Consider the following 141,707-nt stretch of genomic DNA (forward strand, 5'->3'; position numbering starts at 1 on the left):
TATATATATATATATATATATATATATATATATATATATATATATATTCTAGGCAGCAGGTAAAAGAAGCACAGAAAGGCAGAAAGTGTTCTCACCCCCTTCCTTCCCAGCGGGTTTCCTAGAAATTGTGCACACTTCCCTTTGTATCTCCTGTGGTCACACAGTCACATTTTGCTGCAATGGAAGGAAACATAATTTTCCAGCAGGACAGATTGCTCAGGATATTGTTTTAAGGAATGAGAGAATGGATATTAGGAGTTAAACTGGCTATCTTTTCCTCTATGTCCTAATATAGAGTGAGTTTTTATCCCCATAATATCCCTCAGCAAGAAGTAGTTACTCAAGGGGCGCCTGGGTGGCTCAGTTGCTTAAGCGACTGCCTTCGGCTCAGGTCATGATCCTGGAGTCCAGGGATCGAGTCCCGCATCGGGCTCCCTGCTCGGCGGGGAGTCTGCTTCTCCCTCTGACCCTCCCCCCTCTCATGTTCTCTGTCTCTCATTCTCTCTCTCAAATAAATAAATAAAATCTTTAAAACAAAAAAAAGAAGTAGTTACTCAAGTCCTAATAAAGTCCCTTATATTATGGGGCAATCTCTCAATTGCAAAAAAGTACTGTATATGTGTGAGTGGGAGGGTAGTGGGGAGAAGACAAGTAAATCTGAAATACCCTCAATTAATCCCACAGTGCATACCTATCAGGATCCCTGATAATATAAGATTTAAAAAAAGGCAGAAGGGGGAGCAGAAGAGCTTCCCCATGCTTATAAGTAGGCTGTGCATGGTGATCTTCCAAAGTACAGTATTGAAAGCGAAGGAAAAGTGATTTTACAGTGGAGAAACCTGAGAAACGCTATTTCCGCCATGTGATCAAGGTCAATCAACAGCCATAAATCACACTGATAGTACGTAATCTGATATAATCACTTTACTTCTGTGATCTTCCTCCCCCAAATCCATAATCTCAGTCGAATCATGAGAAAAACAGACTAATTCCAACAGAGGGCTATCTTCCAAATATCTCAAAGTTGTTCAGTCATCAAAAACATCCCTATCTATTACTGAATTATCTTTTGGTTGTTGAGCTTATTTTTATTTTTTAAAAGATTTTATTTATTTATTTGAGAGAGAGAGAGACAGTGAGAGAGGGAACACAAGCAGGAGGAGTGGGAGAGGGAGAAGCAGGCTCCCGGCTGAGCAGGATCCCGGAACCCTGGGATCATGACCTGAGCTGAAGGCAGACACTTAAGGACTGAGCCACCCAGGCACGCCTGTTTGTTGAGCTTTACTAGCCCTTTGAGATGATAGTATTTATAGAAGAGACATGAGGGGTTTTCATTTTGATGAAGTCTTATTTATCTAATTTTCCTTTTGTTGTTAGTGTTTCTGCCACATTTAAGAAATCATTCCCAAATTCAAGGTCAGAAAGATTTGTTCTTGTTCTAAGAATTTTATAGCTTTAGCTCTTAAATTTAGGTCTTTGATCCATTTGTGTTAATTTTTGTATGTGGTGTGAGGCAGAGGTCCAACCTCATTCTTTCGCATGTAGATATCCAGCTTTCCTAGCACACAATTTGTTGAAGAGACTATTCTTTTCCCACTGAATGGTCTTGGACATTATTTTAGAAAATCAATTGACCACAGATTAATGGATTTATTTCTGGACTCTCTATGCTATTGATCTTATATCTATCCTCTATGCCAATACTACATGGGTTTTATTGATGTAACTTTGTGTAACTTTTAGAATTGGGAAGTATGAGTCTTCCAACTTTCTCTTCTTTTTCAAGATTGTTTTGGCTATTCAGGGTCCCTTGCAATTCCATTGTGAATTTTGGGCTGACTTTCCCATTTCTGCAAAAAAAGCCATTGGGATTTTGATAGGTATTACACTGAATCTGTAGATTGCTTTGGTGGATATTACCATTTTGACAACATTAAGTCTTCTAATACATGAATACAGGATGTCTTTTCATTTATTTAGGTCTTTCTTAATTTCTTTCAGCAACATTTTGTACTATCAGTGTACAAGTCCTGTACTTCCTTGGTTAAATTTACTCTAAGATGTTTTATTATCTTAGATGCTATTGTAAATGGAATTGCTCTCTTAATTTTTTTTTTTTTAAAGATTTTTATTTATTTATTTGACAGAGAGAGACACAGCGAGAGAGGGAACATAAGCAGGGGGAGTGGGAGAGGGAGAAGCAGGCTTCCCGCTGAGCAGGAAGCCCGATGCAGGGCTCGATCCCAGGACCCTGGGATCATGACCCGAGCCGAAGGCAGACGCTTAACGACTGAGCCACCCAGGCGCCCTGCTCTCTTAATTTTCTTTTTGGATTGTTCATTGCTATTATATAGAAATACAATTGATTTTTATGCTGATTTTATATCCTGCCACTTTGTTGAATTCATTAGTTCTAGCAGATATTTTGTGAATTCTTTAGGATTTTGTACATATAAAATCATGCCATTCGTGACAGCTTTACTTCATCTTTTCCAATCTGGATCCCTTTTATTTCTTCTTCTTGTCTTAATTACTATAGACTGATTGCACTTTTAAGCAAAAAATTATAATGCAATTTCAGCATGATTTTGAAAGTCTACATAGAAAATGTATACATACTACTTCCCATGTCTGTAGACAGTATATCATGAAAAGGACAGGAAGCACACTAGTCTTTGTAGCTAATGAACATATACCATATCAACATTCCAGTGTCAACAGCATTTTAAATTATGCATGGTAATAAAACAGATTTCATACTTGTTTTGCACTGGATTATCTTTAGGATATTTTAAATAATGAAGAAATAGAAACAAGTTTGAGAAGCAATTTTTACCTTTAAAATTTATTACAGAAGTTATACATACAAAATGAAATCCTCTAGATACAAAAGATGTATCTGGAGTTATAATAAGCTTCAATAAAAATGAGTATGTGTGTATACATAAGTGCAAAAACATATACTGCTTTACCTTTTTTCAGTGACTGGCATTGCTTTGTGCCTTATATAAGAGGATATCTATTTGTTAAGGGATCTAAATTCCTGGGTTTTATAAGGCTTTAAATACAATATCCAGATAAATCAACAACAAAAGGCAACTCAACTCGGAAACTGTTTTAGAATCCAGAATCTCTCATATGAGATCGTTATCTCCTATTCCCTTGAAGGAAGTTTCCAACTATTTTACAAACTAATATTAGAATGTCTTTGTAAAAAAACAAAACAAGAGAATATGCATGGCAGTGAATGATTTTATTGCTTTAAGAAAGAAATGTATTTTTGGTATCATTAATACAAAATTTATAATATTTATATTTATATAATTGTATATAAAAACTATCTATAGAATATAACCTAATCACAAATTTAGAAAGATATAGAGTTTTCAAATATAAAACCTTTGTGCTATTAAAAAGATACTGAACAAAGTAGATATTAATACATTTGCTGTGTGTATTATCATAAAAATAAACCAAAAAAATATTTAAAATCTTTATTAACCCAAATTAGAATTATAAAAATGTTTATCTAAATTTTGGCATTCAAGTACAGAAGTTGTTCAGGGCCTTCCCACAAATGACCTGAACCCTGGCTTTTAAGTAAATGGGGAGAGAAAGCTAAAGGCAAATAAGAGATAGGCATTGAAAAAAACAAAGACCAAACGGATGGCAAAGACACAAAGACACGATGGTGAAGTAAGTTTCTAGTCTGATACAAGAAAATATTTTTAGGAAGGAAAAACGTTAAAAGTGCTTAAAACAAAAAAACGTCAATGTCACTAATTACTCTTAAGTGCCATAAAACATTAGTTATCAAAATAACTTTTATTAAGAGTTGGCCATACTTCAACTACTGATACACTAAAGAATTACTATTACTACAGTGCCTTGTTCATATTTCAAATATTTATCAGTTATCTCTGTAATTTATCTTACACATGTACATAAATACCAGAAAAGTTTAAATATTTTTATTTACTATTTTAATCTTTTCCTTAAAGATGCAGGATTTCATCTTGTATCACTTATATGGACATGACAAAAGTGAATTAAATAGCAACTGAATATAAAGAATACTTGATACCATGGCATCATGATCTGGAACAACTGAAGTTTTCTACCTCTTGCTCCATTTTCTAGATAAAGGGTAAAAAGGAAAAATAGTAACTTTCAGTATGAAAAAAGTTAAAGAAACATTACTCTATTGCTATTGTTTTACATCAACCACCTCAAGAATATTATTAACTCATGTATACATCTGAGAGAGAAAATAGGAATTTAGTTCAGTATTAAGACTATCACCTAAACTGTTATCACCAATGGGACTTCATTATTTAAATCCCTCTGAAATAAGTCTGAGATGCAGTCATCTTATGTTAAGTTCAAACAGTTATAATCAAGGCACTAGTGTATTTGTAGATACTAATATTCTGTATTTTATAGGTACTAATATTACATACCTATCATACTATGTAGGTACCACAGTATACTTAGTAGATATACTAATTACTATGTATATTATATACTAGTAGGTACATCAGTATGTACCTCCTAATACATACATTATACTGTAGATACATGGTAAATAGATTTATTATAGATATACTATGTTGTTATAGATATATACTATATTGTTATCATCCAGTATCTATTTTTAAAAATTAGTACTAATGCCCACTATAAAGCAAGATTAAGTAAAGACACATAGGTCTATCTTAAGGCTATCTTGAAAAAGAGCTATGTATCTTCATTAATACACACACAAAATAGAGATTTTTCAATCTACTGATACTACAGTTCCAATGTTTATTGAAGAAACACAAACTAGTGAAGTGCTAGATTTCAAAAAGTACAGAACTCAGTTGTATATAGAAATAATCCATAGTCCATATATTAAAAAATGGTCTTTAAAAATTCTTATAATCTTATAATTTCTTATATAGATTAGCTTACCTGAATAAGTGTTGTTTTGTCATAGTCCATGCGATGCTGATAAATACACTGGCTGATTACTGCATATAAATTTTCCAACTGAAAAATATTGTATTCTTGACTTTTTTTAACAACAGTCTTCAAAAGATTCTAAAAGAAAACATGAGTGTTTACATATGTGAGAGATAAATTCCGTGAGATATTTTAATTTTGAAGATTTGGGGAATTTTTAGCATATAAACCAGAAGAGGGCAGACCAATTACTTGATGAGACATGGTGGCCTCTGAAAGTGGCTCTGATACTTACCGGTAGTTCACTTCACCATCGTTCTAGGATCCTGGCCTCTGCCCTGGGTAACTCCCAACCTAAAAACTATAGCTGAGGAGGTGGCCAATTTCAATTTTAGCCATAAATCTCTATAGACAAATTAAAATATAATCTCAAACTAAATTAATAAGAAAAAAAGCAACATTTTTGCAGGGTATTTTATGGCAATGCAAATACATTATAATGTGAAACAAGAGATAGTACATAAATGATGAACCACCTCACTACTTCAGTTCTTTTTTTTTTTACGATTTATTTATCTATTTTAGAGGAAGAGAGTGAGAGAGAGAGCGAGTGAGCGAGGGGCACAAGGCAGAGGGAGAGAGTCTTAAGCAGACTCCCCGCTGAGCGCAGAGCCCAATGTGGGGCTCGACGTGGAGCTCGATCTCACAACCCTGAGATCATGTCCTGAGCCGAAACAGAGAGTGGGACACTTAACAGACTGTGCCACCCAGGCATCCCAGTTCTTTTTCTTAATGACTGAAGTGGACTCACTAGATTTCTGTGATTCTTTAAGTCTGGCCCTACAAGGATATGCCATTACCTCTCAGTTAACAAAAACAAACAAACAAACAAAAACCCATTATGGTTGAATAAAAACCAAATAAATTGGTCACTGATGATGGTCAGAAAACAATGTATATGGGCACCTGGGTGGCTCAGTTGGTTGAGCATCTGACTCCTGGTTTTGGCTCAGGTCAGGATCTCATGGATTGTGAGACTGAGCCCTGTGACGGGCTCCATGCTCAGCGGGGAGTCTGCTTGAGATTCTCTCCCTCTCCCTACCCCCCATGCTTGCCCTCTGTCTCTAAATAAATAAATAAATCTTAAAAAAACCCCAAAACAATGTATAGGATCAATAATGCAGACAAGTATGTTACAAACCAGAATATCAACACATTAGCCATCTCCAAACACTGCTTTTATGAAAGTTATTCTATACCAAGTTTACCCTTTTATAAAAGATCATTATTTATTGCATGAAGTCCATTTTTGGTGGGTTCTGTTACTAATCTGCATACCGAAAGCATTATGATTTCAATTTACATACTTTTAATCGTTCATGGTCCACGACAAGTGAGGGTGTAGGCTGGGAAAGAATTGCCAAAGCCTTTTCAACACTGATGAGCTGCTGTTGTTCTACTTGGGAACGTCTAGCTCGAGTCATTCGCAGAACACACATTTCTAGAATGAAAAGTTAAATAACTATTATGTGGTTCACAGACATTATGTTTAAAAGAAATATTAGGCAGATTAAATAGCAGGACATATTTACTAAAACACAAACACCAACTCTGGTTTATTGGCTCTGCTGTAAGATTAAGATGCTGCCACTTATACTCTCAAAAAAGAAAGAGAAATACTTCTCAAATGGAGTATTTCAAAGGACCCTCAGCAGGATCCTTTGCACAAGATTACTTCGGCATGAGAGTCCTAGAATGTAAAAGCTGGAAGGGACCTCAGTAATCTAGGAGTTGCAAACTACCACCCATAGGCCCAATCTGCCCTACTGATATAAATAAAGTCTTATTAGGACACAACCATGCCCATTTTACATATGTGTGTCAATGTGGCTTTTCTAACAGAGTTGAGTAGTTGGGACAGAGATTGTACCACTAAATATTTACTATATGTCCCTTTACAGAAAAAGTTTGCCTATCTCTGATCTAGAATAATCTACTCACTGATAAATAAGAAAAATGAGGCCAAGAGAGGTGAAGGGACTTTTTTCTAAGGTCAACTACCTAACTGTTAAGAGCCAGAACAAGAACCCAAATCTGTTGATATGTAAACAAGTATCTATCCCCCATTAAATAGTGTTCTTTAAAAAAAGATGATGAAAGAAAAATAAAACAATTCTGAACCCAAACAAAACATACTACATTATATAGCCAGAGATTAACATTTAAAATATCCACATTGAAAAGGCTATATCCTAGTCTATCCTGCTATGATTACTCAAACACACTAGAACTCATTTCAAGGAAGTCCTTGAAAAAGATTTGCCTACAGTTTATGACACTGAAAAAACAAAAAAAACAGTCTCATGAACATCCTCATTACTTGTTTTTGACCAAAATGAATTTTTTAACTGTTATCCCTCTTTTTGCTTTGTAAGACTAAATAATGTTTGACTTTTCCAAAACCCAAACAAATCTACTGCTAAAGATCCAAGAAGATCCAGATAGAAGACAATTCTAAATGAAAAACTTTGGTGAAAGGATCATTAGAATAAATATAAATAATCTTGGACTTAACCCCTAAGAGAAATAGTGCAATGATAGTAACATTTGTTCTATATCACTCAGCCAGAATTACAGAAAACTGCTGATTTTGCTTAAAAAGAAGAGGGTATCCTGCCAGTTTTTGAAAACTGTATAGCCAAGCACTTTGCTACGTGCTTTAGATGGATTATTTTATTCAAGTTTCAAAATATTTCATTACCCGACCACTACCTACCCCAATATTGCAGAAGAGAAAAGGGAGACTGACTGGTCAAGACCTTGCCCAAGCTCACAAGTTACTAAGTAGAAGGCTAGGGTTCAAATCCAGGTCTATTTGATGCCACACTGTGCTTTTAACAATAGTGATTTACAAGATCAACAGTTATTAAGTAAAGAAATTGCTATTTTTCCTAATTAACACCTGCATTCTGAAAGACAAGGAAATGGAATTAAATGAGATGGTAATTAGTCATTTAAAAACTTTGAGTGAGGGCGCCTGGGTGGCTCAGTTGTTAAGCGTCTGCCTTCGGCTCAGGTCATGACCCAGGGTCCTGGGATCGAGTCCTGCATCGGGCTCCCTGTTCCGCGGGAAGCCTGCCTCTCCTTCTCCCATTCCCCCTGCTTGTATTCCCTCTCTCGCTGTGTCTCTCTCTGTCAAATAAATAAATAAAATCTTTAAAAAAAAAAAAAGCTTTGAGTGAAACATTTTTAAACAATGAATCATGGAACACTACATCAAAAACTAATGATGTACTGTATGGTGACCAACATAACATAATAATTAATTAATTAATTAAAGATTTATTTATTTGAGAGAGAGAGAGAGAATGAGCAGGGAGGGGCACAGGTAAAGGGAAAGAGAATCCCAAACAGACTTTGAGCTGAGTGCGGAGCCCGATGTGGGGTTCCATCCCACGACCCTGAGATTGCCACCTGGGCCGAAACCAAGAGTCGGACACCAACCGACTGTGCCACCCAAGTGCCCCAAAACATCTTTTAAAATTAAAATTAGTAAGTTGCTTTAATTGAGAAAGACTTACCTTTTGCTTCATTTTCATCAGAAATATCTATTATCTGACAACCAGAAGCATCTCCATTGCAAACAATTTTATCTTTCTTCACTTCTGTGCATGCTGTGGTCTTCCCAGATTCTTCAAGTTCATTTTCAATACCACAAATACTTGAATTATTATGCCCCAATTCTATTTTGCTTTCAGAGGCATTTTGGTGCTTCTCATTTTCTTCCACTGAGGACTCTCCTGTGTTTCCAGTCTCATTGTGGTCTACACTTGTATCTTGATTTTCCTCTGTATCACTCTCAATTTTGTCATCTGTGACATTCTGGCTCTCATCTTTCACCTGTGAAATCTTCCTTCGTTTTGTTATGGTGCCTAAGTACCACTTTGACTTTTTGCGGATTTTTCTCTTCAACTGAGCTTCAAAGAATTTAAAGAAAAAGGATTAAAAGAACATTCGACAATTTTCTAAAGTCCAAGTAAGTGAGTGAAAAATACCTCCTGAGATATAAGAGGGTAGAGAGTTTGAGAAACTGCTGTAGTTTTTTATGGTTGGAACACAGAAACAAGGGTAGAGAGTACTGTGAGAAGAAGCTAGAAAGTGGGCAATAACGTGTCCTTCTAAAGAGTTTGGATTTTATCTTGAATAATTTTAAGGAGGGCAATGATATGAACTGTATGATGACCCCATAACAACAATCGCTGTGGCGATGAACTGGAGAAAATGGCCTACACTTACTGACTGCTCACCACGTGGTGGGGACTCTTCTAAGCTCTTTGTGTACTGACCCCCTGAAATTTCACTTTCACCTGATCAGGGTTGCTACCATTATCAACATTGTTTTACAGATGAAGAAAACTAAGCTATACAGAGCTGAAACATTCTGCCTGGATCAGATACAGAATAACTACACTGTGATATTCTGTTTGGGAGATTCGTCCATACTGTTGCATGTGCTTGAATTTTAGTCATTCTCATTGTTGTATAATAATCCATATTTTCCCATTCTATTGTCGGTGGGCATTTGGGTTGCTCCCAGTTTTGGGCTATTATAAATACTGGTTCTAAGAACATTCTTGTACATGTCTTTCAGTGAACATAATGTATGCAATCCTGCTGGGTGTATAGCTAGGGATGGACTGTTTTAAAGGAGACATTGTCCATGTCCTCAATTTCCATATATATACTTGCCCAAAGCTGATTTGACCAAGAGCCGCTGGTAGTACAGATCTCTTGCTCGTCTGCCTTCTCATCCTCCCTTTCCCAGCTGCCATCTCCCATTTTTACAAAAGAAGGGCTTACTCTACCTATCTCAAATCACTTAGCCCAGGATGGACAAGCATGCAATACAATAAAGTAATGTTCCAACCCCTGCAACAAACACACACACATGCACACAGAATTTTAAAAATTCTGTTTAAAAGCACCTGAGATCTAACAAGACACCGAGGAATTATGATACCAGAATCTGGAAAAACAAATGAGTAACTGAGAGTCTAAGAAGCTGAGGAGAGTTGGGACATTCATAGGGCTTAAAGAACAAAAACTGGAATTAAGAGCCTGCCAAGGATGGGAGGCCTTGGGAAAACCCATGGGCTCTGGGTTAGTACCCTCTGGAGTTACACCCTAAGAATAAGGAGGAACAGGAAATAGACTAGAATTTATAGAAATGAACATCAATTTCAAATCAGTCAATCTGCAGTTAGATGAAGGTGAGCTGGGACTGCAAGTGGCATATCATTATAAACCTGGATTTATTTCAAGAATGCAAACTTGCCTTAACATTAACAAAATCAAGGTAATTTACCACATCAATATAGAGGAAACTAAGGAGAAAGTAACTGGCATCAGTAGAAAATAAAGGCTAGTTTTATAAGTAAAAGTTACCCAAGGGCACTTACCAGGAGTACTACAAGCCACAGGAGTACTAGTTGTCTTGAGTTTTTCATTCTGCTCCGGATCTGATCTTTTATCACCAGCAGAGGTGGAATTTTGCTTTGGCATCACATGATAGTAAGATGGGGCATATTTGGACGAGCTACAACCTTATAAATAGACATGGGACATCAAGTCAAATGTCCAGATTTCAAAATTACATGGAGGGTTAATGAAAAGGACTCAATACACTACATCAGAGGCATCTTTTTTCTGATGCTAAATCATTTTCCTACCTCTCTTCTTTCTAGATTCCCGAATTTCTTCACAAAGCTGCTCAAAGTCTTCATCAAGTTCTTCTTTAATTATTGCATAGGCCGTATCTCTTAAAGCACAGGCTCTATGCCTAATAAGACGATCTGAGAAATGAATAAAGAATTCAGTTTTAAAATCTCTCCTTTCAATAATTTACCAAAAATAAGCTCAACATGTTGGGCTAAGATTATAGTCATTAAAATTCCTTTTTTACTTTTACCATGAATAGTAAATGTTACTGGAATTGTATTATTCTGTTTTTGCTGTTAATCTAATGTTCTGGACATCCGATTCAATACAGCAGGCTAAACCCAAACAATTTTATTGCTCTGCCCTATCTAGCTCCCCTTGAAATATCAGGGAAAAAAAAAAATCAATCAATCAACAGCAAGACCATACAACAACATAACAACAACAAAAACAGCAAGGAAGGCTATCGGTGTCGTTAGTGAGCCAGAGATGTAAAAGAATTTTAGAAGATAGAGAGGATGTTATTGCATTGACAGAGAAACTAAACAGACAATTAAATAGCAACCTTACACAGGAAACACTGGAAAAGTCCCTATACTCAGAGTCCAAGCACTGTAAACTGGAATATTCTCTGAGGCAGAGGGCAGATAATAAGTGAATGTAAAACTGCTTGAACAACCGGATCAGTTCCCTCACAGGGAGGTAGGCTATAATATTCACACCCAGGTGGGAGTTGGCAGCAATAGCTAGAATATCAGAAGGATTCTTCAGGGGATTTCTAACATGGCATTTGGGCCCAAAGAAGGGCAAAGGCAAAAGCCTAAGCACTGGTTCCCCAAGTGTGGTAGCATCAGTGTCACCTGGAAACTTGTCAGAAATGTAAATTCTCACGTCCTCCCCTACATCTACAGAATCAGGAACCATGGAAATGGGGCCCTGCAAGCGGCATCTTAACAAGCCCTTTAGGAGATGCTGACTGCCCGCTGCAGGCATACCACTGGTCTAAAGTAGTTTTAGATTGTCACCATGGACAGGAGACGTAGCAGCAGCCTGACTGTAGTGATACAGAAAAAGCCCTCAGCATCCAGGGTAAATGCTTCCTTCTTTCTACAATTAGGGGTGTTCTCAGGTTGGCAGCCTGCTCCCCATGGTTAACCTACAGAACCCTGAACTACAGGTTAAAGGCTAGGGGAGGAGAGGGCAGAGGACTGGAAGCAGAACAGTGAGCTTTTCAATTGTTGAAGAAACTCTCAGTAGGTCCCTATGCTAATCGGTCTAATTTATAAACACTACCAACTAGAAAACAGAAAGCCAGTGTACTGGGGGAGAGAGTTAACATAGCAAACAGGACTATTAAAAAAAATTATCCACTGAGAGAGTTAAGGACACTATCCACAAAACAAAAATAGGAAGCTAGGAAAAAGAAGCACTGAAGAAAAATATTTTTGGATAACAGAGTAAGTTTATATCAAGTTGAATATCATTATATATGTGAACAAATATATTATTAAAAAAATCCTTACTTTATAAATTTTATTTTTTTAATAGATTGCATAGGTGAGGACAGAATAGGTATATGTATAGAAAAGGTCTAAAAAGATCCCCAAACTTAACAATGTCCACCTCTGGAAAGAGGAAATGGGGGACTTAGTTTTCATTTTTATTGAAGCACAGTTGACTTATATTAGTTTCAAGTGGACAACACAGTGATTCAACATTTATATACGTTATGAATTGATCACCATAATAAATCTAGAGGGCTTAGTTTTTAAAATATTATTAGCAAGTCAGGGTGCTGGGGTGGCTCAGTCAGTTAAGTGTCCAACTTGGTTTTGGCTCAGGTCATGATCTCAGGGTCCTGGGATGGAACCCCACGTCAGGCTCCAGGCTCTGAGAAAATGTTTTCAAACCTTTTTTATTACAGAATGTTTATTTTCCACTTGGAGAAAGGGCACTGATAAACAAAGGAAAGAAGCTAAGTTGTTATGCAATTCTGTGTCTCGTTAGAGGATACACCAAGGAATTGTAAATACAGGTACGCTGCAGTCAAAGAAACTTGCATTCCAATTCTGCTTCTGCCACTTCCTGGCAGTATGACCCCGAGTATGTTTTTTAACCTCTCTAACTTCATTTTGTTCTAAATGGCCCTGTGAATGTAAAATGTTTATATCACCTGGCATAAAGTCAACCCTCACTAAATGTTAGCAGTCCCTGTCCCCCCCCGCCCCCGGGGAGGAAAACAAACCCACTAATGCTCACCTCCAGGATCTCTATCTGGATTGTATTCTAAAGCATTACTACAGATTAGATCAATATCACTCAAATAGTCTTTCACAGTCAGATACTTGTGGAGATCAATTTTACTGATTATAGATGAAAGGTCCATTGGTTGCTTTATCACAGTGACATAATCAGGAACCTAAAATTCAAGCAAATGACCAAATCACTAAATTAACTCTGAACATAAAAAAAATCTGAGTCCAGTTGCTCTGCCAGGCAATATAGGGGAGAGAGAATAAATATATAAGAAATAACGATAATGTATTAATATGAAACCTTTGACTCTGTTTAAAGCTGGTTTTGTTTTGTATTTACTCCTGTTCTTGGGCACCTGTATCTCCAGTAATATCTTAGACCTCTTTCCTTATCCAAATGTCACCCATCCTTCAATGTCAACTTAAGACTTCACACTTCACTCTCCAGGTCACTTTAAACCGTGTAGGTCACAATATTATGTAGCCTTAAGTCAACCTTAAATTATGTCTAGAATGTTTGGGTTGGCAGACAAAGTTAACTGGCTACTCTTTGGAGGAAAGGAAAATGCATTACATGGCTTTTAAGTCTCCATGTGCTTAGGACACTACTCGGTATATTCTACATAAAGAAAATAAGCTCAGAGTATAGACAGGGAACCACATAAACAATTCAAATATTCTCTAATTCATTATAGTTTAGAACAAATTTGAGCCAAAGATTAAATCAATACCTCATCAGGGTCAACAGGTTTAGTAAATACTCTGAATCGCTTGTCAATAGCAAGCCTATGTGTAACATTTCTCAAGAAAATCCTCAGTTCTCTAAATGTATCTTCTTCTTGTTCTTCTAGTCGTTTCACTTCTTCTACTGTCAGTGGTCTTGGCTCAGGTGGTGGTGCTACAGGGAGGACCTCCAAGGCCTGCAAAACTTCACACGAACGGAAGATTTTAGTTACTACTCTCCCATCATAGCAAGGGTGACAAATGATTCAAGGGCCAGGCTTTCAGGGGTTATCCTCCTTACATCTGCCGGGAATTAGAGGATTTGAAATACTCAAGTGCTACCATAATCTCTATCGCTAGCTCCCCTCCAGCAACAACTGGTAATTTATTTGTAATGTTAATTCCTAAGTCACTACCTCTGTTCCATTTTAAGATCAATTAAGAGGCTATTAAAACTTTCAAAATGCATTATTTCCAGCACAAGAATATTCTATTAAAAAAAGCTTTTTACGAGTTAATTTCTGAACTAATAAAAAACTGTGGTATGTTTCAAATATAGTAAGTTTAATTTTGTTTAAACAGATATGCACTGAGTATTCAGGATAAAAAAGGAGTATGAGAGTGATGCCCCAATAAATTGGCAATCTATTAAAGGAGTAAGGGACAATTATCACATCATTGTAATGTTATATTAGTAGTATGAAAAAAGTACACTGGGTCATAATGGTAGAAAATTAATTTTGCCTAGATATGTTAAGGAGGAAAAAAATGAATTATAGAAGGACAAGTGGTTCCTTAGGCAGAGATAGGCAATGAGGATAGAAGCATTACTGACAGAGAGCAAGCATAAATGAAATTATGAAAAGACAGGAATATGATGCATGTGGTGTAAAAACAGAGTGTTTGCAAGGAAAGAGATGGGGGAAGGAGGGGAGAACAAAAGTGCCAAAAATGGGCTTGGGAAGACAGGCTGGAGCTTTACTATGAATTCCAGCTGAAATTCTCCATGGACTGGGTCTACAGTAGGAAAGTCCTTGTATGCTTTAAGATCTTTAGTCTACTTTAATGGGAAGCATAGAGATTTGTAAGCAAACCTAACAACTGAGGTTTTGAGTTTGTGTTATTAGAAGATGACAATGCCATTAATATTTTATTCCCACTTTCTCGAAATTATTATACGTTAAACTTTGATAGAGAAACTAACCTGCTTTCTTTTTTGATAAAGGAGGCTTAGCAGCTTGCTTTAGAATTAAATCTTCAAAAAATTTTGTTCGTTCTTCTTTACCAGGTAACTGGACATTGAAAATTTCTCCATAATCACGGATAAATAATTCTTGCACCTTAAAAAAGAAAATACATGCATTATATATGTGTATACATAATACTATGCATATATATCATTCAATGCAACAGTGGGTTATTACACACATATTTTTAATGACCTGAACTGTGTACTAAAGAGATGTTTTTATTAAAACACAGATCTTTTATGTATGCTGGAGTTAGATATAAATCATATATGCAAGAGTAGGAGTTAAAAAGTAGGGGATCTTCTTTAAAACTCAAGACTCCAAAGTATAATTCGTGTGGCAAGTGACATGGCAATATTTGATTTCAAGGGGCGCCTGGGTGGCTCAGTCGTTAAGCGTCTGCCTTCGGCTCAGGTCATGATCCCAGGGTCCTGGGATCGAGCCCCGCATCGGGCTCCCTGCTCGGCGGGAAGCCTGCTTCTCCCTTTCCCACTCCCCCTGCTTGTGTTCCCTCTCTCACTGTGTCTCTCTCTGTCAAATAAATAAAATCTTTAAAAAAAAAAAAAAAAAAATATTTGATTTCAAGGGTTTTTTGGGATCAATTAACTCATATTCACAACCCAAAGTGAGACAGGATAAGAATAAAGGCTAGGGGGCGCCTGGCTGGCTCAGTTGATAGATCATGCAACTCTTGATCTCGGGGTTGTGAGTTTGAGCCTCACTCTGGGTGTAGAAATTACTTGAAAATGAAATCTTTAAAAAGAAATTAAAAAAATAATAACAAAGGCTAGAAAATAACAGGTGCTGGTGAGGATATAGAGAAATTAGAACCCCTGACCTGATAGGAATGTTAAAATGGTGCAGTGGCTATGGAAAACACAGAATTACCGTGTAATCTAGTATACAGATCTGAAGAGCTGAAAAAAAACAAAAAACAAACCACCACTCAAACACATACTTGTATACCAATGATCATAGCAGGATTATTCATAGTAGGCAAGAGGTAGAGACAATCCAAATGTTCATCACTAGATGAATGGATAAAAATGTGATATATACATAAAATGGAATATTATTTAACCTTAAAAAGGAGTGAAATTCTAATGCATGCTACAACATGGATGAACTCTGAAAACATGCTAAGAGAAATAAGCCAGTCATAAAAGGACAAATACCATATGAATCCACTTATAAAAGGTATGTAAAATAGGTGAATTCACAGAGACAGAAATTTATTGTAACAGAGGTTACTAGAGGTTAGATAAAGGAGGGAATGGGGAGTAATTGTTTCATGGGTATAAAGTTTCTGTTTGGGATGATGAAAAAGTTCTGGAAACAGATAGTGGTGATGGCTGCACAACACTGTGAATATACTCAATGCAATGTACTTGACATTACTGAATCGTACACTTAAAAATGGTTAAAATAGTAAATTTTATGTTATGCATATTTTACTGCCAAAAGAATGGCAAAAGAGATCCCAAGAGGATGTTTCTAAACAACCTCTTAACCTTTTCCACTATTTTTTTAAAAGATTTTATTTATTTGACAGAGAGAGAGCATGAGCGCACAAGCGGGGGGATGGGCAGAGGGTGAGGGACAAGCAGACTCCCTGCTGAGCAGTGAGCCCGATGTGGGACGATCCCAGGACCCTGAGATCATGACCTGAGCCGAAAGCAGACTTTTAACCGACTGAGCTACCCAGGTGCCCCTCCCCCCACCCAGTATTATTATTAGAGGATAATAATGTTTATTCCTTGTGTGATGCTTATGTACTTTGATTTGGGTATCTTTGATATATAGAAGGTTACATTCATAGCTTCTGCATAACCTGATTTACAGGGTCTTCCATGCTCCCATATATGAAAATGTTCCTAGTATGTTATATGAAGCTTTTCCTATTGCCTCAACATCATTTATGAAATGTCTCTATCTTTGCTAATTCATTTACTAAATTACTATGTAAATAAGAGTCTAATGGATTTTATTACATTAATTTCTCCATGCTGGCCCAAATTCCAGTTTTATTTCTAATTGTGTGGTATGCTTTAATATTTGGTGGACCAAGAACCTCCTCATAGCTTTTTCAACATTTTTTTGGGAAATTCAGGCACTTTTTCCTTTGACACTGATTTTTAGGATCCTACCTATTTTGCTGGGATTTATACTGGAATTTGTGCCTTTTCCCCCTTCCTGGTGGCCTGGAAGTTATATGCTGTATTTTATAAGTTTTAACAGATATATCTAAGCTTTTTCTAGCAAACTGTAAGGTTAGTCAATATCTACATATCAGACAAAAATCTGAATGTGCGTTTACTTCCTTATTCTCCTTTGCTATGTCCTTCCTGCCATTATTAAATTCAGACCAAGACCAACTTAGTTTCACGTTCCTTAAAAAATTTTTTCTATCACAATTTTGTGACAATAAGTTTTACTGTTTTCTTTGTTCACTGCTTCTTATATGCCACTTCTATAAAATAAAAATCCAAGAGAAATAATCGTTTAATAATCAATTCTTTCAGTCAAGGGTTTATGGGTAATAGTTTCTTAGGCATGGCATATTCAAAACTGTCTTTGGGGTGCCTGGGTGACTCAGTTGGTTAAGCATCTGACTCTTGATTTCGGCTCTGGTCATGATCTCAGGGTTGTGAGATTGAGCCCTGAATCAGACTCTGCGCTAGGCATGGAGCCTGCTTAGGATTCTCTTTCCCTCTTCCCCAGCCTCTCTCCCTAAAAATCTTTGTTTTGTTCTCTCACTCAAATGCTTACTTTGTTGAGAAGAAAATCAAAAGTCTAAAATTATTTTCCTTCAAAACTCTGGAAATAGGGGCACCTGAGTGGCTCAGTCTTTGGGCGTCTGCCTTCGGCTCAGGTCATGGTCCCAGGGTCATGGGATCGAGCCCGCATCGGGCTCCCTGCTCCGCGGGAGGCCTGCTTCTCCCTCTCCCTCTGCTTGTGTTCCCTCTCTCATTGTGTCTCTCTCTGTCAAATAAATAAAAAAAATCTTTAAAAAAAAAATTCTCTCCCTCTCCCTCTGCCACTCCCCTCCTCTAAAATAAATGAATAAATCTTAAAAAAAAAAAAAACAACTCTGGAAATAAATATTGCTCACTTGTCTCCTTAGTAGCTAGTGTTAACAATGGGAAGGTAGAAGCAATTTGATTTTCAGTCCTTCCTGGTAGTATTCTTTCTCTCAGTAGATTTTAAAATTTTCCTCTGTACTTCTGACATCCTGAAATTTTATCTGGATATGGGCCTTTTTATTTATTTTTAATTTAATTTAATTGTTATGTTAGTCTCCATACATCATTAGTTTTTGATGTAGTGATCCACGATTCATTGTTTTTGTATAACACCCAGTGCTTCATGCAGTACGTGCCCTCCTTAATACCCTTCACTGGGCCAACCCATCCTTCCGCCCCCCTCCCCTCTAAAACCCTGTTTGTTTCTCGGAGTCCATAGTCTCTCATGGTTCATCTCCCCCTCCGATTCCCCCCGCTTCATTCTCTTAATGTCCTCCTTGCGATTCCTTATGTTCCACAAGTGAAACCATATGATAATTGACTTTCTCTGCTTGACTTATTTCACTTAGCATAATCTCCTCCAGTCCCATCCATGTTGATGTAAAAGCTGGGTACTCATCCTTTCTGATGGCTGAGTAATATTGCATTGTATATATGGACCACATCTTTATCCATTCATCTGTTGAGGGCATCTCGGCTCTTTCCAAGTTTGGCTATTGCAGACATTGCTATGAACACTGGGGTGCATATGGCCCTTCTTTTCACTACATCTGTGTCTTTGGGGTAAATACCCAGGAGTGCAATTGCTGGGTCATAGGGTACCTCTATTTTTAATTTTTTGAGGAAACCCCACACTGTTTTCCAAAGTGGCTGTACCAACAGTGTAAGAGGGTTCCCCTTTCTCCAACCTCTCCAACATTTGTTGTTTCTTGCCTTGTCAATTTTTGCCATTCTAACTGGTGTAAGGTGGTATCTCAATGTAGTTCTGATTTGAATATCCCTGATGTCTAATGATGAACATTTTTTCACGTGTCTGTTAGCCATTTGTATGTCTTCTTTGGAGAAGTGTCTGTTCATGTCTTCTGCCCATTTTTTGACTTATGTTTTTTGGGTGTTGAGTTTGAGTTCTTTATAGATCTTGGAAATCAGCGCTTTGTCTGTAGTGTCATTTGTAAATATCTTCTCCCATTCTGTGGGTTGCCTCTTTGTTTTGTTGACTGTTTCCTTTGCTGTGCAGAAGCTTTTTATCTTGATCAAGTCCCAAGAGTTCATATTTGCTTTTGCTTCACTAGCCTCTGGAGATGTATCTTGAAAGAAGTTGCTGTGGCCGATGTCAAAGAGGTTACTGCTTATGTTCTCCTCTAGGATTCTGATGGATTCCTCTGTCACATTGAGGTCTTTCATCCATTTTGAGTTTATCTCTGCATGTGGTGTTAGAGAATAGTTGAGTTTCATTCTTCTGTATATAGCTGTCCAATTTTCCCAGCACCATTTATTGAAGAGACTGTCTTTGTTCCATTGCATATTTTTTCCTGCTTTGTTGAAGATTATTTGACCACAGAGTTGAGGGTCCATATCTGGGCTCTCTATCCTGTTCCATTGGTCTATATGTCTGTTTTTGCGCCAGTACCATGCTGTCTTGGTGATCACTGCTTTGTAATATAGCTTGAAATCAGGTAACGTGATGCCCCCAGCTTTTTCTTTTTCAACGTTTCCTTGGTGATTCAGGGTCTTTTCTGATTCCATACAAATTTTAGGATTGTTTGTTCCAGCACTTTGAAAAATGTCATTGGAATTTTGATTAGGATGGCATTGGAGGTATAGATTGCTCTGGGTAGCATAGACATTTTAACAATGTTTATTCTTTCGATCCATGAGAATGGAATGTTTTCCCATCTTTTTGTGTCTTCTTCAATTTCTTTCATGAGTGTTCTGTAGTTCCTAGAGTACAGATCCTTTACCTCTTTGGTTAGGCTTATTCTGAGGTATCTTATGGTTTTTGGTGCTATTGTAAATGGAATCGTTTCTCTAATTTCTCTTTCTACAATTGCATTGTTAAGTGTATAAGAAAGCAACTGATTTCTGTGCATTGATTTTGTATCCTGCCACATTACTGAATTGCTGGATGAGTTCTAGTAATTTGGGGGTGGAGTCTTTTGGGTTTTCCACATAAAGTATCATGTCATCTGTGAAGAGAGAGTGTTTGACTTCTTCTTTGCCAATCTGAATACCTTTTATTTCTTTTTGTTATCTGATTGCTGTTGCTAGGACTTCTAGTACTATGTTGAACAACAGTGGCAAGAGTGGGCATCCTTGACGTGCTCCTGATCTTAAGGGAAAGGCTCTCAGCTTTTCCCCATTAAGGATGATATTCGCTGTGGGTTTTTCATAGATGGATTTTATGAACTTGAGGAATGTTCCCTCTATCCTTATACTCTGAAGAGTTTTAATCAGGAAAGGACGCTGTGTTTTGTCAAATGCTTTTTCTGCATCAATTGAGAGGACCATATGGTTCTTCTCTCTCCTCTTATTAATGTGTTCTATCACACTGATGGATGATCCTTTTAATGTATTGTTGGATCCTATTAGCTAGGATTTTGTTGAGAATTTTAGAATCCATATTCATCAGGGATATCAGTCTGAAATTCTCCTTTTTGATGGGGTCTTTGCTTGGTTTGGGGATTAAGGTAATGCTGGCATCATAGAATGAGTCTGGAAGCTTTCCGTCTGTTTCTATTTTTTGAAACAGCCTCAGGAGAATAGGTATTATTTCTTCTTTGAATATTTGGTAGAATTCCTCAGGGAATCCATCAGGCCCTGAACTCTTTTTTGGGGGAGGTTTTTGATCACTGCTTCAATCTCGTTACTGGTTATTGGCCTATTCAGGGTGTCAATTTCTTCCTGTTTCAGTCTTGACAGGTTATAGGTTTCCAGGAAGGCATCCATTTCTTCCAGGTTGCTTAATTTACTGGCATATAGTTGTTGATAATAATTTCTAATAATTGTTTCTATTTCCTTGGTGTTAGTCATGATCTCTCCCCTTTCATTCATAATTTTATTGATTTGGGTCCTTTCTCTTTTCTTTTGGGTAAGTCTGGCCAGTGGTTTATTGATCTTATTCTTTCAAAGAACCAGCTTCTAGTTTCGTTGATCTGATTTACTGTGTTTCTGGTTTCTAATTCACTGATCTCTGCTCTAATCTTAATTATTTCTCTTCTAATGCGTGGCTTAGGCATCATCTGTTGCTTTTTCTCTAGTTCTCTAAGGTGTAAAGTTAGTTGGTGAATTCTAGATTTTTCTATCTTTTTGAGTGAGGCTTGGATGGCTATGTATTTCCCCCTTAGGACCGCCTTTGCAGTATCCCATAGGTTTTGGACCAATGTGTTTTCATTCTCATTGGTTTCCATGAATTGTTTAAGTTCTTCTTTGATTTCCTGGTTGACCCAAACATTCTTGAGCAGAGTGGTCTTTAGTTTCCAAGTGTTTGAATTTCTTCCAGATTTTTTCTTGTGATTGAGTTCCAGTTTTTTTTTTTTTAAGATTTTTATTTATTTATTGAGAGAAAGAATAATAGAGAGCACGAGAGGGGTGAGAGTCAGAGGGAGAAGTAGACTTCCTGCTGAGCAGGGAGCCCAATGCGGGACTCGATCCCAGGACTCCAGGACCATGAGCCAAAGGCAGTCGCTTAACCAGCTGAGCCACCCAGGCGCCCTGAGTTCCAGTTTTAAAGCATTATGGTCTGAGAATACGCAGGAAATAATCTCAATCTTTTGGTATCGTTTGAGACCTGATTTGTGACCCAGTATGTGGTCTATTCTGGAGAAAGTTCCGTGTGCCCTCGAGAAGAATGAGTATTCTGTTGTTTTAGGGCAGAATGTTCTGTATATATATGAGGTCCAGCTGCTCCAGTGTGTCATTCAAAACTCTTGTTTCTTTGTTGATTTTCTGCTTAGATGATCTGTCTATCGCTGAGAGTATTGAGGTCTCCTACAATTAATGTATTATTATCAATATGCTATTTTGGTTAGCAGTTGGCTTATGTAGATGGCTGCTCCCATGTTGGGGGCATAGATATTTACAATTGTTAGATCTTCTTGTTGGATAGACCCTTTAAGAATGATATAGTGTCCTTCTGTGTCTCTAACTACAGTCTTTTTTTTTTTTTTAAAGATTTTATTTATTTATTTGACACAGAGAGAGAAAGCACAAGTAGGCAGAGAGGCAGGCAGAGAGAGAGGGAGAAGCAGACTCCCCACTGAGCAGGGAGCCCGATGCGGGGCTCGATCCCAGGACCCAGGGATCATGACCTGAGCCGAAGGCAGCCGCTTAACCGACTGAGCCACCCAGGCGCCCCTCTAACTACAGTCTTTAGCTTAAAATCTAATTTGTCTGATATAAGAATTGCTACCCCAGCTTTCTTTTGAGGTCCGTTGGCATAGAAGATGGATCTCCATCCCTTCAGTTTCAGTCTGGACGTATCTTCAGGTTCAAAATGAGTCTCTTGTAGACAGCATATAGATGGGTCCTGTCTTTTTATCCAATCTGCAACACTGTGCCGTTTTATGGGAGCATTTAGGCCGTCCACGTTGAGACTGATTATTGAAAGATATGAATTTATTGTCATCATGTTGCCTGTTAAGTCCTTGTGATAGTTCTATAGATTGTCTCTGTAGATTTCTGTTCTATATCACTCTTGGGGTCTTTCTCCTTTTATAGAACCCCCCCTTAATATTTCTTGCAGGGCCGGCTTAGTGGTCACATATTCTTTCAGTTTCTGCTGCTCTTGGAAGCTCTGCATCTCTCCATTCTAAATGACAGCCTTGCTGGGTAAAGTATTCTTGGCTGCATGTTCTTCTCGTTTAGTACCCTGAATATGTCTTGCCAGCACCTTCTGGCTTGCCAGGTCTCTGTGGATAGGTGTGACGTTATTCTGATGTTCCTCACTCTGTACGTAAGGAATCTCTTCCCCCTAACTGCCCTTAAGATGGTTTCCTTGGTTCTAAGATTTGTGAGTTTTACTATTACATGCTGGGGCGTTGGCCTGTTTTCCTTTATCTTGGAAGGGGTCCTCTGCCTCTAAGACACGAATGTTTGTTTCATTCCCCAGATTAGGGAAGTTCTCAGCTATGATTTGCTCACTAGTCCTCTCTCTCTCTCCACCCCTTCAGGGATCCCAATAATTCTTACATTGGAATGTTTCATGGTGTCACTTTTTTCTCTGATTCTCTTTTCATGGATCTTGAGTTGTTTCTCCCTGGCCTCCTCTTTATCCTTCTTTTCTATCAATTGGTCTTCTAATTCGTTCTTCTGCCTCGCTTACCCTGTTAGATTATCTAGATTAGACTGGATCTCATTGATAGCACTTTTAAGTTCTGCCAGTTCAGCTTTCATTTCTGCCCTTAGAGACTCTTATGTTGCCATTAATCGATTTCTCCATTCTAGCTATTGTCTTCACAACTGCTACCCTGAATTCCATCTCTGACATCTTGGTTATATCTGTAACCATTTGTAAATCTGTGGCAGAAATCACAGCCTCTGAGTCTTTCCTATTTTGTTCCTCCTCCTAGTCATTCTGTTGAGGGGTGGTTGAAGGAATGTACAGAGTACAAATTATTGACCACAATCCAAGATGCATCTGTTTTATAGGGATCTTAGGGTTGTTGACCTCTTGTTCTCCCAGCCTGTCTTCTGGGGGAGGGGCCTGCGCACTGTTACTCAGGCAACCTTGTTTGGGCAAGAGTTGCCCTGCCCCCTGTGTGTGGGGGGGAATGGGCTCAGTGAAAACCGGTTTGGGGGGGCTTTTGTTCTCTGGCATGTTTCCGCGTCTCTTCTGAGAGAGCAGAAGAGATCGTTTCCAACCCTCTGCCTCAGAGGAGAGAGATCACAGTCAGTTCTTCAGTGAGCTCTCCAGGCCACACTATCTCCGTTTCTGTGCAGCCGTCCTGGGTTGTGAGACCCTCAGCAGCGCTTCCAGTCCTTGCCTCCAGGTTGGAGCACTTCTCTGCCCTTTGTGCTTCTAAAACCACCAGCCACCCCCAGTTGGCATGCACGTCCCCCGCTGCTCCAGGTTTCATTCCGGGGGAGTTGCCCTAAAGTCCTTTCCCCGCCACTACCTGTCTGCGAGTCTCTGCCCCGTTCCCAACACAGGAGGCTTTCGCTCACCGGTGTTGCAAGATCCCAACGGCTCCCTCCCCTTTCCGTTTATCTTCCGATATCTGCCCGCAGAATCACGGCTCCCTGCTTCATACCTCGAAACCAAACACCTGCGATATTCTGTTTGTAGGGATCCAGATACATCTTACATCTCAGGCTGATTTCATGGGTTTTCGGAGTGGTCTGGTAGATATCCAGCTCAATTCTGGGGACCAGCTGGAATAGGGTTCCCTACTCCTCGCCATATTTTCCTCCCTGCTGGGCCTTTTTATATCCATCAATTAGAACACAGAAACTTTTACATCTGAACTTAAGGTATTCTTTAACTCTACAAAAGGTTTTAGTATGTGACTATTTTCTCTTCTACATTTATTTTCTCTTCCCATAAGCCCATTAAATAGGTGTTAGACCTGAACTGATCACCTCTATTTTAGCTTTTTTTCCTCCCTTTTCAAATCTCTGTCCTTTTGTATCATATACCATAAGAATTCCTGGTCTCATGATGTTCCATCTCACTAATTGCTCTTCATCTGTGTCTGCTCCTTTTCAAAAGCCTCATGGAGTTTTTTTTTTATTGGGGAGGGAGTTATTTCATTCATAATATCTCCAATTGGTTCTTTTCTACAACAGTCTGTTGGTAATGCATGAATATAATTATTCATTGAGCAGTCTTTCTCAAATACTTATTTATAAGCTCATCTTTGCCTTTGAATTCTTGACTGCCCATAGATGCTTTTTCTGTTTATTCTAGCTTCTATTTCCAGTGATTATGAAGAAGCTAGTCTATCCTGGAAATAGAACGTACCTGTAATTTGCTTTCTGGGCAACAGGGTCTCCCCATTCTTCCTGATATTGGCAGCCATAGCTAGTTACTGCTCTGACACATTAATCTTTGGGCCCACCCTCACTGCTCTAGCTAAGGATGAACAACTCTGCTGATTGCTGCTTGGCACGGCCAGAAGTGAAGAAAGCCAGTTAACTCAAAGTTGTCCAAGGGCTCTTTCAATTCCTTTCTCACACTGACTCAGAGCTAGAAACTATTCCCATCTCTCAAAGCAGTCCTCTCATGCACATGCTTTGAACTGTGGTTACCCTCATCAATCTAATCCCCATTGCTTTTCTTCCATGGATTCATGAAAGTTTCTAATCTATTTATGACCTTCTTTCTCATTTTTCCCATACTGCTGAATTGTTAAGTGCTCATGCATGTAGGTACTCTGATTGCAGTTCTGATATGGACAAACTTTAATGCAGCTAAAAATGGTACACAGTGTTCTCATTTATTATATAGAACAATGCTACCTAGACAGTGTCACTGAACCACTAAAAGGCTCAAAGTGGACTTGTTTATTTTTATCCATATAAATTAGATTATTCATTTTTTAAAATAAACAATTCCTGGTCCTATGCCCCCTCCTCCCTACCATGCAGTATGGTATTGGGATACTTTACCCAATTTACAATTATATGCTTAGGAAATATTACCCTAAGAAAACAGAGAAGCTATTCTTTAAAAAAAGATCTTTGAGTGCAGAATTCCCACATTCTTGATAAAGTTATCTTACATTAAACTGACTGGTGTTTCAACCTCTCTACTTCCATATAAAGAATGCTCAGCTAGGGGCACCTGGGTGGCTCAGTCAGTTAAGCATCCGACTCTTGATTTCAGCTCAACTCATGGTCTCAGGATTGTGAGATGGAGCCCTGTATCGGGCTCATGTTGGGTGTGGAGCCTGCTTGAGAGTCTCTCTCCCCCTTCCCTTTTGCCCTGAGTCCTGACTCACACGTGCTCTCAAAAAAACAAAACAAAACCAGAAAACAAAAAAAAACTCAGCTGGTTTGTCTTGTTATCAAGAGAATAAACTTATTATCTTTGTTTCAAACTTCAGAATGATTAACAAAGTTTTAACTGACTAGGAGTACAATAAGCCCAATGGTATAATGTGGCTACTAAATAGTAATTCTTCTTTACTCTGTTAACCAGAACACTGCTAGAGTAGTTTATCCCGAGTACAACTTTTCAAAAGGAATATAAAGACATTCAGGAGAGTGACTAGAATTTTGAAGAAACTAAAAATATGTGTTGTGTGGCAGAGCTTGCTATTATCAAGCCCACGTTCTCTTCTTGGGCACACTGCTCTGTTACACTTCCTAGTCTCCCTTGCTATTAGGTAGAGCCAAAGAGAACGGGACAGGAAATGATACACATCTTTCAGATCAGGCACATGAATGGGCCACTCCTTTCAGTGAGGTGGAATGAAAGCAAGCTGAAAGCTACATGATGAAAATGAGAAAGCTCTCTCAGCCCAAGTGTCTGAAACGACTACATGGGGGAGGATAGACCTGAATGTAGTCACCTGCGTAGTACAGTTAAGTGAGCGAGAAATAAACTTCTGTTTTATTATAACACTAAGGAATATACCGTATCATAGAAGAAATGTTTAGTGTGAAGAAGCCTGGGTCTAAGTGGGGAGATACAAATAAACGTAACAGAGGATTCAAATATACAAAGAGTTGTCGTGATGAAAATAGATTTGACAGGTTCTATATAGTACCTGGAAAACAGAGATTAAGATAAGGAAGCCCTTAAAAATAAGTTGATTTTTTAGGAATCAGGGCTAACAATGAACAGTGAAGAAAGTGTCTCAACAAAGCTGAAATATCCACATAAAGAAGTCAATATAAAGGAAGAGTCCAGAACTAGATTAACTAAACTAGAAGCCTTTGAGTCTGTAACATACACATAATGTTTATTTCCCAGCTTATTCAATGTTCAGTTGAATAATTCACAATCAACTATTAAAACAGAGCCATCAGGGACAACCTGATCTCATTTCCTTCATTCTGCTCTTCACTCACTGTGCTCTGGCCACCCTGGTCTTGCTGTTTCTTCCAACACACCAAACATACTTTTGCTTCACGGTCTTTGCACTTGCTTTTCTTCTGCCAGGAAACTTTGCCCCTCAAATGCCCAACTGGGCTACTCACTATCTTACTTTTTTCAGGTCTTTCCTTAAAAGTCATCATCTTCTTCTTTTTTTTTTTAAGATTTTATTCATTTATTTGACAGAGACACAGCGAGAGCAGGAACACAAGCAGGGGGAGTGGGAGAGGGAGAAGCAGGCTTCCTGTGGAGCAGGGAGCCCAATGCGGGGCTCGATCCCAGGACCCTGGGATCATGACCTGAGCTGAAGGCAGATGCTTAACGACTGAGCCACAACAGGCGCCCCAAAAGTCATCTTCTTAGTGAGGCCTTACCTAAGACTACTTAACATTATGACCCTAACACACTCTTTTGGTATTGCTTAGCTAAATTTTTATCCATAGCAATAGGTTATTATGTATTTTATTTAGTTTTCGCTCCCCCCCCCCCAATTAAAATGTATGCCCTAGGAAGACAGAAATTTTTGTCTATATTTTTCAATGCTATATTCCCAGTATCTAGAACTATGCCTGTCAAAGAATAAGTACCCATTAAATATTTAATAAAATATCTGAATTTATCTTCCTACTCACATTCTTAAAAAAATGCAAACCAATTTTGTCAAAGGTATAGAAAAACTTATTCACACATGGAGGCCAATAATATGCTTATTATGTACTCTGAAAACTGAAAGGTAGGAAAAAAAAGTCTTACTTCATGTACTTTATATTCTGCTAGGAGAGAGAAAGGCAAACAAATAAATAATGGAAGGTGGTGATAAGAACAAAGTAGAGTAAGGGAAAAGAGACTTATGGGCAGAGGAGCTGATCGCTGTAATTGAGAAACTGATCAGGGAAGGCGTCTGAGAGGTGATACCTGGGTAGAGACCTGAGAAAAATAAAGAATCATGCCAGGCAAATATCTAGAAGAGTATTCCAGGCAGAAAAAGCATGAACTTCTGTCACTGGTAGTTGCCTAAACAGGCACAAACTTGAAAGACAGTGATTTAATGCCATTAAAAATTTTAAATGTGCATATTCTTTGATTAAGCTAAGGTTATTATACTTTTAGGAATGGATGCTAGAAAAATACACAAAGTAATGCTCATGTGAAATAAAACTCAAGGATGCTTACTCTAACAGTTCAACAGATAAAAACTAAAACACCACCAAAAGATCTATGAACAAGAATCTGGATAAAGTTTTGGTACATCAAGACAATGGAAAAAGCCATGCTACTTTTTAAAAGGAATGAGATTGTGTCCTGAAAAATACATTATATATATATACATATAAATACATTTTCTATACACACACATAAAGCAAACTGCAAAGTAGTATGCAATAGTATGTGTATATATATATATATACATTATACACACACACACACACAAAGCAAATTGCAGAATAGTATGCAACACATAACTCCTATTTTTGTAAGAGGAAAAAAAATTTATAATGTAGCCCTACTATACACATACATATATATACATACCATCCTGCCCACCAGATAGTTAACATGACATTTCTGATAAGAAAACTTTTCCATATCCTATTATTCACCTCTGTAGTATTTGAAATTTTTATAATAAATTCTTAATAAGTCTCTTTCTAAGTATACTGATTTCTCCCCCTCAAATTACCTCTTCTGGGAGAGCAGAATGGGGTTTGTCAGAAGTTGCAAGTAATAAAACTGGAGCAAATGAAGGAATATTCTGTAACAACGTAGTAAATGTGGCTTTGAGTGTTGGTCCAACTATTTCCCACCACAAGTGGATATGAGGAACATACACTATACTTGGTGCTGTTCTCTTAGCTTCACGAATCATCTAGTAGAGAGGAAGAAAAAATATTTAGTTAAGGTCAGTACATTAGTAATGCTCACTTTATTAGTCTGGAACAACATTTAACTTCCTACAATTATCATATAAAGCCCTCAAGTTTTTAAAATGCTTCGCCCAGTCTCACAATCTTATTTTTAAATGTTTTATGAAATTCTCATTTGTAGGAAAACATGGTTGCTTCAAGCAATTAAGAAAGAAAACAGCTTAATCAATCTAGAAGACTTCTGTTAAATATAAAAATATAAACTTTTACATTTGAAAGATTTTAACATGGAAATAGCAAAAACAGAAGCAGCAGAAAATCTGAGCACAAACCACATAGCATTTAGTGTTTTAAGTACTTTATTCACTTAATTCTCACACCAGCTACATAACGTAAGTACTATTATTACTTCCATTTTGTACATGGGAAAACAAGGTAGAGATCTAACAACTTCCCTAAGGTCACACAGATATTAAATGGTGGAAATGTGATTTAAATCCATACTCTTTAATGACTAGGCAATTACATATAGTTCTATTTCATAAACCTGGAGGTAGAACTCAGAACGACAAGAAAAAAATTCAAAAACGATAAGGCAATTGTAGATTGTGCCTCTGGAAGACTGTGTTCTCTTACAGCTTATTTGGGCAACAATGAATTACCTGGGCACACGTTTCTTCAGGAGATGTAGCACTGACTCCAAAAAGAACAGGAATGTCTAATGTATATACTGCAAATTTTTCCAAAGCATGGATGACAGCTGGTGCCAAATGAGAACCTTGCCCAAAGCCTGGTTCTCCCACTACCAATATTCTTGGTCGAAAAGACATAGGTTGATAACATGCATTTCTGAAAGAAATTAGCTTTATTTTAGAAAAAGCAAAAATTTAAAATTTCCTCCCAAATTATCCATTTTTAACTCTCTTAAGGTAAAAGTTTTGACTATGTGGGTGGTCAATCCATAACAGCATGGTTCACATGGTTTTTGGAAAGTATCGACCTCCACAGATTTTAGGAATACTTCATATATAGTGAAATTTCTACTACAGTGACAACTGTAATGATAAAAATATTTGATGTTTTAACTTAAAAAAAGATCAGTTAGCATCTTTTATGTTTTTCAACCACCATCTTTTAGTTTTAGGGAATTCACACACCAAAAAATTATATATATTCATTTGCAGGAGAAATATATACCTATTCAAATGAAGAAAATTAAAATTTTCTTTTGTCTTAAAGGATTTTTGAGAAAGCCCATTCTCATATACAGATGGAATATCATCATCACTGTATGCCAAGTCACTTTCTAGCAGAGGACATGAAATATCTATAAAACAAAAAAATTGCACATTAGTAACTTTTCTGGATTGCAAAGCAAATGTTTACCTAATGCTTTGGTTAGCAAATCAATGTAAATGAAATGTACAAGAAAATTTTTAAGAATCAAAAATATCTATGTAGATATGAGTAACAAGTAAATATAAAAAGGCCATTTCAAACTTAAAACAGACTTAACTGAAGGCGATCTGTGAATCTGCGAAGTAAATTTCCTTCAAATATTCAGGCAAAGCATGACTAGATTCCTTTCAAGAGGCTCTTTGTATTATTATTATTTACAAGTTTTATTTGCTTATTTTGAGAGAGAGAAAAAAAGAGCGCACGTGGGAGCAGGGGGTAGGCAGAGAGAGAGGGAGAGAAAAACTCAAGCAGACTCCGTGCTGAGTGCGCAGAGCCTGACACAGGACTTGATCCCAAGACCCACCACAAGATCACAACCTAAGCTGCAACCAAGAGTCAGATGCTCAACCGACCACGTCACCCAGGCGCCCTGAAGAGGCTCTTTTCTAAAGAAACATTTCTGGGATGTATAAAACATTTAGCTTTACTGATTATGAAAACTGACTTTAAATGGCCAATCCAGTTGCATACCTGAGTCTAATGATTTATTTGTTCTGATTTCTGCATGTGGAAATACTCTCTGCAGGGCTTCTAAGATCTTGTGAACGGTGCTTTGCAGGAGAGGTTTCACAACAGTGGACAATGCCTGCCCAGGTGATGTCACAGCTCTTTGGGCAGCTGGTATCATCTTTTGCATAGCTACCTCAAAATCCTTAGCCGAGATGTTAATTGAAGAGAGATCCAACTGTAGTTTCTCACTAGTAGTATAGATTTGTGGGTAGCGTCGACGCAGAGCACATAAAGCAGCCTCAGAGCATATCGACTTAATATCTGCACCACAGTATCCTATCCAAGGCAATCAAAAAATTTTTAAAATGTAAATCATCACCCTAATAGCATGACCATGGTTGAAAGAAAATTAAAACTTAACCTAGCAATATAGTAGGAAAATATTTAAAATAAGGCTAAAAATCTCTCATTCACCCAGTGAACTTATAATGGTAGTAATAACTATCAACTCTTGCAAGTGAAATGTACAAACACTAAGTATAGCATAGCATTCAGGAACAAGAGTTTTAAAATCAGACTAGGGTCAAATTCTATTTTATCATTTACTACATGTATGATTTTTGGAGAATCATTTATGCTCTCTCAGCCATTTCTACATCTGTAAAATAGGGATATAATGCTACCTACTTCACAGGACTGATGTGAGAATTTCTTGAAATGATATATGTAGAATGCTTAACAGAATGACTAGAAAAATGTGATCAGCAAAAGATGGCTATTATTATTGTCTAACTTTGCTTTCCAATTCTGCAACAGCCAATTCATCAAATATCTCTAATATCCAGGATTTTGTAAGAAGAAAACACGCCACAAATAAGAGATTAGAAACAAATATAACCTGTATTTCTTTAAACATAACGTTGCAAGACTACAACTTGCTTCATCTCTGAAACGCATGCATTTTATCTTTTAATGCCTAAAGCAATGTTTACCAACACAGTTTTCTGCTAGTTCTTCTAGAAATACGTCCAGTGGTTTAGGATTCCAATCCCTTGTGTGAATCTTAAGAATTTCTTTTCGAGCCTACAAGTAAGAACAATTTAACTTTTTTAATAATAAAGTGTTATTCAGATTTGAATAATTTCAATTTAAAATAATTTTATCTAAAATTATAAAGAAATCAATACCTATTATAATAAAAATATGAAACACGAAAAAAGAAAAGAAAAAGATGTATTTGTAAGCATTTAAGTTTATGTTAAAGAAGATTTGCATTTATAGTGCTCAAGTTCTAGTGCTCACCATAAATGTGTACGAAATTAAATAATAATGAGACTAGTGTTCATTCTGGTACGTATTAAAAATTGTGCTTTTTTAAAGATTTATTTATTTATTCCAGAGAGAGAGAGAGAGAGCACCAGTGGGGGGAGGGGCACAGGGAGAGAAGCTGACTCCCCGCTGAGCGCAGAGCCTGATCTCATAACCCTGAGATCATGATTTGAGCTGAAATCGAGTTGGATGCTTAACCAGCAGAGCCACCCAGGCGCCCCAAGAATTGTTTTTAAGAGTACTGACAGCTCTACTCATATTTCCCTGCTTGGTTCTCAAAAGATTAAGCGGCTTTAAAATAACTGGGTAGGATTATAAGGTAGTATCCATGAAAAAACCGATGTTAATAAATTGACTAAGGACTGACTATTCATTAGGCCACATGTTCTGAAGCAAAATAAAGTTGTATGGTAACAACCAAAGGCTATGGTCAAATTGAGAATTTTTTTTTTTTTTTTAAAGATTGACTGATTTTAGAAAGAGAGAGCAAGAGCACATGAGTGGGGGAAGGCGCAGAGGGAAAAGGGATGAGAGAATATCAAGTTGACTCTGAACTGAGCCCGGAGTCCGTTGCAGGGCTTGATCTCACGACCCTGAGATCATGACCTTAGCCAGAATCAAGAGTCGGATGCTTAACTGACTCTGACTGAGCCACCCAGGCGCCCCTCAAATTGAGAAAATTTTAAGAGTATTTTTAGGGAAGCATTATTTTATTTAAAGAAAAGAAGTTGGATTTTTTTTTATTCTTTTTTTTTTTTAATAAAATAATGCTTTCCCTAAAAATACACACATATATATTTGGATGTTAATCACATATGACTTTTGCTTCAGAACATACAAAACTCAATCTTCAAATTTTCACTGTGCCAAGATTTGTCTATGATATGGGCAACATATTCTGTCAAAATCTGAATAATGTTAAATTCCTACATCTTTGTCAGGTAGGCTGAAAAGGAATTCTCTGTCAAAGCGACCAGGCCTTCGCAAAGCAGGATCGATAGAATCCAGTCTGTTGGTTGCACCAATGACCACAATTTCTCCTCTGCTGTCCAATCCATCCATAAGAGCTAGCAGGGTGGAAACAATGGAACTAAATGTAAAGATAAGAGAGAAGAGATTAAACATATGATGCTAAATATGTATTATTTCTTCTTTTTCTAAGATTTAATAAACATGTGAATAAATTTTCTCAGAGCATGCCATTACTTCCAATAGATTTAAAAACTATAAAATAACACACTAAATGGCATAGAGATTAAAATCAATGAAAAACATAAATGGCCTTTAGAATGCCACAAATGGATCCTGGAAGACATTTCGTAAAGCATAACTTCACATAGGAACTTGAGAGTTCCCAAAAAAGGATACAACATTAAAAAAAAAAAAATAGTAGACAAACTGTATCTAAAAAATGGTCCATTGTATACACATTATCAAAGAACTCCCAAATAAAATAGAATATACATAAAGCATAAAAAACAGAACTTTAATTACATTTTAATTATGGATAGAGAATAAAACAATCTCCACATCATCACCCACTTTCTTTCCTTTTTTTTTTTTTATTTATTTGTCTCTACACCCAACATGGGGCTCGAACTCATGACCCCGAAATCAAGAGTCATGTGCTCTTCCGACTCAGTGTCCTTTTTTCTAACTTAATCCAATAGTTTGAGAAAGAAAACCCAAAAAAACCTCATACAGATCATTTAATCCATACACATTTCATATTAAATACTTAATGTATTTATATCTAAGATAAGGGCTTTGCAAAACTCCACAGTACTAGGACATCAATGGAAATGACAATAATCCCTTAATATCACCTAATACTTAATTTTCCTGATTGTTTCAGAATATCTTTTTCCATTTCATTCTTTTTTTTTTGAAGATTTTATTTATTTATTTATTTGACAGAGAGAGACACAGCGAGAGAGGGAACACAAGCAGGGGGAGTGGGAGAGGGAGAGGCAGGCCTCCCACAGAGCAGGGAGCCTGATGCGGGGCTCGATCCCAGGACCCTGGGATCATGACCTGAGCCAAAGGCAGACGCTTAACAACTGAGCCACACAGGTGCCCCATTTTACATTTCATTTTTTAAGCCAAGACCCACACACTGCACTTGGTCAAATGTCGCTCAAATCCTTAACGGTTCCCATCGAATCTTCCTTTCTTTTTATTCCTTCATGCCATTTATTTGTTGAAGAAATTGGGTCATTCGCCTTGTAAAATCTCCTTTCTACATTCTGGATTGGGCTGCTTGCTTCCTGATAGGATCCTTTAACCTGTCCTCTATCTCTCCTATTTCCTATGAACTGGCAGTTAGATCTAGAAGCTTAACAGATGCAGGCTGAACTACTTGGGATAGCATATATCATAGGAATATATCATGTACTTGCAATATTGTATATGCAAGAGGCATATAATGCCAGTTTTTCCTTTAAGATTAGGGGACTGGGTTTAGGTGAGGTGTTATCAGTTTACTACATTCATCATTAACTTCACTATCAACCTTTATACCAGTTTTTGCAGGTGCTGATAATTATTGCTTAGATCAGGGTTTCTCAATCTTGGCACAATTAACATTTGGGTCAGATAACTCTCTTTGTTGTACACAGCTGTCCTTTGCACCGTAGGATGTTTAACAGCGCCTGTGGTCCTCACCCACTAGATGCCAGTAGTGGATGGCCCACCTCCTCTAATTTGTGACAATCAAAAATGTCTCCCAACATTTGTCCCATGTGGGGGGAGGGGCAAAATCCACTCCCAGTTGGAAACCACAGGTCTAGATCCACTATTTGCGAAATGGTGATTTTTCTATTTCAATAATTTTCCTTGCATTTATAAACTATGATTTTCCTATAAAGAACAATGTTATTCCTTCAATTATTAAATTACTCTGAATCATGGCCTGAATCATAGTCACAGGACAGGAAAAAGAAATGCTTGATGCATTTTCTTTATCAATTTTCAGAGTAATGAGTCACTATTTTAGCATCCTCTCTAGTGACCAATTAGGTTTTTATTTAAAAAAATCATTAAAAACTGACAGTTTTTATGTATTTGATGCATTTCACTCTGTTGTAGTCATTATTTTTGATGCTCAAATTACCCCATCTTGGCCAATAGAAACTCCTTCAAAACTGACTATGTCATTCTGATGCGACTCCGGCAGTTTCTGATTGCTCCCTCGCTTCCAGGCATTACACGATATTCCAGGCTTGTCTTGCTTATTTCCAGACTTATTTCCACTATCCACCATCTCTCCTAAGAGCCCTAGTATTTAGAGAACACATTTTGGTTGCCAGGGGTATGAATTTAATTGGATTGTAATAGCTTCTAGGCCTTTTAAAGTATCCAGAGCTAGAAACTATTTTTTCTTTAAAAAAATTCATTGTGAGTTCATACTGATGCTACCAATTCAAAGTAAAGATTTTAAGGTTTTGATATATTTTTTAAGATTTTATTTATTTATTTGACAGAGAGAGACACAGCAAGAGGGAACACAAGCAGGGGGAGTGGGAGAGGGAGAAGCAGGCTTCCCTTGGAGCAGGGAGCCTGATGCGGGGCTCGATCCCAGGACCCTGGGATCATGACCTGAGCCGAAGGCAGATGCTTAACGACTGAGCCACCCAGGCCCCCCAAGATTTTAAGGTTTTAATTTAACTTATTTTATATTTATATCCTCTTTCTCTTAGGCTAAAAATCGTATTTCTAAGGCATTCACAAACTTGCTTATTTGCATTATCTTACCATATTATTACTAACAAATAAAAAACACAGTTTAATCATGTAACTTTTAAAAATGCTTAATTTAACAAAAATGTTTAGGCTCAGATTGTTTAAGTCTTTGGTTAAAAAAAACCCAAACCAGAACTTGCACACACTAAGTTTCATACATATATACATATATATATATGAATGAAAGTAGCGACCTGGTTTTCCTAATACCATTTATTGAAGAGACTGTCTATCCTATATTCTTACATACAGTTAGTCTCCACTGCATATTTCTGCCTCCTCTGTCACAGATTAATTGACCCTATAGCGTGGGTTTATTTCTGGGCTCTCTATCCTGTTCTGTTCATCTATTTTTGTGCCAGTGCCATACTGTTCTGATTACCATAGCTTTGTAGCATATTCTGAAATCTGGGACTGTGGTACCTCCAACTTTGCTCTTTCTCAGGACTGCTTTGGCAAACTTTGAAACTGGACCACTTTCTTACACCATTCACAAAAATAAACTCAAATGGAAAAAAGACCTAAGTGTGAGACCAGAAACCATAAAACTCCTTAAAGAAAACATAGGGAGTAATTTCTTGGATGTCAGCCTTAGCAATATTTTTCTAGATTTGTCTCCTCAGCCAAAAGAAACCAAAGCAAAATTGAACTATTGGGAATACACCAAAATAAAAAGATTTGGAAAGCAAAGGAAGCCATCAACAAAACAAAAAGGCAACCCACTGAATAGAAAACGATATTTCCAAATGATATATCTGATAAGGTGTCAATATCCAAAACATATAAAGAACTATACAACTCAACACCAAAAAAAATCCAAATAATCTGGTTAAAAAATGGGAAGAGCACATTCTTTGAAAGAATAGACATTTTCCCTAAGAAGACATACAGATAGCCGACACATGAAAATATGGTCAACATCACTAATCATCAGGGAAATGCAAATCAAAACCACAATGAGATATCATCTTATACCTGTCAGAATGGCTAATATCAAAAGACAAGAAATAGTAAGTGTTGGCAAGGATGTGGAGAAAAGAAAACCCTCATGCACTGTAACTTAGAATGTAAACTGGTTCAGCCACTATGGAAAATAGTACAGAGGTTCCACAAAAAGTTAAAAAATAGGGGCGCCTGGGTGGCTCAGTCATTAAGCATCTGCCTTCAGCTCAGGTCATGATCCCGGGGTCCTGGGATCGAGCCCCGCATCGGGCTCCCTGCTTGGCGGGAAGCTTGTTTCTCCCCCTCTCACTCCGTCTGCTTGTGTTCCCTCTCTCGCTGTGTCTCTGTCAAATAAATAAAATCTTTAAAAAAAAAAAAAAAGGTTAAAAAATAAAAATACCCCCCCATTTAATCCAATAATTCCACTATTGGTTATTTACCCTCCCCAAAATCCCACTAATTCAAAAATATATATGTACCTCTATGTTTATTACAGCATTATTTACAATAGCCAAAGTATGAAAGCAACCTAACTGTGCATCAATAGATGATGGATAGGTAAAGAAGAGGTGCTATATACGTATACAATGGAGTATTACTCAGCCATAAAAAAGAATGGGATCTTGCCATTTGCCACAACATAGATTGACCTAGAGAAGTAAGTCAGATAAAGGCAACTACCACGATTTGTTTTATGTGGAATCTAAAAACAAAACAAACAAAAAACCAGAAACGGAACCATAAATACAGAGAATAAACTGGTCGTTGCCAGAGGGAAGGGGGTTGGGAGATGAGCAAGATGGGTGAAGGAGATTAAGAGGCACAAACTTACAGTTATAAAATAAGTCATGAGGATGAAAAGTACAGCATGGGGAATATAGTCAATATTGTAATAATGTTGTATGGTGACAGATAGTAAATACACTTATCCTGGTATGAGCACAGCTTAGTGTACAGAATTGCTGAATCACTATGTTTTACACCTTAAACAAATAACACTGTATGTCAACCATCCTTCAATAAAAAATATATGTATGTATTTAAGATGGCGTGTGCTTCCCAAATTGTGCTATCACTTTCTCCAATTCCTTTTAGAACTATTCCAAAACACAGTAAGCACTCAATTAGTTTAACACAATGGATACAGTATGGCTGATGATGACATGTGCCATGTATAAAAAGTTTGTATGATTACTGGTAGGGTATTACAGACGCAACTATTTTTACCATAGCATTTAACATTTTAATCTACTGAGAGCAACAAATGAAATTGCGTAGCATCAAGTCAAAGAAGGCCACCAGACTACAGTAAATATTGTTAGGTATTAGAAAAATAAAAACCTATCTATCACTCACATTATTATGTCTTGTTTCTCTTTATATTATTCACAATAAAAAAACTATACTAGCATATATGAAGGCATGCAAACATCTGCTTTAGGGTATCCCAATTAAGCAATTATGGATAATACATGAGACCAACTGAAAAGAAGTTTTGAAAAACTGAAGAGGAATGAGGATTAAAAGTAATTTAGATTCAAGCTGAGGCAGGGGCAAGTGCCCCACCTTGGGCAGTCAGCTTGTCACAGAGGAGGTGCAAATTTCCCATCTTAAAAATGGAAAAGTTGGCCTAATCTTTGAATCTCAAACTAGTAGTCATGCACTAAGACATATTTTGTTTGGTCAAGGCAGTGTCTTAAAAATACCTGAATCAGTTGGCAACGTTTAAAAGATACTTAACACAAAAATTTGAACATAACATTTAAGAAAGAGAACAAATTCATTTTTCAAGTCTGAGTCAGCTTCTGCACTTCAGTTAACAGGTTGGGGCTAAAAACAACTGGCTGCACTCTTAGGATTAGCCGCTCAACCACATTCCCAACCTTGGCCCCACTCTACCTATAGGCCTGCCTCACTCATTTCATTTGCCTTATACCTCATTGGCCAGTGAGCTTTTAAGTTTGTTTCATGAATTAAACCTGTAACCAATATTTTGATACTGTGCTTGTGAACACCTTGCCATGAAGAACAGGTCCATTTTTTCTTTTTGTGCTATATATTAAGGTTTTGTACTATATATTAAGGTTCTACCAAAATAAGGAAACTATTGGTTTGTAAAGTATCTTTCACTATTTAACATTCTATTCCTCATGCCACATCAATACAGCTCAGAGTACAAGAAGAAAGGCAGAAGTGCCATCAAGCAAGGTTTACCTGTGAATTTGATCTTGCCTGCTTGATCGTACTGGTGCCAGACCATCGATTTCATCGAAAAAAATAATGGATGGGCGCATCTGATAAGCCTAGAAAACAGGTCCAGTGTTTGCATGTTATCATGAGTAACTTCAAATATATAGACTTAATATGAGCCATTTTAATACATTTTCATTCCAACTTGCTTACAAGAATTTATTAATAATTTATAAATCTAAATGTAAATCCAAGAACTATATTTTGAGGATCCAAACTAAAATATTAATATAAACAATTTAATTTTATTTGCATTCTCAATTGGAAATATTCAAAATACTGGTCATATACCTTAGGTTTCATGTAACTATAGTTATTGGGACACATAAAATTATTCAAGACCAACTGTTGAAACAAGAGGAAGACCAGAAGACAATGACATAGCCTTCCTCCCGGTCAGGATGGGAAAACATTTAGCAAGATGCCATAGTTTTGTTTTTTTTTTTAAAAGTCTATTTCAATAAAGTCAAAGAAACTCAGTGAGTTCTATAAAGCGATTTAAAAGCATTTGCAGCAATATGCCTCAGTAGATCAGAATGTATTATCTCACAATGTGCTGTCAATACAATCTGGGATATGAAAATGAAAGTCACTCTAGGGCAGAACTTATTTTCAACTCACATAATGAGACAATTCACTACTGCTAAGTATGAGAGTTCAGTCTCTCTCTAGATATGAGACCTACGACTCCAAAGAACTTAGATCCAATTATTCCTTTGTCTTTTTCCTATAAAACTGTTCATCATAGGTCAGTATTATCTTGACATACAAAGGAAAATAATCCATAAAGAGTATGTATTTGTTCTAATTCTTCGGAGTTTATTTCTATGAAACATGATTAAATACAAGACTTATCTAATCCTTACATACTTACATCTACATTGATTATAGGTCTGTGTAAGTAATTTTAATATCATACCTGATCAAATAGTAATCGTAGTTGTCTTTCAGACTCTCCTACCCATTTACTCAGACAATCAGCACCTTTCCTCATGAAGAATGCTACTCTCTTATCCCCTTGACTGCACTCATTGGCAAGTGCTCTGGCAACCAGAGTTTTTCCAGTTCCAGGTGGACCATAAAACAAACAACCTCTATAAAAGAATAAGTGTTTTTTTAGACTACATTAAAAAGTAAACTATTTAAACAAAATTAGAAACCAATTTCATGAATGCAGTTAATTAGTGAATAAAAAAGTAAATAAGACAACTGAAATATCGCTTCAATCCAGAGTACAATTTAAAACCTGAAAATATCAATACTACAAAACTGAAACTAATAAAACCCTCTATTTGAAACCTATTTTCTATTATTCACTCATCATGCTCATCATATTACTTTACCTTGCATAAAAATAAGTCACTCTTAAAAACCCTTGATAGTTTACTTTTCTAACATATCAGGGGGAAGAATAGCAGATTTCATCTACAACCTCTGGTTTCACTGCCAGTAACACAGCACCAGAAGTTTTGTAAGAAAACATGACGGGAATGAATAGAAAAGAAAGTTAAGATAAGAGAGCTTAAATAACTGGTGTTTGGGTGGCAGGGACTAGGACAATGTAAATAATTTGAAATCATTCTTGGTGACATCACTGTAATGGGGTAATCTATAGTTTTATACATATTTCCCAAGTTATTCATTGCTCTTTGGCTAGAATTCCAAAAAATAAAAAAGGACTGTACTCATCATTTTTATTAGAAATGTAAAAAGGGTACAGAAACAGAACACGTCAGGGATTAAGTGCTACCAAAGTAACATGAAATAATCAATTTCAGATCATCATATAAAAGTAACATTAAAGAAGATTCCAGAAAAGCAAAAATGACAAAATAAGAATTGTGGGAAAAAATTCACAGTAATAGATGAAATCTATCAAAAGAATAATATATAAAAGAAAAATAAGAAATGGACATGATCAAATGCAGATAGAAAAAAACAAAGCAACTGCTACAATAACAATACACTAATGGAATAAATAAATGAAAATTTCAACCTACAAAGGCCAAGGCAGGAACAGATTTTTTAAAATGTATCTATTGAGCCAACATGTCATTTGTGAGGCTGCATCCTAAAGAAGGAATTAAGGAAGGATTCACACAAAGAGGAAGCAATGAGATACTCATTGTGATAATAATTTAAAAAAACCTAAATAGCCAGAAATAGCAGAATTGATTTTAAAAAAAAGGGATACATCCATATAATGGTATATTATTCAGCCATTAAAACAGAAAGAGAACGCACCATATGAAACCAGTAGGTTAACACAATCATATATTTGATTTATTGTAAGGGGGAAATGTATGTTATAAGGAAGAGGAAATGAGAAAAAATTGGGAGTTCTTTTTAAATTTACTAATTACTTTTTTTTACAGTAATGTAGTATTTTATTCTGTCCATTAATAACTAATATTTGAGAACATTTATAATATTCATGGAACTTTAAGAGAAGTTCTACTTTTTTTACATTTCAGTATTGAGTATTATAAAAAAGTCAAAATATAGGGGTGCCTTGGTGGCGCAGTTGGTTGAGAGTCCAACTCTTGGTTTTGGCTCAGGTTGTGTCCTCAGGTTTGTGAGATAGAGCCCTGTGTCAGGCTCCATGCTCAGGGTAGAGTCTGCTTAAAACTCTCTCTCCCTCTGCCCCTCCCTCCCGCTCTCACTCTTTCTCCCTCAAATAAATAAATCTTTAAAACAAAAACAAAATATGGCCAAAATTATTAGGTTAAAAACCTTATAATTAATGCTTGGTGTTAGTCTACATATTGTTCAGTTTTTGGCATAAAGTTCTTTCGCTACAAGAAAGAACATTTTGGCTTACTTCACTAATAAATAAAACAGGAATATCTGTTTAATGCTGGGATGGTCTCTTTTTGGTATCTCTTCTGCTACTGATTTTTAGCATAATTATGTGTGGTTGTATGAATGGACTTGAGTGGACAGAGGTACTCATCATGTTTATTCCAAATAAGAGTAAATGACTGATCACGTTAGTAATGAGGAGAGAGAGAGGCAATGCAACTGCCCTATATTTTTGAGGCCAAAAGGTTTAGCCTAAGGAGGTTAGCCAAAACTCAGGAATAAAAGCCCACACAAAAATGTAGTATGGAGCCAAATTGGGAGCTTAAGAAAAGAACAAAGCCATAGCTTCTTCTGCTGCTCCTGGTGCCGCTTGTGTGCTCGTTCAGTGTGGACCTGGTACCTCTTTTGTGAAGCGGCAGCTGAGGAGACTCCAGCGCTCGCCGCGGCCGACGAAAAACCCAAGGAAGGCGTCAAGACTGAGAACAATGATCATATTAATTTGAAGGCGGCGGGGCAGGACGGTTCTGTGGTGCAGTTTACGATTAAGAGGCACACACCACTTAGTAATCTAATGAAAGCCTATTGTGAACGACAGGGTTTGTCAATGAGGCAGATCAGATTCCGATTTGATGGGCAGCCAATCAACGAAACAGACACACCTGCACAGTTGGAAATGGAGGATGAAGATATAATTGATGTGTTCCAGCAGCAGATAGGTGTCTACTAAAAGGGGAACCTGCTACTTTATTCCAGAACTCTGTTCCTCCAGATCAAGAAGACATTCTCAATTAGAAAGCAGCTATTTGGTTCCACCACATCCTGACTACTGCAGTATAGTTTCCTCTATTCTTTCATTTTCCCCTTCCCCATTCCTTTATTGAACATAAAGTAACTGTGTACGTGCACAAGCATATCGCATTTTTTTTTTTAACTAAATGGCCAATGGTATGTTTTGATCAACATCAAATGCAGATGGGATGGGGGAAAATACTGCTTCTGTGAAAATACCCCCTCTCTCTGTTAGTGGCATGCTCAGTCAGCTCTTATCTTCATATTCCAGTAAGTTATTTTCCTCTGTTTAACAAAAAAAAGAACATAAAAATCCTTGCAAACCTTGTTTGATTGGAAAATTTTATGTTTTTCATTTATCATTGTAAAACCAAGGACAATTTTATTTTGTATGTAGCTGTTACACGTAGGGCAATCTGTCTTTAAGTAGGGATAAATTACTCTAAAAGAAATGAATCCTAGATAGTTTTCCCTTCAAGTTAAGCGTTTTGTTGTTTAAATAAACTTGTTTAAAAAAAAAAAAAAGAACAAAGCCATAAATTGCTCTTTGAGGCAATGAGGATGGTGAATTTTCCACCATTTTCTTTGTGGCTTTGGGCAATCTTGGGTCCTTGAAATGCCCACTTGTGCCCCTCCTGACAGCTCTGCCACCTCAGCAGCAAACCACAGCAGGAGCAGAGAGGGAAAACTGAGGGAAAGACCGGGTTGTGACGGCACCCCCCCCCCCGACCCAATTTACTAAATTACTTTAACTAAGTACTTCTAATACTTCTTATAAGCAGCAAGGGTCATTATTTAATATTAATATCTTTCTAGGTAAAGAAATTAATTCACCAATGTCTAACTGTGATTGAGGTATGGTATATAACTTTTTTATAATGGAAAAGGGAAAAAGCTTACTAATTTAAAAAGTTTACTTAAATCAATGTTTCCATACAGGATGACTCAGGAAGAAAAGTTTCAGAAGGAAAAAGGAATCAGGGACTAGGGTTTAAATATGGGTTAATAAGGTATAAAAACTAGAAGAAAAAGGAAAAAGATAAAAAAGTGTGGTGATATGACAGCTAAAATAAAGTAGAGCTCCCAATAAGAAAGCTAATTTGTGGGGTGCCTGGGTGGCTCAGTCCATTAAGCGTCCGGCTCTTGATTTTGGCTCAGGTCATGATCTTGGTCGTGACATCGAGCCTGGTGTCGGGCTCCTGGCATGGAGACTGCTTAAGATTCTCTCTCTTCCTCTCCCTCCGCATGGCTCCCCCCACCGCCCCCTCTCTTTAAAAAAAGAAAAAAAAGCTAATTTGCAAAACACCTCTTGAAATTGAGGTGATATATCTCAAGGCAGGAGAGAAGGGTTGGGTTGAAAACTGAGGAGGATGGAATAAGACATTATTAAAAAACAGTGAGACCACCCCTTTTTACTACTCTGTGCAGGCAAACTGCTTGGATAGTTTACTTTCTGATACAGGACAAGATGAGATGTGCTGAAGTTAATTTCAAAACTCCATGCTCAACAGTGTAGACTACTGACCCTTGTTCAGGCCTACTGCTAAAATGCTGGCAGGCCAGGCTCATAGGCTTCAGACAGAAAACTGGAGGATTTGTCTCTGGTGGGGAAAAACACGCCTAGATACTGACTTTGCGGATTTCTGGTAAAAGAATCACCACCCACCAATCACCCTAAGGTGAGACCTACAAATTAACAACTCTACAAGTGAGCTTTTAAAAACATGCTCCATTCTTGGGGCACCTGAGTGGCTCAGTCAGTTGAATTCCTGAGAGGAGACGAAATCCAGGTCTCCTACTCCTCCGCCATCTTGCTCCGCCGTGGCTCAGTCAGTTGAGCGACTTGACTCTTGATTTCAGCTCAGGTCATGGTCTCAGGGTTGGAGATTAAGCCCCATGGGGGGTGCTCAGCATTCTGCTGGAGATCATCTCCCTCTGTCCCTGTGCATGCCTGTGTGTGCACTCTCGCTCTCAAATAAATAAATAAATAAATCTTTTAAAAAAAAACCACCTTCACCCTTGAATATTAATAGAGAGCCAAGGATCAGTAGACACTTAAGGAAATCCCCACTAGACACTTAAGGAAAAAAGATCAAAAGAGATAAAAACAAGAAAAAAAAGTAGATTAATCTAGAAAGTCCAACATTCAATTGACATGAATTGAGGGAAAAGAAAACATGGAGTGGAAAAATTACTGAAGAAGTGACACAAAAAATCTTTCCCAGAAATCAAAGGACACATTTCCACATTGTAAAGGCAGAGGTCACATACTGCATGGAGCACTGGGTGTTATACGAAAACAATGAATCATGGATCACTGCATCAAAAACTAATGATATATTGTATAGTGACTAACATAACATAATAAAATAAAATTAAATTAAATTAAAAAAAAGTGGGAGGGGGAAAAAGACACATCAACAGACTGTGGTTCAATGACCATTCTCAAAAAGAAAATAAAAATAACCTCTCGTGCATTCTTTATTCTCAGGATATTGCTAGAATGTACTCCATCAAAACACAGCTGTAAAAAAAGATCTTAGGGGCACCTGGCTGGCTCAGTTGGTTGAGCGTGAGACTCCTAATCTTGGGGTTGTGGGTTCAAGCCCTATGTTAGGTGTGGAGATTACTTAAAAAAAAAATCTTAAAAAAAAAAAAAAGGTCTTAGTTGATTCCAGGAAGCAGGGAATCCAGCACTGAAAGATGAAGGAAATCCCACTGAGTGTGATGAGAAGTCCCAAAGCTTACTTGTGCTTCAAGACTAAGAATAGCCAATCTGGATGGAAGCAAGAGAACAAAGCTCCAAGATGTGTCTAGAAAAATAAGGAGGAGTCAATAAATTATTCGATATGTTTAACTGTACTGAAGAGTTTTATCTCTAGCAAAGACTCTGTGCATGAACTGAGAAGTACATATAAAACTAATTACAAAAAAATCCTAAAGAACAACAACAACAACAAAAAACCCCACCCACAGGCAAACAGTATTAAAGCTGAGGGGAAAGAGCAGAGTTGTAAAAGAGAGAAAATGTAGTCATAATATACTTTATATGGCTCAGCTGTAAAAAATATTTACATAATCATAAAGCACACACTGAAAATTGATTCAACAATTTTATATGTGCATAAAGAAGCTACCAGGAGCATATAAGGACGGGGAAGAAAATGTATATATATGGGGGGTGGGGAAAGCAAAAGAGCCTGTTCATGTTAGAAGTCAACAGACCAAAAATTACAGTATGAGCATATTTTTTTTCTTTTTAAAGATTTTATTTATTTATTTTTATTTATTTATTTATTTTTTTAAAAGATTTTATTTATTTATTTGAGAGAGAGAATGAGAGAGAGCACATGAGAGGGGGGAGGGTCAGAGGGAGAAGCAGACTCCCTGCAGAGCAGGGAGCCCGATGAGGGACTCGATCCAGGGACTCCAGGATCATGACCTGAGCCGAAGGCAGTCGCTTAACCAACTGAGCCACCCAGGCGCCCAAGATTTTATTTATTTGACAGAGAGAGAGTTAGCGAGAGCAGGAACACAAGCAGGGGGAGTGGGAGAGGGAGAAGCAGGCTTCCCGCTGAGCAGGGAGCCGATGCGGGCCGATCCCCGGACCCTGGGATCACGACCTGAGCAGAAGGCAGATGCTTAACGACTGAGCCACCCAGGCGCCCCCAGTATGAGCATATTATTTAAATATGTATTTAAGTAGATAAACAGGAGTTAGAAGTAGCTGGCTCTGGAAAGTGGGAGGAGGAAGAGTAGAAAAGAGACTACTATCATTTTTTCCTTTGTGAGACTTATAGTACAGTGTGACTTTTAAAATTATGTACATGGTATAAATCTGAAACTAAATTATGAAAGTGAAAAAAAGTAAACAATATGTATGGGAAGAATTTCACTAAATGTAGGAAAAGCCTTGGAAATTATTTTTCTTTTCATAATCCATTTTGAAACCATTTTTCTTTTTCTTTTTTTTTTTTTTTTAAAGATTTTATTTATTTATTTGAGAGAGAGAGAGTGAGAGACAGAGAGCATGAGAGGGGGGAGGGTCAGAGGGAGAAGCAGACTCCCTATCGAGCAGGGAGCCAGATGCGGGACTCGATCCCGGGACTCCAGGATCATGACCTGAGCCGAAGGCAGTCGCTTAACCAACTGAGCCACCCAGGCGCCCTGAAACCATTTTTCAAGCTAAACATTAAGAAGGTAAAAATATTCAAAGTACCCAAAGCATAATAAATTACTATAGGCCTGAAAAATTTCAACAGAAAAGTGTTATCTTTCTGGACAATAGTAGCATAGCCTCGATTCTGGCTAAAATAAAATGTACAATTAAATTACCTTGGAGGTTGAATTTTGAATTTTTCAAAGACTTCTGGATAAAGTAATGGAAACACCACCATCTCTTTTAGAGCTGCAATATGATTAGACAGGCCACCAACGCTATCAAATCGTACCTGATAATGGAAGGGAAACACAGACATTCTCAGATTTGGAGTCAAAGTTAAAATGTCATTCCATCCCTAAACTATACTCAACCCATACACAGTCAAATGAGTAACAGCATTTTAGTCGTAGCCTGAAGATTTGAAAAAAAGAAAAAAAAAAAAAAGTCTGTAAAATTTCTGATTTATAGAAAATTGGTTTATTTAACTTTAACTAAAGCAAACAGTATGTATGTTCAAGCATACATTTCAAGATAGTACTCACTGAAGAATCTAGTTGCATTGGATCAACATCTGCAAGACTTGCTCCAATCTTCATTCTATCTTTATAAATTCCTTTCAAATCATCTTTCCGAAAATTTAGTGGGAGGCACCTATTTAGAAAAGATTTAAAAAAAACACCCCATCAGTTCACTTTTCTCCCCCAAATTCCATGTTAAAATATGGATATTTTCCTTTTTAAAAAGGTTAAATTTCAATCACAGCCACTGTGAAAATATGTATTTCAACTTCTTCATTTTCTTTGTAGGTTGAGAACTTCAGTGTTAGAAATCTCTGAAGTTTTATTATTAAAGATATACAGTCAAATGAAATACCACTGTTCAAGATGCCACAGCACCATAAAACAATTCATGTTTGGGAATCCAGTCTGTATCAATATACCTTATAATGACTGTGCTTAACATATACAGAATATTTACTATTTGCCAAGCTGTTTTAGGTGGCTTTACATGCAATTATTCATTAAGTCCTCATAACAGTCTTATGGAGTAGGCATTATTATTTCCCCTATTTTAAAAGAAAACTGAGGCATAAAAAGGTTAACTAAAATGCCCAAAGTCACACAAAGTGGCAGATCCAGGACTCAAACCAAAGCAGTGTGTCTCCAGACCTGCAACAACTCTGCTACAATACCTCTCAGCAAAACATTCACAGTCCACCAAGCATTTGGATCCACATCAATCCTCTCAAGCAAGAATGAATCACTGCTTTCCTAACTACTTTCAAAAACAGTTATGGTAGATTACACAGAATACACCTAGAAGAACCTGCTTGTTTCATAGATGGAGAATGCAAACTGCTCATGCTCGAGGCTGAGACACTTACGTCAGAGCACCTAAGCAAAGAAAGATGCTGCAGCTGAACACAAGTAAAAGCACTCCAGACCCACCCTGAGTGCCAGGTCCTGCTAGCACCAGACTCCACAAGGAATTTACGCTGTGAAATCGGAGATGGACACGTTTTAACTGTGGCTTTGTAATAAAAGGTATTTCCTAAATAATCCTTAACAGAAATATAACTGCATGCTATAAAATCCACAGGATTAGATGCACATTTCTAGGAATGAAGGCAAAGAAAAATCCAAGTAGTCTAAATAATACAAGTTGTGGATGATCTAACACATTGCTGCCAACAGAAATGAAATGCAAGTCAAATGTAATTTAAAATTTTGTTTAGACACACTAAAACAAAAAAGTAAAACTAATTTTAACAATATATTTTACTTATCTAAAACATACCATTTCAATATGCAAAATAAATATTTACAAAATTGGGATATTTTACATTCTTTCTTGTACTAAATCTTTGAAATCCAAGAGTATATTTTTTACAAAAATTTATAATATTTCTCAATTCAAATTAGCTACATTTCAAGTGCCTAATAGCCACACATAACAAGTGACTACCACATTAGGGCAGATCTAATGTTATAAAAGAACAGAGTTTAGGATACAAAGAATGGTTGGTTTGCAAATCCCTTCAATTATTATATTCTGTTTCATCAAACATTACTTTCTACTCTATAAAAATATTATTTTATTAGGATACAAGCACTGCATTTTTCACTCACCCACCCACATCTGTAAAATGGGAATAATCCTTGCTGTGAACTTACATATGAACTTACGAACGTACATGAACTTACACTACAGAATAATGAAATGAGTAAACTCCTTAATTTTCCTAAAGAGTTCTACAATAAGAATGTACTATTGAATTATTATAAACAGAAAATACATTTGAAATGAAAAAAAAACTTTATTTCTTCACATCAGTGTTTACCAAGCACCATTTTGAGCTATACAATGGTTGTGTCAGAAAACATATGTTCTAATCTATTACTAGTTTCACATACAGGTATTTCAAACAAGATGGCATTCCGGTTTATACATTAACCTCTTACTTAATTCTTAAATTTGATCAAGCTGTACCTATTCCCAAATTATTCAGCCTTCTCGGCACTTAAAAAAAATAGCTTGTAGTTTTAAAAGGCATCAGTATGACACTTACCTGTTGATAGCTCTATTACGGCTCCTTTTTCTTCGCCTCTCAAAGTGTTGTTCATCTTCAGAAGAGGAAGATGAAGTAGAGTCACTACTGTGGATTGCATGCCTTCGCCTAAAGTAAAGAGGAAAACTGAAATCATGATGAAGGAGGGCAGGAAAAACAGAGGCGTAAGATGCAAACATCAGAAATACCTAAGGATCCAAAAAGGTTTATCATAAAATCAATACGTTTGCTGAACCAATGAAGTAGGCTTTGTTGAATTTTTTTGAAAGGAATAAAAGAGTTGGATAACAAGAGGAAGGGGAAAAAAAAGATAGGAAGCTGGGGTAAAGCTGACAACCATATGTTCGTTATGATAGGACATGGTTCAGGCAGAATGACTTCTTAGTCTTGATATAAATCAGTTTTCCTCAAAGAGAAAGGTGGGAAAAAGAGGGTTTTAGACTCTTTGGGACTGTAATTTCAGAAAGTATTTTCAATATTATACTATATATAATTTCACACCTGGAAGGGAATCACCTTTTGAAATGTCAACCTTAAAAGGAGAACACGAGAGTTTTTATGTAAACCAGAAAGGATCAAGAAGTTCAAATACAAGGAAACCAGTGAGAAATAAGATGGCCTTTTATCTACAGTATATCATCAACTATAAATTCACAACTGCCACTTAACAGCTGTGTAAATGTGGATGAGTTACCTAAACCATATAAGCCTTAATTTTCTCACTTACAAAAAAGGGCTAAGAATATAACCAAATTCTTAGGCTAGTTGGTAGTATTAAATAAGATGCCAAGTGCTACAAATATTGAAAAAAGTTTTAAATCACTTCTACCTTTGCATTGTTGCAAAAGACCCACAGGAAAGACAAAGAATCTAGCTGGGAAAGCCTTTAATTGTTCTATTGCCTCAGGGTTTAGAGCTTTTCCTGAATTAGAGTGCAATCATAGTAAGTAGGTATTTCCAAAAATATAAAAGGTTCACAATCTATTATCTGCATAATGTAGGTCCAGAATCTTGTACATGGAAAACAAGTTTCTCCACTATTCACATAGCAGGATCTGACATGTCATAAAGGCAATTCATAGTCTCTGTTTGTCCCACTTACAATGATTATTCTTATGTTCTGCTATAGAACACATCTGACTAGGTGTTACTGGCTCAGACACTCCTAGAGATGTTAATGTTGCACATTACCTTTGTGACTCCCCCCTGCCCTCCAATCTGAATTCTGAAACACAAATGGCCCCAAGAGTTTTGGCTAGGGGTTATAGAAACACAGACATAAATGAGAAAGTGATCCTCCACTGTCCACCTCTCAAACATGCCCAAGACCATTTTTGTAATCAGCCTGAAACTAAAACTATCTAGCACAAGTCTGCAATTTTATATGAAAGACGAATTTAATATTCCCATTAATATTACAAAAAGACTAACTTGTAAGCACATAATTCATATAACTGTGTGAATTCAGTATATATTCACATAATTAAGACCAACTTCACAATTAATAAAAAGGACTAACGATATATTAAGTGCTTCTTGTACCAGTTAGTAGACATATTATCTCATTTAATCTTAAACTTTGGACAAGTACATATGGCATGCTCATTTAGAGTTGAGGCCAATGTGGCTGGCTCACAGTTTAGACAACTTGCTCAAAACGAACGAATGAGACGATGATGGTGTCTGAATTCAAACCGTTGTCTTTCTATTCCAAAAATCCACATTCTATATATACTGATTTCCAGTTATTGATTTCACAAACCAAAAGAGTTAAAGTATAGTTAAAATAACAAAAACATACAGTAATCAATGAGCCAGATAGTATCTTAAATGCTTTACATGCATTAACTCATCTAATTCTCACAATACTGTGAGAGAGATAATATTGTCCTCCTCATTCTATGGGTCCAAAAACTGACACAAGAGACGGTAAGTAACTTGCTAAAGGTCACTAATAAATGGAACAACTGGGCTTGCAATCTGGGCAGTCATAGTCATGGGCCCAGGTTCTTCATAACTATACTGTAGAAAGGCCATTATTTCAGTTTTAAAAAGATTCTAAACACACATTCACTTATTTTTTTTTCCACTTTGCTTTTTAAAAACATCTGAACTTCTGGCATGGATAAACACTGGGTCAGCGCTGTGAGTCTAACCAGTGTCTAGAGCTGCCAGTCCCAGCACCTTGACAACAGGTAAGGAATACTCTGGAATACTATTATGTTACCTTCGCGTTCAAAGGGACTAGGCTTGTTCCAGAAACTGCAGACTGAAGCTAAAGAATAAACCTTAGATGAGTAGAGGTTAGCAATCATAAGAAAGAAAATCCTGCTTAGAGGCAGCATTCCTGAAGCTCGGCTATAAGTATGCCAAAGACCCTTGGAGGGTCCTCCTCTGTGGGTGCAAGGTTTCTGGACCACTTGCCATGGATACTAAGAGCAATGTTCAAACGATTCTTTGGATGTGTGCTTTGTTTCCATGCCTAAGTAGGTGAAGTAGGACATGAACTATAAACAAGCTGGTCTCTTCAATAAAAAGTAAAAAGGCTGAGCAAAATTACCATGAAGGTTGTTAAAGGGGGAAGAGATGTTTACACAGCCTTGGCAAGAGTGTTACAAAAAAAGGGGGGGGGCTTAAAGGGCTACATTCAAAAGGTCAGATAATAATAAGTGTTAGTTAAGATGTGGAGAAATTGGAACTTTCATACATTCCTTGTGGGAATGTAAAATAAAGCAGCCATTCTGGAAAATAATCTGATAATTCCTTGAAACAGTAAATATAGTTAGCATTTGATCTAGCAATTCCACTTCTAGGTACATACTTAAGAGAAGTGAAAACATAAGTCCACACAAAAAGTTGTTCACAAATGTTCATGATAGTATTCACAGTAGCCAAAAAGTAGAAACAACCCAAATGTTTATCAACTGATAAATGGATAAACTAAATATGGTATATTTATACAATGGAATCTTATTTGGTATTAAAAAAAAGAAGTACTGTACATGCTAAATGTGGATGAACCTTGAAAATGTTGTACCAAGTGAAAGAAGCCACTCACAAAAGAGTGCACATAAACGGGATACCCAGTATAGGCAAATCTTGAGAGACAGAAAATATATTACTGGTTGCTTAGGGTTGGGGGTGGGGGCTGGAGGGATTGGAGATAACTAAAGAATACAGGGTTTCTTTCTGAGACAAGAAAAATGTTCTAAAATTGTGGTGAGAGCTGCACAACTGTGAAAATACTAAAAGTCCTTGAATTGTACACTTTAAATGGGTGACCTATATGGTATGTGAATTATATCTCAATAAAACTGTTATCAAAAAGCAAAAATCTTTACAAAGCTATCAAAACCAAACCCAAAATCATTAAGTCAAATAATGTTGACTCAGGGTACAATTTAAATCTCTTAGTTCATACTTTAATTTAAATGTGTCAGGATGGATAAACAAACATAAAGCAGATCAGACCTATAAATACAGAGAACTGCTGGTTGCGAGACGGGGGTTGTGAGGGGGGGTGGGCAAAATGGGTGACCAGGAGTGGGAGATATAGGCTTCCAATAATGGAATGATGAAATTATAGGAGTTAAAGGTACAGCATAGGGAATACTGTCAATAGTATTTTAATAGTATTGTTATAGTGACAGATGATAGCTCCACTTGTAGTGACCACTGCATAACATACAACTGCTGAATCACTATGTTGTATAACTGAAACTCATGTAACACGTGTGTCAACTACAGTCAAATAATAAATAAATAAAATATACAAATAAAAAATATAAAATAAATGTGTCAGAATCTTCCACTAGTCAATGCGATCCAAGGGCAGGAATCCTGACTTAGTCATTTTTATATCCATAGTGCTTAGCACATGGTAGTACTCAAACATTTGTTAAATAATTGTAGTGGGAAAAAAAAATCCCGTACCCAAAGAGCTATGAGACACTTTCCATAAAGGGTAGACTCTGTAAACCAGATATGGGAACTTGAGCACCAAACAGGCAAAAAAACCCAAAAAAAACATCCTACCTGTTGCAAGATAACATAGTAGGTGGTGATTATAGAGGCAGTCAGTCATTAAGTAAGTTACTTTCAGAAACATATATCCATTAAAAGAAAGAAAAGAAACTAAATCTCAAAGTAAGTGCCAGCCTTTCACTTCTGTTGGATCTAATAGAGGTTTGTCCTTTGAGTCAGGCAACCAAGACAGCTGCCCTGGGCCTTATGCTTGGTGGGATTCCAGGGAACATTATGCCTTATCCTGATTTTCTGAAGATCATTAGATTTCACCACCAAAATACTGGTCTTTAACAATATTTTTAGGGGCCTATGAAAAGTAATGACAGTGTGGTCTCCTTTCAGTGCAACTTATCTTGGGCAGCCCTGACAGGTTACCCTCCTGGTCCTCCATCCTTCTGGGCTCTGATTGTATGAAAAGGGATGACGAAACAGGAAATCTAGAATGTACACTTTTGATTTTTGACACTCTGATAATGAAATTAAAAGAGCCAGGGACACAAGTAGTATTTCGTATTTTTCCTAGAAGAGAAGAATTTGTCAGCACCTATGAAAGTGTTGCTTTCTGTGATTAGATAGTTTGCTTCTATGAGGAGACTTTGAAGAACTGTGTGAATAGTTGAAGTCTTGAAGGATTTGTCTCACCTCTGAGAAAATTAGTATTAGGAAAAAGTACCATTTCCATATCAATGTGCTTTTTTTTTTTTTTTGCCTTCTTTAGTCTTCACCAACAAACTCTCTCATTCATGAATTACTATAATGTTACTATTACCCAAAAAGTTCTAGTGAATCAGAAAACCTTTTATTACTTGGGAGAATGAGAAGATAACAAGAATTACCTCTTTGGACTTAATTATGACATACAACCAACAAATGTTAGGATGTAGAAGGGGAAAAAACCTACAAGTAATTTGAATGGTCAAAGAAAAAATGCTTCTTACTATATGAAAGAAATGAATTTTTAAAAAGTGGAATTAAAACCTGGAAAAAAAAACAGATCTAGAAAAGGATGGTATCATGAAAAGTCTAGAAAGTTATGTAACCTAGAATGTTTGTCATAGTGAGAAAATATGTCTGTGATACTATGCGAAGACAAGACTACACCTATACTCAAACAATGTGAAGATTAAATGAAACAGCCTATGTAAGATGCTTAACACCAAGCCAGGAATACAGTAAACACTGAAGCAAAGGTAGCCTCTATTATTAAAGTGTGGAACAATGGAATAAACTACCTTACCATGGTAGTTATTAACAATTCCTATTAATGGAAGCAAAAGCAAAAACCAGTCAGTGGTAGTAAAAGTAAGAGCATTATAGGAATAGAGCTAACTCTCCCAAATATATGGTTCTAGAATTCTATTTGGATATACCCAATCCTAAGACTCTAGAATCCTACCCTAACATAGCCATAATTATGTTGTCATAAATCAATCACTACTTCAGAACCAAACCTGTTCATTCGTTTACAATAAGGACTTCTTGGTCCAGCAGAAGATAATCTGTATCTTGGTCTTGCAGGAGAAGCTGGGCCACTATAAAATATGTTGGGCTTTCTCTGGTGACGAGGTTCTAAAAAGAAGAATTATAAGTATGTAATATATAAATACGTATGAAAATAATTTTGCTCTTCATCTAAATACTCAAAAAGGTGCTGCCTTCCGTGAAAATACTAGTACATACCTACTATAGACTGTTTTACTGTTCACATTTTAAATCTTTTATATCTGCAGGGTTGCTTTTGAAAATATGTATAGCACAGACACCAACCAACCAAAACAAACACTGGCCATAAACAACCATTACGATTATACTGATGCATAACAGCTGGTTATCAGCCCTGCATATATATGCTCATAAGTACTGAGGTATAACTTTAACATAAATCAAAAAAGGTCCTATTTACACAAAGTGGCAAAATAACCTAAGTAGAAAGCTGTAAAATCTAAATAAATAAATAAATCTAAAATAATTAAACACAGACATGAAATTTCAAAATGGCCCATTTGCTTTGGTCAAGGCTAATATCTAACTTTCTTGAAGAAATGATTTCTTGCACATTTAGCATAGTTTATGAAAGACAACAGCCATGAGTATTCTGTAAAATGAAAACATGAAAAATAAGAGAGAAAAGGCAGTAAAGATAAAGGTAATATAATTACAGCTTCTCCTGGAAAAAATATATATAGCACTTACTTTCCAGTGGAGCCTGGTAGTACACAGTAGCTTTTCTCTGTCTAAGATAATATCGTTTCTGATTATCTTCTTCCCCATCCTCTTCATCTTCATCATCATCATCATCTTCTTCATCTTCATCATCTTCACCATCATCTTCATCTTCTTGGTCTTCACCCTCTTCAGATGATTCTACAGTTAAGAAACATTTACTTTCAAGATAGTCATTAAAATGTTAATGATTTTTTTTTTTTTTTTAAAGATTTATTTATTTATTTATTTGAGAGAGAGAGAATGAGAGACAGAGAGCACGAGAGGGAAGTGGGTCAGAGGGAGAAGCAGACCCCCCGCCGAGCAGGGAGCCCGATGCGGGACTCGATCCCGGGACTCCAGGATCATGACCTGAGCCGAAGGCAGTCGCTTAACCAACTGAGCCACCCAGGCGCCCAAAATGTTAATGATTTTTAACACAGTGGAATTCAGGGAGAAAGAGACCCTCCTCTAAAAATTTATTTACTTCTAGATTGTTCATAGAAATGATCTGTAATTCTTTTGCAGCCTATAAATGAAGATTTTTACAAATGAAGTGAATTGTAGAATTAAAAATAACTAGGGGAAGGAAAAAGGAAGCAGGGAAAGAAGTTTAAAGGCTATTGTCAGTAGTACCAAACTAAAGGTTATGGTATTGCTGCTAATTTTATTAATATAAGTGACTATACTTAAGTTTCTAAGTTAATTTAACATGTTGACAAATTAGAGTATCTCCTCACTTAGCTTTTGCCTTTCATATTTAAGTTTTAAATTCCATCCAGCCCTTCTGGCTGTCACTGAATTACATGGAGCGTTAACTCAAATAATCTGCTTGTGAAATTGTGAAACACCCTCACCAAATATTTAAAATGCATTTCAGAAAACCGGTTTTCACTCAAGAGAAGTTCTAATAAATTATAGCAGCAATTTCTAAACAGAAGAGCTAAACTTAATTTTTATCACCTTTTAACAGAGACGTGTTGTCTGCAGATATACTATACAAGCAAACCGGGTTTATTTGCTTTACATTTGTTGATTTCAAGTATTTTCCCAAATAAGACATACTATTCTTTTAAGCTCTTCCCTGTCCTCACTTTTCAATTATGACCAATCCTTTGATCTCTCACAAACTACCATAAATGTCACAACTTCTGAATAAAAAAGCTATCTCCTACTAAATAAAAAGTGTTGAAATTCAAACCCAGGAGTAGAACAAAAGACTAACCCACACTGCCTTCTTGATTGTCAGTTGTTTCCTCATCCGTTCTTTGAATACCTTTTTGTTTTCCTCTTGTGTACATATTAAGATTCCCCTAAAAATGTTTAAACAAAAGCCATTAACATTGAGTATATTAAAAAAATTCAGTAGGATCTTCCTATCCTGCTTAAAATGCAGGTATTTACAGCTATAAACTCTTAAACTATAGCAGTAACTAGTGACTGATCAAACAAATGCTGGACAGTTTAAAAATGTTGAAAATGATGAATAATTTAACCAAAAAATGGATAGGTACCATAGAAAAAAGGTTATACTGGAGATCATTAAATTATCCCCTAAATGGAAGGAGATATATGTACATATTCTTTTTTATTGAAGTGTAGTTGACACACAATGTTACACTAGTTTCAGGGCTGAGGAAGGATATATTTACTTCTTCTGTTTCATTGAACACTCCCAAGTCTTCAAGTTCCCTCATTCGCTGTCTACGCATCTTCTTCATGTCATCCATTTTCTGAAGTACAGCTTCGGCAGTGCTTTAAGAAAATTGACATAATATAAGCTAAAATTGTAAAAGAGTAGCACATTATTAAAAACTTTATTTTTTTTTCCACTGTATTTTTTGAGTGCTGGGATTTTAAATATCTCTATACAAGGCGTTGATTCACTTGTGCAACAATATTCTAAAATTTCTTTCCAAGAATTTATTTTTTTAAGATTTTATTTATTTATTTGACAGAGAGAAAGAGAGAGCAAAGCAGGGGGAGTGGCAGGCAGAAGGAGAGGCTCAAACCCAGGACCACAGGATCATGACCTGAGCCGAAGGAAGACGCTTAACTGACTGAGCCACCCCGGTGCCCCTCTTTCCAAGAATTTAAATACATATACAGGACCATTACAAAGCCCTCTAATAATCATTCTCTTTTATGCTTTACACAGCTTAACATATTAAATATTTAAGCTAGTTGAAATTTATGATCCTTCCCCAACAAAAAATTTTGCCAGCTAAATCATCTTGATCTAAATAATTTTTACTTACTTTGTTATAAGTTTGTCAAACAGCACAGACTGGTTCACACTACTATAGCGACTTCTAATCCTGCAACTGCGGCGAACTTCAACGTCACCATTCTCTTCATGCAAGTGTTCTTTAGTTTGAACAATGTTTCTAGTCCTCAATGACCGAGTAACTGGAATCACTTTGTCTTCAAGATGGGTACATAAAAATGGAACGATTTTAAATAATGGCATTTATAAAACAATTCTAAAATGAACAACTGAATAGCTATACTTTCATAGAACAAAATCACAGTATCTTGAACTTACCGTTCTTAAAAATAATAGAAAACAAAACTAAAGTTACAACATACACTTACCATATGACCTAGCCATTCTGCTTTCCAGAGAAAAGAAAAGATATGTAATACAAAAATTTGTATACAAACGTTCAAATGTGATAGCCCCAAACTGGAAACAACCCAAATGTCCGCCAAAAGAGGAATAAACAAATTATGGGAAACAACCTAAGTGTCCCTCAATGGATGAATGGATGAAGATGTAAAATATACATACACAACAGAATACCATTCAGCCATGAGAAAGAATATCCTGCCGTTTGCAATAACATGGATGGACCTTGAGGGCATTATGCTAAGTGAAAGAAGTCTGAGAAAGACAAATATTGTGTAATATCATTTAAATGTGGAATCTAAAAAAAGCCAAACTCATAGAAACAGACTAGGATGTTAGTTACCAAGGACTGGCTGGTGAGGGAAAAGGAGAGCTGTTGGTCAGAATATAAATTTCCAGCTATAAGACATATAAATTCTGCGGATTTAATGTACAGCATAGAGATTATAGTTAGTACTGTATTACACACTTCAAAGTTGCTAAGAGAGTGGATCTTAAATGTTCTCACCACGAAAAAGAAATGGAAATTATGTGACATGATGCTGGTGTTAGCTAAAGCTATGATAATCATTTTGCAATATATAAATGTACCAAATCAACATTTATTGTACACTTTAAACATGCACAATGTTATATGTCAATTATATCAATAGAACTGGGCGGGGGACAAACTGTGGTATATCCATATAATGGAATACTTGGCAAGAAAATGAAACAATGTGGATGATACTGAAAGTAATTATGCTGAGAGAAAGAAAGCAAGACAAAAAGAATGCAACTGCATAATTTCATTTACATAAAACTCTAAAAAATGAAAACTAAATTATAGTGATAGAAAGCAGATTGGTGATTGCTCAGGAATCTTGGTGTGTGGAAGGCCTGGAGAGGAGTAGGGGGAATGATTATAAAGAGGTCTGAGGGAGTTTCTGACAGTGATAGTTATCTTCACTATCTTATTGTGGTGGTGGCTTCACGGCATACACTTACAACAAACCAAACAAATTGTACACTTTAAATATGTACAGTTTATTTTATGTACCTCAATACATCTGTAAACAAAACATGAATTACATGTTTTCAATCTGAAATGCCTTTAACATTACTTACCTTCTTTGCACTCTTCTTTTTTCTTATCAGCCTGCTGTCTGGCCAACTGCCTATATGAAAAAATATATTATTCAAAATAATTGACATAATTTTAAATCCTATATTTCATAATACTACAAAGTAGGGTAAAAAGGTATATCAGCTTAGAGAGTAAATACTCATAGGTACCTAAAAGCCTAAAAAACACTGAAAAATAAAAAGCTTTAGAATATCTATGCTTATGTCAGTTATGGCTAAACAAAGTCTGAGAACCCTGTTGTGAAATGCAATGATATATGTATTAACTCTTAAACAGAATTAATCAAATCAAAGTATCTTACTTAAAACAAGAAATTATATCCTTAGCCTAAGTATTTAGGTATAATTGAACTGTAATTATTGAGCATAAACAAGACAGTGTGTTTTATACCACAGGGATATAGTGATCCCACATCCTTGAGATATTTATAACTATAAACAGAACTAATGTCCCTTAGCAATATGTTAATTTCCTTCTAAAAACATTTGCTGGCTACAATCTCTATATGACATGCATTATCATTCACATGCAGAAACAGTCCCATTTGTGAATCAGATATTTCACTTAAAAACTGGCAGGCAGTACTGAAATTGGAAAGAATACTTTCCAAGGTTTTAAAAAAACAAGTACCCTCCCCCCATCTTTTTTCAAAAGCCACTGAGCAAACAAAACAGTATGTCTCATTAACTTATTTTTAGGGACTCAATTTTCCATACTTGGATAGCTACATCTATTAATCAACCTATGTGTCAAGCTATTTCCAAGTGGGCTGGTTATACACATGGGATTTCAAATGTGACACTTTAAAATAAAATGGAACCATCTTATCCAGAAGAGTCAAATCATGTATTCTCACAATATAAGTCATCATTAATTCATTATCCCTTTTGTTAAGAACCAAGAACAAAATAAAAACATTTGAGCAATCTATCCACAGGTCAAGGCCTAGTTTGTTCATAGGCTCATAGACATTCCTCATAAAGGATCCCCTCCCTCCATACCATGTAGGTCTATACTTCTATAAACAAGGCCCCTATTAAATGCTAGGGACATAATGATTAAAGCAATGTTCGTTCTTTCTTTCTCTCTTTCTTTTTCTTTCTCTCTCTCTCTGCCCTTCCTTCTTTTTCTCTCTTTCCTTCTTGCCTGTAGGGGAATGGGAGCACCTTTCCCCTTACAGGGGTTGATAAACTTTTCCTTAAACGGGTGGGTAGTAAACACTTAGGCTTGTGAGTCATACAGTCTCTGGTCACACACAGCTTTAACACTGAAGCAGGGAAACAGCCATAGGCAGAACGATGGGTATGGCTGTGCTCCAGGGAAACTATTTACAAAAACAGGTGCCTGGACTTTTGTCAACCTCTGCAAATCTGATAAAAGCTATGGATCTTTTCTACCTAGAAAACTGCATACAGGGCGCCTGGGTGGCTCAGACGGTTAAGCGTCTGCCTTTGGCTCAGGTCATGATCCCAGGATCCTGGGATCGAGTCCCACATTGGGCTCCCTGCTCCTTGGGAGCCTGCTTCTCCCTCTGCTTCTCTCTCTCTGTCTCTCATGAATAAATAAAATCTTAAAAAAAAAAAAAAAAAAGAAAGAAAACTGCATACACACATACAAGTTTATACGTTATTTCAGAGGTTTCATGAGCTCCCTGAAAACTATGATTACTGGACCCTAGTTAGGAACTCCAGAACCAAAGAAATATAGATCCTGCCCTCAGGTACAGTTACTCAGATCTTTCCGTATTATTCTAACAGTTTTGGTCTCCTGGTCTTTGAGCCTCAGATAGAAAACAAAACGGATGGAGGGACACAGAAAGGAAGTAGAGATTACTATAGTCAGGCAAACTAGCAACGGCGAAAAGGGTCACCCTGATAAGTAGCAGGAAACTATGTCAAGCAAAATTCAACAATACTAAGGGCTAGTTTATCTAAGTCTTATACAAACAGATCCTAATGTCATCACTATGTCAAATAAGTCTTTGTAATAATGATCTGAATACACAGATTATTTTTTAAGATAGAAGTTCTTCTCCACAGAAGACATATAAATGGCCAATAAGCACACGAAAAGATATTCTATGCTATTAACCATCAAGGAAATGTAAATCAGAACCACAAGGGATATTCTTACACCCATTAAATGGCTAAAACCAAAAAGACTATGACAAGTGTTGATGAGGATGTGGAGAAATAGGAACGCTCATAAGCTGCTAATGGGAATGTAAAATGGTACAGCTGCCTCAGCCAACTATTCAGCAGTTCCTCAATGTTAAAAGTTACCATCTGACCCAGCAATTCACTCCTAGGTATATACCCCCAAACAATCAAAACCCTATGTCCACACAAAATTTGAACACCAATGTTCACAATATCATTCAAAATAGCCACAAAGTAGAAACAATCCAAATGTCCATCAACTAATGAGTGGATAAACAAAACATGATATATTTATGCAATGGATTCTTATTCAGCAAAAAAAGAATGAAGTGCTGATAGGTACTACAATAAAATGAACCTTCAAAACATCACACTGAGTGAAAGAAGCCAGATACAAAAGGCCATAAATGTGATTCCATTTATATAAAATGTCCAGAATAGCCAAATCCATAGAGACAGAAAGTAGATTAGTGATTTCCAAGGGGCCAGTGGGGAGGGAGAAGGAGGTGGGAGATAATATAACAGGGTTTCTTTCTGGGGTGATGAAAATGTTCTGAAATTGGATAGTAGTGATGGTAGCACAATACTGTGAATATTCTAAAACCATTGTTCACCACTGTGAACTATTCTAAAATTGTGAATCTTATGGTATGTGAATTATATCTCCATAAAGTTATTTAAAAACAACTGGGTGAATCAGTTGGTTAAGTATCTGACTATTGATTTCAGCTCAGGTCATGATCTCAGGGTTGTGAGATCAAGCCTGGTGTCAGGCTCCTCACTCAGGGTGGAGTCTGCTTAAGATCCTCTTTCTCCCTCTCCCTCTAATAAAAATAAAAATTAAAAAAATTTTTTAAGACAGCAATGCAATGTATTTTATTTTTTTTTAATGTTTTATTTATTTATTCATGAGTCAGAGAGAGAGAGAGGCAGAGGGAGAAGCAGGGTTCCCGCCCAGCAGGGAACCCGATGCGGGACTCGATCCCAGAACCTTGGGATCATGACCTGAGCTGAAGGCAGACGCTTAACCGACTGAGCCACCCAGGCGCCCCGCAATTCAATATATTTTAAAAGGAATCAAATTTAAAAATACCATGTCACTCATCTTTAATTCTAGATTGAAAAAGCACTTAACACTCCTCTAATAGCTTTTGAGCATAAAGGCCAACACAATGTTTCATAAACTTAAGGTACATATACTTTTAAAGGTAAAGACTTGAAGGACCTCCAACATTAAATTTTTAACAGTTCTTTTTTAAAAAAAGATTTATTTATTTGAGAGACATAGCGCATGTGAGAGTGAAAAGGGGGAAGAGCCGAGGGAGAGAATCCTTAAGGAGACTACCTGTTGAGTGCAGAGCCCAACATGGTGCTTAGATACCAGGACCCCAGATCATGACCTGAGCGGAGATCAAGAATCCAATGCTTAACTGAATGAGCCACCCAGGTGCCCCCCCAAACATTAAACTTCTTATGACTATGTACAAGACAAACTAGAGAGAGATTCATTTACATTTTATACAAATAAAATAAACCCAACAAAACCACTAACAAAAATATTAACATATGAGGTTTTGCTGAAATAAAATAGCCATTTGCTGTGTGAATGTGGTACAGACTGCTATCAGTTTCTCTTCAGTTTGGTATATTGTACATCATGTTTGTTGTGTATCATGACTTAATTCATCCATTTCTCTCTATTTCAAGTGCTCCAAACCTTCATTTGAACAGCATGTCATGACATCACATCCATGGCTTCCTCTTCAAAGCATCATTTATGTATCCAGGTCAGACTCAGTTTTTATCTCATGAACCTGAGCTAACTCAAGCAGTACTAGCTGGGACCAATTTAGTTGTAAACACCAATGTAGGGCCTGAAATTTTATGACTGTTCTCTAGAAGGTAGCAATTTAGATGATCCAGAATGTTTACTTTTTCTTGAGATCATGAAATAAAGTTTAAAATTCTCAAAGAGAATCCATAGGCCACTTTCCCCACCCCAAAAAGACTTCAAGTTTCAGAAATATTGGGGTAGCTTAAATTATATTTCATCAATTCTGTAAGTTGTACATTTCCCTCCATCTTAACATCTCTGATATTGGGATGTTTTAAAACTGATGGAATGTCTTAGTTTAACTTTCAGTGTTTTCTTTTTACCGTCTCATAAAACAATGAGTGTTTCAATTGCTGCTATCTTGGATCCCATGAAATACAGTAGTAAACACACCATAAATAATGGATGAAATGATGCAAATTTTAAAATATATAATGAAAGACTATTTAAATAACAAAAAACAAACTTAAAAGGGCATGATGTCACTTATCTGGAAAACCTGCTACACAAAATAATCAAAGTCTACTTAAGAATAGGAGGGCCCTAGGGGTTTTTGGCTGGCTTGGACAGTGGAGCGTGTGACTCTTGATCTCGGGGTCATGAGTTTGAGCCCCACACTGGGTGTAGAGATTACTTAAATAAGTCTTTAAAAAAAAAAAGAGGAGGGTTCTAGTCTTGTTACTATGAGAAATTTCTTTATGAGAAGAATTAATGTATAGAGCAATTATTTCATCAAAGAAATTTTATTCTAATTGGCACCCCCTGCATTTATGTCAGGCCCACCAAAGTGGGTGGAAAAGTCAAGGTTTTTTGCTAATTAGATTTAAATCTGCCCCAAACCAAAGAAATCCAAGTTCCCTGAGTTATCTAACTACCTAATTCACTAAAAATAATTCCTGGAGTATTAAAGTGGAATTCTCAGGGTTCTTGAGAAATGAAATTTAAATATGTATAAATCATCTAGTCCCCTTAGACAAGTAAAAAAAAAAAAAAAACCATGTTCCACTTCCTATGTGAAGACTGCTTTTAGAAGTGCACCAACATACAAATTCATAAATGACTCAGAATTGATGAAATACTTGATAATGAGAATACCTGAAAATGACGAGAAAAATAACTACTATTTTGAATAAAGGCTTTGTATTAAGTATGAAGCAGAACCACATATCACAAGCAAGTTAAAATCACAAAGTCACACACTCAAGTAGTTACCAAGCAGCTTTGTCAGCTGCACTCACACATACCAAAATATTGTCTTTGAACAAGAAAATAAAAACAAACTGGATACATATCAAAATTTTAATTCAATAATATTTATTTGTGGCAATTTCATTTCAAATTACATTTTGCGACCCTGGAATCTTGATGATTGGGCAAGAATACACTTAAAAATTAAATGCAAATCCTAAATTACTTTAAAACTATTTTAAATTAGCATTCAACCATCTTGTTTTACCTTGTAAAATGCCTTCCATTAGCATGTTTCTCTGTTATTTCCATATTCTTATCAAAACTAGAATCTGAAGAATTCTGTGCATTTTTTCTCAAAGACCTTAAAGCACGTGTCCGGTGGTAGGTTTCAACTTCTTTAACTGAAGACGCATCCTTTAAGAAAAATGAGAAAGTGATCTAAGTTTTTCTTCAGTTAAAATCCCCAAGTTAAACTCCTCCTGAGAGTTTTCTTTGATTACAAGTTTGTAACAACTGCTTTTTGGGCAGCATCATTCTGTATCTCCCCAAGAAACTACAACAGTATTGAAACTAAATAATCATTTTATGATAAACACATTATCAGCAATGTCTATGAAATGGCTAATATAAGATTTATTGATGTTTTATAGCTCTATTTCATAGCAAGTGGTCTAGTAAAGTTTTCCACCAATGACAAAAACTTGTAACAGTTCATAATACTAAATACTCCTTTATTTTAAGGCTACCGAAATTAGAAAAATACACAAACCATTGCCTGCCATGCAACCACTGGCAGCAACTGTAAAATAACTGGACCATCAGAATTTTAATTTGGGCTTGGATGATACAAAGGAGTTACTACCATCTATTTCACAGTTTCACCCAGATGATGCAACACTTGAATTCAAAGGTTGTTTATGTATGTTAATCTGTAAAAACCACAGTGCTCTATGTGACTTTATTATTGCTCAACAGACTAGAGTTTCTCTTAGTGGCTTCTTTACGAGCTACAGAGGTTCTGTCATAAAATATCTAAAAGTTCATACACATCTCTCTGAAATCATATAAAGGCTACTTTCACATAAAAAGAGAAGGTAAAAGTACCTAACAACTCTCTAATTACATGTCAAACTACTCTGAAAATTGACAATTTTTGAAAAACAGGGAGTATTTTAAAAAACCTGCCACATTAGTATACCCTCCCCCTAACTTAGTCTGGCTTTATACATTCATTTCATTTTGTGTTATCAGGACATTTTGTCATTTAATTTTGCTTTGAGCAGAATATTTCACTGGTTCACAAGTAAAATAAGGATATTTAATCCACAAGGATTTGTGTTAAGAATTAGAGAGGTATTTCATAAAATATCAGTGATATGTATGGTTTGTTAATCACTTTTATCAGTGTACCTATATGTAAGGATATTTGAAAAAGGATTATCTACACTTTTAGGTAGGTGTATTATTTTTAAAATGAACACCTACATCTTAGATAGGTGTAGTATAACAAGACTTTCCAAGAAAAATTTTATGGGAATCTATTTCCAGATTCTTAACTTCCCTATGTACTTTTTCTTAAAACTGATTTGCCTGAGAAGGCATCCTCGTTCATTTACCTTTCTCTTATTTTACAAAAGAAAGTCACCTCTCTCACCCATTCTGAATCTTACTATTGTGGATTGACTCAAGGCTTTAAAAAACCTTCCTAAAGCCAAACAAAGAAAAACACTAGTGTTAGGTGTTAAGAAACTGAATGACAAAGCTAGGCAACAAATCCTTTCCTTTGTGAGGTGGTTTCTAATTCTCTGCTTTCAACAAAATTGAAAGGAGACCTAATCAAGCAAAGAGACCATGAAAAATAATTTTGGCAAGTGTTTTTTGGCATATAACCCAGAAAAACTGAGTGGCACTGCTAAACTCCTTTCATTACTGTCTACTTATTTATATGAACAATGTTTCTCGGTGCTTACATTTATAAAACAATGGAACTGATGCCAAACACTGTCTTCAGCAATAAGATTCTTCCACAGATATATGAACTATTTGGGTGGGGGTGGGGGATTTCAATCACATGAAATCCCAATGAAATCTTACTGTTTCAGCATTTTTAATCAAAATAAGTATGCTTTTGTTGTTTGCATCAATTGAACATTATGTTATATTTTCTTAGAGCCTTGTGATCACAGAAAAGTGTAAAAAAATTCAAATTTTGTTTTACAAGTATGAAAGGATACTTAATAAATTACTTTTAAGTATAAAAATATATCAAGATAAAATGCTGAGGTTTACGTGAATTGGAAATACAAAGTAAAAGAGGAAAAAAAAGAACCAAGATAAAATTTCTGACTGCTAAAGGAGCATGTTTATGTATTATGTTTTTAATGTTCCAAGACAGGTATCAAATAACTATGGCTTTTCAATTCCAGGGGATAAAAAGACTGATGCAATAGTTTTATTTTTAAATGTCAACACTAAAGGATGACTGAAATGATCTCTTTTCTAACTATTTAAACCAATGGGGATGGGGTAAACCTTAGATAGCAAAATCGTTTTAAGGAAAACCTTAAAAATGTACCAGAGAATACAGAGCTAAAAATTTAGACACTCTTAGAAGAAAACATAGGGGAAAACTTTCATTACATTGGATTTGGCAAAGATTTCTTAGATATGATACTGAAAGCACAGATAATGAAAGAAAAAATAGATAAGCTGGACTTTATCAAAATTATAAACTTTTGTGCCAGGGACACTATTCACAGAGTGAAATGGAAACCCATGGAATAGAAGATATTTACAAATCATATATCTGACAAAGGATTGATATCCATAATATATAAAGAACTCCTATATTTTAGCAACAAAAAATGGGCAGAAGACTTGAATAGACACTTCTTCAAATAATATATACAAATGGCCAATAAACACACGAAAAGATGCCCAACATAACTAGTCATAGAGAAATACAAAATCAAACCCACAAATGAGATGTCACTTCACACTGTTAGGATGGCTATTATAAAAAAGAGAAAATAAGCGTTGGCAAGGGTGTGGAGAAACTGGAACCCTTGTACATTGCTGGTGGGAATGCAAAATGGTACAGCCACTATGGAAAATGATATGGCAATTCCTCAAAAAATTAAACAGAATTACCGTATGATCCAGCAATCCTACTTTTGGGTATATACTCAAAAGAAATGAAAGCAGACATTTGTATACTCCTATTCATAGCGGCATTATTTACAATGGCCAAAGGCAGATGCAATCCCAATATTCATCGATAGATGAATGGATTAAAAAACTGTGGTACTTACAGTAGAGTATTATCCAGCCTTAAAAAGTAAGTAAATTTTAACACACTAATATAACAAATATGAAACTGAAGACATTATGCTAAGTGAAATAAGCCAGTTATAAAAGGACAAATATTGTATGTTTCCTCTTATATGAGGGTTGAGGGTAGTCAAATTCATAAAGACAGAAAGAAAGGTAGTTGTTAGGTGCTAGGAGGCGGGAAAAATGGGGATTTAATGGGTACAGAGTTTCAGTTTTGGAACATAAAAATTCTGGAGATGGACAGTGATGATGGTTGCAGAACAAAATGAATGTACTTCATGCTATAGAACTGTACACTTAAAAATGGTTAAAATGGTACATTTTATATTATCTACAATTAATTATTACAATAAAAAAAGAAAGTAAATGTCACCATATTCCTGGGGATAATAAAAAAGGTTTGTCTACAAGGGAAAAAAAGGGGGGTGCTAACTACTGGGGAAAAAAAATTCCCTGGAAAATCTTGGAAGATTTAATTATATAAGTGGTATGAGTGAATCTTTGATTTGCATAGTGAGTGGCTTCGTTCATACTCTCTAAATTAGTACTAGGCATCAAGAAAAGCTTTCCTTAACTGTGTGGACAAAAAACAAAACAAAACAGGTTTGTTGGGAATCACCTATATAGAGGTACACACTGGGAAGTTTTAAAATAACAACTTCCAAAAATATTTCTTATAAATGCAATATAAAAATAAAAGCAATACATGCCCATTATAATTGGAAAAATGAAGAAATGCACAAAGATGAAAATGTCACTCTTAACTCCAGCTACCCATGATAACCACTGTTAACCTTTTGGTACATAAACTATTCTTTTCCTATGCAATCATATTCCCATGACTTTTAAATTGGGATATTATTTATGTTTTGTAACTTTCTTCTAGTAATACAAAACATTTCCCCATGCCATCAAATCTTCTAAAAATCTTTTAAAATGAATGACTAGGGGTGTCTGGGTGGCTCAGTCAGTTAAGTGGCTGACTCTTGGTTTAGGCTCAGGTCATGATCTCAGGGTTGTGGGATCAAGCCCCACCCCCCATGGGCTCTACACTCAGCAGGGAGTCTGCTTGGGATTCTCTCTCTCTCTCCCTCTGCCCCTCCCCCTGCCCACTCACTCTCTCAAAATAAGTAAATGAATTGTTTTTAAAAATAAAATGAGGGGCGCGTGGATGGCTCAGTCGTTAAGCATCTGCCTTCGGCTTTAAGAATAAATTAAATTTATTATTAATTTAATAAATTAAAAAATAAAAATAAATAAAATGAATGGCTAGTATTCGTTATTACATGAATCAATTTAATAAATTGCTTAATGTATATTTAAATTACCTGTAATTTTTTTGTTATAATACCTCTAGATGAATTATCCCGTATACATCTGATTTCGTAAGGAAACTAGCACAGTTATTAAAACAAAGTCACATTTTAATATAGCTTTTCTTTTTTTTTTTTTTTAAAGATTTTATTTATTTATTTGACAGAGAAACAGCGAGAGAGGGTACACAAGCAGGGGGAGTGGGAAAGGGAGAAGCAGGCTTCCTGCTGAGCAGGGAGACCGATGCGGGGCTTAATCCCGGGACCCTGAGACCATGACCTGAGCCGAAGGCAGTCGCTTAACCGACTGAGCCACCCAGGCGCCCCTTAATATAGCTTTTCAGAATAATTCTCAAGAGGTTAAGTTAAATGTCAACTGGTAACAGTAATTAACACTGGATGACAGAAATGAGGACTTTCACTTTCTATTTTTTACATTTTTTCAACGTGCATTACTAGAAAGAACTTTCCTAAGAAGTAAAAAACAAAAGAGAAAAGATACTTAATCTGAAAACTAAACCTGGAGACGTAGTGTCCTCATTTATTCTTTTGCTAAAATCTACTTAAATATTGAGAGCACTGACAGTTCTTCAAAAGTGGAGTTTTAAAAGAGGAAAAAATATATTTTGTTAGATTTTTAAGTTTCTTATAATCTTTCAGAATCAGTAAGTTAGTAGACAAGAAGCAACTAGAGTACAAAAGCTTTTCCCCAAAGTAGACACAATTATTTAATAGAAATATACTAATACACTGTTTTCCCACAAAAAACCAAGCTTATCGGGCGCCTGGGTGGCTCAGTTGGTTAAGCAACTGCCTTCGGCTCAGGTCATGATCCTGGAGTCCCTGGATCGAGTCCCGCATCAGGCTCCCTGCTCGGCAGGGAGTCTGCTTCTCCCTCTGACCCTCCCCCCTCTCATGTGCTTGCTCTCTCTCATTCTCTCTCTCTCAAATAAATAAATAAATCTTAAAAAAAAAAAACAAAACAAAAACCAAAACACCAAGCTTATCGAAGCTTTAAATTCACTAAAAAAAATATGTATGTGGGTCAGCTGGGTGAATCAATTCAAGTATCAATCCAACATATGAGGTGTAAACAGGGTATTTTAAATCACAGTTAAATATGCATCCAGACATAGGGTTCCTTGAAAACTTGATCAGAATATTCTAACCCAGTATAAGCTGTGATATTTCTCCTTAGCTTCATCTTTAAACATAGGTGAGGTCAAGTCTTCACCATGGATCTATTCCACAAGCTTCAGCAATTAGATTTGTACCTCTACAGCTCTTAAAATAGCCCCAAAACTATCTCCCAAAAGTGAAATCCAATGGCCTCTGCTCTACCTCATTGATTGCTATGCAGCTGATCACTCCCTTCTTTAAATGCTTTGATCCTTTGGTTCACATGATACTTTGATACTTTTTTTTTTTGGTTTGGGCATTTTATTTGGAAGTAGTGTTTCAAAACAACTCCCCAAAACTTATTTAACTCATGTGATAACATGGTAGAGTTTTGTATAAAAAGGAGAAAACCACCATGTCATACTTACTAAGGCTTGCACACAGCTCAGTGTTGATGCAAGCATACTGGGCATAGTGATGTGAGATACGCATTTTCCTTTCAAATACTCACATGATACTTTTTAAAAAACATAATTCATCCTTAAAATATAGCCATTACATCAGATCTTTTTTTTTCTTTTTGTTTAAAGATTTTATTTATTTGACAGAGAGAGACACAGCGAGAGAGGGAACACAAGCCGGGGGAGTGGGAGAGGGAGAAACAGGCTTCCCTTGGAGCAGGAAGACTGATGCAGGGCTTGATCCCAGGACCCAGGGATCATGACCTGAGCCAAAGGCAGATGCTTAACGCCTGAGCCACCCAGGCACCCCTACCTCTGATCTTCTTAAATATATTTGTGTTCTGTTATGTTTTCTATTCACCTTCAAGAATTCACCTACCACTTTTATATAGGTGACTCCCAAAGATATATAGTCCTAACCTCTCACCAAACTCTGGCATATTCCTAATGGTCTACTGCTCACCTCTTTAGCTGGAAACAACACTGCCTTCCCTCTCTCGTATCTAAACAACTCTCAGACCCCTTGCAATATTATTTGGCATTTTTTTCTCTGTTCCTTCTAGAATCACCTTAAGTTAGCCTCTAGTTTTCTCTACTTTGGTCTATTGAGATAATAGTGTACCAATTAAGAGCCCAAACTCTTAACGACAGACTGCCTTGGATTGATTCTTGGCATGTCACTTAGAGCTGTACAATCCTGTCCAAGTTACATAAGGTCTCTTTGCCTTGACTTCCATATCTGCAGTGAGGATAATAATAATAGTTACTTAAGGGGCGCCTGGGTGGCTCAGTCTTTAAGAATCTGCCTTCAGCTCAGGTCATGATCCCAGGTTCCAGGGATTGAGCCCCACATCGGGCTCCCTGCTCAGCGGGGAGTCTGCTTCTCCCTCTCCCACTCCCCCTGCTTGTGTTCCTGCTCTTGCTAACTCTCTCTGTCAAATAAATAAATAAAATCTTAAAAAAAAAATAATAGTTACTTAATAAGGCAAATGTGTTATGTGTACATTAGGTACCATGCCTGGTACACAGCAAGTGCTATATAATTGGTAGCTATCAATATTATAATCTTTTAACTGGTCTTCCAAGCTCTACATTTGTTGACTATAATCCATCTTAAACACTATTTCGTCAGATCCCTGTTCTAAAAGTTGCAACTTCTAAGCATAAAATCAACGGCCAGTCTTTAACACAAACTGACAAAAATGGACTACTTATTATTATATAAAAACAAGTACACACTTGAATTCAGAGCAGCCATGTCACTCAACTTCGGATGCAACAGTCACAGCAATATGTCAAAATATCCCTATTTATGCTTTGATAATTTACTAAGTTGAACACTTTTCATTTTTCTGTGTTGTGTTACACACCAAGTTTTAAAGAATCTCCCATATGTTGTACATTTCAGTGTCATTTACAGTACTTTTCAAACTTTTAAAATAGACAACTTAAAAAAGTACCTTCTACATACCACAGCATATTTTATTTTACCTAACATATAGAAAAGTAAAAATGTATGTAAACACAACGTAAAAGTAATGTACACTCATCATCCCACTACTATCCATGAGACACTATTCCGTACTATTAGCATGAGAACAACCCTAAATTTAATGAATCAAAGAACAGCACAGAAATAGGCAATGGCTAGTCTGACTCTCGAAGAAAAAGAACCACAGAAGAGGCATCTGAATGGATGAAAATGCTAGATCTTGTGATCCAATTAGGATGAAAATAAAAGTTTAAGAAACAAACAAACAAAAAACAAATTTAAAACAAAACTTCAGGGAACCCATACAAGTTAGGAGGAAAAACCAAAAAACAAAAACAAGTAAATCCTTAAGCCCAGCTGATTGAGAACATATTCAAAATGTAAAGGTAGAAAGAGGTTAATAAATAGGTGACTATAAGTACCTTCAGAAATCGAATATAGGGTCAGCTTCCCAGATGAGATAAAGAAAAATCCAAGTTAACAAATTAATATGAATAAATTTAACCATCTTTAAAAGTAACTTACCCTAAAAAATTATGTCAATAAATATATAGCTGAGGAGATAAGAATACCTAAATACAATCAGGGTGATGAGGAGTTAAGTTTCTGCAGTGCATGACTGATGTAAAAAGCAAGCTGTAATTAAATCAAATGTATTGAATGTAAGTCCCCAAATTAGAAAATATTCCAATCACAAAGGTATGTTTCATTTTTGGTATTGGTGGGCTTTGACAGCATGAATACATTACCCCTCAGGGCTATCCGTTTCTTTTGATCCAATCCAATGCTAAGTAACCCTTTGATTATAATTTGGTCTATGGAGAATTTATAGAAGACAGAAGTACTATGTCTCAAAAAGTTATAATCCCTACTGGAAATCCTAGCCTGGGGAAAAAAAAAAATCCCTTTCACCCTACAAAATCCATCTTAGTGCTAACTGCTCAGCCACCACATACCCCTGATATGGCAAGAATGGCAACTAGCCTCAGTATTTTGATATGTTAGTTCTCTGCTAGACTAAGTCCCTTTAGCACAAGGATAGTTAACAACGAATATTTATTATGCACCTATTAAACTCTAGGCTCTATTCTAGGTCCTAGAAATACAATACCGAACAAAAGGTCAAAATCCAGAATAGAGAGTTACATTCTGACTTAGGGAGAGAGAAAATATTTAAAAAGTAGGAATTTAATAGAACATGTAAGAAAGTGATAAGTAATAAGGAAGCACAAAGCAGAGTAAAGAGGCATGTCAATGAGAGTGATCTGTAATTTTAAATAAGGTGGTTAGGGTAAGCATCACTGAAAAGGTGAAGTTTTAGCAGACTTGAAAGAGACAGATTCCTAGGTTCTCCTAGGTAGAACCTGGAGCTCTATCACTTATTATAAAGGTAAATTTGAGCACGTTATTTAGGTCTCCATGTCTCAGTTCCCTCACCTGCAAAACAAAGATGATCATATCTACCTCATAAGATTAGGAGGATTAATAATTATGAAATTCCTGGAAAATGTTACATACTATGAGTTCTGAGATTTTATAAAAATTAAAAATGTAGGGGCGCCTGGGTGGCTCAGTCGTTAAGCGTCTGCCTTCGGCTCAGGTCATGGTCCCAGGGTCCTTGGATCGAGCCCCACATCGGGCTCCCTGCTCGGCGGGAAGCCTGCTTCTCCCTCTCCCACTCCCCCTGTTTGTGTTCCCTCTCTCAGTCAAATAAATAAAATCTTTTAAAAAAAAATTTAAAATGTAAAAGGTAAATAGGAATGAATCATGAAGATATTCAGGGGAAGAGTATTCCCAACAGAGGGGAGAACAAGTACAAAGGCCCCGGTATTCAAGCAGTAGCTAGACCAATACAGCTGGAATAGACTAGGTTTTGCAAAAGGGAAAATGGAAGAGGATGTCATCGTAAAGAGAAAGGGGCGTAGGGCTACTCCCAAACTTTTCAACTTTTACTCAGGGATTTTTGAGCAGAGGAGTGATCAACTGTTCCTGACTTTTATAAAGATCTCTGTAAGCTATACTGAAAACTGACGGTTGTGGAAGGGGATCATTATATAGAAGGGTGGAAAACCAGGAGGCCAGTCAAGAATCCGTTTTAACAACCTAGGGAAGAGATTATGGCTTAGACCAGCATGGCAACAATGGAGGATCTGAAAAGTGGTCAGATTCCAAATATACTTTGAAAGTAGAGCCAACAGGGGCGCCTGGGTGGCTCAGTTGGTTAAGCGGCTGCCTTCCGCTCAGGTCATGATCCCAGGGTCCTGGGATCGAGCCCCGTGTCAGGCTCCCTGCTCAGTGGAGAGCCTGCTTCTCCCTCTGCCTGCTGCTCTGCCTACTTGTGCGCGCTCTCTCTCTCTGTCAAATAAATAAATAAATAAATAAATCTTAAAAAAAAAAAAAAGGTAGAGCCAACAGAATTTGCTAATACGAAATGAGAGAGGAGTCAGGACGACTCTCAGGTTTTTGGCCTGAAGAAATGGAAAGATGCGACTGGGCATTAAAATTGACTGTGGTCTTAACTGCTGACAATGACTGAGTCCTAACTATATGCCAAGTGTTCAGGTCATCTCCTTACATGCATGATCACATTTAATCCTCACTACACATGTGCTATCACCTCTTTTAACAATTGTAGATTATTGGTAAGCTGAGATTCAAAACTAAGAGTTGTTTTAAGCGCCTATGTTACTTAATCAGTGCTCAATACATCATTATAGTCATAGGATCTAGCACTGTCCAGAAGGTAATAAATATTCAATAAATATTTATTGACATAATTAGATTTTCTGAACATAGGTTGTTAGTAAGTCAAGGGACCTGAGTTCAGTGCAGAAGTGTCTGGCCTCCTCAGATCTCAATCTCAACATGTGATCCTGAAAGTCAGGAAATTATTATTTTTTCAATTCAGAATCACAATTGCAGAGATCAAACAGACTTTTTCACTCCCTTCAGTAGAAGAGCAACTAGTACAGGGTGCCTACAAAAGATACATACAACTAATTTCATATAGTGATCACTCCCTGAACTGTTTTGTCACTCTTTCCCCCTCTGCCTCTCATTCTGACTTCCCACTTCCTAACCCTCTCTCCGGTCCTATTTTTCTCAGCCCCATGCCTACCCTCCTCAAAGAGAACTAGACTACTTCCTGCTGCCTTAACTTTTCTAGTGTTGCGTCAACTTCTCCAGCCTTTTGTTAACGCTGTCTCCTCCACCTGTGCCTCTTTCAGCAGCTGCGGTAGGGAGGTGGAGGGACTCCCCCCGCCCCGCCCGCCAACCTCCCGGCCTTAACTATACAATCAAAAAATCCAATCTGTACTTCAGACCTAGAAAGAGAAGCAATTCTTTCAAGACTTTACTGCTCCACCCCCTTGGAAACTTCCCCTATAGACATTGTTTATAATTAAAGCATGATATAAGAGAAAGGGAAAGGTTTTGGAGGCAGAGGATCCAAGTTCCAATTTTAGATCTAGCCCTCACTGGCTACTTTGAGTTCATTTTTTCGTCTGTAACATAGATATCATAACTATCCATTCTCATGGAGCTATTAACGAGGCTTAAGTGAAGAAGGTGTACGTGAAATGTTGGTCTCCATCTCTCCACATTATGCAACCTGGTATTATTCACGGCGCTCTTATTTCCGAACCTCTCTGGATCGCAAATGAAGGTCAGGGAACCTGAATTACAATCTTTCTATTCCCGTGGCTCCTAAAACATCTATCTTGCATCCAGTAGGGAGTCAGTAAACGTGGGCTGCTCTCGATAGATGCGAACCTAGGGCAGGAGCGTGGGAGATAGGGAGGTGTGTGAGATGGGGGTGGGGCAGCCCGACAAACCAAGATTCCAGAGGGCTTCGGTTTGCTCTTGCGTGAAATGAGGTAGTAACGAACTGCCTAGCCCTCTTCCAGACTGCCTGATCTCTTGCCCCCACCCACACCCCTTTGGGCTCCGATCTGAGGAAACCTTCCATCTTACTTGTCCTCGACAACACTCCTCCCAACCTCCCCCCACCCCCCACCAACTGTCACCCGGACCGCACCACCCACCCTCAGGCCCCACCCGGCCAACACGCCGCGGGCAGTCCCGCAGGCCCGGCCCGAGGGGCCCGCCCCAGGCCGATACTCACGCCCGCGGCGGCTACGGTGACGGCGGACTGCTCAGCGACACGGGCCGAGCGGAGCCGCCTCCGGCCGATCTGCTCCAGGCTGAGGAACTCGTTGGACAGGTCCAGAGGGTCCGTGGCCGAGGAGGCGGAGTGGCTATGTAGCTCCAGGCTGCTGCGGAGGACCACCATCTTCCCTGTCTCCTCGCCCGGCGTCCGCGGCGGGAGACGGGCTCGAGTACGACCGACAGCCGCTCAGGCTCTTCCGCGCTCCGAATTCTGGCGCCACTAGCTCCGCGCCAGCGGCCGCAGCGCGCGCACCCGGAATCCCTCCGCCGCCTGTCCCGCCCACGCCGCGTCCCTACAACGGCCGGCTCGAAACTTTTCGCCCTTTTGCCGGGCGAAGGACTTCGGGTTGAAGTTGACGTGGACCTGCATCGACAGTGACCAGGACCTGAGCGGACAGTGGCGGGAGAACGCTGACTTCTTTTTCTTATATAGTTCCGGCTCGCTGAACTCGGCGGAGGGAGACGATGGGTAGCGAGAAGAGGTCCCGTTTGGAATTTTGGCGCGTGGCTGTCGGGGGTGGGGGGGGGCAGGGAGGCTCCTGCCTGCTCTGATTGGCTGGCGGGGGCCTGGCGCCTCCTCCCAGCCCCGCCCGTCACCTGCTTTCAGCTTCCCGCCACGCAGGATTCAAATGCAAAATGCTGAGTCCTTGCCTGGAGCGGGATAAAGCACTTGGCTTTAGGCAGGTTTTGACTTTGATCCTTAAGAGCTTTTCACGGATAGCTTAACCAAAACAATTTACCTATCAAAAGAAAACAGAAAGGGACCTAAAAGTGACCCTGCAGAGTACTATAGTTAAGGGTTCTGTACCCATCGCTGCCGTATCAGTGTGTACGATCCTGAGCAAATTACTCACCTTACCCGGTCTTAATTTCCTCATCTGTAAATTAACTGTAATAATAATAATAATCCGAATACCTACGGCTCCAAGATATTATACCTTAGAACCGTGTCTGCACATAGTAAGAGCTCAATAAGTGTTTGCTACTATTAAAGAATTACAGGAAATGGCTTCTCTAAGATACGGCAGTTACTTGATTACTTTGAAATAGATAACATGCTGAATGATCAGAATGTGAGAGGAGGTCTAGTGAAACTGAAATAAGCTTTATTGATTTGGATAATTACATTTCCTTAATTCGACATTTATTAAATATTTATTGAGCATCTATTATGTGCCAGGCAGTATTCTCAACACTGGGGATACAGCAGTGAATAAGAACAAAGTGCCCTTATGGAACTTAAATTCTGGTGGAAGGAAAAAGACAATAAATGAAAGAAATGTTATATATATAAATATATAAAGTATACTTTAAAATATAAAGTAGGGAAGGGGAGAGGGAAGCCTGCAATTTTAAACAGGATGATTAGGGAAGGTCTCTCAGATAAATGTAAGCAAAGACCTAAAGATGTTAGGTATATTTGGGATAAGAAAGAAGCAAGCAGAGGGAAGGGGAGGACAGGGAGGCTAATGAGACCAACAAGGAAACAGCTTCTAGGAGTAGATCCTGCAGGGCTGTGGGCCTCAGCTTTAAGGTTTTATGCTTTTTAAAAAAATTTAAATTCAATTAATTAACATATAGTGTATTATTAGTTTCAGAGGTAGAGTTTACTGATTCATTAGTTGCATATCACACTCGGTGCTCATTACCAAGTGCCCTCCTTAATGCCCATCACCCAGTTACCCCATCCCCCTACCCACCTTCCTTCCAGCAACCCTGTTTGTTTCCTAGAGTTAAGAGTCTCTGATGTTTTGTCTCCCTCTCTGATTTCCTCTTATTTTTCTCTCCCTTCCCCTATGATCCTCTGTTTTGTTTCTTAAATTCCACATATGAGTGAGATCATATGATAATTGTCTTTCTCTGATTTACTTATTTAGCTTAGCATAATCCCTATTTCCATCCAGACCATTACAAATGGTTAAGATTTCATTCTTTTCTTTCTTTTTTTTTAAGATTTTATTTATTCATTAGAGAGAGACAGAGAGAGCACAAGTTGGGGAGAGGCAGAGTTCAAGGGAGAAGCAGGCTCCCTGCTGAGCAGGGAATTGGATGCGGAGCTCCATCCCAGGACCCTGGGATCATGACCTGAGCCGAAGGCAGATGCTTAACCAACTGAGCCACCCAGGCGCCCCAGATTTCATTCTTTTCGATGGCTTGAATAATATTCATTATTCATTTTATATATATATGGACATCTCGGCTCTTTCCATATTTGGCTATTGTGGACATTGCTGCTATAAACATTGGGGTGCAGGTGCCCCTTCGAATCACTATGTTTGTATCCTTTGGTTAAATACCTAGGAGTGCAATTGCTGGGTTGTAGGGTAGCTCTATTTTTAACTTTTTGAGGAACCACCACACTGTTTTCCAGAGGGGCTGCACCAGCTTGCCTTCCTGCCAACAGTGTAGGATTCTTCCCCTTTCTCCTCAACATGTTGTTTCCTGACTTGTTAATTTCAGCCATTCTGACTACTTTTTATTACAACTGAGGTGAAAAGACAGCACAGGGTTTTGAATAGACGAGTGACTTTCTGGGTGACTTCTTCAAAGAATCCCTCTGGCCGCTTCATGGAGAACGCAGTATTTGGGTTTATATATACTAAAAAATAATCTTGTTTATCTTAACTTCAATTTCAACTGGGTGTCTTTGTATTTTTATTTGCTAAATTTGGCAACCCTAGTTAGGAGGCCACTGCTGTTGTTCAGGCAATAGATGATGGTGACATGGGCCAGTGTTCGAGCACTGGAGGAAATAAATGGTTGAATTCTGGATGTATTTGGAAGAAAGAGCCAAGTGAATTTGCTGATTATTTGGATTAGGTGTGAAAGAAAGAGAGCATCAAGGATGACTCTATTTTATTTTACTTTTTTTTTTTTTTTTGCTTGAGCTAATGGAAAGGGACGCTGCATTTAACTGGGATGGAGAAGGTTATGGCCATAGCAAGTTTGGAGGGAATGTCAGGAATTCTTTTCGATACACATTTAAGATACACAAGTTATTATATGTGTCTGTACTTCAAATTTGGCCTTTTGAAAGGTTTTCAAACATGTATGCAGTATTGTATCACCGCAGTGGTATTTGTAATATCAAAAAACTGAAAACAACTTGAATGTTCCTCAGTGAGGCTTCACTTAAGAAGGATACTATACAGGGGCGCCTGGCTGGCTCAGGCGATGGAGCATGCAACTCTTGATCTCAGTTCGAGCCCCACATTGGGTGTAGAGATGACTTAAAAAAATAAAATCTTAAAAGAAGGATGCTATACAGTCATTAAAAATTATGATGTAACTGTGTTAATTTAATTATATAAAAAATTGGGCCCAATGCATCATAACTTAAGAAATTACAAAGAAATAAGTATCATACCATTCCATCTTTGTTTTAAAAAAAATACATGTGTATACTCATATTGGAAAAAACCCAGACTAGACTATAACAAAACGTTGGTGGTTAATTTCTAGCTGGTAATACTATGGTTGTTGTGTCATTTCTTTGTACTTGTCTCAATTTTTCTGATTTTTTTTGCATTAAATATGTGTCATGTTTACAGTAGGAAAAAAAAAAGCTTTAAAGTGATTGTTTACCTAATATAAGTGGAAAAGGAAAGAACAATATTTAGGTTAGCATAGTCTACCCTTATGATATGTGCACTTTTCTTTTCTTTTAAAGATTTTATTTATTTATTTGAGAGAGAGAATGAGAGACAGAGAGCACGAGAGGGAAGAGGGCAGAGGGAGAAGCAGACCCCCTGCCGAGCAGGGAGCCCGATGCGGGACTCGATCCCGGGACTCCGGGATCATGACCTGAGCTGAAGGCAGTCGCTTAACCAACTGAGCCACCCAGGCGCCCCATGTGCACTTTTCTTTATGCATGTTTTACTTCAAAAAAATATAAAAAGAACTTCTACCCAAAAGGCATATGCATTTGTGATTTTGTTAGATATTACCAGATTGACCTCCACAGAAGTTATAGCAGTCATTTTAGTTCTTTTAAAATAAGTAAAGACAAAGAAATTTTAGAACACCAAGGGACAGAGACAGCCAAAGGGTTTTCTTTGTTCCTTTATTCTCTCTCCAACAATATTAAGAATAACCACACTGGCTTCAGCCTTTGGTTGATATGGTGGGTTGAATTGTGTATCCTGACGGGATATGTCCAAGTCCTAAACTCTGACACCTGTAAATGTGACCTTATTTGGAAACAGGGTCTTTGCAGGTGTAATTAAAGACTTTGAAATGAGATCATCCTGGATTTATGGTAGACCCCAAACACAATGACTAGTGTCCATATAAGAGAAAGGAGAGGGGTGTTTGACACATAAAGAGATACAGAGAAGAAGGGAATGTGAAGATGGAGGCAGAAATTGGAATGATGCATCTCTAAGCCAATGAATGCCAAGGATTACTGGCAACCTCCAGAAGCTAGGAGAGAGATACTGAACAGATTCCTTCAGAGTCTCTGGAAGGAACCAACCCTGCTGACACCTTGATTTCAGACTTCTGGGCTCCTGAGAATAAATTCCTGGGTTTTCTTTCTTTCTTTTTTATTTTTAAAGTCGCTTAGTTTGTAGTAATTTGTTACAGCAGCCTTAGGAAACTTATGGGTTGGTGTGGAATTGGTCTTTGGCAGGTATTTCTTTCCTTTTAGTTTTAGCTATTGTAGATAGGAATTACTTGATTTAGGAAAAAAAGGAGCAGAGGAAATTGAGGTTCTTTCCCATAGCCCCAGACTGCTTACAGGAGATCAAGTGTTTTTACCTCAGGTGTGACAGAAAAGAGGGCTGAGGTAAGAGCTAAGCGTAATTCCATTACCTCATTTGAATGAGGTTATAGGTGGGTCCCTTTCTGTTCTTTGGTAACAAGTATAGAAAGTAAACATCAACTTGGACAGGGATTTCTTTCAGGAATGTTGTAAATGTGACCTTACTTAAATACAATAGCTAATCTCATTGATCTCTGTCAAAAGAAAAAAACCCATTAATCACATGGAAGTTGGGGGGGTCATAGTTGCCATTTGCCGTTTTTTAACTACTCTGAATTTAAACAGACACCTCTCCTATTTGAGAGATTTTCTTTTTGACTGGGTTTGGGTTAAGCAGGGTCCTACCTCCTTTGATGGAGTCCTATAGGGACAGACTTTATTTCCCTGTTAACATGGTAACCAGGACTCAGGCACGTGACCTCAGCTCAGTCAGTGGACTGCTCCCACCTCAAACATTCATTGCCTCTTGAAGGAGTGACCCAAAGATGCAGGGGCAGAGGTTATTCATGGAGGCAGCAGCAGATGGTACAGAGGTAGTGGGTGGCATCGATGGTGAAATTCTAGCCAGCTGATTCTTGGAATTTTGGAGAATTAGATCAGTGTGACCTGGCTGTGCTTCCTCTCCTCCAAGCCCTGCCCAACCTTCCTCCTTCCTCTCCGTCCAGTAAATTTGATTTCCTGTTTAAGTTAGCCAGAGATGGTTTCAGTTGTTTACAACCAAGAATTCTGCCTGGTATAGAGGCTTCAGGTCAGAGGGAAAATTTTACCGATGGTTTCCTAGAATGGACATTGACAAAAAGAATGTTGGGGGGCATGTGAGACAGATACCCCTCTCAGATCAGGATGGAGGGTTGGGAGAGAGGGTATGTGGGCACAGGAAGTGAGCTGGGAAGAGATGCCATAATTTTGTGATGTGGTTTTCAGACTTTCTCTCTTTATCAGCCTCCCCTGAATATACTTCAATTTCTCAGTTTTTCCATGTAAGGTATGGTACACAGCCCTGAGTCTAATACCACAGATACAGGGTCTCCCACACAGAGGGCCCACCCCATTCTAAGTAAGATGAGTAATAACATTATTACATTCCAACCCAGCCCAGCTTCTCACCTCTAATGGCAAGGTGCCCCCCCGCAACCAGCTCCCATTGTATATTGCTATCTTAGCACTTTATATTGAAATTATCCCTTTAGGGGCACCTGGGGAGCTGTCTGTTGAGCATCCGACTCTTGATTTCAGCTCCGGTCATGATCTCAGGGTCCTGGCATTGAGCCCCACATCAGGCTCCATGCTCCCTGCGCCCTCCTCCCCCCACCATGCTCTTTCTCTCTCTCTCTCAAATAAATAAATTAATAAATAAATCTTTTTAAAAAAGAAGTTATCCTTTTAACACAGGAAAGTAGTAATCAGACAAATGCAAATTAAAATAATAATGGGAATGCTAGAGTGGGGTTTTTTTGGCCTAGTTTTTGTTTTTTAATAATAACAGTGTGATATTGAGGTATAGGCCCATTTCTTTTTTTTTTTTTTTTAAAGATTTTATTTATTTGACAGAGAGAGAGACAGCGAGAGAGGGAACACAAGCAGGGAGAGTGGGAAAGGGAGAAGCAGGCTTCCTGCCAAGCAGGGAGCCCGATGCGGGGCTCCATCCCAGGACCCCGGGGTCATGACCTGAGCCGAAGGCAGACGATTAATGACTGAGCCACCCAGGCACCCCTAGGCCCATTTCTTAAAAGCAATATAGCAACAAGTATCAAGAGACCTGGAAAATATTTAAAACAATTGGCTCAGGAATTCCACTTCTAGGACTCTACCCTAACATAATAATCAGCAGCATGGACCAAGATTTACATACAAAATGTTAACTGCAGCTTTATTTATAATAGTAGGATCTGAAAACTAAATATACAAAAGTAGGGGAAAAGTTAAGTGAACCATAGTCTGTCCATGCCGCTCTTTATATTAGTGTTGATAAATTTGATTTTTTAAGAATTTTTTTATTTAAAAAATTTGTTATTAGAAAGTAATACAGTTGACCCTCGAATAACATGGAGCTCTGGGACACTAATACCCGTGCTGTCAAAAACCTGCATATAGGGTCGCCTGGGTGGCTCAGTCGGTTAAGCGTCTGCCTTCAGCTCAGGTCATGATCCCAGAGTCCTGGGATCGAGTCCCGCATCGGGCTCCCCGCTCCACGGGGAGCCTGCTTCTCCCTCTGCCTCTGTCTCTCTGTCTCTCATGAATAAATAAATAAAATCTTTAAAAAAAAAAAAACCTGCATATAATTTTTGACTCCCCCAAAATATAACTACTAATAGCCTAGTTTTGACCGGACACCTTACTAATAACATTAACAGTCAATTAACACTTATTTTGTACGTTGTATGTATTATATAGTATACACCATATTCTTACAATAAAATAAGCTAGAGAAAAGAAAATGTTATTAAGAAAACCAGAAGAGAAAATGCATTTACAGTACTGTAAAAAAAATGTGTAAGTAGACCCACGCAGTTCAAACCTGTGCTGTTCAAGGGTCAACTGTAAGTGTAAAAAAGGCAGTACAGAAACATAAAAAATAAAGGTACAAGTTGCTCTGTGTGATTGCTATGAGAAAAGGGAGTTTTCTCTTTCCACTGGGGTTGCCAAGCCTGGAAAATATGAATATGGGGCTGCCAACGGCCATCCTCCCCACAGCAGGAAGTGAAGTCATCTCTGGATGAAGCCAAGCACTGAGAAGCAGTCTGAGAGCTGGGGAGAAAGAAGGCCTGGGGAAGTGGGTTCTGCTTCTGGTCCCTTGAGATCCCGGGTTCTGCAGCTCATCTTTTGATTCTGAGAGCCACTTCAGTGTCCTTCCCATTAAACGAGCTAATAAACAGCCTTTCTGCCTTGACTTCTAACTGAATGAGTCATGACTAATACCGGGCCAGCTGCTTTGTTGGAATCAAATTATAGTGCTTGTGCTATAATTCTATTCTAACGATCAATTAATTCTTCCAACAACATGAAATGAGGTCCATGTGGCATGAAATGGGTTTGGTAAACCACTAAAGGTCCCTAAATAATCACCTTTCTTCATGGCCACAAATCATCCTGAGAATAGGCATCAAGTTCACAGAGTATAGTGTCTGGAATACATATTTTTCGTTTTTATGAAACTCAAGACAGCAAGTACTCATATTTAGTCTTAAGTCATCTCCTCCAACATATTTTCTCAAAGATCCATAATAAAGGCTTTGGGGTCATAATCTACAGCACTTTCAGTATGTTGGGATATAACTCATCTGGGTCTGAAGATTTTTAACCCGTTTAAGGAAAATTGGTGCTTTCTAGCACTGCACCTATTTTGGCTTTAATTCCCTCTCCCTGCTGTTTCCCTTATTCTTTACAGCCTGAGGATCATTTTCTTTGATAGAGATAAGAGAAAACACAATCAAAATAGACATCGGGTATTTGTTTCTTTCACTTATATAGTCCCTTACCACATATCATACGGTCCCAAGCGATGGGATTATCTCTTTCTTTTTTCTTCCAGCTCTTAACACTGAGCATTAAAAATACCTCCTCCCCCAATTAAAAAAAAAACCCTTTTGTGGTTAAACCTCAGTGTATTATGTGCTGCCTACTTCTTGATCTCCCCTTTCACATCTGTGGTCCTCTTTTATACTTTCTTTGTTCTGTGCCCTTTAACATCCTGATTTCATTGGGTTTGGGGTTCTTTGAGTGCACTCTTATTTCTTCCTCAACCAGATCTTTGGAGTTTATAGGTCAGAATCTGTTTCTAAGCATTAGAACCTTATTCCTCTGAAACCATATCCCTTTTTATAGTCTCTACTATGAAATCACATGAATGTAAAAAATACAATCTATTTTTGTTTGTTAAAAAAATTCCTACTTATGAGAAAGTCTGAAGCATAAAGAAGCATAAAGAAAGTACATAATGGCAGAGACTGCTGGCTCTCCTCTACCCCCGTCTCTGTTGTTTGCCCAGCAACTTCAGACCACCTCTAGACTGGGTAAACCAGTGAACTTCTCTGGGGTCGGGTAGGCAACTCATGCCTTCTCCAACCAGGAGCAAACTCCTTTCAAATTTATCCTTGAGTACTTGTCCTCAGCCCTAGATGTATCTTTTGGTTACACTTTTATCAGAGCTAATTCTTGACATTCAACTTCCCTTAAGCAAGGTAGAGAAGGGGGCAGAGGGGAGCAATCACCAACCAGTGGCATGGGGATGCCTTAGTAGTCTAGGAGCCAGCTGGAGTAGAAGGCTCTCAGAATGCCAAGGGGAGAATGGTGGGGTTGGGGGAGGAGGGGAAGGCTTGGTGAGGGAATGACTGCTCAGTGTGCGTGACCCTGCTGGCCACAGGTAACTGCCTGCCATTGAAGGGCTTGCCAAAGAAGTATGGGCAGGTGGCTGCCCTGCTGGCCTCACAAGACTCTGGTTTCTGGGTTAAGAGGGCTGCAGGAAGGTTATTGCCAAACAAAAGCTGTAAGGTCACAGAGGAATTGGGTTTGAGCCTGTGGCTGGAGCAGACCCCACTGGATGTTCTCAGGACCAGACTCCCAACTCTTGTACCACCCCAGAAACTGCAGGAAGCTTTTTCTTCCAGCACACTTTACTGGGAAGGCTTAACTTGGTGCCCACTTTGAAGGAGAAATGCTTAAAGGAATTCTGTTATTTATCATAGAGCCTATATTGAAGTGTGTGTCAGAGCCGAGAGGCAATACATTGATAACTGACACAAGGACTTATGTTTGAAGTCTTTAGGATTTACATAGAGGCTTTCGAACTCCTGACTGCAGATGGCCTATAAACCAACTAAGAATTTCAGTTTTTATAATGGGAAGTACCCCGATCAGTTATATATGTTCATTACAAATATAAGACAATTCAGAAGGCTAATAAGTATAAAGTGAAAGTCCTTCATACCATTCATTCATCAGAGATAAACAGTTTTAATAATTTGGTTCCTTCCAGACTGCTGGCAAATATATGATTAACACAAAACGGATGCCATGGGGACTCTTTTTAAACTTTTTTAAAACTTACTCTATCAAGGGCGCCTGGGTGGCTCAGTCGTTAAGCATCTGCCTTCGGCTCAGGTCATGATCCCAGGGTCCTGGGATCCAGTCCTGCATCGGGCTCCCTGCTCAGCGGGGAGCCTGCTTCTCCCTCTACCTCTCTGTCTCTTATAAATAAATAAATAAAATCTTAAAAAAAAAAAACTTACTCTATCAAGGAATCACTGTATCTTTCTGAGTCAACACACACAATTCTGTTAAAGACATGTTACAACATGGTGAGATTTGGGGTTGCTATCCCTCTATAAAACCGTCCGATGCGGACGTATTTGGAATTAACTCCCCCCTTGCCCTGGGTTCTAGGGGCCTCTAGGATAAAACTGCTAAAGCTTCTTTTTTCACATACAAGATTCTCTCATTTCACTTGCACAAGTCGAGTCTTCCGCGTCCCGTCTGGTTCCTCCACAGCCAGCAACCCCAGCCCTGGCTTTGAAGAGGGTCTCAGACGCCTCCGGGAGACTCCCGAAGCGCCGTTCAGGGTCGGGCGGTTTACCAATTCCACGCCCTCCCGGGACTCCTTTAAGCCACCTGCGGGTGACCTCTGTCCTCCCCACCCTAACCCCATCCTCGCTCTTACCGCCGCCCAGAGCATGCCCGGCCCCGCCCTAGCGGACTCGAGCTCCACCAACACCGCCCCGCCATGGCTCCACCCACCTGCCTGGGTCGCGTCTACCCGGAATTACGCAATCCCCCTCGTCCAAGGCTCCGCCCGCTGGAAGCCCACGACGCTCACCGCTCCTCCCCCCCACACCATCCGCCCACTTCGCCCTGGCTCCGGAACCTGCACGGCGCTTCCCGCCCGGGCTCCGCCCACCGGAATCTGCAAAAGCGGCGCAGCCCGGGCTCCATCCAGCAGGAACTTGCACCGCCCTCCTGGGCTCCGCGCGCCCGGAACCTGCGTTGTTCGCTCCGCCCAGACTCCGCCTACCCGATCTCTGGCTCCAGCACCCGGGAGCTGCACCAGCTGCTCGGGCTCCGCCCCGAGGACCCTCGCGGCCCGCCGAGCGCCGGCTCCTCCCCCGAAGCCTGCCCGCGGGACTGGTGCAGTCGCTTCGCCTCAGGCCCGTGCCCTGGCCCAAGCCAGCCCGCCATGGAGGGGGATGCCCCCGCCGCTGCAGCCGCCCGCTACCAGCCGGCCAGCCCCCCGCGGGACGCCTGTGTCTACAACAGCTGCTACTGGTGAGGGGCGCGGGTGCAGCCCCCGGCATCTCCCTGGCTCCCTGGGTCTCGGCGTCGCAGCCGGGCCCCGCCTCGTCTCAGCCCCTCCCTGGGGGCGCTCTGGGCCTCCACTGGCGGGTTTTCCCGCTTGTGGGATGAGGGAGCGGGAATGGCAGCCCTCGTCTCTTGAGTGGAGCGTAGGCATTTGGAGAGGGGGGGAGGGGCGGAATTCCCAGGAATGGTAGGGTCGGTGGTGCATTACTAATGCCCGGCGCTTTTCGCTTGGACATTTCTCAGCAGATCTCAGTGCTTGGGGGCCAGGAAGGGGCGTTGGAGGCGGAGGGTGGAGCGCGGAGAACCTTTGCAAATTACTCTGCTGAAGCCTTTGTGGTTTCACACTCATTTTAATTTTGAAAGAGAATGGAGGAACGGAGATTTTGCAAATAACTTTCCCAAGGTCATCAGCTAATAGCGACCAGGAATCCATTTCAGGCCTTCTTGTACCAGAAACCATCATGAACCACCATGTTGTCATTATCATGCCCATTACATTTACATAGCACTTGCTGTATGCCAAATATTGTTTTGATTCGCTTGTGTAAACGAATTCATTTGAGCCCCACAATTACCCTAGGAGGTAGGTGTTTTTGTTATCCCCATTTTTAAAGATGAGAACACTGAGGCACAGAGGGGTGCAACTAATTTGCCTTAAGGCCACATATCTTGTGAATGAAGAAATGGGGATTTACCTGTAGAGAGTTTGGCTCTGAAGTCTACACACTATACCCCTGTCCCAGGCCACCTGTGTGGCCAAATCACCCCTCCTGGAACCTTGGTCTTTTTCACTCCCACACCCGAGTAATGACTTCTTCCCCAACCTCCAGTTGCAAAAGAAACCTCAGGCCCATCTAAAACTTCCTCCTTTAGCTGGTCATCAAACCAGTGTCACCAAGAATTTAACATTTGTTCAGCTCCGACTGCCTGTCAGGGCAAGTGCCGAGTGTTTCCATCCATGGCTCGGAGATAGGTTCTATCATTTACCTCATTTTATTAGTGCAAAGGGGGAGCCACAGAGAGGCTGCGTTTAAGATCACACATCTAGCAAGAGGTGGTGCTGAAATTGGAACTTCTGTAGTATAGGAGTCCATGATTCTTAACGACTGCACTTTATTTCTGTCTTACCTCTCAAGTAAATCCCCTTAGTTCTTGTCCCTAATGTCCATTCATTGTTTTATTTATTCATTCGATAAATGTTTATGAGGCACTTGGACTGTGTGGTGCAAATTGTAGGCACTTTGGGATACAACACAGGGTAGACAAATTCCCTATAAGATCTCGTGGTTCATATGTTTTGGTTCAGGGAAAACAGGCAAAACCAAGTAAACCATGTTTGGTGTTAAGTGTTATGAGAAAATAAAGCAAGGTAAGGGATGGTGACTCATTTTTTCATGATGGATATTTAAGGAAGGCATTGTTGATAAAGTGGTATTTGAACAGAGATCTGAATAAAAAAGGGTGGGAGCCTTGTGGATATTGGAGGAAGATCATTCTAGGCAGGGGAGCAGTGGTGCAAAGGCTCTGAGAAGGAAGTGTGCAGGAGTATTCTAGGAACAAGGTAGCTGGGACAGCTAGAGTGGAGTCATCTGGTGGAAGCATGGTAGGGAATAGACATCTCTTCAATAGATGGTCTCCTTTAAGTTCCTTCAGCCATGGGCCAGGCCCTCCTTGGCTGTCAGTGGCCTGTTCCAGTCCTTCCTTACAGGCCTCTGCCCAGATCTCTCCTATCCCCTCAGGTCCTGAACCTTAGCTGGCTTCACACTGCTGAAAGCCGTTCTAAATTCAAATGAGCCCTAGAATCACCCGGGAGCTTGTAAAGCATGCAGATCTTAGGGTCCCACTCCACAGAGAGTCTGGATGTGTGAACAGTGCAGTGGAGGAGTCTTAGGCTCGTCCATTTATCACATTTTCAGGAATACAGTCACAGACAGTGAAGTCTGTCTCCTGAGCATAGCAGGTCCTTTCAGATCTGGTCACCATGTGTTTCTCTAATCTCATTCTGAACCTGCCTTCTGTTCTAACCCAGGGCTTCTCCAGCCATGGCTTTATTGACATTTTGAGCATGCTAATGTTGTGGGAGGCTGTCCTGTGTATTGTAGGGCGTGTAGCAGCATCCCTTGCCTCTACTCACTAGATGCCTGTAGCATCCTCACCCAATTTGTGACAACCAAAAACGTCACCAGATAGTGCCAAATGTTCCCTGGGGGGCAAAATCGCCTCTAGTTGGGAACCAGTGTTCTGCCCTGTCTTAATCTATCAGGTACGTGCACCTTACTACGCTTGCTCCTGCAGGTTCTTATAACTTGAAATAAATGCCTCTTTTCTGCTTCTTTAGTCGGATGTTATTAATCTGTTCAGATCTAGCTGAAAGATAATAGTGGTAACCGGTATTTGTGTGGCACTAGGTGGTTTGCAGAGCATGTCTAATTCAGTTGTAATTGTTTGTATTCTTTGAACAGTTGAGCACCTGCTGTGTGTCAGGGATCCTTCCCTTCTGCATGCTTCTCTGACCTCAGCCCATCACCAGTAACCCTTGCAGAATCTTGACCTTAATGCTGCTTTGTTAGTCTTTCTGCTACAAAATAATCAACCAGTAGGTTGGAACATTATTATTACAATCCCCCTCTTTTTTAAAGAGGTGCTAGGACTCACACCAAAGCTGAGGGTCTTCCTATCCCAACAGTAACTCCCAGCATTTCCAAGTATAAGCGCCCCCACCCCCCCTTTTAAGTAGGCTCCATGCCCAGCGTGGAGCCCAACACAGGGCTTGAACTCACGATCCTGAGATCAAGACCTGAGCTGAGATCAAGATTTTTTTTTTTTTAAAGATTTTATTTATTTATTTGAGACAGAGAGAATGAGAGAGAGAGAGCACATGAGAGGGGGGAGGGTCAGAGGCAGAAGCAGGCTCCCTGCCGAGCAGGGAGCCCGATGCGGGACTCGATCCAGGGACTCCAGGATCATGACCTGAGCTGAAGGCAGTCGCCTAACCAACTGAGCCACCCAGGCGCCCGAGATCAAGATTTGGATGCTTAACTGACTGAGTCACCCAGGTGCCCCAAGGCCCCCCTTTTTTAAACATCAAATGTTTCTTGAGATCCTCCTATATGATATTAATTGTACTTGTAAAAAATTGATAAAAAAGGACTACAGATTCAGTGACGCCTATGTTTAAGTTTTTTTTTCTCTTTGTAACATTCACACATACTTGAAAAATAATAGACAAAGTTTGTCCATCCACATATGTACTCAGCTTGCCAACAGTATTTGTGGTACGCTCGGATTCTCAAACTCTTCGTGTTAACTCTGTGCTCATCCTTGGGACTGGAGGAGGGGAACAAACAATGAGAAGCCACTGACCAATACCTCCTCCATCCTCCTGTGTCCCTCAAAATTAATGACTCTCTCTTCTATGCATCTTTTATGGCCTTCTCTGATGCTTGCTTATTTATGGATCTGTATGTCTCCTCTCACTGTCTGTGAACTCTAATTTATCATTACATCCTCCAAGCACTTAGCATAGTGCTTTTACATCATAAGCTCTTGACGATGTCTTCGATCAACTCCAGAATGTCTACAGGCTGGACAGAAAAATGTCTTCTGAAAACTTGGTCTTAGAACATCCAGGTTCCATGTTTGGAAATTAGGCTTTGACAGATTGAGTCACGAGTATGAGCAGAGTGTTGATGCAGCTCATTTTGAACAAAGGTGAGGTGTGGCTCTTTAGAAAAAGATAAGAATCCAGAGGCTGAGCTATGAATACTGCCAGCAATGATTGATTTTGCCTGTGTGGGACTGTGCCTGTGGCTACCAGTGTGGCTTGGTTTGATGCACTGGGCATTGCTTTACTTAGGTGATTCTGACTACTGCTTTAAATATCTAAAGGCGTGTCATAGAGAAAAGGAGATTCATCTGGGGTAGAAGTATAGGAAGATGGATTTCAGTTCAGTATGAGAAAGGACTTCCTAAAAGTCAGAACCTCTTTTGTACCAGAGGGATGCAGGGAATCCTACTTAGAGTCTCCCTCCAAAAGAATTCCTCGGCATATCATGTAACTGCTCCCCGGTCCTTTCCAGCCAGAAGCCCTCCTCCCCAACACACTCATCCTGCCCCATTCCTAAGGGGAGCAGTGAACCAATATTAACTAAGATTTGTCAAGTATTTGATTATCCCCATTTTACGCATTGATTATCCCCATTGATTTGTCAAGTCTATGATTATCCCCATTTTACGCATGAGAAAAGCAGATACTCAGGTCAGGATGTTCAAAGCTTCTTACCTCATAAGTGGCTGAGTTGGAATTCCAGCTGTATCTCAAGTCCCTGGATCCAAAACTTAGGGAGTATTGATGTAGCATCTTATCAGTTATAAAATGCCTTCATGTGCAAGCACTACTGGGGCAGGTAGCGAGCATTCTGTTTGGAGAGAGGTCGGCACACAGTATAAATTGGGTCACACCTTGTTGGGGATGTTTTAGAAGAGGGTCAAACATCAGTCAGTTATTCGATGAGGTGGTGTTTAAAATCTCTTCCAACTTTTTTATGTCTTCATCAGTCTTCTGTTCAAATTTGAAAGACACAGAGCACTATTGCTTAATTGTGCTGATTAAACTATTACTTTATTTCAGTGAAGAAAATATTTGGAAGCTCTGTGAATACATCAAAAACCATGACCAGTATCCTTTAGAAGAGTGTTATGCTGTCTTCATATCTAATGAGAGGAAGATGGTAAGTTGGTGAGTGATTGCAGAAAGAGAACAAGAGACTTATGGTGACAATAGGAACTAAATATAGTATGGGGTCAGCACTGTCCCAAAATGTGCTTTATAAAATACAGCAACATTTTAAAGTTTATTTTTGAATGAGTTGTTGTTGTTTTTTTTTTTTTTTCCTTTCAGGGCACAGTTGAGTTAGAAAAGTTTAGTCCCTTATTTGTAGGTCAAGAAATAGATGACGGGGAGCGCCTGGGTGGCTCAGTCGTTAAGCGTCTGCCTTCGGCTCAGGTCATGATCCCAGGGTCCTGGGATTGAGTCCCTCATCGGGCTCCCTGCTCCACGGGAAGCCTGCCTCTCCCTCTCCCACTCCCCCTGCTTGCCTTTCCTCTCTCGCTGTGTCTCTCTATGTCAAATAAATAAATAAAATCTTTAAAAAAAAAAAAAAAAAAAGAAACAGATGACGGTATACACAGATTAAGTCCCCTCTCTTTAGGTATTAAGTTAGAGCTTTTTAAATTGCTTAGGCTAGAGCCACATACTCTCAGGTTTGAAGTAAAGATGTTTTTGTCTCTGGAGTTTAAATAAAATTATGGTAAATTTACATGAAGTATTAAAAAAGCAAGCCTTTAAAAAAAAGTAAGCCCTTAATATTTTGTAAAGCACTTTAAAAAAATATTTAAAGATTTATATTTTTAAGTAATCCCTACATCCAGTGTGGGGCTTGGACTCACAACCCCAAGGTCAAGAGTCACACATGCTACCAAATGAGCTAGCCTGGCACCCTGGGAAGCACTTTTTTAAGCATCATTTCATTTGATGCTAATGGAAACACGGTAAAGTAGGCAGGCTTCAGACAACTATCTCCATTTTATAGATGAAGAAATAGAGGCTCAGAGAGGTCCCACAAATAATGTAGGAAAGCAAGACTTGAACCTTCCAGGCCTTCTGATTCCCTGTTGAGCTCTCGGTCTACTCTCCAAAGAACATCAGATAATTTTTGCATTTTCATTGTTAAGAACACTTGGAAGGATTTAGATTTCTTCTTCATTCACCTGATTGTTGGTTGCTTAGAAATATTTTATATTTTTGTATTGCTTTAAAGAATGTAGTAGTGGTATAACTGAAGTTGTGCCTTATGAAATTGATTATATTTTGTAGATACCTATCTGGAAACAACAGGCAAGACCTGGAGATGGACCTGTGATCTGGGTAAGATGGTAAATTCAGAGAGCTTCTGGTGCATTAGTACTTGTAATTCCTGAGTAGTCTCTATGTTTTGTTAAAGCAGAAGTGGTTAGAGCAGTAGAGAAAGGCTATGATAATTATTGATAATTGACCTCTTGGGAATAGATGTTATTTTGTCTAGGGTAGTACTTACAGACACGTTTTCATTTAATTTTATTATTACAGGAAAGATTTTATTTATTTATTTATTTTTTTAGATTTTTTTTTTAATTTTTTTTTTATTTTTTGACAGAGAGAGAGAGACAGCGAGAGAGGGAACACAAGCAGGGGGAGTGGGAGAGGGAGAAGCAGGCTTCCCGCTGAGCAAGGAGCCCGATGTGGGGCTCGATCCCAGGACTCTGGGATCATGACCTGAGCCGAAGGCAGACGCCTAACGACTGAGCCACCCAGGTGCCCCTTTATTTTTTTAATTATTATTTTTTTTAGTGAGGTCTACGCCCAGTGTGGGGTTTGAACTCATGACCCCAGAATCAAGCTTTACATGCTCTACCGACTGATCCAGCCAGGTGCCCCATATAGGAAAGATTTTAAATAGCTGATGTGGCAGATATATTTGTGATCTCCTAGGCTGTTATCCATTTAACACTGGAAGGAACTTCAGCAATATCTAGTCCAGCTGCAATTAGAATTATCTGGATATCATTTTAAAAGTATAGGTTTCTGATTTAGTTGATTTAGAGAAGGTTCAGGAGTTAGTGTTCTTAGCACACTTGTGAGTGACCATGACTAGCATTTGAAAAACCTGGATCTACTGCAGCCCTTCCATTTTTCAGGTGAAGAAACAAGCCCCAAAGAAGAGTGAGAAGCTCGAAGTTATCTAGCTGATCAGTGGCAGGACTGGGTCTCAGCCTGCGGTCCTTTCTAGTACACATCTAAGTGTCGCCTTAACCTGTCCCCCTGAAGAATTGTTTATGCTAATAACACAAAGATAAAGTAAAAGAAAAACTCCATTCCTGATAATGTAACCAGCATCTATTTCTGATACTTGTTTAAAATAAGGTATCATGTGAATTGGTTTCATCCATTTATTTAACCTATATTTAAATAGACTAAAATCCCTGGCCTCACAGAGCTCACATTCTTGCCTCCTTTACCAGCAGGTGATTGCGGTGCTAATATTAAAGCCCAAACCCAGTTTTGGAGTTAAGTCCCAGTCCCCCCATTGGTGGCTTTATGAACTGGACGTGTTATTTATCTTCTTATCTTCACTGTCCTCCTCTGGCCAGTTGCGAGTCTTAAGTGACATAATGCGTGGGAGGCATTATTCTGGTACCTGGTACAGTGTCTGGTACTGGTGCACAAGCTTTTCTTGTTAGCAACAATAGCTACGTAACCCTTGTTGCAGACTGTCCACGTGCCCTAGAAGTCATCCCTGTTGCTGAACCACTCAGCTGACTTTGAGGCATGGTCTGTCTTCTCGTTTTAGAGAAACTTGCAGGGAAAGGACCTGTGGTCATGTCCCCCTTATATAGCATCTCATGGCACCCCAGAATGAGATTTCTGTTACAAGAAGTCCCCTCACACCTTCCGGCAAATGTATCTTTGCCTCACTGCTGTCCTGCTGTAGGAAATCAGTACCCCGAGTGGGTAGAGACACCCAGTCCCAAGAAGCTGATCGCCTTCTAGGTGGGTTTCCCTCCCCCTAGCCCAGCTTGGTCTCGTCCAGGCATCTGGGCAGGTGCTGAACCCAACTCAGAGAGTGAGGCTGCCGCTTGATCTGTATTCCCTGACTCCACATCTGTGCTATAAAGGCAACTTGGAGTTGAGGCTTGCTTTCCCTCTCCAGTTCACCAGCCATCTGGGATGTGGGGGTATGGACCCAAACTAACTGGGAGGTTGTGGATATTCATTACTTACGCGTTTTGCACAAGTTGTGCTTTCTTCCCGGAACACACTCCCCTCAGGCAGGACTCAGCCGGGGCAGCCTTTCCTCAGTGACCTGTTCCTTGGCTTTTGGGCCCCATTCCCCTCCCTTTCTGGGTTGGCTTTTAAAAAGTGTTTACGTAGGTAATCTCCTTAATTGTCCCAGCAGCAGTCTGCGGGAAGGGGAGGGGCCAAGGTTTGACCTGAAGGCCCTCACCTGTAGCCTCCTGCTCTTTGCCACCCTCACGCTGTCCGCAGCACTTGACTGGTCCCCACTCTCTGCTCCGCGAGCTCCTCGAGGGTCAGGACTTTCCTTTCTCATCTTTGCATCTTTACTTCAGTTACACAGTTTCTCACAGACAATAGAGAATATGCACTTCAAAGCCGCTGGAATAGGAGGGAGATGATGTCAAGAGAGAAACAGGTTTTGGATGAGGCAGAGGCTGGAGACTCCTGGAGAGAGCCAGCACGCAAGCGATGGTTGCGGCGGGGGAGAGGTGGAAAGCTTGCTGCGGAAGGACGGGAATAACACGGACGCACCCAGTGGAAGGGGGGCCGCTCTCACTTTATTTATGTGGAGGGTAGCATGCATTAAGGGGAGTGCAGGGCATAACCATCCATTTCTGATGCTATTTTTGCCTTACGAAGATAGCACTGGAGCCAAAAGAAGCTCTTTAGGCTTTGATGGCAGAGCATCTCCAGTCTTAATTAATCACCTTCCTCCCATCGTAGGGTCGATGAAACAACGTTTGAGAAAGTGCTCTCTAAGCCCTGAAGTACTAGAACTATAGGGTGGTGGGACTAATGCGGTACTATGAGCCTTTTATCTCCCAGTCCTGTGCTCTGTAAGAGCGCCTTTCTTCCGAGGGACTCAGAGCATCTGACTGCCCTCATGCCCCTTCATAACTTCCCTCCCGTCCCTTCTAGCCATTAGCTGGTGTTGGGCAGTGCCCAGCGTCGGGGACTGAGTGGTGCGTCCCAGCCGAGCCGCACAGGGGACACTGTCTTCATCTTTCCTCCTTAATGGCTACAGACTGGGGTTGGCCTGTTTAACAGCAACAACGCTTTAAAGTTCTTCTTTCACATTGCAGGCTCGCCCAAGCAATCCCCTTTGTTAATACTTGGAGGGTATCCTTGCACCTTTTGCTCTGTATTCATATGCATGCATGTGTACTTTAGAATGCACATGTGTGTCTTTGTATACACATAGCTTTTAAAAAAATAATGTACATATTTTGCAATTTACTTTTCCCATCCGACTATGTAACATATCCGTTTTCCCATTTTCTGCATAAATTTACCTAAGTTTTTTTTTTTTTTTTTGGTGGCTGCATTGTGGTTTATTTCTCTCATGGTGGGCTTTTGGTTGTTTCTGAATTTTCACTATTGTAACCAGTGCTGCAGAGATTTTCTTTGTATATATATATACCTTTACATGCATATGGCCATTTTTTTTCTGTAGGATGGGTTCCTAGAGGTAAGATTGCTAGGTCAAAGGGTATACATTTAATGTATATGAACATTTCCACTACTTATTTAAGTGTTCCCTGTCACTGGACATTTAGTCTTTTTGGGGGGTTTTGTGTTTGCTTTGTTTTATTTTGCTATTTTAAAAAGGGTTGTATTAGTCTTGTATTCATTGTTAATGATTATATATGAGTTATTACTGTGACCTTGGAATTCACCATCATGAAGTAACTTGGTTAACCTCAGCAACTTTTACTTCTAGGATTACCATGTTGTCCTGCTTCATGTTTCAAGTGGAGGACAGAGCTTCATTTATGATCTTGACACTGTGCTGCCATTTCCCTGTCCATTTGACACTTACGTGGAAGATGCCTTTAAGTCTGACGAGGACATCCATCCACAGTTTAGAAGGTGAGGAGATTCAGGATGGATTTACCTACTTTCTGAAGTTAGACCTTGACAGTTATACAGAGAGTTTGTGTGAGTGTGTCTGTATGTGATTTTCTATTTCTTTGGCATTTGTTTTGCAAAGATCACTTGATTTGGCATCACCATTGAGTTGATATTTAAAAATGATGTGCTATACAGAAGATTCAAAATGGTTTGAAGTTTTAAGAGTTGTCCAACATATAAAAGGTTGGCATTCTTTTAAAAATGTGTGTGATGAGATCCCAAATGTTTTCTGAAAGCCATTTTGGGGATTTCTGTCATACATGTGTATGTGGGTGGGTGGGTGGGTGTGTGGGTTGTGACCTTAATGATGAGAAAATTGAGGGGTCTGTGATGGCAGGACCTGAATATTATGCCCTTTACGCCTGAAACACAATTGAGTAAATAAAGGCACCTGGATATATTTCTGTTCCTGTGTAGTTTTGGATTTCAGCTGATCCTTTCTCAAGGTTTCTTTAACAGGTGATAAAGCTGCATAGGTATTTGTGTATTACTAATAGTACAAAAATGCCTGGGTACTTTCGTGTATGTCATAGAAAATGAGTCTGTATAAAAATTGAGTGGGAATTTTACTATGAAACCTTCTAATGTAAATGAATGTTGCCTTATCTGCAGGAAATTTAGAGTGATCCGTGCAGATTCGTATTTGAAGAACTTTGCTTCTGACCGATCTCACATGAAAGATTCCAGTGGGAACTGGAGAGAACCTCCTCCATCATATCCCTGCATTGAAACTGGAGGTGAGCCAAAGATGCCTTCTCATAGAGGTTTCTGATCACCGTGCAGATCAGCATTGCCTCTTAACCAGGGACAAGAAGTGTGTGTTATTCTTTGTATGAAACTCCCTGAGTCGTAAGAAGGTAAGAGGGAGCACAGATGTGCGTATTTATTAGGTTCAGAAATTGAGGCACAGAGAACAAGACTGGAAAGCGTAAGAGCTCGCAGGGAGGGGAGGTGTTCAGGAGCAGAACCACGAGAGCTGCACGCCGCCTTGCACACTGCCGGGGTGTTGTGCCTCCTGCTGGGACACGGCCTCAGGAGGTCTGCGTGCTTGGGTCATTTAACAGTGGGACAAGTAGCACCTTGCCATGGTGGGGTTTCACGTGAGGGTGAAAGTCCCTAGGGCATCCTTGCGATATGTGAAATATCATTTCCCTGGCTCTGTGATAAAATCTGCATTAGAAGGAAGTGAGATCTAGCAGGTTTTATTGTACCACTCATCACATTTATGTGCTTTTAGGCATCAGTCCAATTAATTTCTGAGATTTAAGTAGATAAAGAGTTCTTCACCCTATTACTATTGTTTGGCATTCACACGAGCTTGAAACGTTATTGATGATTGTAAGTAATTCTCAACGTTTGCCATTTCTTGGTGAGGTCATCCCGTCGTGGGGATGGGACCTTCTGTGTGAAAGTGCTCTGTAAGCTATACAACATACCAGAAAAATAGGACAGTGGCATTCAGAGTTGAGCAAGGAAGAAAATAAATATATTTGGTGTATTTGAAAACTGAAAGAGGATTCAAACTGATTTTTGAGGCTCTCTCTGAAAAACTGTCTCTCATGATTTTAAACATTTATATTGGAGTTGCTTTTGGGTCTGCCAGCCTGCTTGCTAGCCTCAGCGTTAGCATTGGGGACAGCTCCTAGGTTAGGAGGGGGTGTCATAGATATTCCTTTTAGTCTCAGGCAACCTGCCGTATAGGGTGTGGCCTGGGACAGTGTGCCTTCAGCCACCCGCCATTTCTCTTTCAGACGTGAGCACCCAGCACAGAGCCTAGCACATAGTAAGCACTCAGTAAACACCAGCCTGTCAGCCCGGATCCTCTTTGAGTCATTCCTTTTGGTTTTGATGACTAATGCCCAGTAGATGCTATTTTGTGCCAGGCTTTGGTGCCAGCCACTTTACATAGTAGTTTAATAGAATTTTTACCACAGCTCAGGCAAGCGTTATTTTCCACATTTGATAGATGTGTAAAGTGAGGTGCATGAAGATTAAGCCCTTTGCCTCAGATGCACAGCTAGGCAGGATGAGGAGGGGGCATGGTGGTGGTGGTTTCTGCCTTGTGTGTGGTTTAGTTCATCAGGGACCTCCTGAACTTAGATCGAAACTAAAAGGAATCTGCTCTGAAGTGTGGGGTGAACATATGGGTCTCCCATGTCATAATTTAACGACATTGTAATGTTCTCTCATGTGGTAAACTCAGTACTTCAAATGCTGTGTTTATCAAAGGAATGTAAGGAATGTATTTGAAGTTAGGATAAGTGAGAATTACTTTTAGCTAATTAGTAGTGTTTTATAAAAAAATAAAAAAGGTTAAAAAAAGAAAAAAATGGTTCAAGAAAAATATTGAACCCTAATGCCTGTTTCAGATACTTTAATAGCACTTCCCTCCATCCCCTGCATTCAGTGGTGGGATTGACTCTTAGGGCTTGAATTTAGTACATTTGATATGTTGACCATTAGGATTATATGATTAATAATTTTGGTGGCCATATGTCTGCAAGACCACTCTTTTCAGTTCAGCATTTAGTGTATTTTATTTTTATTTTTTTAAAGATTTTATTTATTTATTTGACAGAATGAGAGAGAGAGCACACGAGAGGGGGGAGGGTCAGAGGGAGAAGCAGACTCCCTGCCGATCAGGGAGCCTGATGCGGGACTCGATCCAGGGACTCCAGGATCATGACCTGAGCCGAAGGCAGTTGCTTAACCAACTGAGCCACCCAGGCGCTCAGCATTTAATGTATTTTAAAGAAAGGAACTATTTTTTTTTTTCCCCCGATGAGAAGGAAACAAATTTATAGTCGTATCACCTTGCCCTGAAGAGTCAGTTCCAGCACTAGCCACTGATGGCTCAATTTTTAAAGACACTTCCTAAGTCTTGGGCTGAATTATAGAGCACACCAAATTTCCCCCTCTTTCTGAGTCCTTTCCTGCCTCTTGTCCGCATATACCTCCGATCTTCTTGCTTCCTAATGTCTAGTAACACTGGCTAATTTGAGCCAAGCTGGAGGATCAGTGTTAGGTAAACAGAAATGTTATAGTGCCTCATGGGGGAGATTAGAAGAGACAGATGTTTATTTATTATACCTTGATCTCTAAAAAAAATTTTCTTTATATTTTGTGTTTAATACATTGATCTTTTTACATAATGGATGGCTACAGATAGTAATCAGTTTTTATTTAATTACATTAAAAAGTCTTAACAAAACAGAAAAGGGGGGTGCCTTAGAAAACAAATATTGTTATTTCAAAAGCTGAGATTTCTTTTAAAAGCAGTTTGTTAAAAATTTTTGCAGACTTTTACTGCCCTCTGTAGAGTCTGGCATCCATCCACCCAGGTCAGTAGGAACTGCCACCCCATCTTTCCTGACAGGTGCCTGTCTTCCCTTTATTTCCGGTTACGTGGTAATCCAGCATTCCCAGCTCTCTGATGACTTCAACTAAAGTTCTGTGTTTGCTGATAGCCTTTTTGTTAGAAGGGTGTTAGCAACTCTGTTTCTAGTTTTCTACATTTTCTGTGCTTATCTGCATTTTTGAAAGATACAGTTGTGGGGTCACGGTCACGTAAGCTAGGCTTACATGCTTTTGCTTTCAGTTGTTTAAAGGCGTCTCTCGTTTTCTGCTTGGGTGGGCTCTGATCTTGTATTTGTTTCTCTGAATGCTTTCCACTCTCAATATTTTTAAAGGTTTTTTTCTTTGTCACTAGTTCTTAGCATTTTGATTAGGATGGATTGTAGTGTAGTTTCCTTTAGGTTTATTCCACTTGAGGCTTGTTAAGATCCTGAGATTGGTGGATTTATAGTTTTCATCAAATTTGAAAACTTTTGGCCATTATTTCCTTGCACATTTTTTTCTGACCACCGACCCTCTTTTAAATTCTTGTCCTTCAGCTACACATGTGTTAGATGGCTTGATATTATTCCTGTAGGTCAGTGATGTTCTTCTTTTTTTCCAGACTTTTTCTGTACATGCTTAATTTTGAATAATTCTTTTTTTTTTTTTTAAGATTGTATTTATTTATTTGACAGAGAGACCGCGAGAGAGGGAACACAAGCAGGGGAGTGGGAGAGGGAGAAGCAGGCTTCCTGCGGAGCAGGGAGCCCGATATGGGGTTTGATCCCAGGACCCTGGGATCATGACCTGAGCCGAAGGCAGATGCTTAATGACTGAGCCACCCAGGCACCCTGAATAATTCTTTTATCTTGTCTGTAAATTCATCGCTCTCGTCTTCTGCATTCACTAATTTGTTGTTAATCTCATCCAGCACATTTTTTTAAATTTTATATATTTTATTTTTTTATGTCTAGAAATTCCATTTTGGACTGATTTAATGTCTTTCATTTCTTTCTGTCTTCATCATGCTCATGTTTTTCTCTACCCTTTTGAACATATGGGGCGTGTTTATAATAGCTGCTCCTTGTCTGCTAGTTCCATTATTTCTGTCATTTTAGTCCATTTCTGTTGATTGAAATTTCCCCTGGTTTTGGGTCATATTTTCCTGTTTCTTTGTGTGATTTGTAAAATTTGGTTGGAGGCTGGACTTTGAATTTATGTTGTCAGTTGCTGGGTCTTGAGGTGCTTTTTAAAAACAGTGTTGGCATGCAGTTAAATTACTGGGAGTCAGCTGGGTCCTTTCAGGGCTTGTTTTTAAGCTTTTTTAGTGCAGGTCCAGAGCAGCCTTTCATCTAGTGTTAATTTAGCCGCAGTGCTCTGATGCAGCCCTTCTAAGGACTCTACCAAATGCTCATGCCTTACAAGTTCTCTCTCCCTTGGCTGGGGGGTGGGGGGGACTGTGGAAGTTCTGGCAGTTATTAGATCGACTACATTCTGGGGCTTCTTTCCTGGCCCCAGGAGGTCAGTCCCAGCCAAAGACTTGGGTGTGTGTTGTGGTCGGGGGGGGGGGGGAAGGGTGGGGGGGGGGTCCGCTCTGCACCCCCCTCTCCTGTACTCTGCCTCCTAGGTCCAGCTGCCCGGGCCCTCCCGAACTTAGATGTTTGTCTTCTCACCTCAGGAAGACTGCCACGCTGGGTGTGTTCCCCTCTGTGTGCTGGGCTCTGGACACAGCCCCCGAGGCCAGTAAGCTGGAGGGATCCAAGGGCTTCCCTTATTTGTTTCTGCTTTCTTAGGAATCCCAGGTGTGTGCTGCTTATTGTCCCAACGTCTGGAAAGAGTTGCTAAATATATTTGCACGGTTTTCTATAGGTTTATGGTGGAAGTGCAGTTTTTGTAACAATTTTTTGATGGGCAGATACAACAATATGTACATACTTAAAAATTTTTTTTAGTGTGGAGAATTTAAATCATATACCAAACTAGACAAAATAGTATGTCAGACTTTCAACAGTTATCAGTTCATGGCCAGTCAATTCATTTGTATCCCATCCACTTTCCCCCTTCTCGTATTATTATTATTATTTTTAAAGATTTTGTTTATTTATTTGACAGAGAGAGACACAGCGAGAGAGGGAACACAAGCAGGGGGAGTGGGAGAGGGAGAAGCAGGCTTCCAGCTGAGCAGGGAGCCCGATGCAGGGCTTGATCCCAGGACCCTGGGATCATGACCTGAGCCGAAGGCAGACACTTAACGACTGAGCCACCCAGGTGCCCCTTGTATTATTTTGAAGCCAATCCCAGATACTGTGTCATTTCAACTCTTAATATTTCAGTATGGATCTCCAAAATATAAGGCTTTCTTTTTTTTTTTTTAAATATGACCATTGTACCATTATTACATCTAAAAAAAGTTAACAGTAATTCTTTAAAATCATCATATAGCTCTCTAGCCAGTGGTCACATTCACAGTTATAAAGTCATAAAGTTGGGGCACCTGGGTGGCTCAGTTGTTAAGCGTCTGCCTTCGGCTCAGGTCATGATCCCAGTGTCCTGGGATCGAGCCCCACATCGGGCTCCTTGCTCAGCGGGAAGCCTGCTTCTCCCTCTCCCACTCCCCCTGCTTGTGTTCCTGCTTTCACTGTGTCTCTCTCTGTCAAATAAATAAATAAAATCTTAAAAAAAGAAAAAAGTCATAAAGTCATCATGCTTTTTTTTTTTTAAAGATTTTATTTTTAAGTAATCTCTACACCCAGCATGGGGCTCGAACTCATGATCCTGAGATCAAGAGCCACATGCTCTACTGACTGAGCCAGCCAGGTGCCCCCATATCATCTTTTTTTTTGTACAGTTTGTTTTTTTGAGTCAATGTCCAAATGAAAGCCCTACATTGTGTTTGGTTATGTCTCCTAAGAGTCTTTTTTAATATATAGATTCCTTGCCCAACTCTTTTTTTCTTATGTATTTGTTGAAGAAACTGGGTCTGGGAGAAGCAGTCTGGATTTTGCTGATTGTATCTCTTTTGTAGCCTCTGAATTTCCTGTAATTGGCAGTTGAATCCAATAAATTGGCAGTTTGATTATTCATGCTTTTTTTTGTTTTTAAAAATTTTATTTAGAATCAATTAATTAACATATGATGTATTATTAGGTTCAGAGGTAGAGTTTAGTGATTCATTAGTTGCATATAATACCCAGTGCTCATTCCATCAAGTGCCCTCCTTCATGCATTTTTAAGTTTTTATTTTGAAATAATTTTAGACTTCTGAGAAATTTGCTAAAACACTATTGAGCATTCCCATATACCTTTTACTCAGATTCCACTAATGTTGAATTTTATATAACCATAGTGTAATTATTGAAACCAAGAAAATGCTGTAGTTGATATAAATATATTGATCCAGGGCACCTGGGTGGCTCAATCAGTTAAGCGTCTGCCTTCGGCTCGGGTCATGATCCCAGGGTCCTGGGATCGAGTCCTGCATCGGGCTCCCTGCTTGGCGGGGAGTCTGCTTCTCCCTCTGCCTGCCGGTCCCCCTGCTTATGCTCTGTCTGTGTCAAATAAATAAATAAATATTAAAAATATATATATATTGATCCAGTACTGTTGACTTACCTTACTTAACTTTTCCAAGTCTTCCCACTAATTTCTTTTCTCTGGTCCAGAATCTACCCCACGACATTACATTTAGTTGTCCTGTGTCCTCAGTCCCCCTGCAATCTCTGACAATTTCTTTTTTTTCCCTTTCCTTTTATAACTTTTACAGTTTTGAAGAGTACCGGTCAGTTATTTTGTAGAGTGTCCCCCCAGTTTGGGTTTGTGTGATGTTTTGTCATGATTAGATTGAGTTACATGTTTGAGACAAGAATACTGCAGAAGTGATATTGAACCCTTCTCCACTTGAATACTTTTCCCTACTTTTGGTCTCTGGGTTGTTTTATTGTGTTTTCAATGGACATTTCTTTCATGAATTTTTTAGATTCCAAAATGAACCTGAATGATTTTATCAGTATGGATCCTGAGGTAGGATGGGGAGCTGTCTACTCCCTATCTGAATTCGTACATCGGTTTGGCAGTCAGAACTACTGAACTTGACATCTGGATGTAGAACCATGGAGAAATTCTAGGACACGAACAGTTCATCCCTTCATTGGGGACAGCAAACACTATGGTACATTTGGCTTGGAATTATATTTTCCTCTTTTAATTCAGTTGAGTTGAAACATGAGTGAACAAAAAAATTAAAAAAACCATGGTTTTTTTTTTTTTGGATATGTTAGGTTGAAACTTGATATAGTGTATATTTGCTAAGATATTCCAACACTCATTTGTTAAAACATGTGATAACTTATGCCAGTAATTGCTTTTGTTATGATAAATGTGTGGACTTTGTGTCTGTTCTGGATGTTTTGTTTTTCTCCAGCTACACTGTAAGCTCCTTGAGGGCAAGGCTGTGGCTCATTTCTCTGTGACTCCCTCATGCGCCTCAAAGTTGCCCATAAAATGCGTGCTGGTGATTGTACTGCTGCTTGAAGAGGGCTGGTACTGTGAGCTGAATCAGCAATAAGTATTAGTCTTTCTGGACTATTATGTTCTTAAGAAAAGATTGCAGCCCTCTCAGGCTTGAGTGTTATTTGGCCTATTTATATATGTTTTTTAAATAAAATTGATTTAAAAGTAATTTTGTTTTGAAGATTTTGTGTCACCCTTGATGATCTGAGATACCCAAGAATATCTTACTTGTAGATGGGAACATTACTTAAAATACATGTATCGATCTTCCTTCTTGAAGATGTTTTGGAAATTTGGCTTTCGTCATATAATTCCAAATAAAAGATGTTTGGCACGAAACCGGCATATACAGCGTTAACTCTCACGCATGTCTTCATGATTCTCCTGTAACAGCAATTTCTGAAAGCAAGGTTGTCCAGGCTTTTGATCTTAGGTGAGTTTTCAGCTTATTGAGAAACTTTCATTTAATGTAGATACTCTGCCTTGTGCTATGGAGGGACACCTGCAGTCATTACTCAAGAATCAAGGGAAATGTCATATATCCGTTTGGTTCAGCTGACCAGGAGGCTTCTGGGAGAAAGTGAATGAACCTTTGGTAAGAGGAACACAAACACCACCTCTTAAGTTATTTTATAATTTAGAACTAATTATAGAACTCATACTTGCATATCTTTGTTGACTTTTAGATGGTCATTTAAAAAGCATGCGGCTAAAATGAAGAAGATAAATTTTGGCAGGCTGTAGTACGGAAATGCTTTGTCTTGAGCAGAAAGTTTCAGAGGGACCAAAAGATTGTAATCTGATTTACAAACTGCATTTTTGGAGAGTCTTTTTTTTTTTTTTTTTTTTAAGATTTTATTTATTTGCTAGAGAGAGAATGAGAGACAGAGAGCACGAGAGGGAGGAGGGTCAGAGGGAGAAGCAGACTCCCTGCCGAGCAGGGAGCCCAATGTGGGACTCGATCCCCGGACTCCGGGACCATGACCTGAGCCGAAGGCAGTCGCTTAACTGACTGAGCCACCCAGGCGCCCTGGAGAGTCTTTTTTTTGCCAATTTATGAGCAGGTTTCCAATCTGGTATTCATAATTGTGTCTAGTACAGAGGAATCAGACAGTGTGTGTGTGTAAGTTTGAACTTTGCAGCCAACTTGTCTTGAAATTGAAAACCCCTTCTTGCCAATGTAGGGAGCAAGGTTTAAAGTTTTAAGCCTGTTAAAATGTCCAGTGGTCACAATCTTGAGTTAGAAGCAAAAGAGGACATTTGTTGTTTTTTTCTACCTACCACTCCCCACTCCTGCGGCTCCTTCTGGGAACCTCTTCTTTGCACATTTCGTATAGTCCTGGTGGCCTGTATGGAAAGGCATTTGGCCTAAGCTGGGCCAGGCTTGGAGCCAGCCCCTGGACAAGTCTAAGAATGACCTGTCACAAAGTCCTCTGGATTTGCTGTATTGACATTTAAGGAGAAAAAAAAAATCTCTCCATGAGGAATGCTAAACTAGGGCCCTGGGAGTTTGGGGCTCATGGTGGGCATCCTGACTGCCACTGAAGGGCCCATTGCAGAATGCCGCCTGGCAGAGCTGAGAGCAGAGCAAAAACCCTGAAGGCATTTCTGAGTGCCTGGATCTTTTTGTTGCTTCAAGCCAGCAGCAACTTTGGAACTTCCCAGTTACATAAACCAGTGGATTCCTTTTTCTCTTCAGCTTGTGTGAGTTGGATTGCCGTCATTTTTAACTGAAAGGAAGGTTCCCTTGCAAAATTTTTCTTGAAAGTTGTTTATTAGGAACTGTACTTTTGTCTTTCTATGCTTAATTTTTCTCTGGGGTCAGAGTTGCTTCTCTTTATACTCAACATGCGTGAGAGAACTGAATAAATACTGATAAATGTTGTCTATTTGGAAAGAGGAACTTTCAAGAAAAGCAGGGGACTAAAATAGAATTTGTAAGTTGACTATGAAAATAAGAGAAATGAGGTATCTCTGAGAATCTGACACATGATGGAGTGGGGAAGCAAATTCCACAATGTAAAATGGTTCCCAGGTCAGTAGAACTGACTATCTGATGGGAGATACTACCATGGCTTGTAAGAAGGGTTATGTCTTTCAGAAGAGGGGTTGGTTAGCAATGAAAGTAAAGGCAAACTGTTTTGTGTACATGGTTTTTTGAGTTTAATTTTTAATTATTTTAAAAATAGGTGGTACATGCAGAGTATGCAAATTCAAAATATATAAAAGTATATGGTAAAAAGTCCTCCGTCCTTCCATTTTTTGATTTCTCTATCCAGAAACAATCTGTCTTCTGTTTCTTTTATGTCCTTCCAGGAATTTTTATGCCCATGTTAGCATATAGGTATTATATATTAAGTTCTGGGTTTTTTTTCACCCCCACAAGTGGTAACATTCTAAACATTGTTCTGCATTTTACTTTTTAAAGTTAAAATACTTGGATATTTTCTAATCAGTACATGTTGAACTTCCTCATTCTTTTTAAGGGTTACTTTGTATTCTGTGGTATGCATGGTCATAATTTCACAGTCCTTTTTAAGTTGTTTTTAGTCTTTCGGTATGACAAAACTGCTTGAAGGAACATTTTTGTCTATGTGTCTTTCTAACAGTTTCCGAGATAAATTTTGAAAGTATAGACTGCCAGTTGTCCCATCGAATGCATGCTTTTTTTTTTTTTTCCTAAAAAAGGGAATCGCAGGGGCGCCTGGGTGGCTCAGTTGGTTAAGCGACTGCCTTCGGCTCAGGTCATGATCCTGGAGTCCCTGGATCGAGTCCCGCATCGGGCTCCCTGCTCAGCGGGGAGTCTGCTTCTCCCTCTGACCCTCCCCCCTCTCATGTGCTCTCTCTCTCAGTCTCTCTCTCTCAAATAAATAAATAAAATCTTTAAAAAAAAAAAAGGGAATCGCAAATGTTCTCTATAAAGGGCCAGATAGTAAATACTTTAGGCTTTGCATGCCATAAGGTCTTTGCCATAACTGCTCAACTCTGCATGAATGTATGGCTGTGCTCCTGGAAAACTTTGTTTATAAAATCCGGGGACTCGAGGGTTTGACCGTGAGGCTATAATTTGCTGTCCCTTGTTCTAGAGTAAGAGTTGTAGCTGATGTGTGGCTGTTCTGCCAGGGACTACAGTTCCCAGCCTCCTTTGCAGCGAGGTGTGACCATGTGACCAGGTTCTCACCGTTGGAATGTAAGGGGCTGATGGTGAAACACAGCCTACCCAGTCCTTTACACCCCGTTGCCTACTGATGGAGCAGTTGAGGACTAGAATGACCTCGGAAGCTGCCCACTGAAGATAGCAGAGCCACCATCAGCCTGGACTCCCGAATGACCCTATGGAGCCGAGTCTTATATGTGGAACTGATCCTCAGAGACAACCTTGTGTATTTCTTTAAGTCACAGAATTACTGGGTGAGTCTTGACTTAGCAGCTTGGCCCTCCCTAAATAATAATAGTGCCCATTCAGGCTCTTGTGACAGGGTATTTTTGGACTGGGTCAGAAATTGTGATATTTCTTGTGGAGTCAAATCCTCTGTGTGATTGTGCAAGCCACCCCCTCGGTGTCCTGCAATGTTGGTGGAATTATTGCCCTTCACAGAATGTTCAGGAACACTGAAAAACATGCCCATTATGCCCATTAATACCTCTTGTTTTGCATGAGGTGAGGAGCCTTGTGGGAAAGATGCCAAATGAGCCCTGTTTTCATTTATGGTTCATAAATGTTCAGGCCTATCTGATGGCCTAGGAGTCCTGAAAGCAGTCCTTGCTAGATGAGAGAAAAACACGTTCCTGAGAGAAAATGACACCCGAGTTGGGGAGACATGTGGCCGAGTGGTTCAGGCCAATCGATGACTGGAGATTAGAGGGACTGCAGGTGGCAGTTACAGTGTGAGGTGTGCCTCCCCGTTGCTCCCCCTTCGCAGTGCACTCTGGCCTAACCTCCTCCGCCTTCGTGAAAGCCCCGTCTTCTGGGAATGAAAGGAAGGAACTGTCAGTCAGGGCTCAGCATGGCTCTGTGGGAACCTTGGAGGGAGCTGGTCTTGGGCAGGAGGAGGAGATCAGCATTCTGACAAAGGTTGGAGTTTTGGTGGTGGAGATCGTCATTCTAACAAAGGTTGGAGTTCTGGTGGTGGAGTGGTTGACTCAGAGCAACAGAGAAGGAGCGTGATGAAGCCTGAAGGCTGTGGCTCTGATTCTCTGTGAACCCATTTCATCACGACTTTGAAGTAGAAAATGACCTTCTATGGGACGCGCAAGCTGGTGGGAACTTGAGTACAGTCAGCTTGTAGTAATGAGCGCCCCTGATGCTTTGCAGAAAATTTTGGTGGAGAATGCTTTTCTAAAAAGCTGGACTTGGTGAAGGCGTGCTTAAGTCATCAAGATTTGGGATTACTATAAATGTGATAGGTTTGTACTTACTAGTGGCTGGAAGCCTGGGACATACCAGATACATACCATTAAGGGAAGAGGAAGCCGTACTCATTTGCCTTGAATAAATTTTGGAGAACAGAGGTAGAAGTTACAAGGAGGTAATTTTCCTACTTCTGTCCCTCCCTCCTCCTCCCCATCTTCCCTTCCTCCATCATCCATCCACCCCATGACTATTGCATGCCTACCACTTGCAGAGTTAGGCCATGATGAGCAAGGCAGAACTGTATAAAAGAAGGTAGATGCAGAGTGCTCAGGTTTAAGGGACAGCGGGCTGCCACATCACTCTCATTAGCAAGTAAGCAGAAAGCTAGCCTTGGCAGAACCTGGTCTACAGAAATCTTTTGATAAAAAATTGGCACTTAAAAGAGTACACTTTGAACAAACATGTAAGCCCAACTGAAGAACTGTCCTGTAATTATTTAAAAAGGCCTTGGAGGAAGGAAGTGACTATTGTAGTACAGAAGGTATAGAACCAGAAAATGGGGAAATATATGAAGATCCCGAGGAACAGAAAGGAAAGTCCAGCCTGAACCAGAATTACTCACTTAGCTGCCCTGTTCAGGGGTGACCATCAGCTCTCTAGTGAGGGCTTGCTGGAGACTCATATCGGCACCTGCTGCCTGCGTGTGTTGGTGCAGGTGTACATGTTGGAGGTTAATGACAGTCTCTGCAACAAGTCCTGTCACCTTCACAGAACACTGAGGTAAAGAGGCTGTTCAGTTACAATGGCAGTGAGTATCCAGGCCGAGTGCTGGAGCAATTACAGTCCAGCATCCGATGCTCGCAGGGACAAAAGGGGCTGAGTCGTCCCCCATAGGACATTCTCTTGCAGTGTGAGGTGCATGGAGGATGCTCAATAAACATTTGCTGAAGGAATGAATGTATGTTGATGAGGTTCTCTAGATGCGCTTCTGTTAGCAGTGTTAATTATAAAATCAATGAAATGGTGTGTGGCTGTGCGCCTAAGGGCTGTAGCCAGTTGATGGGATTGAATTTGGTTGTGGGACACACGACTGACATCACCAGAGTCATTTTGCTCTTGGTGAAGAAATGACAAGAATGCTTTGTGGGAGGGCTTCTCTTTGGGTCTTCTTTTGCCCCTTGTCTCACTGTGCCCCCTCCCAGTCTTGTTGACACATTGTCTGTGCCAGTTCCTAGAGCATTCACACGTATCTCCAACTAATTAGAAAATTCTGTCCAGAGATCTACTTCCGTGTGTGCCATGGCTGAAGAACACGGAGGGGACGATATCCCTTGTTTCATACTTGTAGAAACCACAGTGTAGGTTTAGCCTGTTGTAATATAGCAAGGGTACTGTGGTCTGAATGTTTGTGTCCCTCTCCCTCTCCCAAATCCATATGTCGAAATCCTAACCCACAGAGGTGGTGGTATTAGGAGGTGGGGGCCTTTGGCAGGTGATTAGTTCCTGAGGGTGGCGCCCTCATGGATGGGGTTAGCACTGTCCTGAAAGAGATCCCAGAAGTCTCCCTAGCCCCTTCCCATGTGAGGACACAATGATAAGTGTGCAGCCCACGACCTCAGCTGGCCATGTGGGTGCCCTGACTGGACTTTCAGCATCGAGAACTGTGAGCAATAACTTCCTGTTTTTTTTTTTATTTTTTTATTCTTATGTTAATCCCCATACATTACATCGTTAGTTTTAGATGTAGTGTTCCAGCTTCCTGTTGTTTTTAAGCCACTCTGTCTGTGGTATTTTGTTAGGGCGGCCTGAAAGGTTGAAGACCAAGAATTCCTAATCTGCAGTCCCAGCACACATTGTGTACGGTGATATGAGCACATTTTTCTGGAGCAAGGACCCATAGCTTGTATTATCTATTTATTCATTTAAAAATATTCCTATTTTTACTTACGGAAGGGCTGCTCCGTGCCAGGCTCCAGGTTAGATGCTGGTAACAAACCAGAGTAGCACCTGCCCTCCTGTGGGTTATGGGCTGACGGTAGAGACTGACGTCAATCAAAGAATCATGCCAATGACCACACAATGGCACTGTGCACCCTGCTATCAAGGAGAGGTAACAACTCCGTGAGGCGGAAGGACGGTCTGGTTAAAGGGGTGGGGAGGCTTCCTGGAGGAGGTGTTTCATCCGTCTGACAGAGAGCTCCCACTCTGTGCCAAGCACTGTTCCTGCCCCAGTGATTGAGCGGTGGAGAAAACAAAGCCCCTGTGCTCATAGAGCCTACATTCTGGTGGAGTGGACGGACAGTGAACATGTACGATGTGTAAAAAGGTGATTGCTATTTACTGAGTTGGGGAAAGATTGTGGGTGGAACCTTTTGGGGGAGGAAGAGCAGGAGTTTCATTCTGGACATGTTAAATCTGAGATGCCAGTTGCATGTCTTAGATGAGACGTCAAATGGGAGTTGGATAAAGGAGTCTGGGATTCAGGGATGAGGTTCAGGCTGGGAATATACAATGGGGGACATCAGCTAGTGTTTGAAGGCACAGGGCTCTAGGAGATTATGGGGATGCTGGGTGTAGATGGGGAAGAGGTCTGGGGAGGAAGCATTCTGCTTGCTCTGGCTTGCCCCTCGCTTCCCGTATCTTCTCTGGGCTGACCGCTCCCTGACATTTAGGTCCCAGCTCCAAGTCCGCTAATCCAAGCTGCCCGACCAGGCGAGGTCACGTCACTTCGTCACTTCTTTCCTTCATAGCAGTTGTCACTGATGGAAATGACCTTGTGTATGGATTTATTTAAGAGCCTGTTTGCTGTCTCCCTTCACCAGACCAAGGGCACTGGCTCTGCCTTACGCTAGCAGTGTCTGGCCCTGTAGGGACTCAGCAAGTATTCCTCGACTGTTTCATGAAGGAACAATTCTGTCGCCAGCAGAGTCTGGAAGATCAAGTCTCCCAACCACTGGATCTCTGGATAATGCCGGAAAAATGCTGTTCAATTCTTGTCCCTTGGATTCCTCGCTCCGATGAGGTTCTGTTCCGTTTTAGATCGTGCTGGCCTTGCCCACGCAGCTTTCTTCCACAGACTCTCAGGCCTCCGCTCTTTCACCTCTCAGTCTGGAGGGCACATCACAGATGACTTCTGTCATCTGTCATCCTGATGGCCAGGATCGTCGCAAGGTGATTTTATTAGCGTCACCCACACTCTCAGTGGGCTCCCCACTCCACAAACGTACCCGGAAAACACCTTGTCCTGTGTCAGACTGTGACGGTGGGGCTCAGGGGATGTCCCCCTTTCCTCCAAGCGGACCACATAGCCTGGCACCAAATGGACTATCTCTTGCCTTCTCAGCCATGGAGAGCGTGGCTTTGGCCGTGAGTTACAGCAGGCGTCTGCTGGGGCCAGGCTTTTAATAACATCCATTTGTTAACAAGCGAGCAGTCAGCTGAATTTCGCTTAGAGTCAACAGGCAGGCTTTCCTGAGGTTTCCATGGGGACCTGGAGTTTTAGAGCAATTTCTGGGAAGACATTGGAAAGAAATTGAGGGGCAAAATGTTAATACAGTCACACTGTGCTGGCACACACCGTTTCTAGAATCGTGGGTGATGGATGAGTCACTTCCCACTCAAGGTCCATAGGGTGCAGAGCTGTTGTGATCTCTAAGGCCAGGTGTGGAGGAGGCCTAGTTCTGCACTCAGAATACAAGAAAAATCAGGTGTCAGTCCTTAGTCACCATTACAGCTGTGCTTTTTGTTCACCACATGCTGTGTTAACCTTGGGGAAATCACTTAACCTCTCTGGGCCTTGGTTGTTTCACTTAAGGTTATTTTGAGATTCTGTGTGTGTGTGTGTGTGTGTGAGAGAGAGAGAGAGAGAGAGAGAGAGAGAGAGAGAGGTTTTCATACTCTGAAAGGTAAAGTGTTTTAAATTAACACTCATTTCATGCATAATATGTGCCATATCTTTTTTAAATGTCATTTTAAAGTGATCCTTTTGCTTTCCCATCCTCTTAGTTCTGTCACTTAAATGACTTTGTCACCTGTTGGACTTCTAGGCATCTTGGAAACTTAAAAACAAACCAATTTGGCTCAACCTCTATGGAGGGTAACCCAGATATTTATCTTTAAAAATGACCTATAAAAATACTCTTTGACTTAGTCATTCCCAACGTAGGAATTTGTCTTCCAGATCTACTGCACGTATGTAAGATACAGATAAACAAGTTATTCACTGTAGCATGGGGATAACAACACAGGATTGGAAACCATGTAGGCCCATTCACTGGGGCCTGATGTGATGAACTGTAATCCACCTGTAGAGGAAAATATTATGAAGCTGTGAAAATAAATGAGCCAGGTTGTTCCTTAAGCTGAGTGGTGATGTTTTCATTCTTTTGTGTTAACTTATGTTATATTCTTTTGTGTCAGGTATTTAGTAAAGTTTAAAAAGCATGTGAAACAGTGTGTATTAAAAGAGAAAAATAACATGTATTGGCTTGTATTTGGACAGAATATCTAAAAGAATATCCAGTATCCAACAGAAACTGGTAATTTTGGTTGCCTCTGGGGAGGAGAACCAGGTGGCTGGGGTCAGGAAGGGAGGGAAACTTCATTGTGTACCCTTTTCTGTTTTTAAGAGTTGTGATATCTGTGAATATATTACTTGTTAGAAATAGATTTAAAATTTATTTATTTATTTATTTTTAAAGATTTTATTTATTTATTTGAGAGAGAGAGAATGAGAGACAGAGCACGAGAGGGAAGAGGGCAGAGGGAGAATAGATTTAAAATTTAAAAAAACCCAAATAAACCACACTCTCCATCACTTACACATTTCCCACATACTTTTTTTTTTTAAACACACACAACTTTTAACAGGTCAGCTTCAGGCACGCTCTGTTGTGAAAATCGCTTTGACCAACAGCAGGAAAAGTCAGGGTGTGTGAGGCACACTTAACAGAACTTTGACATCGTGTTCCCGTGGTGAGAGCCTGCGGAATGAGGAAACATGCCCCCAGTTGTTCTTCCATTATACTGCTCTTAGCCTCGTGTTCAACAGCTCTAACCTGTGATTTTGTTGCTGGGAGTGAAGGTATGGTTTGTGTGCGGGTAAAGGATGTGTTCCTGTGCTGCATAGGGCTTTGAGCTGCACTTTGGGTGCAGAAAGGCTCAGGAGGCCCATGAGCTCATGCAAAGAGACTAACCCTTCTTAGTAGATTACTCTTGTTTTAAGAATCTTTACACCTCGAGGGAACCCGTAATGACAGCTCACATTTATTGGGTACTTGTTTTGTACCTGGCATTGCTCAAAGCTACTTTCTGTGTATAAAATTATTATCCTTGCAACAACCCAATGGAGTAGGAATTAGTATTATCCCCATTTTTCAGATGAGGAAACAGGCCTGGGCAACAGCCAAAGGAGCACAGTTAATACATAGAGGAACGTGATTTGAACCTGGGTCTGACTCCAGAATTAATACTATCTCACAGAATGAAGATGCAGGCATGTTGAAATAAATCCAAAGGCAAAATTAGGGCATTGTTCTCTGAGAGCAGGGTGGATCATAGAAGTGAGAACCTGGGGAAGTAATGGGGTGGCCTGTCTCGAACCACAAGATGAGATTTAGGGCTTAATCTTGTAGTAGAAAAGGGGCTCTGGTGGCAAGCTCTTAAACAGCGGAGGGCTGTGGGAAGACTAGCACTTTACAGAGTGTCCTTTGACTGGGGTTGGCAGGTTGGGGTCAGCAAAGGGGGAATGGGGGAGACCAGGGGGAAGGGCCTCCACATGCAAACCGATGGGGTCAGGACTAGGAAGGGTGCCATGGACATGGAAGGATGGATCTGGGCGATTTCTCTCCAAGGATTTGGTAGGGTTTGTACCAGTTGAAGGCTGAAAAGGAAGCCAGTAGAGAACAACATGGTTAGCATACTCTGTCATGCAGGGATAGGTCATTGAGGAGGTATTTCATCCTGCTTGTACATTCTGGTGCATTTAATGCTTCTGCCAGCTACTCTGCTCAAGGCTTTCACGTCTGCCAAAACAGTTCTTCCAGAAGGTGCAGCAGATGCTGTCAATCCCCACCTCCCTGATAGTTCCCATCTCCCCTTACTCTTCCTCACCTAAGTGAAGCCGTTGTGTGTCCATGAGAGGCTCTCCCTGGTCTGACGTGCTTGGCTGGACACGTGGAAGAGTTAATCCGCCCTGGAGCTGTCTTCAGCAGCTGATGCTCAGGGACTGGAGGGTGAATGCTTCAGCTTTCTTGTTCCTCAGAGGGTATAACTCTTGAGGGAGGTGCTACAGGTCTCCTGGTATCCCAAGCAGGGTTGGTCCCCAGCTGTCCACACGGCACACCTGCTTGGCACCTGCTCAGTAACCTGCTTCCTTGCCTCTCCTGACTCACCCGCCCCCATGCTGGTGCTTCCCAGGATCCCCTCTCAGGTAAACTACCTGTACCCCAGTCCCTGTCTCAAGTCGACTTTGGGGGAACCCAACCTAAGGCAGTTTACAGATGATACTCTCTAGGCCCAGAGAGGTGATTTCACTTGTTCAAGCTCACAAATCCAGTCTGTAGCAAATGTAGGATTTTAATCCAGGTCTCCTGAGCCCAGTGGGTTCCTGATGTTGTTTTCTGCTAGACCATGTTTAGTATCTGTTATAATGCCTCCCTGGGTCTTTTTACATGTCTGGGTTTCCTACAAGAGTCTAACTCTAATATAAGCTCATAAAAGGCAGGAACTATTGTCTTAATAATTTTGTACCCAAGACCAGCAAGAACTGTGTCTTGTTCTCATGGAGAATCGATGCTCCATGAGGATTTGTTGAAAGGAAGAGACAGAGCGAGAGGAAGAGGGCAGAAGGAGGAAGCGTAGGCAGTTGGGTGCATGACCTTGGGGAGCATGAAAGAGATTCTCCAGGCATCTTGACATGGGACATGAGAGTGACTTGCCTTGGAGGAGACCATGATTAGAGTGTCAAAAGCAGAGGACCCAGAGGAGGCATAATGGTGAGCAGAAAAATTGGCGGACGACTCAAAATGTCCATTTTCTTGGAAATCACTTATGAGGAAAGATCACTATTGAAATAGTCCTAATATTTAGTGCAAGTACCCCCGAAAGGGAGTTTTTAAAAAAATTATTTCTTGTTTTCAGTATAATATTAGTAAGCATAGTTTTCTAGGAAAAAAAAAAATGGGATGGATTCTCACCAAAGATTAAAGTCTATAAATCAGATACTCCAGGGCAGTATTTTTCAAACTATGCTCTACAAGGCAGTAGGACTTCCAAGGAACTCTCTTGGAAGTCTCCTCGAGAAGAGGTTAATAGATCATAATAATGATTAATGTATACTGGACTCTAACTCTTAAGTGGTGAGCCATGCCCTAGGCTATGTCTTGGTCTGCATTATCTCATTTAGTCCTCCCAGTTACCCTTTGATAATAAGTGCTATTATCACCCCTTCTTCACAGACAAGGAAGCTAATGCTCAACAGAGGTCACTCAGCTAGAAAGTGGACAAAGTGGGATTCATTCCCAGGAGTATTTGATTCTAGAGCCCATGCCCTTCACAGATAAGACTATAGGTACCCTCCTACCCACCCCTTGCTGACTATGCCTTCCCTCCACCAGAAGTGAAACTCCCAATTTTGACACCATGGAGAGCAAGCTGGGGGACAGGAACTACACTGTTGGTTGCAGGTCGAGAAGGAGTATACTAAAACGTGCCATCCTTTGATTGCCTTCTCTAAAAGTCTTAGGGTCTTGCTTTTCCATTACACAGAGGAGGTTTAAAGTGCATTTTGATGAATGCATTCTGCTCTCTTGGTACACAAGGGGGAGCATTTAGCACAGGAATGGGACTAAGATCACTGCAGAGAGTATTCTTGCTCTTTGCAGGAAAGGAGTTCTCTCTCTTTCTCTCTCTTGGTCACAATTGTTTGCTGAACCCTTTGAAAGCAAGTTGCAGATATCAAGAGACTGGCTATAAATACAAAAGCAGGATTTCCTAAGAACAAAGTCATTTTTCTGCATAATCACAATATTATTTTCATGTCTAGGAAATTTAACATTGATGCAATGATATTATATAATACACATTCTATATTGAAATTTTTCCAAATATTCCGAAGATGTCCTTTAGTGCCTTTTCCCTCCAAGTCCAGAATTAATATTGTGTTCTCTTAATATTAGAACTTGGTCATTTTTCCAGAGTATTTTGCTGCAAAATGTTCATAATTTTTACTGGCTATTTAATATTTCATGGAGCTGATTTGCCATGATTTATTAATAAATGTCTCTTTGGTTTTTCTTATGGTGTTAAGTGGGGCTTTTCCTTTTTCACTTTTGACTCAGGCACCAATTCAATAGATAGCAGATTCCAAAGTGAGGGTGAGGCTGACCATCATATATGGAGTTCACCAAGTGTCAAAGGTCAGGTTCCCCAGGAAGGACTCTGTGATGGAGATTTGTGTACAGGAGGTTCACTGGGCAGTGCTTGGGGATCAACGCCTGTGGGGGAATAAAAGAAGCAGGACTGGGCAGAGGGAGTATTTGCTCTTTGATACGATCACTGCAAAGGCCTCAGCTGCCCCTCCACTAGCTCTGAAGCGGAGATGGTCTTGCAGAGGTGTCCCCTGTTGAAGCAAGGAGGCCGGCTCTTTATGCCTCTATGTGGACCAGTCATTGGGTGCAGATTGCCCCTGGGAAGGGGACATGACCTTGGGTGAGATAGCTCTCTTCAACTTAGAGCAGTTTTCAGAGAGACTCAGGGTGGGAATGAGGGCCTCAGTCCTGAGAGGAGGTCTGGGCAGAGGCTAGAGCATCCACTATGCCAGGGGAATTCTCACTGACCTGTAGTCCAAGCCCGTGACCTCTGCAGCCAGACTGAATATGCAACCAGTCAGCTTAGTGAGGGTGCATGCATTCTGTGACTCCTCCCTCACTCCCCAGGGGAAAGGCTTTCTTCGAAAGTGTATGATGGGGGCTTCCTTAGGACCACATAGAGCTTGAAATATACTTTCTACAGTTGAGGGCAAAGAGAACCCAGAGGGCGAGGTTTGGTCCTGCCCTCCCAGGCTCTGTTGGGGCAAAGGATGAGAGAATGTTTCCTGGGGCTCAAAGGTGGGCCCCCCTGGGAAGAGAAAACTGGGCCAGAGCCATTTAAAAAAACTTAAAATTATTTAAGATTCACAAGTTGCAAAAATAGAGAGTTCCCATGTGCCCTTCACCCTGCTTTCCCCAGTGATACCATCTTATGTAACCATAGTACATTTTCAAAACCAGGGAATTGACATTGACATTGGTATGATATTAAGTTACAGACTTTATTTGGGTTTCATTAATGTTCACATGTACTTGTGTGTGTGTTACTATGTAATTTTATCACATGTATAGATTTGTGGATTTGTGTAATCATCACCGTAATCAGGGTGCATAATTGCTCCATTACTATGAAGAAACGCCCTAATGGGGGCGCCTGGGTGGCTCAGTTGTTAAGCGTCTGCCTTCAGCTCGGGTCATGATCCGGGGGTCCTGGGATCGAGCCCTGCATCGGGCTCCCTGCTCAGCGGGAAGCCTGCTTCTCCCTCTCCCACTCCCCCTGCTTGTGTTCCCTCTCTCGCTGTGTCTCTGTCTGTCAAATAAATAAATAAAATCTTAAAAAAAAAAAAGAACTCCGTAATGCCACAGCTACACACCCACCCGCACCGCCCATAACCACCAGTCTATTATTCGCCATCACTATAATCTTATCATTTCAAGGGTGTTATATAATGGCATCGTGCAGTATGTGGCTTTTTGAGATTGACTTTTTCCACTGGGCATAACATCCTTAAGCTCCATCCATGTTGTTGCATGTGTCAGTAGTTCATTCTCTTTTGTATCTTAGGATATGACCTTGTATACTCACACACAGTTTGTTTATCCTTCATTTAATGGAGTCAGTTAAGTTCTGGCCAAGAGGACCCTCTGGGAGGGTGAGGACTTGCAACGATGAAGTCCGAGTGGAGAGGCATGCTAGGGACCAGGGCGAGGAGGCAGTGACCGCTGGGATGGACTGCTTCTCCCTGGTTCATCACCAGCCAGTTAGAGTGTTTCCAGACCTAACCACTTACCTCTTTGCCTTCCGTCCATTTTGACATGGCATGCAAAACAGCAGCTAGTGAGTTGGGGAGGAAATGTGAAGGGGTGCTGGGAGAGAGAAGTTGACTGCATATGAGCCCCCGCTTTCCCTCGCCGCTCTCACTGAACCGGATGGCTCTAGCAGAGAAGTGGGAGAAATCTTTGGAATGAAACCGGAATTGTTGCTTTAACATGATGAACATCATAACACATCGAATATACTCTATTAAGACCACGTTTGTGGGGCGCCTGGGTGGCTCAGTCGTTAAGTGTCTGTCTTTGGCTCTGGTCATGATCCCAGCGTCCTGGGATCGAGCCCCGCATCGGATTCCCTGCTTGGCGGAGAGCCTGCTTCTCCCTCTCCCTCTGCTTGCTGCTCCCCCTGCTTGTGCTCACTCTCTGTCTCTGTCAAATAAATAAATAAAGTCTTTAAAAAAAAAGACCATGTTTGTGACTTGATGTGACCATTAGAATGTCATTACCGGAACGTGACCAGAGCAGGGAGCGTCCTGCGATAGTTCTCATCTAGAATCAAGGACAACCTCCTTCTTCCTATTACCCTCCGCCCTCCCCAAACTGAATACATTTTAAAGGGATGGTGGGAGAAAAATGATGATGTGTGTTTTGATAATGTCCACACAGTAGTACAGAAATAACTTGGAAATAAACATCTAACATAAGCCTTTTTTTTTTTTCCCTTTTATACTGTAATTTCTTTAGAGCAAATTCCTGGCAATGGGGTTAATAGGTCAAAGGACATTGATATTTTTATGGTTTTCAAAACATATTGCCAAATTACTTTTCTTTCTTTTTTTTTTTTTTAAGATTTTATTTATTTATCTGAGAGAGAGAGCACGAGCAGCGGCAAGGGGCAGAGGGAGAGGGAGAAGCAGCCTCCCTAATGAGCAGAGAGCTGGAAGTGGGGCTCGATCCCAGGACCCTGAGATCATGACCTGAGCTGAAGGCAGACACTTAACTGACTGAGCTACCCAGGTACCCCGCCAAATTGCTTTCTCAAGGTTCATACCAATTTGTATTTGCACCAGATACTGTATGAAAGTTTTATCACATACTCAGTGGTACAGGATAGTATCATAAGATTGTTTGTTAATGTAATGAGGTTTAAATGCTACTTGATGTTTGGAATAATTTTTAAAGTTTTTATAATATGAAAATTTTTGCATTAGGTGTTTTATCAATTTCTTTAAACTTGGCATTAATATCTTGAGTATAGAATATTGCTAAGGGTTCGACTTCATAAATTAATCACTGGCTATTAATATGCAGCTTCTTTTTTTTTTTTTTTAAAGATTTTATTTATTTGACAGAGAGAGACACAGCGAGAGAGGGAACACAAGCAGGGGGAGGGGGAAAGGGAGAAGCAGGCTTCCCGCCGAGCAGGGAGCCCGATGCGGGGCTCGAGGGGCTCGATCCCAGGACTCTGGGATCATGACCTGAGCCGAAGGCAGACGCTTAATGACTGAGCCACCCAGGCGCCCCTAATATGCAGCTTCTAAGGGCTTTCCCAGAGCACTTAGAAAAAGAACAAATTCTGTAGGATTTGCGGGCAAGGAAGAAAGGGAGAGGTGGGTGAAGCCCAGAGGATCAGTGAATACAAGAGACAGGTTCAGGGCTATAAATGAGCGGTAATGCATGAAGCAAGGGACCAGGAACAAGGAGGTGGCCATGAGGTCGGGAGATGAGGTGAGAAAAGACCTTGGGAGACAAAGATTCTGCAATGGCCTCCAAACAAAGCAGTAGGGTAGGAAATATGCCTCTTCCCCTGCCAAGTATCAATGAATTAAAAAATTACATATGCATGTGTTCTATATAACACAAAATTTATTATCTTAACCTGTTTTAAGTGTATGATTCCATGGTGTTAGGTATATTCACATTGATTTGAAACAGATCTGCAGACCTTTTTTATCTTGCAGAACAGAAATGCTTTACCCATTGAAGAATAACACTTACCTCCCACCCCTGGCCTCTGGTGGTCACCATTTTACGAATTGTTTTTGAGTTTGACTACTTTAGATACCGCATATAAGTGCAAGTGTGTAGTATTTGTCTTTTTGTGCTTGGCTTATTTCACGTAGCATGATGTCTTTGAGGTTCATCCGTATCATGTAGCACTTGACAGGATTTCCTTTTTTAAGGCCGAATAATAGTCCATTGTATGTATATACCACATTTTGATTATCCATTTATCTGTTGATGAGTATTTGGGTTGCTTTGATTTCTTCGCTATTGTGAATAGTGCTGCTATGAATGTGGATTTGCAAATAACTCTTTGAGACCCTGATTTCAGTTCTTCTGTATACATATATGCAGAAGTAGGATTTCTGGGTTGCATGATATTTCTATTTTTAACTTTTCGGGAACCTCCATACCGTTTTCCATAGTGGTTATGCCATTTTACAGTCCCACCAACACTGTATTAGAGTTCCAGTTTTTCCCATTCTTACCAACACTTGTTATTTTCTGCTTTTTTTGTTTTGTTTTGTTTTTTAATATTGGCCATCTTAATGGATATTAGGTGATATCTCATTGTGGTTTTGTCTTACATTTCCCAGATGATTAGTGATGTTGAGTTCATCTTTTCATATGTTTGTTGCCATTGGTATATCATCTTTGGAGTTATGTCTATTCAAGTCCTTTGTCCATTTTATTTATTTATTTATTTATTTATTTATTTATCTATTTATTTTTTTATTTATCTTTCTTTTTCTTTTTTTTTCCTTTGCTCCCTGAAGGCTTTCAGCACTGACTTTTGTTCATTTTAAAATCAGGTTATTTGATTTTTTCATTGTTGAATTGTTAGAGTTCTTTATATATTCTGGATATTAACTCCTTATCACATAAATGATTTGCAGACATTTTCTATTCCCTGGGTTGCATTTCACTCTGTTGATTGTGCCTTTTGATGCACAGACATTTTTAAGTTTGATGTAGTCCCATTTGTCTATTTTTGCTTTTGTGGCCTATGCTTTTAGTGTTGTATCCAGGAAGTCATTGCTAAGTCCAATGCCATAAAGTTTTTCCCCTTTGTTTTCTTCTAGGAGTTTTATAGTTCAGGTCTTATATTTAAGTCTTTATTCCTTTTTGAGTTACTTTTTGTATATGGTATAAGATAAGGGTCCAACTTCATTCCTCTGCTTGTAGACATCCAGCAGTAACACCAACACCATTTATGAAGAGACATTTCTTTTCCCATTAAGTGGTATTGGCAACCTTGTCAAAGATCATCAAATATTATTATTTTTTATAGATGGAAAAATGATGAAGTTATAGACATTCTTTGTAAGGTAGATTTGGGGACATATAATGAACTTTTGAATGAGGTAGAGAGGTCAGAGTAAAAATACAAAAATGTGAATAAAACCTTGAGACTATTGGATGGGGACCTAGTAACACCTTTTCTTAAAATGTCATCAATACCGAGGGGCAGCTGTTGATTGACAAGCTAATTAATTCACCACGCAAGTGATTATTGAGTGCCTATCATAGTCCCACTAACCAGGCCAAGGGAATCCAGACGTGTATTAGAGACAAGTCCATGCTCTGTGTGTTTCTGTGTGGACTCTCATTTTCTTTTAGCAGCATTAACAAAAATGTGTATGCCTACCCTCACTCTGCTAGGAGTTTGGAGAGGCATAAGGGACTGTGCAGGGCCCATGTGAGCTTATTCTTACCATGACCCCCAGAGACCCTCTGTGTCCACTGCTCTTTGCTACGGGCTAATACCTGATGAGATGGACACGTCATCTCATGAAAGGAAGGAGGCCTTAAAGACCAAGGGTTATATCTAGATATCTGAAGGAGTCCGTGTTCCATCTGAAGCTGCCCCCTGGAGGGCTGTTTCTTAGCGCCTCCTGAGGGGCATTCCACTTTGGCTGAAATCAAAGGTTTTGCCATTTCAGTAACCTAAGTGCTCCATTCAAGAAACACAGAAAGTAGGGCGCCTGGGTGGCTCAGTTGGTTAAGCGACTGCCTTCGGCTCAGGTCGTGATCCCAGGGTCCTGGGATCAAGTCCCACATCGGGCTCCTGGCTCGGCGGGGAGCCTGCTTCTCCCTCTGACCCTCTCCTCTCTCATGCTGTTTCTCTCTCGCTCGCTCTCTGATGAATAAATAAAATCTTTAAAAAAAAAAAAAAAGAAACACAGAAAGTAGGGTAAAAAGAGATACTGCTTTTGCAAGCCACTGAGACATTCAATAGCACCTTCTTTTGGGCTGAACAATGGCAATTGTGTAGGAGTTAAGGTAATGCTTTGTTTTGTAGTTTCTTGGTTGGGTGTTTTATTTCTTCCTAATGGAGTGGGTATGCGTGTGTGACTGGAGTATCTTTTGCATTGACTCTTGTCTCAGCACAACTTCTCCCAGCTCTGTTTGAAGGGTTTTTAATATCCTTGGAGAGGCATATCAAATTTATATAAGGAACCCAGTTTGTAATATTTCTTGTTGTAAACAAATTATTTATGCTTAAATGAACTGTCCCTTGACCTGCATATAGTTCTTACTCCATAATGTAGGGCTAATCATTTTTTGAAATAAAGTTTTTACTTTTGTAATATGTTGGATTTACAGAAAAATTGTAGGGTTCACATATAACCCTTACCCACTTTCAATTTATCCTGATGTTAACATCTGATATTATCGTGGTACTTTTGTCAAAACCAAGAAACCAACATTGGTGCATTACAATTAACTAAGCTCTAGTCCTTGTTTGGATTTCACCAGTTTTTCTCCACGAATGTCCTTTTTCTGTTCTACAGTTCAATTTAGGATGCCACACTGCATTCAGTTGTCATGTCTCTAGTCTCCTCTGGTCTCTGACAGTTTCTTAATCTTTCTTTGTTTTTTATGACCTTGACAATTTTAAGGAGAATTGGGCATGTGTTTTGTAGGATGTTGGGTTCAATAATTTTTAGTGTATTATTTTGTGGTCTTCCTAGAACCTAGAGTTAAGGCACTTCTTCAGTTATTGTCAAAGGTAGTTTATTGGGTTGGATGGACTTGAATGGACCCTTTCAGTTCATAAACGAATTAATTATTGTAGTTAAGAATCCAGTGTCCAGGAGGGACAACTGCAATTTTGAGTCACCCTTATAGAGTTTAGCCTTGGTCAGGTTTATATGCCTTTGGTTTTGTAACATGGCCACTGTGCTAGTCAGGGTCTTGGAAGGAAATCTAAGGCATATTTACCTGGGATTTTGAAGAGGACTTAATGAAGGGATTATATACCCAGGTGGGACAGTGTTTTAGGTTGAGAGGCTATAAAAAAAAAAAATACCATAGACTGGGTGGCTTAAACAATAGACATTTATTTCTCACAGTTCTGGAGGCTGGAAAGTGCAAGATCAAGGTGTTGGCCAACTGGTTCTTCATGAGGATTTTCTTCCTGGCTTGTAGATGACTGCCTTCTCTCTTTGTCCTCACATGGAGAAAGATAGCTCTGGTCTCTCTTCTTCTTAAAAGGGCACTCATCCCATCATGGGGACTCCACCCTCATGACCTCATCTATACCTATTTACCTCCCAAGTACCCTACCTCCAAATTCCACCACATTGTGGGTTAGAGCTTCAACATAGGAATTTTCGGGGGATACAAACATGCATTCCATAGTAGGCAGGGATAGAGAGAACCAACAGGGATGTTGAGGCTCTCAGGGACTGGTGGCAGAGGGAAGCTCTTTCACCACAAGGGCTGAAGGAGAAAAAGGAGGACAATGTGTCATGGAGCTCAGAGAGAGCTGAAGATGTTGGGTGAGAATGGGTAGCGGTGCCCAACGGGAGCTGTAGTGGTAGAGAGATGAAGACATTGCCAGAACACCGAGGCAGGGAGAGAGCAAGAAGTCTCCAACCTTATATCTTCTACCCTCAAATTCCCAGTTGTTGTCTCTCATTGGCCAAACCCAACCAGAAGCTAAGGACAAGGGAGCCTGGATACTGCAGTCCTTAGGAATCAGCCCTGCAGGCTGCAGAGAAGGGTAGAAAATGGAGAAGGGTATGTGTAAATAAAGAATAACCACCACAGACACTTACAAGGGTACCTAGGCTGACGGTATCCACTTATTTCATAATGTGAACTTTTGGAGAGCAGGGACACCACCTGTCAAAACGTAGCCTTATTAAAGCAATTATATATGTTTCCCAGGCCTGCAAAACAAAGCACCACAAACTGGCTCAAAACAACAGGGGCGCCTGGGTGCCTCAGTTGGTTAAGCGACTGACTCTTGATTTCAGCTCAGGTCATGATCTCAGAGTCCTGGGATCAAGCCCTGCATTGAGACCTGCATCAGGCTCTGTGCTCAGGAGGGAGTCTGCTTGAGATTCTCTCTTTCTCTCTCTCTCTCTCCCTCAGCCTCCCTGTCCCCCGCTCACACACTCTCTCTTCCTCTCTCTCTAAAATAAATAAATACATCTTAAAAATAAAAACAACAAAAATGTATTCTCACAGTTCTGGAAGCGAGAATTCTGAAATCAAGGTATCATCAGGCCATGCTCCCTCTGAAACTGGTGGGAGAGAATCCTTTCTTGCATTTTCTAGCTTCTGATGGTTACATTCCTTGGCTTGTGGATGTATCACTCTGATCTCTGTCTCCACAGTCATATCCTTGTCCTCTCCCTGTGGGTTTCTGCCTCTTCTTTGTATAAGGACACCAGTCATTGGGTTAAGGACCCACCCTACTCCACTGGGATCCCATCTTAAATTAATTAATCATATCTGCAATGACCCTAATTCCACATAAGGTCACATTCGAGGTACTGGAGAGATTAGGGCTTCAACCTTTCTTTTTGGGGAGCACAATTCCATAACAGTGACCTCATGTCCAGAGAACATTTTTTAGCTGATGAGATGGAAGGATCAATTCAAATCTGTATGTACTGCTCTGTAGTGTTATTGTTTGATAGGGGTCTTAATTCCACTCCCACTCCTGAAATGGATAGCGGTGGAGGCTGCTTTCCAGAATTTGAGAGTTCCTGGTAGCTGGGCAGTGACTCAGAGTAGTTGTGGGTAGGGAAAAGGCAGGGAGTGTGCCAACTAGTGCTAAAATATCCAAAGCTGAGAAACAGTGTAATCAAGCCTGACCTTCCTCCTCCTTCCTCCTGACTAAAGCAGAGCTGTGATGGGGCTCAAAGATGATTAATGACCCTCTGCTAGCCCCTTTATATACAGCGCCTTCTGTATTGCTTACTCTGTGAGTTTCCTAGGGCTTCCAAAACAAATGATCATAAACTCGATGGCTTATAACAACGGAAAGTTATTCTCTCGCAGTTCTGGAAGCTTGACGTCTGAAATCAAGGTGTCAGCAGGGCCATCTTTCCTCTGAAGGCGCGAGGGAAAAATCCTTCCTTGCCTCTTCCTAGCAGTTGGTGGTTTCTGGTGATCCTTGGTGTTTGTCCCTTGGCTTGCAGTGGGATCACTAAGAGCTCTTTCTCTCTTGTCACACAGCCTTCTCTCTGTTTCTCTGTGGGTCCTCTCTTCTTATTAGGACACCAGTCATTGGAGTTAGGGCCCTCCCTAAGCCAGTATGACCTTATCATAATTTATGTGCATCTGCAAAGACCTTACTTCCCAAAAAGGTCACATTCTGAACTTGTGAGGGGACGTGAATTTGGGGGGTACACTCTTCATCCCACTACACTAATTAAAACTCATTTTTTTTTTCCAGTTGAGAAGAAAGAGTCAGAAAGAATAAGTTGCCCAGGTCACTGTTAGAAAATTGCAGAGCTGAGGGTAGGGTACATGCATATTCTTAACCATTAATTAGCCAGAATGTTTTCCTTCTTCCCATCTGCCTGCCTCCCTCTCTGCTGCTACCTTTGTGCTTTCGTTACTTATTTCCTCATTCAAGGATACTTGGGAATTAGTTTATCTTAATTTCAGTGGACGAATATGATTGGAACTATTAGCTGTTGAGCGTGGGGTGATGGGAAGATATTACCGTGATGTTTGCTCATTGGGGATTTTCTATGTCCTCTGCGCCTTCTCCATTTATTAATTGTAATTTCTCTGTCAGGAAGAGTTGTTCCTTCTCACTCATTTATATATTTATATTAGGAGGGGCTTATGCATATTTATTTTAATTTATGGTTATAATCTCATACTATCATTATTTATTTTGTTGCTCAAATTGTCCCCGCTTTGCCTATTAGGAGCTTAATTAGGTTGTATCCTGTATCCTTTCAACATGCTCCATCATTCGTGAGTACTTCTTACTTTTTGGCACTTTCCTTTTTCCCCTCGGCTCATCTTGTATTTTCCTTGCCCCAACCCTGCGATCAAACTTTTTTTCGGAAAAGCATTAGTTCCTTTTATCAGAGTATCGGTTTTGAAACCAAGATCTTGGTAGTGGGTGTGCTCATTGCTTCTTGGTCCTTTTAGTGGACAAAACAAGGAAATATTTGTACATATACCAACACATACACATCTACATTTATTTCAATATGTGTCTGTTCCATTGTTAAAAGCCACGATGAATACAGTCTTTCTAAAGTAAATGCATGTGTGTCTCTAAGACAGGCTTCTATCTCCCAATAATAAAGAGAACAACAGGTCCATCACAACATTGCAGAGTTATTAGTACTAGTTTACTTCCAATGTTGTAATTCAGATAGCTGAGATTGTTAGGGAAGAGGTCTAACCTTATGTAATTCTGAAACCAGAAATAAAGAATCATAGAGGTATCCAGTGCATGTTTCCTAAACTGCTATTCCATGGAATATTGTTTGGGGATGTGTTAAAAGGCTTATGATAAAACACAGAAAGTGTTCCATAAATGCCAGATGCTTCTTCTTAACTTGCTCTTCTGCGGGACACTTTATGGCCTGCAGCATCCATAGGAGCTTAATTAGGTTGTATCCTGTATCCAATACTGGATACAGAGAAGGAGAAAATGGCTCTGTGGTCCAATAAATTTGGGAGACTTGTCATGGTAGATCCCCCACACTTGTGTAACACTGCCCAGGAATTATTACAGGAGTTTTAAAAAAAATGCGTTTTCCAGAAAAAATATATTTTCCGAAGAGAACATTTGTCAGACAACTTTATGGAAGGGGAAGATAATAATAAGAAGAAAACGTAAGCACGTCTAACCTGTATGGCTTTTCTGTTGCACAAATTGATTTGGGACGAAATGTTGGTCTCTGCAATAACCTGGAAACTTTGACATGTGACCACATTTCCTTGTTAAGAGAAGCTGCTGTAAGTTCGTCTTCAAATGGCTTTTCAAACCTAGAGGGAAAATTGCGTTCACTTTACTGAGGGGCAGATATATTCTGTAGAAAAAGCAGTGTTCTCTACTCCTGCCGTTGAAATACAGCGTCACGGGATTTAGGGGAAAGCTGACGCCAAAGACAAAAAGTCCTATTTCAAAGTAGTCATTTTGTGGATGAAGGTAGAAACCTACAATCTTTCCCCGACCACAGCATTTCATATTTAAACCTTCTATTTTTAACATGATGGTGGGATTCATGGCTAATGCTTATGAGATCTGTGTCTAGACAGTTGAGAAAAACAGGAAGTGAGTTACATTGTCGTAGCTTAAGAGAATTTAACCTTTTGTGGTCTAGCTCCAAGCTGTGCCTGCTTTGAAAACACATTCCTACTCTCCTGAGAATTTCAGGGCATTCAAGGGACTATAAGAATCCAGGGCCTCTTCAGGGAGCAGAGATAGCTATTTTGGTGAAGGAGGAAATGAGAACACGGGGTTACTGTGCTTTACACCATAAAATGAATGCAGCCACTTGGAGGAACACATTCACTGCCTTCTCCTGCATTCTGAGTATGTGCTCACAGCTGTCTCTGATTCTGTGCTCCCAAAGGGCAGGAGCTCAGCCCGGATCATTCGTTCTCCCTCTGTGTTCGATGCAGAGTTGGATGCTGCAGGCCATAAAGTGTCCCGCAGAAGAGCAAGTTAAGAAGAAGCATCTGGCATTTATGGAATGCTTTCTGTGTGCCACACACCGAGCGAAGCACCTCACAGACACCGTCCCATTTACTCCTCTTGATGACGCTAAGATTCGGTAACAACTGGTCCCCCCATTTCACCCGTGAAGAAACGGAAGCACAGAGATGTTAAGAACCTCACAAGAGTAGCAGAACTGGCATTTGAACCCAAATCAGTATGATTCTAGAACCTGTGTTCTTTGTTGGTGACCCACAGCATTGTGGGGCTGTTGTGAAGATTAATGGGATGATGCGTGCAGACTTATCACAGTTCCTGGCCTATAACAAGGATCACAGTGAATTCCTGCTGTTATTTGCACGTATAAGTATCCTAGTGCTGTTCTTCAGTATTAAGTAGGTGATGCTACTCATCTCTGCCAAGTAAGACACACAGTGCTTAGTGTTCCTAAGTAGCTAGTGAGTCGAAATGAATAGTGGTGGTGAGGATTTCTACTCAGCGCATGTAGTACATATGGCGCTCCAGTGGGACTGGAGATACAGTGATCGGACAGCGGATCAGGTTAGAGGGTTGGTAAACAAGTGAAGGGAACTGGCCCACCCTGCAGTAAAGTCTACAGTCATGGCCTGATTACGCAGCCTCCTAGAATCTAAGAAATGGCCGTATACCCATATAACAAATATTACACTAAGGGCCTGCTTTGTCAGACTCCGTAGCGAGACAATATTAGACTAGACATAAGCCTTGTGCTCGTGGAATTTGCAATCTAGTAGGAAATACATTAAAACCCAAAGGATGTAATGGAATAATTACAAATTGTAATAAAGTGCCACCAAGGAAATAATCAGAGGGCTGAGATATAGAATAATGGGATTGGGACAGGAAAGGGGAGGTCAGATCCTACTTTGCTTGGGGTAGGAAAGGAGGGCTTCCTTGAGTAGGTGGCATTTAAGACCCAATGATAAGAAGAGCCTAGCAAGGGGAACAATACAGACAAAGGCTTTGAGGTGGGAAAGAGCTTGACAAGTTGGAGGGGCTCAAAGAGGAGGGGTATGGCTGGAGCATAACAAGGAAGGGGGGATGAGGTGGGACCAGACAGATAGGCAGGGGCAGACCATGGAGGGTCTTATCTGCTCTTCGTAAGAAACTGGGTTTTATTTGAAGTGCAATAGAAACCCACCAAAGGGTCCTGAATAGATGAGTGATGTGATCTGATTTGCTGCTATGGACTAGACAGGATAAAAATTCTGTTGAGGTGGTCTGGACCAAAGACCGTGGTGGCTGGGACCAAGCAGTCCTTACAAGAGGGAGGCCGGATGGTCAGAGACCATTGGATGATGGGAGCTGTGTGGGGCCAAGATCCAAGGAATGTGGGCAGCCCCTAGACACCGGAAAAGGCAAAGAAATGGATTCTCCCCAAGGCCTCCGGAAGGAACGCAGCCCTGCCAACCCATTTTAAACTCCTGACTTACAAAACTATGATATAATAAATGTTTTGCTTTAAGCCACTAGATCGGTGGTAGGTAGTTACAGCAGCAATAGGAAAACTTTACAGCCCCTATGCCCTAAAGGAGTGAGGGGAGGGAGGGCGTGACCAGACCCAGGGAGAAAGCTACAGGAGAGGGTCCACTGACAGCCGCCATGGCCTGGCAGGAAGGTGTCGGTGGGCATAAGGACTCTCCCTTCACCCTGTCTCACCACCCAGAACTCTCTCTTTCTTCCACTGGCCTCATCGAACCAGAGCTACAGGCAGGGGACCCATGATGCAGTTCGCATGGGTCATCCTCTTGGGCGACAAAGAGGATGGAGAAGGGTGGAGAGCAGATCTCGAGCAGCAAATGGAAAATATCCAGGCCAGTGTCGGTTGAGTGGTTTGCCCCTTATCTGGAACTTACGATAAAGCAGGAAGTTTGGAGTGGTTCCCTCACTTATCTGTGCCTTCTCTTTTGTGAGTTCTCTCTAGCAGAGCATTCGACCCAACTTCTTTGGGTTTTCCTCATATTTTTATAGTTGTAGATACATGATGTCAGGGCACCTGTTTCTAATGTCTAATTCACTCCTCAGTGTGATGCAGCAAGTTCTCAAAGCAAATGATCTGTTAAAGTTAGTCTATCATTTACTGTAAATATAAGACCCCAAAACAGGCTGACATCACAGTATCATGAATGAATTGACCTAAACTTCTTCATATTTTTCCCTAAAACAGGGGTCCCAAAACTTCTGTCCTTGGACTGACGACATCAGCATTCTCAGGGATGTTTTAAGATTTTAGAGATCTGGGGATTCTGTCCTTGGAGATTCTCATTCAGTAAGCCTGGCTGAGGACTGTGAATCTCTTTTCTTTTAAAAATGTGCCCCCACAGAGGTGCCTGGGTGGCGCAGTCAGTTAAGCACCCGACTTTGGTTTTGGCTCAGGTGCTGATCTCATGGGTTGTGGGATCGAGCCCCGCGTTGGACTCCACGCTCAGCGGGTGTCTGCTTGGATATTCTCTCCCTCTGCCCCCCCACCTCTCAATAAGTAAATAAATCTTTAAAAAAATGTGTCCCCAGAGAGTATTGTGAAAAACAGGTGCCTGAGATATAGACTGTTTTTTAGAGCAAAATGACTACAGACTTAGTTATATGTTGTGGTTCAGTCTGCTTCAGTGTTAGACCAGTATCAAGAGATGCCTTGAAGTGATTGGAAAAATTATTATAAAAACGACAAAAGCAACTCTTGCCAAACTTTCATACAACCCAGAGTCATTTAACAGTTGAAGAGTGAAAGTCCCCTTTCATGGCTCTCTTCTGTGTCCATCCAAATCAGCCTACCCCCCGGCCCCCGCAATGGAGAGGTAACCTTTGTTAATAGTCTGGGGCATCCTCACTGGTGTGTTACATATTTTATTATGTATATTTTCCTTTTTTTTTTTTTTTTAAAGTAGGCTCCATGCCCAGTGTGGAGCCCAGCATGGGGCTTGAACTCATGACCCTGAGATTAAGACTCAGATGCTCAACTGATTGAGCCACTAAGGTGCCCCTATTATGTATATTTTCAAACCTACTGCTGTAGACTGAATTGAGTCCCCCTGAAATTCATGTTGAAGCCGTTATTAACCTCCAAGGTGACTGTTTGGAGATGGGAGGAAGTTCAGATGTGAGATCAGGTGTCTGCTGTGTGAGGCCAGAAGGAGAAGGAGGCTCTCTGCAAGTCCGGAAGAGAGCTCTCACCAGAAACCGGACGCCGCCAGACCTTGATCTTGGACTTCCCGGCCACAAGAACTGTGGAAGAATGCATTTCTATTGTTTAAGGTCCCAGTCCAGGGGATTTTGTTATAGCAGCCTGAGACCACAATACCTGCCAAAAATAGAAAAAAAAAAAAAAGGGAAAAGAATCTTCATTTACCTATCCCCCAGATCCAACAATTAGATATGATTAGATATGCATTCTAGAAGCAGTAAGATGGATGTGTTGGAGGGGTTCAAGCTGGAGATGGGGTGGGCATGTTAAATACCTTCTGCAGACTTCCAGGCAAGCAATGTTGACAGCTCTAGTTGGGAGAGGCGGTGGAGAAGGAGGGGAACCATCAGGGAGGGATTGAAGAGTAGAATTGATGGGGTACATGAGTTTCAGTCATGAGTCTGTGCTTCATTGAATCTAAGATGCCAGTGGTTATAAGATGCAGCTTGAATTCAAAGATATTAAGAATGAAAAGGATGTTCATCTTGGAATTGGTGAAATGCAGTAGAATGAAAAGCTGGGACCGCCAACTCCACATGGGAATACTGGACACCAGCTCACAGTTTAGTGGTTTGTAAAAGAGAAGCAAGATTTTGATATCTGGAATCCTGATACATGATATGGATTAATGAGTGTGTCTTTTTTATGCTTCCCAAGTTGAACTCTTGTTGTTCTTGATTAAAGAACGTGTTGGGCGGGGGTGTTTATGTGGTTGGGAACTTAAAGGAGCTCTCAATTTATCAAAATGCTACCCAGATGTGATGATGTCATTTGCAAGGCCACAGTCACGCTCAGTTTAGAAGCAGCCAAATTCTGTTTATTTAATAAAAATGGATGTTTTGAATGGTGGTGCTAGGGGATCTGGCCTCCTGCATCCTTTTCTGGGAGCTTTCTTGGGCCTCTTAGAGAGAGCTTGGATTCCACAGGCAGATGGAGCTATTATCCTTGTTTTCTCTCCTCAGTGACAGGCCTGCAAAGCCTGTAATTACAGAGTACCAGCATCCCTTGTTTTGGAGCTGGGATGGTTATATAAACACCAAGAGCAAGCATTGCTTGCTGAGGCCGTACTTCGAGGACCTGAAATTCCCCTTTGGAGGGCATGGCATCCAAATCAAACAAGGCACCTGGCTGAGGGGCAGGATGCAGCTTTCTGCAAGAAGAGCCAGATGCAGGCTTGAAGGATCAACATGCCAGGGTGGGGGCCCCAGTCATACCAGCTGGGGAGCTTGTATCTGCATACCCCGGACCCCCCAAATGAATTTTTGCCTTTTCTAATTTGAAATAGGATTGAAAAATTCATGTGAACGTTTTTTAGAATGTTCAGGCAGAGCCAGACCTCTTTGTTGCAAGTTATTTTAGGACTACATTTTATTGGTCGCTGTTTTGGAAAAAACCATTTTAGCCTTTGCGTTCCCGGAAGTACCCAGCAAAATTGGGCATTCGAGACCCCTGAGCTGTGAGTGCAGGCTCTGGATTTAGACAACCTCGGTTTGAATCCCAGTTCTACTGTGTGTAGTTGGGCAAGCTGCTTATCCTTCCTGTGCCTCTCAGTTCTCTCCTCTGTAAAATGGGAATAATAAATAGTACCTATTTCATAGAATTGTTGAGATAAGCAAGCATTTAGCTTGCTTGGAACAGTGCCTCTCTATTTAACATAAGATAACAATAATAACTGCAGTATTAAACACTAACAAGTGTTCAGTTTACTGTGCCAAGCACTATTCTCCATAAAATAGCTCATTTAATCCAACCAGTCATCCTAGGAGGTAGGTGCTATTGTCATTCCCATCTTACAGGTGAGGAAAATGAAACATAGAAAACTCTATTTGATATAAGTATTATTGTGTCTCTGCTGAACATCATGTATACCTGATTGTAGAATATTAAAACTGTCAGTTCATATATGTGAGTCTCCCCCTTAAATATGTGGGTTCCTGAAATATGCCTCCAGTTGTCTTTTTTCACTTACTAGTGAAAAAAGTACCAGGCGCACAATAGGTAAATAATGTTGAGTCCGTTGGAACTGGCTGAATGGGAAGTCTCAGTTCGCAGTATCACCATGAAAAGATTTTTTTTTTCGGTAGTGGCTCCCAACGATATTATATGGCTCCTTCCGAGGCTTCATGGGAACGGCTCCGTTGGTGACCTTCAGGCCAAGTCCTGCAGCTTTCCATCTCCTGCTGGTTATTAGCAGTCTCATTCCAGTATGCGAGCCTCAGCCTGGTTAATTTTATAGCGTCTCTCAGATCTGAGCTCTCCTCTCTGCCCCCCCCCACCACAGGGCAAGGGGAGGCGGTGGCTCTGGGAGCCGCCTGGTTTCCTTGCCGCCATCCCTCTTCCTGGAGCTTAGGTGGTGGTGGGGGGGGCAGTGGGAGGGCGGGAACGGGGAGGAGGCAGAGGCTCTTCCTGAGTCCAAGAGGAGGTATCCATCCTCTCCCCGTGGGTTGTGGCTGCTTCTCTAGCTAACCGGTTTGTGGTCAGTTCCCTTGGGGGCAGGTTCTAAAGCTGGCTTTCCTGTGGGCTGTGGGAGCAAGTCCTTCCAAGTCCCCTTTGGGAGTCTCTCCCCACACACTTCCCTGCTTGGAGATCTGGTTCCAGCGAAACCTCTTCCCCATGACCTTGCTTCAGTCCTCACGCCCATCAGTGGCTGCTGGGTCCACTTACCTGAGGCCCCCACTGCAATGAGATGCATGAAAGAGCTCAAGCCTCATTACCTTCTTAGCGTCCAGCCCACCGGAGGAAACCTCGCACACGCTTGCATGCCCCTGGGTACAGCGCAGGCCGCCTCTCTGCCCCTCTGTCTCCCAGGCCTGTCTTCTCCAGGGCTCTTTTCCTTAGCGCCAGGCAACATTTGCAAGCTCGTTGCCCAAGCAGCCAACCATGGGGGAATGAAATGCCAGTATTCCATATGGCTGGAACCCCTGGGCTTTATGAATGATTCTCCTGGAGTCCTGGCTGTGACTTAAGGGAGGGGATAGGCTCTTTCCATGAACACTGCCCTCCCCTCCTGGCTGAACTCCTCTCTCTTACTCCTTCCTTTATATTAATTCAGGAGGGTTGATTCTGGCCTTTCCAAAAGCCCTGCAGTGAGGTGGCTGGCTCCACCTGTTGGACTTCGAATGTCAAGATACTCAGTGCTACTCGTCCTCTGCATTGGGTTTAAGCCAAAGTTCTGGGACCTCACTGTAGCATTGTTCACAGTAGCCAAGGCATGGAAGCAACCTCAATGTCCATTAGCAGATGAATGGATAAAGAAAATGTGTGTGTGTGTGTGTGTGTGTCCCCTGTGGTGTATATAGACATATGGTGGAAAATTATTCAGACATGAAAAAGGAGATCCTGTCATTGGTGACAACATGGGTGAAACTTGAGGGCATTACACGAAGTAAAATAAGTCAGGCAGAGAAAGATAAATACTGTTTGATCTCACTTCTATGTGGAATCTAAAAAAGCTGAACTCATAGAAACAGAGACTAGAATGCTGGTTGCCAGAGGTATGGGGTAAGATGGGGTGCTGTTAATCAAAGGGTACAAATGTCCAGTTATAAGCTGAATAAGTTTTGGAGACCTAATGCACAGCATGGTGACTGTAGTTAACAGTGCTGTATTCTATATTTGAAAGTTGCTAAGAGAATCTTAAAGATTCTCTATTTTATAATCTTAGAGAATCTTAGAGATCCTAAATATTCTCACCACACACACACACACACACACACACACACACGCACAAATGGTAATTATGTGAGTTGGTAGAAATGTTAAGTAGCCTTATTGTGGTAATCATTTCAAGTATACATGTGTATCAAATCGTCAAGTTGTACACCTTAAACTTACACAGTGTTATGTGTCAATTATATCTGGATAAAGCTGGGGCAAAAACCAAAACAAAACTAGGGATGTTTCTAAACTTAAAAAAATCTTCTAGAGATAACTTAGGAGATGCTTATTTCGTAAACGATTCTATGAAACAGACCATAAAATTTAATGTGTATCATTCTCTTTTCTCCTCATACCTGAAGCTATGACTTTGTGAATTGTATGTCTTTGGAAATGAGTCATTGGAAGTTTTTCCAAATTATATACACAGGCAGTTTTTTTTTTGAGCTAAGAAATATGGCACATGTTAGAAGTACTTGAAAGACACAGATGTCCCCAGAGCTGGGAAATGAGGTGACCCATGTTAGTGAAACTAGTTAAAATCAATCAACTAGGAAAAAACAAAAGCAAAGTTCTGGGACCAGAGAAACCCCACTCAACATCCTATTATAGTAATTACTAAGTTACAGAGTATTGTTTTGGGGGCAGATACCGAACATTCCTAGGTCTCAGTTGTCTCAGTGAAATGGGGGGCGGGGGTGGGCTGTATGCTTATAAGAAGTTGATAGAAGCTGGACCAGATCACCTCTTCAGGTCTCTGTCAGGTTTAACGTCTGTAAGTCTGTGAAGTTCATGGTTTTAGGGTTGCCTGAATTCAAGGTTTTCTTCCCTCCTTTGTTTTGTCTCAAGTTAAGATCACATTCATGTCAAGGCATTTCCTGGTTGTGAAGCCAGACCTGGAAAGGGGGATAGTCCTAACTAGGAGAGGAGATGAGAGGGTTGTGCTCATACATATGAAGGAATGGAAACAAAGCAGTGCTCTGTGTATAATCCAATCCATCTCCCAGTGGCAGGGCTATTCGCACAAGCCAAGAATTCTTTCAGTTATTTGTCGGCAAGTGTTCATCTAATAGCAAGCCCATTTGAATGGCAAGGCTAATGAAAATGTATCCAGGAGACCTTTGGGTATCTGGTGCAGGAAATACGTATTTCATAATGACTTTTCCCAAGGCACAGTATTAGGTGCTGTGCAGGGAGGACGGCTGTGGTGTCATAAAAAGCACACTGGGTTTAGGGTGAGACAGATTTGAGCTTAAATCGTAGCTCTGTGGTTTAGTAACTGTGTGGCCAGAGTATGGTGGTAAATGCTGAAGAATCAGCTCTGATTTGAAAGCACAGGATTCAATTGATTATTGATATTATGTCTGGGCTTTCTTATTACTTACAAGTTTATTTTTATTTATTTATTTTTAAAGATTTGATTTATTTATTTTCTTTGAGAGAGAGAGAGTGAGCACGAGCCAGGGGAAGGGCAGAAGGAGAGGGAGAGGAAGAGAATGTCAAGCCCTGATGTGGACCTCAATCTCACAACCCTGAGATCAGGACCTGAGCTGAAACCAAGAGTCAGACGCTTAACCAACTGCGCTACCCAGGCACCCCTATTTAGGAGTTTATGAAATTTAAAGGATTTTACCTCGAGAAATATTCTAACCAATGGAGGAGTGTATGTCCTTGTTTTGGAGAGGAGGGTGGGATGGTGTTGAAGAAGAAAAGCAAAAAAGAAAACAAAAATACCAAATAACATAGTTTCCTCTGAACTACTATATGACTTCCTAAAATTACAAAAGGATATTTGAGCTAAAAAGGATCTAGAGACTAGCTGATCCAACATACCTTCATGTTATAGATGAGGAAACTGAGAGAGCTGAAGTGGCTTCCCACAGTTTCAGCCTGGTGGGACAGACCCCTGAGTAGAGGCCAGGGCTGCTGAGTGGCTTCTATCCAGAGCTCATTCTGGGAGCCCTCCCCTTTCCAGCAGGTGTTTATTGGCTCAAGCAAAAACTTTTCCCTGAAGAGTGATGGAAGAAATGGGGAATCTAAGGCTTGTATTCACACTGGTCAGGAAAATGATTTGGCTTACTGTTCAGAATAGCTATTTAAACTGGTGGTCTCAGGGATGCCTGGGTACCTTAGTCGGTTGAGTGTCTGACTCTTGGTGTGGGCTCTGGTTGTGATCCCAAGGTCCTGGGATCGAGCCCTGCGTCTGGCTCCGCACTTGACAGGGAGTCTGCTGGAGATTCTCTCTGCTCCGTCCCCCGCCCCCCAAAATACATAGATAAATCTTTGACATAAAACCAGTGGCCTCTGAAGTGAGGTCCTGGAAGGAAAAAATGAAAATTGCCATTGACTGCTTTCTTGAAGAGGAAGAAATAAAGCAATTATTCGTGGTTTCTGATGGGAAATAATCTCCTTATGGAATTGAAGTGAAGGGACATGAATGAAGGGACGACTTGGAGAGGTGTGGGCTGGGTGAAGGGGACACAAAGGATGTGGAGGGCCCCAGAGGTGAGCAACAATGAGCATTGCTTCTCCCAGGCTTGGAGAGAAGACCCATGATAGCTGGAGACATGGGGAGGGTTTATGTGGAGGAAGGAGACAGCCCCTGTCAGAGATGAGTGGCCAGCCAAGAGGGAGAGGGCAAGCAAGACCCCAAACTCTCTCTTTCTCTGCTCTCTGGTCTCTGCTGGCACCTCCCATTGGGCAAACCCAACCACACACCAATCCAATGGCAATGGAGGCTGGGGGATGCAGCCCTTTCCAGTCAGTCCTCCGGGGCACGGAGCTGGACATGGATCTCTGGGGACAAACACAGAACAACCAGCACAGAAGCTTTACAAATATTTAATATCCAGATTGCTAATCGTCCTCTCTGTCCGCCTGTCAGACATCAGGTGTCAAGTCAGTACCCGAGGCACCTTGACCCCAATGCAAAGCGGAGGCCAGTGGTACCCTCAGTCGTTCATTTTTGATGTATTGTAACATACTACAACTTCTGTCTGCCTGGCTACACGGATTTATGGATTATGGTATCTGGTTTTAAATTAAATCTCACAAAATGCACAAATGCTTTAAGAAGGTTCTTGTAGCGACACAGCAGAGTGAAGATACCACACTTGCACATAAAGGAACAGGAAAATGTCAGCACTAACATGGCTCTTCCTAGGAGGGTCTCTTCACTGGTTGCAGTTTCTGCTACAATGACAAGCTAATGAGAGCTGACCAAAAATTGGCTCAAAAGGTCAAAATGCTCCCAACTATTTGAAATACGGGTTTATTTCCATCATTACTAATGTTGACTGTCCTCCTGAGTGTTCATTATGCTTTGAAATATTAATGATAATAATGCCTGCCTATACTTCTTTTTTTTTTTAAAGATTTTATTTATTTATTTGAGAGAGAGACCAAGAGAGCAAGTGTGAGCAGGGATGGGGGGAGGGGGCAGAGACAGAGAATCTCAAGCAGACTCCCTGCTGAGTGTGGGGCCCAACATGGGGCTCGATCCCATGATCCATGAGATCATGACCTCAGCTGAAACCAAGAGTCAGACGCTCAACTGACTGAGCCACCCGGGCGCCCCTGTCTATATTTAATAAATACACATATTGGGTTTATGCTAAAAATGCTTACTGATGGGATGATAGGAGACCATTGGTTTAAACAGTAAGCAAAGGCTACAATTGTGGTAATTATGCTTCTCTTTATGGACAGTGAAGGCTACATGGTTTTTCTGCTTAGAGCACAATGCAAAAACAGAAAATGGAAACTGGCCTTAGTGAATAATAATAATGAATGTTTATATAAAACTTAGTATGCATTAAGCACGCTCTAACCACACAAAATGTATTAATTGCTTAAAATGCATCAACTCAGGTACTCCTCACAGCAGTTCTATGATGCAGGCACTGTTACCATCCCATTTGACATATAAGGGGACTGAGGCATGTGAAGGTTGAGCAGTCTGTCTGATATAACAAGGAGGAGGCAGGACAGAGTTGGAACGCAGGCGGATTGACTTCAGATTCTTTGCTCTTAATCACTATGCTGGGCTACCTCTCTGAAGGAAGTAGGGGCTTCTTGGAATAATTTTGAAATTAAGACAAAACTATCACCTCACACCTGTCAGAATGGCTAAAATCAATAACACAAGAAACAATGGGTGTTGGTGGTGAGGATGTGGAGAAAGGGGAACCCCCCTGCACGTTATTGGTGGGAATGCAAACTGGTGCAGCCAGTGTGGAAAACAGTATGGAGGTTCCTCAAAAAGTTGAAAATAGAGCTACCCTATGATCCAGCAATCACACTAGTAGGTATATTTCAAAGAACCCAAAGACACTAATTCAGAGGGATAATGCACCTGATGTTCATAGCAGCATTATCTACAGTAGCCACATTATGGAAAGAGCCCAGGTGTCCATTGACTGATGAATAAAGAAGATATGGTCTGCATATACAATGGAATATTGGTCATAAAGAGAATGAAATCTTAGCATTTGCAACGACATGGATGGACCTAGAGAGTATTATGCTAAATGAAATAAGTCAGAGAAAGACAAATACCATATGATTTCATTCATACGTGGAATTTAAGAAACAAAACAGACAAGTAAAGGGGGAAAAAAAGGGAGAGAGAGACAGAGAGCGAGGCAAACTAAGAAACAGACTCTTAACTCCAGAGAACAAACTGAGGGTGACCCGAGGGAAGGTGAGTGGGGGCGATGGGTGAAACAGGTGATGGGGATTAAGGAGGGCACTTGTGATGAGCACCCGGGGATGTATGGAAGTGTTGAATCACTATATTGTACACTGAAACTAATATTATACTGTATGTTAACTAACTGGAATTTAAATAAAAACTAGAGAAAAAAGATAGCTGACAGGTCAACTGGGTGCTAAGCGGATATAGAAAGGCTCACATTTCTTTCACACACACTGAAAAAGAAAGAACTAAATATAATTAAAACAATTGAATGCCAGTTTAAAACGTACAAAGAAAGGGGAGCCAACTCACTTTTATGTAGGGTAAGAGTGATTATTTTGCTGCATTTTCTAGCATCTGCCAAATATGATTTCTCAGGATGTGGTAGCTGGCTGACAGCCCCTTAGAGCCACTAGATTCCGCTCTCTCTCTGGGTTTTCTCCCTTTCCCTCCTGCCCTCTGAAGCCTTCCTGCTGACTTTCCTTGCCCTTGTTCTCTTTCTAGGAGCTTGTACTAGTCCGGGTTCTCCAGAGAAACAGAACCAATCGGATGCATCTCTCTCTCTTGCTCTGTCTTTCCCTCTCTCTATATGTAGATATACACAGTCTCTATCTATCATCTATCTTTCATCTATCTATCTTCATCTATCTCTTTATCTATCATCTATCATCTATCATCTATCTATCATCTCTTTATCATCTATCATCTATTTATCATCTATCTATCTATCTATCTATCTATCTATCTATCTATCTATCTATC

General features: G+C 39.9%; 3 protein-coding genes, 1 non-coding gene and 1 pseudogene across 4 annotated transcripts; 3 read left to right on the forward strand and 2 right to left on the reverse strand.

Annotated features, from left to right (window-relative positions):
• Window positions 1-2,815: 2,815 nt before the first annotated feature.
• On the reverse strand, window positions 2,816-76,530 carry ATAD2 (ATPase family AAA domain containing 2). Its single transcript, XM_044914661.1, has 28 exons — window positions 76,316-76,530; window positions 64,740-64,888; window positions 59,272-59,321; window positions 57,794-57,959; window positions 57,188-57,290; window positions 56,761-56,848; window positions 55,527-55,697; window positions 54,785-54,902; window positions 49,308-49,415; window positions 47,281-47,389; window positions 46,912-47,027; window positions 39,905-40,079; window positions 38,950-39,038; window positions 32,983-33,142; window positions 31,716-31,806; window positions 30,745-31,059; window positions 30,013-30,142; window positions 29,478-29,664; window positions 28,632-28,817; window positions 14,845-14,980; window positions 13,649-13,845; window positions 12,922-13,081; window positions 10,674-10,796; window positions 10,404-10,547; window positions 8,526-8,921; window positions 6,312-6,445; window positions 4,954-5,082; window positions 2,816-4,136 (listed from the first exon to the last, which is right to left on the reverse strand). The coding sequence occupies exons 1-28, from the start codon at window positions 76,481-76,483 to the stop codon at window positions 4,092-4,094; spliced, it is 4,143 nt and encodes a 1,380-aa protein (XP_044770596.1). The 5' UTR covers window positions 76,484-76,530; the 3' UTR covers window positions 2,816-4,091.
• LOC110578909 lies at window positions 41,755-43,156 on the reverse strand (annotated as a pseudogene).
• LOC110578745 (small ubiquitin-related modifier 2-like) lies at window positions 42,194-42,514 on the forward strand (the record flags this gene model as incomplete). The annotated part of the gene is made up of 2 exons (XM_021688287.1): window positions 42,194-42,383; window positions 42,441-42,514. Coding segments are annotated over 2 exons (264 nt in total), but the record flags the coding sequence as incomplete, so codon positions are not given.
• TRNAR-CCU lies at window positions 45,124-45,196 on the forward strand. The gene has a single exon. It is a non-coding gene; the product is annotated as a tRNA-Arg (tRNA).
• A 10,603-nt stretch (window positions 76,531-87,133) lies between the features above and the next one.
• Window positions 87,134-105,166, forward strand: NTAQ1 (N-terminal glutamine amidase 1). The gene is made up of 6 exons (XM_021688430.2): window positions 87,134-87,379; window positions 92,043-92,142; window positions 93,288-93,338; window positions 96,967-97,115; window positions 97,770-97,894; window positions 104,470-105,166. The coding sequence occupies exons 1-6, from the start codon at window positions 87,291-87,293 to the stop codon at window positions 104,577-104,579; spliced, it is 624 nt and encodes a 207-aa protein (XP_021544105.1). The 5' UTR covers window positions 87,134-87,290; the 3' UTR covers window positions 104,580-105,166.
• Window positions 105,167-141,707: the final 36,541 nt, after the last annotated feature.

Source organism: Neomonachus schauinslandi, chromosome 4, assembly GCF_002201575.2.
Source record: "Neomonachus schauinslandi chromosome 4, ASM220157v2, whole genome shotgun sequence".
NCBI classification, from domain to species: Eukaryota; Metazoa; Chordata; class Mammalia; order Carnivora; family Phocidae; genus Neomonachus; species Neomonachus schauinslandi.

Coding starts and splice junctions, on each gene's coding strand:
- ATAD2 (XM_044914661.1), bottom strand. CDS start 76,483: ATGGTGGTCCTCCGCAGCAGCCTGGAGCTACATAGCCACTCCGCCTCC. Junction 64,889..76,315: donor TCACCGTAGCCGCCGCGGGC/GTGAGTATCGGC, acceptor TTTTTCTTAAAG/GATGCGTCTTCAGTTAAAGA. Junction 30,143..30,744: donor AAATAAATCATTAGACTCAG/GTATGCAACTGG, acceptor TTTGTTTTATAG/ATATTTCATGTCCTCTGCTA.
- NTAQ1 (XM_021688430.2), top strand. CDS start 87,291: ATGGAGGGGGATGCCCCCGCCGCTGCAGCCGCCCGCTACCAGCCGGCC. Junction 87,380..92,042: donor GTCTACAACAGCTGCTACTG/GTGAGGGGCGCG, acceptor ACTTTATTTCAG/TGAAGAAAATATTTGGAAGC. Junction 97,895..104,469: donor TCCCTGCATTGAAACTGGAG/GTGAGCCAAAGA, acceptor TGAATTTTTTAG/ATTCCAAAATGAACCTGAAT.